Source organism: Salmo trutta, chromosome 17, assembly GCF_901001165.1.
Source record: "Salmo trutta chromosome 17, fSalTru1.1, whole genome shotgun sequence".
Taxonomy (NCBI): domain Eukaryota; kingdom Metazoa; phylum Chordata; class Actinopteri; order Salmoniformes; family Salmonidae; genus Salmo; species Salmo trutta.
In genome coordinates, this window is record NC_042973.1 from 53,847,826 (window position 1) to 53,992,004 (window position 144,179).

At 43.2% G+C, this 144,179-nt stretch overlaps 5 protein-coding genes across 12 annotated transcripts in view; 2 read left to right on the plus strand and 3 right to left on the minus strand.

Moving 5' to 3' along the window:
• Positions 1-11,161: 11,161 nt before the first annotated feature.
• LOC115152423 (activating molecule in BECN1-regulated autophagy protein 1) lies at positions 11,162-65,965 on the minus strand. 6 transcript variants are annotated; one of them, XM_029697294.1, is made up of 19 exons: positions 65,655-65,965; positions 61,363-61,488; positions 47,233-47,460; positions 44,848-44,906; positions 44,519-44,702; positions 43,970-44,142; positions 43,693-43,759; positions 41,821-43,529; positions 41,362-41,448; positions 39,526-39,711; positions 36,166-36,347; positions 35,647-35,757; positions 34,878-35,066; positions 33,387-33,541; positions 25,653-25,792; positions 25,153-25,263; positions 24,737-24,929; positions 24,366-24,501; positions 11,162-16,879 (listed from the first exon to the last, which is right to left on the minus strand). In XM_029697294.1, the coding sequence occupies exons 3-19, from the start codon at positions 47,365-47,367 to the stop codon at positions 16,254-16,256; spliced, it is 4,443 nt and encodes a 1,480-aa protein (XP_029553154.1). In that variant the 5' UTR covers positions 47,368-47,460; positions 61,363-61,488; positions 65,655-65,965; the 3' UTR covers positions 11,162-16,253. The 6 variants fall into 6 exon arrangements, with proteins under 6 accessions (XP_029553154.1, XP_029553156.1, XP_029553153.1 ...); XM_029697296.1 differs by lacking the exon at positions 61,363-61,488 and adding an exon at positions 64,962-65,028; XM_029697293.1 differs by lacking the exon at positions 61,363-61,488.
• On the minus strand, positions 17,181-19,287 carry LOC115152425 (uncharacterized). Its single transcript, XM_029697297.1, has 2 exons — positions 18,378-19,287; positions 17,181-18,269 (listed from the first exon to the last, which is right to left on the minus strand). The coding sequence occupies exons 1-2, from the start codon at positions 18,949-18,951 to the stop codon at positions 17,899-17,901; spliced, it is 945 nt and encodes a 314-aa protein (XP_029553157.1). The 5' UTR covers positions 18,952-19,287; the 3' UTR covers positions 17,181-17,898.
• A 23,123-nt stretch (positions 65,966-89,088) lies between the features above and the next one.
• Positions 89,089-93,415, minus strand: LOC115152426 (protein fem-1 homolog B). Its single transcript, XM_029697298.1, has 2 exons — positions 92,362-93,415; positions 89,089-92,148 (listed from the first exon to the last, which is right to left on the minus strand). The coding sequence occupies exons 1-2, from the start codon at positions 92,607-92,609 to the stop codon at positions 90,522-90,524; spliced, it is 1,875 nt and encodes a 624-aa protein (XP_029553158.1). The 5' UTR covers positions 92,610-93,415; the 3' UTR covers positions 89,089-90,521.
• Positions 93,416-106,624: 13,209 nt separating this feature from the next.
• LOC115152428 (tyrosine-protein kinase CSK) lies at positions 106,625-128,877 on the plus strand. Its single transcript, XM_029697300.1, has 12 exons — positions 106,625-107,093; positions 115,721-115,831; positions 115,984-116,100; positions 119,405-119,517; positions 121,187-121,406; positions 122,193-122,352; positions 122,541-122,640; positions 125,455-125,545; positions 125,659-125,732; positions 125,891-126,086; positions 126,668-126,754; positions 127,558-128,877. The coding sequence occupies exons 2-12, from the start codon at positions 115,817-115,819 to the stop codon at positions 127,738-127,740; spliced, it is 1,356 nt and encodes a 451-aa protein (XP_029553160.1). The 5' UTR covers positions 106,625-107,093; positions 115,721-115,816; the 3' UTR covers positions 127,741-128,877.
• A 183-nt stretch (positions 128,878-129,060) lies between these two features.
• Positions 129,061-144,179, plus strand: part of mapda (N6-Methyl-AMP deaminase) — a 31,537-nt gene continuing 16,418 nt past the window's right edge. For all 3 annotated transcript variants that reach the window (XM_029697301.1, XM_029697302.1, XM_029697303.1), the window contains exons 1-2: positions 129,061-129,320; positions 132,264-132,394. In XM_029697301.1, coding sequence (XP_029553161.1) covers positions 129,276-129,320; positions 132,264-132,394 — 176 coding nt within the window. In that variant the 5' untranslated portion in view covers positions 129,061-129,275. The remainder of the gene's footprint in view (positions 129,321-132,263; positions 132,395-144,179) is intronic.

Genomic DNA, 144,179 nt, shown 5'->3' on the forward strand with positions numbered 1-144,179 from the left:
GGTTTTGTTCAAAGACCCTAGAGACAAACTACAAATGAACACTCTAGCTCAGCAGATGTACCCGGGAAGGAAATCCTACTTTATGGAGTGCTATGAGGACGCTACCAAAGAGCCATTTTCTTATTTAATCGTGGATTTAAAAGCAAATACTCCAGAACACCAAAAAGCACTAAAAAGTAACCGCTATGTCTCTGCGTTTAAAAAGAAACCTGCCCCTCATGAGAAGCCTAGTTGGGGCTACAGGTAAAGAACAGAAGGCCATCTTAGATCACGGTTCTTCAGATCTCATATTATCACTAGGTGAGATTGCTTTGAATCTTCTCAAAGGGCGCATTCCACTCACCCTGACCCAATTAAAAAAATTAAAGAGACAAAATACCACAATCAAACTCTTTGCCAAACTCTTTGCCAGTCTTTGAAAGAAAAGACATAGCCTACAACAGTCTGGGGGTTTTCTTCTGCCGTTGCTAACTATAGCTGTGCCCTTCATCACCAGCCTTATTGCTGCCAGACGTGGGGGTTGAACACAGTGTGATGGCAAATAAAATGTACTTGGTGCCTCAACAAGAGTTGGATAGACTTAAAAAACAAATGCAGGGTCCTGAAATTATCAGACAAACAGCGGAAAATGATTTGGATACGGCCATGAAGGATATTTTGAACCGAAAAGGATTGAACCCCTATGATAAGGTCCAAAAATACACAAACCTCTTGCAAAGGTATTTGGCCTTGGTAAAACAAGGTGAGAGAGATACCAACCATTTAACGCTTTCCCTACCTGAACCTTTAAAAGATGACGCGCCTAGAGAGAGCCATGCCCCTGTAATGCCTGTACCTGCGATCTTAACGGCTAAAGATCCAATGCCTGTTGAAGATAATGTTATGCACGACATGTTGACACATGTTCTGGCACGTAACAGGAAAAATGCTAGATACATTATGAACAAGCTAAAAGACTCAAAGGGGACCGCTACTTGGAATGACAAAGGAGAGTTTATCCTTCAGGGCGCTGTTGTCAAGGGTTCACATATGCTTGACTTGCTTAAAAGTACCATGGCAGCCCACAAGGTTGCTGATGACAGAAGACCACCAGGGTGGCGTCAGTTTCTTAAGGCCCTGGAAATCCTCAACATTCCCTTCTCGGGGGTACCTAACCATAATCTTCGTCAACAGATTCAAGCTTTAAAACAAAACCCTTCACCGAGCTACAGCACCCCTAAAGATGTTCCAACAAACCCTCCCTCCTATGAAGGGGATGATGATGACTCATTTAGCCCCATGAACGCCTCCGGACCTTTTCCTAATCCCGATCTTTCGGGGTAGTTAGATTTTTGAATGATTTTTGAATGACTTTTGAACGACTATGATTAAATTCAATAAAGTTTATTAGAAAAATTAAGCAATTTAACATTTGTGGCATTCTTGAAACATTTGACGTGAGCATACGCCTTTATTACACGGTCTTAAAGGACACATATTTGAACACTTTTGATATTTCCTAACAAAACAATCTACAACTTTATCATTACTTCTTAAATCATCATTATAAAGAGACATAACATTGTGTCTTGAGAGTGTCCTCGGAGTAGTTGAGTAAACACTCCATGATGGCCCTATAGGGGTATGCGGCACTGCTTTGACTGATTAGGCGTACCGTACATGGTCGGGGATCCATGATAGCCGGGTAACCCATTACTCACTTGTTCAACATATATGAGACGTAGCGGTTAGGGTCGAGATGGTGGTTGTGTTCCATAACCATTTTTTATTTATTTGTATTATGTTTATAAAAAAAATATATAAAATAAAATAATAATAATATACAGTGCTCAAAAAAAATAAAGGGAACACTTAAACAACACAATGTAACTCCAAGTCAATCACACTTCTGTGAAATCAAACTGTCCACTTAGGAAGCAACACTGATTGACAATAAATGTCACATGCTGTTGTGCAAATGGAATAGACAACAGGTGGAAATTATAGGCAATTAGCAAGACACCCCCAATAAAGGAGTGGTTCTGCAGGTGGTGATCACAGACCACTTCTCAGTTCCTATGCTTCCTGGCTGATGTTTTGGTCACTTTTGAATGCTGGCGGTGCTTTCACTCTAGTGGTAGCATGAGACGGAGTCTACAACCCACACAAGTGGCTCAGGTAGTGCAGCTCATCCAGGATGGCACATCAATGCGAGCTGTGGCAAGAAGGTTTGCTGTGTCTGTCAGCGTAGTGTCCAGAGCATGGAGGCGCTACCAGGAGACAGGCCAGTACATCAGGAGACGTGGAGGAGGCCGTAGGAGGGCAACAACCCAGCAGCAGGACCGCTACCTCCGCCTTTGTGCAAGGAGGAGCAGGAGGAGCACTGCCAGAGCCTTGCAAAATGACCTCCAGCAGGCCACAAATGTGCATGTGTCTGCTCAAATGGTCAGAAACAGACTCCATGAGGGTGGTATGAGGGCCCGACGTCCACAGGTGGGGGTTGTGCTTACAGCCCAACACTGTGCAGGATGTTTGGCATTTGCCAGAGAACACCAAGATTGGCAAATTCGCCACTGGCGCCCTGTGCTCTTCACAGATGAAAGCAGGTTCACACTGAGCACATGTGACAGACGTGACAGAGTCTGGAGACGCCGTGGAGAACGTTCTGCTGCCTGCAACATCCTCCAGCATGACCGCTTTGGCGGTGGGTCAGTCATGGTGTGGGGTGGCATTTCTTTGGGGGGCCGCACAGCCCTCCATGTGCTCGCCAGAGGTAGCCTGACTGAGATGAGATCCTCAGACCCCTTGTGAGACCATATGTTAGTGCGGTTGGCCCTGGGTTCCTCCTAATGCAAGACAATGCTAGACCTCATGTGGCTAGAGTGTGTCAGCAGTTCCTGCAAGAGGAAGGCATTGATGCTATGGACTGGCCAGCCCGTTCCCCAGACCTGAATCCAATTGAGCACATCTAGGACATCATGTCTCGCTCTATCCACCAACGCCACGTTGCACCACAGACTGTCCAGGAGTTGGCAGATGCTTTAGTCCAGGTCTGGGAGGAGATTCCTCAGGAGACCATCCGCCACCTCATCAGGAGCATGCCCAGGCGTTGTAGGGAGGTCATACAGGCACGTGGAGGCCACACACACTACTGAGTCTCATTTTGACTTGTTTTAAGGACATTACATCAAAGTTGGATCAGCCTGTAGTGTGGTTTTCCACTTTAATTTTGAGTGGGACTCCAAATCCAGACCTCCATGGGTTGATAAATTGGATTTCCATTGATTATTTTTGTGTGATTTTGTTGTCAGCACATTCAACTATGTAAAGAAAAAAGTATTTAATAAGATTATTTCATTCATTCAGATCTAGGATGTGTTATTTTAGTGTTCCCTTTATTTTTTTGAGCAGTGTATATATATAAAATACTAATAATATATTATATATGTAGAGAGGCTTTGAAGGGCCTAAAGTGGAGTTTTACAACCGTTTTACCATAAGTAAATTCGATGTTTTCGTTCTGATCCATTTTAAGCTCAACCAGAATGTTCTCAATATATTTCTTGCTTACAGGTACGTAGTGTGGCCTGTCGTAGATGACTGTGACTATCCCTCCATCCTTTCCCTCTATATGAACTGTTCTCAGGAGGGGCACACAACTGTCTCCTACCCTCTGATATGATATGATGTCGGTATACACAAATATGTTGTAAAACCCTTCATGTATATCCGCAGGGAATGGGGATAATTTATCTTTCACATACGTCCATTTATTGGGAACCAGCCCCAACATGTAGGCTAAATTACCAGTGGTCTTTATACCCCTATCCGCAGCCCCTGAGATTTGTACACGTTTATGAATAGGGTTGTAGCTCAAGAGTATTTCCGTATTGTTCTGGGTTAGGAGTTCATTCTACTCTGAGACGATCCTGTCGACGGTTCTATAGAACCCTTTTTTAATCTTTATAAGTTTCGTAGGTTCCGATATCCTTTTGCAATAAAAATCCCGGTCCTTCCCTTTGATATTATACCAGCTGTGGGGATATGTAATCTCGCTGAGACCTACTTCCCAGGCCTCGGATAAATCTATAGGCTTTGGAAAATTGGTTGTATAATTCGAACTTTGGTTCTTACGATATATGTGTGCAGATGCATTACTGGGGAGGGTCAGGTAGAAGCCGCTGTGTTCCATGATGCACTCCTGTGTACACGCGAATGATGTTGTATTTATCATGCCTGAGGGTTTAAGTTAACCCCCGATGCCTCCACCACATTTTGCTCTAAAACCCAGCTGTTAAACTTTTGGGGACAGTTTTTCCAATGGACCAACACCCATTTTTTACCCCTTTCTCTCTTATGATCTAGTATCTCCTCCACGTGAAAGACTTTGACTTTAACCATCTGTACCTTCTTTAGTTCCTTCTCATAAAACGATCCCTCTATAAGCTCCCCGTCATAATCTTTTAACTTGTAGACAGGGGGTATGCGAGGTAGACATTCGGTAACGGTGAACACCTCGTTGCTGTAACCTTGCTCATATTTTTTGTCAAAAACACCCCTCAACTTTGATATACGTACCATGTCCCCCACTATGAATTTAAAATTTAAAAAAATTCTTACGGCGAAGGGGGAACAAACCATACAGATTTTTAGACTTGAAAAGAGTTTTCAGAAGAGACCTCTGCGGGCTTCATCCTTATACACTTATGGTAGCTGTAGTTGTAACCCTTTACTAAATCTTGAACTATATCGATATATCTATGCGTGTTGTGAGCTGTAAAATATCTCCACATCCGCTCCTTCAGAGTTCTGTTAAAGCGTTCAACAACTGAAGCTTTCAAATCCGAGCCAGTGGCAAAATGTACTATATTGTGCTTCTTCATGAGTTTCTGAAAAGTATTATTAAAAAAGTATTTTCCGCCATCAGTCTGCACTTTCTTGGGGGCTCCTCCTTCCTTCAAGATAGCGCCAAAGCGTCACCTCTGCCCCACTTTTATTTCTTAAGACCCTTACAAAGGCCATTTTAGAGAAAATATCTATAACCGTTAGCATGTATCAATTTCCATCATTTTTATCTGCATGGGCCTGCATGTCACATAGATCTGCCTGAAACTGGGACAAGGGATGAGTAGAAAAACTCTATTTCTTGGAAATTGTTTTCGTACAGGTTTATGCAGAGTATAAGCATCCTGCGCGGCTAACCAATCATCCACTTGAGCAATGCCTATCCGGCTACCTGTTCCTTCGGCTATAGCTCTCTGTAAACGCTCCTTACCCCCATAAGACCCAGGGTTAGAGGGGGTGTAATACACGTTTTTCAACATCTGCTCCGCCATCCTTCCTGCCTCTCTGAGGTACAATAACTTTAATGAGCCACTTTCAAACAACGACAACATTTCATATTCATTTTTGTATTTTTATTTTTGCAAACATCATGTTTTACATATACAGACAATTTACGATTCGTTGCAGGATACTTGTCCCCGTTTTCTCAACGATCCCAGCATGCAACACCCTGTATATTTGGTTTAGATTTACAGGCTTGTGTCACTGAATTTTTAAAACACACACATCAGCTATAAGTATATAAACAACAAATATGATACATGTTACAATTAAACAGTGTTTCAAACAAATAAAGTAAAATCTTACACAAGTTTGTTTCTAGTTCTTCAGAATCATCCACAAGACGGGAGACCAGTTGTGTCCATTGCATACTCTTGCCCGTATGTCGTACATGATTCATGATTTGCTCCATTTCTAGCACACGCTCTACATTAGCACATGTATTATGGGTTGTGTAGAAAGATTCATTGTTCACTTAATTTTCAATAATTTGATGCATCACATTTGTAAGTTCTCTCAAAAGAAAAAACGTATTTATTCTCTCTAACAACGTATGTATATAGTTCCCCATTGCTTTACATCTAAATAACAAATGTGTATTGTCACTCGGTCTCTTGGCTTTTGTTGAGCCAGAAAGTCATCACGTCCTCCACCACAGCTTCCCGGTATTTGTTGTCGTCCACCAGGGTGTGTCGGATTTCTTTGAGTTTCTCGTGGATGTAGATCGCCTCCTTCAGTTCATGTAGGAAAGCCTCGGTTACCCCGTAAACTCTGGGAATAGACGGCACAAGACCCATAGACTCCAGGGCTCTGACCAGCGCAGGTATAAACCTGCAGGACCACAGTCTTTTCACCAGCTCCTCAAAATGGTTGAAGAAGTAGTATCTTGGGGGCTCGTATAAACACGGATGCCGGCGCTGGCTGGGTTGATTGATCTCACAACCGATGCATTTTTCACGTATATACTCTCCAATCACCACGTTTAAAAGTGTGGCTACAGAGGCCTTGATGGTGTCCACAAAAATAGTACTGACCACCCCATCAAACACATCCTCAGGCTGTGTACATGTAGGGGGTGTCGGGGGTCTTGGCTGGGGGAGTAGAATGGTTGGCTGCGAGGCATACAGTCCTTAGGGTCTGGTCCCCATGACGTATCAGAGTCCAGGTATGTTGTAGGAATATCCATGGTAAATGCTGAAATGAAGAAGTGGAGGCTTTAAGGGACCTCCTTTTATTGTAGAACCAGGCCTTTGGGGGTCAGGGCGTGGTTAACGCAGCCGTGTACTTAGTTTTCTTCGCGGGCTGACCCTTCTGAGGATGACCCTTCTTGGGATTCCTTTGAATCATAATCCTCAGGATTCGTATATATTATGCACTTCCTTAGCCGAACAATGCTCTGCCACTGTTGGCTGTGTACAAAAAGAACGTCCAACAACTCAAACATGCTCAATTCCATTAGATCCCAACTTTTAAAAGGAATAAGCATGCGCAACCTGAAATCCCCAGTCAGGCCACCATCACGAATGTTTTGGTTGCGGGTTTCCTTGTTGCTGATATAGAACTCCACGCATCCACAAGGAAGGCCATTCTTTCTCTGTATTTTCACCCTGTGAAATACTCTTCCTGAGGAGTCTGGGGTACCTTCCCAACGGGTCTCGTAGCCCGTGAACAAGCTATACCCCTTGGTGATAACTCTCAGTTCGGGACACAAAACCTTGCAAAAAACCGACCAGTCTTCAGCCCCATAGTCCACTCCTAAAGTCTGGTCTGTATATTCTCCACCTTCGGTTTCACTCTACGGGCCGGGTAATCAAACTGATACCCCCAGTGCTGTCCATTAGACATCATCACTTGATCTTTCAGTGCAGTTGCGGGCGGTATTTGGGTTCTATACACACATAGAAACCGCTTTTTTGGCACATCGTATATTGTTGCTTTATATTGGGTCTTTTCTCTATGTTTCAACCGCGGTCCTGCTTCCGTTGTTACGGTCATCACTGCTTTACCAAAATCCATGTTTATTTTAAAAATCTTGTTTAGTGTTCTGGGGCCGCATGTGTGTCTGGGGCGTATTTATAAGACGTCTGCCTCCAACACATAGCCCCCCGGACATTCCTAATTCATAGACAACAACCCTAAGAGCAATAAAATAGGTGGGGTGTGGGGGCCATCCTCTTTGAAATGTTCAAACACAACCCCCCCAGCTCAACGAGGTCCCTACACATCAATCATCATGACCACTTCAAAGGAATAGATGCAATATAGATATAAAATAACACACACTCTAACACGTAACAGAAGAGGATGCAACTATATGACCCTAACCACGTGACACCTTCCCGCCAGGATGTCCTGACCGGATGCCCTGACCGGATGCCCTTATTTGGGCATGTACGCGTCATCCAGACATAGGGTCATAAATCACGAATTTGACCGATGCCGTCTACTTTATTCTCTCTGACACCTGATATGGGGATGGCACCATTATTGGCCTGCTCTGTAAAGTCTTTCAGGGCTTTCGAGAGGGGGGGGGGTGGGAGTTGATGATATTGGCAGATATTGGTCTCCGCTTCGATGTAAACGGCCCAGTCGCTCATTTTTTTAAATCAATTATAGTGCATTTGGCCAAAATACCACGGCTAAGGGCTGTTCTTAGCACGACGCAAAGCGGAGTGCCTGGATACAGCCCTTAGTCGTTGTATATTGGCCATATACCACAGACCCCAGAGGTACCTGCCTTATTGCTATTATAATAGAACAGGAAATAAGTATTTTTGCATCATACCTGTGGTATATTGTCTGATATACACACGGCTGGAATGCTGTTTCAGCCAATAAGCATCCAGGACTCAAACTACCCAGTTTATTATAATTTATAATAAATGTTTACAATGTTCTCTTTTCAGTTTTGGACACCATGTATAGCCCATCCACAATTTTCACAAAGCAACAACTTTTGTTTTAAGTCATCAATCAATAATAATTAATTGAAAGGAAAGGAATTGCATAAAATATACACTGTATTTTTAGACTATGGTAATACGTAAATCTATAACCTATGTTAATCAAAAGCTAATGTGTTTATTAACATGCATTACTAAAGGGGAATTCTAATGAACTGGGAGAAGGAAAAATAAACCTGTGCACTAGAAGTTGTCATACTGTCTGTACATGAGTTATAAATTTGACAGGAATTAATTGATAAACTTAACACAAAAATTAGAAGGAAGCCTCTCCAAATCTTCAGTGTAATTTGTGCCATTCATATTGCCTGATTCAATCAGATATCCAGTCCAAACAACAACAAAAAATCAGTTACATCCTAGTCTCTGTCCACAAACATCTTTATAACCAATCCACAAGCGATTTCAACAAAGCAAGAGCATCATTCTCTGAGACGTCGTGTGGTCTACCAGATGCCCTATATCTGATATTCTCAATTAGGTCCACTCACATCTCCTCACAGTAAAACACTGGCAACCACTAGTGACGTCACAGATCTCTTGACTTTTGATGAAAAAAGGATAGGCCAAAAAAAAAGGATAGGCCTCCCGTCAGAGCCAGGTTCATTTCTAGGTTTCTTCCTTCTAGGGACCTTTTCCTGGTCACTGTATCTCTGTTTCTACTTGCTTTTTGAGGGTCTAGGGTTTAGAATATTTGGACAACTACAAATATCTAGGTGTCTGGTTTGACTGTAAACTCTCCTTCCAGACTCACATAAAACATCTCCAATCCAAAGTTAAATCTAGAATTGGCATCCTATTTCGCAACAAAGCATCCTTCACTCATGCTGCCAAACATACCCTCATAAAACTGACCATCTTACCGATCCTCGACTTTGGCGATGTCATTTACAAAAAGCCTGCAACACCCTACTCAACAAATTGGATGCAGTCTATCACAGTGCCATCCGTTTTGTCACCAAAGCCCCATATACTACCCACCACTGCGACCTGTATGCTTTCGTTGGCTGGCCCTCGCTTCATACTCGTCGCCAAACCCACTGGCTCCAGGTCATCTACAAGACCCTGCTAGGTAAAGTCCCGCCTTATCTCTGCTCGCTGGTCACCATAGCTGCACCCACCCGTAGCACACGTTCCAGCAGGTATATCTCACTTGTCACCCCAAAGCCAATTCCTCCTTTGGCCGCCTCTCCTTCCAGTTCTCTGCTGCCAATGACTGGAACGGACTACAAAAATCTCTGAAACTGGAAACACTTATCTCCCTCACTAGCTTTAAGCACCAGCTGTCAGAGCAGCTCACAGATCACTGCACCTGTACATAGCCCATCTATAAATAGCCCAAACAACTACCTCTTCCCCTACTGTATTTATTTATTTTGCTCCTTTGCACCCCAGTATTTCTACTTTGCACACTCATATACTGTCAAATCTACCATTCCAGTGTTTTAATCGCTATATTGTATTTACTTCGCCACCATGGCCTATTTATTGCCTTTACCTCCCTTATCTCACCTCATTTGCTCACATTGTATATAGACTTATTTTTCTACTGTATGTTTGTTTTACTCCATGTGTAACTCTGTGTTGTTATATGTGTCGAAATGCTTTGCTTCATCTTGGCCAGGTCGCAGTTGTAAATGAGAACTTGTTCTCAACTTGCCTACCTGGTTAAATAAAGGTGAAATAAAAAATAAAATAGACCAGGTCACTGTAACAGCACGTTTTGTGAAACTGCTGATTTAAAAGGCTTTACATTTGACAGATTGAATAATACTACAGTACAGTGACTGTACAAATGTTTTCTGTTTCTTCAAGTGCAGCCTGTGATATGAATTTCCGCACCACCTTGAGTGGATAGCTACTGTACAAAACACAGTCACTGTATAAAATTACCTCCACTTTTGTGGAAAACCACTTGAATCTATCAAGTTAAGAACTACAAATAACATCAACGGGTATGACATCATGGATGTACATGTATTTAAGTGATAATGCCCTCGAAGCCAGTGTTTGGAGGACATACTGGCACGGGTGTTGTTAGACCCAAGATGAATTCGAGGGCCGGCAAACCGTGCAAATATATCCTCCAAAAACCGGCTTCGAGGGCATTATCACTTTTATATAACGGGTTACCAACATATTCAAATAATGATTGACATATCTTCATTAAAAACATTATTTTGATTAATTTATTCATACTATTTCATCCTTCCACAAGATATAGTCCCAACACAAACATAGGGTTGACCCAGTCGTTCAGTCTTTTTGTTCTGTATCTATGGACGTGACCCAGTCATTCATTCGTTCTAAATGTGCTCACTCGTCAGGACACTGTTGTTCAGAGGAGCTAGCCAACAACACAGCTACAGTAACACAATCACTTCAATCTGAAGCTGGAAAGACTGCAAATTAGCTGCGTTTCGTTTTACCTTTTTTCAATAGAATTTTTTTTGTATATATCCATAAAAATGAAGCCAGCTGATTCATGATTTCGACAGGTTGAGAAACGCTGCCTGCCTATCTCGTCCCGACACGTTCATTACTATGGGACAGCAAATCGAATTTGAATATTGAAACAAGGTTTATACAAATCTCCGCTGTTGAAAACGAAACGTTAGTCTAAAATAAATTAGATAATGTCTAGATGCTCTTTATAGTGGAGATCAAGTTTATAAATTGGCTGGGCTGATGAGACAGTGGATTGCAGTCAGTTAGATTTATCCGGTGGCAACTTGTGGAATAGACAGGCTGAAATGCGGTTTTAACCAATCAGCATTCAGGATTAGACCCACCCATTGTATAATTACTAATAAACTCAATCTATAGATCAGTCAAATGGTACAAACCAAGTATCACAACCCCTTAATAACACCTTTGTGAAGTTTATTGTTTATTTGCCTTTTTTCATTGTCAACATTACATAGGATCTTTGGTGTTCCTATATATGATATAGAACTTGTTGGATTTTTACTATAATCTTAATTTATCTTAAAAGAACAGAAAATCTTCATCACATCAGCACTCTAAAACATGTGAGACCATTGATAACAGTTTAGGGGGAAGAGACATAGCAGTCAAGACTATATCCCAAGTCATACACATACTGTAAATACCTTACCTGGTATCCTTTTCTTCACTACTGACCTGAGGACTCGATAGATGAGAGCACAGCAGTATAGTGAAAACCTATTGAGTCCTTTCACTGGTCAGTGGTCATGAAAGAGGATAAGGAAAGTATGTTTTTAAAGTATTGTGACACAGCAACACACCCTAAACATTAGCTCCCTGGACAATTTCATACTGAAGTCATGTGTGATACTGCTTTTTCAAACAGCCCTAGTTTGTTCCTAGTTTTAATACGCAGCATAGATCTTCTGTGAAAGCAGTTGAACAAGTAGCTGACTGAAGCACCACAGGTGTAATTTATAACAGAAATGTGTTGGGCAAAAATCCACTACATTCAAATCTATATAAAATCAACCTTCCAAACATAGGAAGAATAGCATGAGGCTAGACCAGAGACTATTGTACACTAACAAAGGAAGCAACAAGACCAATAATTTGTAATTGATTAGTATAATCAACAAGTGACTGTTTGGCTACATACTAGCGCCAAGAGTTTTAGTAGATTTAGAATAAGTAGTGGCAGTAACTAGTGTGAACCATACAGGCACTGAGCAAAACCTCAACCGCTCTCTCTCAAATGAACTAAACCATTTTGCCAAAGACTCTGCCTCACATGGTTTAAAAAATATCACAACAAAATAAGCCTCACAAACAGCTCAGAGACTGTGAAATGTGGTGGCCCTAAAGGGGCAAAGTAGTGAAAGATATAAATTCATAAAAACCAAAGGATGACATTAAACATGATTGGGACAATGTTGTGATCACTGTCAAGCAAAATATATTGTATCAGTGGGCAAAACTGTGTTTGTATCCGTATGTTTCACACATACTGCATACCACAGGTGTCCCCACAAGTGCCTTAACAAAGAATATGGAGTGTAAAACATGACATTCATAATATAAAACCAAATAAGTACATGGGGACCATTATCTGCATTCTTAAAAGGAAAAGGAAGAACGCAATCTGTCACTTTAAAAGGAATAAACTCCCCCCTCTTGAGATCAAACGTGGTGTTCCACAAGGATCCATTCTTGGATCTCTATTAATTAAATGAATTACCTGCCAAACACAAGTACAGAGGGACAACTCTACTTGTTAAGATGAATCAGCAGTATTCCCAACTTATACTAAACATTCAAAAACACCTATGTATATTGGGAGTCTGGAGTATGATTTGTTTGACAAAGCATTAGTGTCTAAATGCAGTGTCATGTATCCAATTAGTTTATACTACCACTATGTTAAATACACTTTAATTTCTTCCATTCCACAGAACTCAAACCACTGTTACTTGCATATATGAGATGTAGAAAACCAATTATATTTCACCTTAAGAATAGGATTTGTTCACTGCTGGTAACGCATACAATAACCGTATAGATGACATTTGGTTACTTTAAGGCCCAGTGCCATCAAAATTCTATTTTTCCTGTGTTTTGTATTATATAGTAAAACTAACACAGGAAAAGTATTACATTTTTTTTTACCAGTGTTATTTCTTGATAGTTGCTGGTTGAAAACACAATCTACACAGGACCTTCTAATGAGCAGGTTTGCATGGGCGGGAGTTTAGACTTTCAATGGTGACATCGCCATGCAGTAAATTGGTTAAAGGTGCAAGATGCAGAAATCGCTGTGCCATTTCCTGGTTGTAAAAATTCTAATAGTTTGCCATATCAGTGTGGCATATCAATGTATGTGAAAAAACAAGCAATGCATAGTGTAGAGAATCATTGTACAATATAAACCACTGTAAATATATTTCAATAACCAGAAATGCTGTATTTTCATCTGTTTGAAGCTGGCGTACAAAACCAAAAGTAAAAGACCCAGGAAGCATAAAAATAGAACACATAGAACAGATATACCGCTTCGTAGACTTGCTTTAAATGAGAAAGACAGATCTATAACTCACATTTCTATGTGAATTTAGTTGGGTCGCCCTAACAGCTTTAATATACCAATTACAAAAAAAGTTTCAAACCTCTCTGCCAATAACATCAGGTTTTCAGTTGTCCCCTTCCACCATTCCCAGACAGTCCTTGCAAAATTCTAGCTTGAGAAATAGTTTTTTGCTATAAAGCTATTTTTGCCCTTTTTAATGGAAATCTATTACAGTAATGTACAAAATTGTTACCCAGAAACGGGTAATAAAACAGCTGCTTTGGGCCTTTAAGGTGTTCAATACCGCAGGTCATAGCAACTGTATACAATTTACAGTAGCTGTAGCTTTCCATTAAGAACCAATAAGATTGCCATCTCTTCACAGAACATAATTGTTACATTTTTCATCTTTATGTCAACAAATCTCTTTTTTAATTACATCACAGAAAAGCCAAAGAAGTGAACAAACTTGATAGTTTGATATAGAAGTTTTGTAATATAAGGTGAGAGTTTGTATACCATTGATTTGCATTGTTAAAAGTGTAGTTGTGGACCTACAGTATGTGTATCATTCAGGGTGAGGGACATATGGCAGACAGCGCTTTTTCACACAAAGCACACATGAACAGCCGACAACATTTTTTAAAATCTTCATTAATCAAGTAAAGCCAGGAGGACCATTCAGATAGTTTGTTTCTTTTTCACCTGCCAGGCAATTTGACTTTCTTCTAATCAGTAAGACAGTTGTAGCAGTTTTCATACATGCAGTAAACAGCTTGCTTGGAGTCGCACTCAGGACTCGCTGCACAGCTCAAAAAAACACCAATCGGGGCACTCGCTCCATTCGCTCTCTCTCTACTCAGAGGTCTAACAATATAATAACCCTACAAAGCAATTAAAATGTAAATAGCTAAGAATTATGGGTTTTAAAAATAAAAGTTATAGTGTGCAGGGCATTTATTTTTCTTGTCTGTAAGCACCCGACGTGGTCAGGGGGGCTTTAGTGAAATTATATGCTAAGGACACTCTGCCTGTCACAATAGGCCAGGTACACCCCTGAAGACATTACAGTACAAAACTCGATCTAAATGGTAATCGATAATTCAAGTTGATTTTTTTATCCATTTCCTGGTTCAGCACGGGACTGATTGAGATTATAATCGAAAGCTCTCTCACCCCGACGTACCCCAAGTGACAAACCACACCATTAGGGCAAAGTAACTTTGACTAAGAGATGCTACATATACAAGCCTTCTGGCCCACCCACCCACGGTTATAGGCCAAAGGCAAACTTGCTCTCCTGTTTTTCTGCTGCAGAATGCCTACATTTTGCGGAGCCAATAAACATTCACCACCTCCACACACACTTACAACTGCACACGCATACACAGAGACAAGCATACACACACGGAACAGCTCCACCTCAGTGCTTCCTAAGCACTGGGTGTGTTTGTGCTGGGGATTTAACTGTAAAGAAGCTCAGTGAAGACCCTCCCCCTGTTGACAGACAGCTACAGCTGAGCCAACCCAGCTAGCCCCCTGCTCGCTCCTCCTCAGAGTCTTTGTGGAAAGGGTCACTGGGCGTAACAAGTCAACAGTCAGGTTTGTTTCATTGAATCCTAGTGGTAACTTCTCGGCTCTCACGGTGTCCCTGGAGCACCAGTGGTGAGTGCAGGCGACAGGGGGCTCTGGGTCTGGTCTTGGTCTACATCACACATTTAGGGGGGATGGTAGATGTTTGTGGGATGGGTGACCAGGGACCAGATGGTAAACAAATCCTGACCCAGGCCTCACTGCACGCCTCTTGGCACCAAACCCAGTCACTGTAGTGCAACAGAAGAGGAATGACGGTGCTGCCTCTTAGCGTGACACAAGCATGTCTAGAGAGCTGGCTAACTCTCCCCAAACAGGTGTACGAGTTAGTTCCCCCCCGACACCCTTTCCCTCCCTCCCTCAATGCCGATTTGTCCATATTTCACAATACTTTTGTACCGATGGCGTTCCCTTTTTTCTTCAGAAACGATGCAGCATTATTGAAAACATGCAGTAGAACAATACTACAGTATCAATACAGTCAGAAATGATTGACTAGACATTGAAACATCACATCCACCATTTTGTATAAGTCCACTGTATCCTGTTTGAACATGAAGCAATAAGGGGCATAGTCTTGTACCATCGAATCAGGTGCTCTGTACACTTGGGGACTCATGGGTAATATGACCATGATCCTTTTGGGGGGACCCCTCTGACATAGTCCATCTATAATGAAAGCAGGCAGCTGCAGATTCTCTCTTGAAAGGCATGGCTTTAGTCATGCCACACACATCAAATCATGATTCATACAACGATAGGATTATTTTCCCGCTATGCATTATCATCACATTACAAATGCACGTCCTATAACATGGTCCAAAAAAAAAAGAGGCTTCAAAATATAGCACACACACTATTTCATGTCAAATTCAATCACATGGCACCAGAACACGACACTCTGTTTTTTTTGTTGTTCTTTACAATTACCCTTACATGGCACTTTGAATGGAGTAACCTTGTCTATCGGTCACGCCTATGTGAAGAGAAGGACTGAAAAAAACTCACAATTCAAGTAAAAGCCCTTTCTGACATGGAATGATCATACAGCTAAGGTCCATTTTAAGTGTAAATGTAAGTGCACACCAATGCAGAGGGGGTCACAATGCCACTGAAGCTGATGGGGGGGGCCTCATGTCCCTTCTGTTTGGGGCTGGAGACCCCGCAGAGTCTGAGAACCCATTTATTGTGAGATAAGGCTTTGAGGAGAAGCGCACCTGTTAGACAGGGCCACACTGAGTTCCATTAGGGTTCCTGATACACCTTCTCTCGGCCCAAAGCATCGTCACTAGCATCAGTCACCCACTGTCTGCTCTGGGGGATTCTCTCCCACTCCTGGGCAATAATGGTCAAATCACACTCTACCTGCTGTAAGGGTCACCTGGGTAACTATCTCTGCTGCTGCTGTTGTTATCGTTGCCGTTTGTGCCACTGCTGGGAGGGTAGGACCTGCGAGAGGAGGAGGAAGAGGAGGAGAAGATCAGGGAGGAAGAGGGGCCTGGCTCAGAATTGTCCATTCGGCTGGCTACTTCAAACACGTTGTCGATGTCCATGGCCACTGAGAGCCCGGCCCCCGCACCTGAAGCAAGGCTGGGGGGTTGTGGTTGGGAGACAAAGGGCAGCCCCCACACCGGGCCTGGTTCTGTGGGAGCGGACGAGTTCTCCAGGCTGAGATGCAAGGTCTGGGAAGGCTGAGGCTGGGTGATAGTGAGGGGGCAGGCGGAGGAGGTGGAAATGGAGGCTGTAGAGTGGCCGGCGACGGGCAGGTTGGGGTCACTGTTGCTGGGCAGCCAGGCTGCGGCGCCGGTCCGGGTCTGGGAGCCGCGGTGGATGCGATGGCTGACGATAATGTTGTTGCCGAAGCCGCCCATGGAGGCCATGGTGGTGCTCTGCTCCCGCTGGACCACCGCCGTCATGCCGCCCTCTGCGATGAGCCGGCGGATCCGCGCCAGGGCGTCCTCTCCCGGGGCATACTCTGGGGCCTCGCCTGGATAGAGGGAGGAGGAGTTCATTATCATATGAGCGATGATAATGAACTCTTTCAAGCTGCTGATTGATTTTTTATTGGTGACTTGCCACACAATGTAATTGCAACTTAATTGGCCCCAGGGAGGAAGTTAATGACTGCTCCTTTTAGCGAAACGAGACCCAGTCCAGCCTTCCACCCATATAACAGAGGATATACCTTTCACTGATTCCCTCCTCTGCAAAACCGACAGTTGAACCACTCCTTCCTGAGCATTTTACCATTTGCTGTCATAATGACCATACACAGTATTTTTCCAAAGTGGGAATGAAATATATTTACTTTTTCGTTTTTTTTACCATGATCTAGACAAAATACTCAAAAGAAAATTCGACACATTTTAAGAAATTAATAGAAATTTACTAAAATATATTTGTTGCCTAAATTAGTTCAGGAGTAAAACGTGGCTTAACAAATCACATAATAAGTAGTCAAGTCTTTTAGGGCCAAGTATAAGTCAAGTCTTAAGTCCCTTTCGGCAATGGCTTTCTACCTGCTGTGGGTTAGGTCTATAAACCTTGTAAATTATTGAAGAGAATCCCTTGGTCATTAGTCCATACTTGTATGAAAGAAAGCACATCAGACACTATTTAAATCAAAATACATTTCCTTTAAAAATGTAGACAGTTTACATTAATAAAAGTAATTGTACCGGATATGAAAAAAATCAAACATAACATTTTAAAGTGCATGGTATTTTGTGGCATACATTGTCTATATTTCACTTCATTGTGTCACACAAACAGAAAATCTGTAGGTGAGGGAAGATAAATAACAAGTATGAATGTAAAACAAAATGACTGACAACTGCACTACTAAAGTGTCCTATATATTAAACGTAATTACCTTTATCCCTAAAATATACTTACTTGACCTGGACAATTAACAGAAATACCATTTCCTGTAACAAGTAGCAAATGACGTCCTGTGCCCTAAGACAGAGAACATTTCTGTTGCAGACAGGTTACATTTCAGAAAGATCAAGTTGTCAGTGTTCTTGCACTGAGCCTGGCACGATGAAGGCACATGATGAGGCCTTCATGACTAAACACTCTCACCACTGGGACACTGGTGGCAGGCACAAACAACGCTGTCATTGCTACCTGCTTGAGCCTTGGAAAGACTTTGGCATGGATTCTCCAAAAATGCAAGCATTCAACTTCATTTTCTACAGAAGATACTTGAATGAAGCGAATAATCTCTGCTCTGACAGATTTTATGTCTCCTTTCTTGTTGCTGATCTTGTTGCAGTAGCCAGAGAACATTCTGGAGGTTTTGGCAGGTGGTTGTTCTTCTTCTCCACTACTGCTCTCCGTAACGGCGACTTTCCGTGCCTCAGCCAAAACAAGGTCTGAAAGAATGTCATTAAATGATGTATATGATCAAGAAAATAACAGTATATATTATACATGAAATCATTATTATTTGAATGCAAGTGACATGGTGACATTGTACCTACCAATCAGACTCTCCTTCAATTCAGCTTTATCTTCATGTTGTATGAGGACATCATGATCAAGCCAGAACAGGCAGAAAGATGGGTCCAGCTGTGCAGCCATTATGTATACATTGTCACCAAATGGAGGTTTTGTTGCCTGGTAATCCGAGTGCTCCATTCTGACATTCACCAACACCCCCTGGATCAGCGTTTGAGTGACTGCTGCAATGCTTTTACTAGACTGACTAGGTGACGACTTGTGCTCAGTATACTTTGCAGATGATAGTTGAGTGACAGTACACAAAGAAGGGCAGCACTGAGAGTCACCACATTCTCCCCCTGAGTAAGGTTGGTGGCCTGGACAAAAGGGTCCAATAGCTGGCTCCATTCCCTTGGTGATAAGCAGAGCTCCTTGTGTCCTTGGGCTTTGTTGATTCAGATCAGTGACTGCTTTAACAAGCCGGAGGATAGAATTCCATCTGGTAGACACAGCAGCAGGGACACTACTATTGACTCCGAACTCAGCTTCAAATGCTTCTTTCAGACCACAGGTAGTATGTAGTAAGCTGCAAAGTTTAGTTACCTTAGCCATCATACTGTGTATAATTTTTGTTTCCTTTAGTCCATCTCTAATCACCAGTTGTAATGAACAGGACAAAGCACTGTAAGATCTGTTGCCTGCAGTTGGATAGCTTCCACATCAGCATTGTACTCTTCACCAAATTCTTCCCATAGGCTGGGGTTATCCACATCATCATCATCATCATGATCATTGCTTGCTTTGGGGAAACAAACTGTGAAGGCCTTTTTCATACTTGCAGCGTTATCACATATGATATAATCTAATTTATGTTTTATACCAAAATTATCACATATTACTTCAAATTTATCACTGATTCTAAAGTAATACTGCAAAAAAACACAGCAAAGGAATACACTTTTTGACCTAAATGCAAAGCCTTATGTTTGGGGAAAATCCAACAACACATCACTGAGTAACTGCCTCCTTATTTTCAAGTATGGTGGTGGCTGCATCATGGTATGTTTTATTTTTTTATTTATTTCACCTTTATTTAACCAGGTAGGCAAGTTGAGACCAAGTTCTCATTTACAATTGCGACCTGGCCAAGATAAAGCAAGCAGTTTGACACATACAACAACACAGAGTTACACATGGAGTAAAACAAACATACAGTCAATAATATAGTAGAAAAATAAGTCTATATACAATGTGAGCAAATTAGGTGAGATAAGGGAGGTAAAGGCAAAAAAGGCCATGGTGGCGAAGTAAATACAATATAGCAAGTAAAACACTGGAATGGTAGATTTGCAGTGGAAGAAAATGCCAAGTAGAAATAGAAATAATGGGGTGCAAAGGAGAAAAATAAAGAAATAAATACAGTAGGGGAAGAGGTAGTTGTTTGGGAAAATTATAGATGGGCTATAGGTGCAGTAATCTGTGAGCTGCTCTGACAGCTGGTGCTTAACCTCTCTAGGGTAGGGGGCAGTATTTTGACATCCGGATGAAAAGTGTGCCCGTAGTAAACTGCCTGCTACCCAGGATATGCATATTATTAGTAGATTTGGATAGAAAACACTCTGAAGTTTCTAAAACTGTTTGAATGATGTCTGTGAGTATAACAGAACTCATATGGCAGGCAAAACCCTGAGAAAAATCCAACCAGGAAGTTGAAAATCTGAGGCTTGTAGTTTTTTCAATTAATTCCCTATTCAAACTACAGTGACTTAGGGGTCATTTTGCACTTCCTAAGGCTTCCACTAGATGTCAACAGTCTTTAGAACGTTGTTACAGGCTTCTACTGTGAACCGGAAGGGAATGACAGTCATCTCAACCAGGTGTCTGGCTGAGTGCCATTAGATCATTCATGCGTGTGGCCGTCAGCTTGAGGTGCTTTCTTTTTCCTTTCTGAAGACAAAGGATTTGTCCGGTTGGAAAATGATCGAAGATGTATGATAAAAACATCCTAAAGATTGATGCTATACATCGTTTGACATGTTTCTACAAACTGTAGTATACGTTTTTGGACTTTTCGTCTCAACAAAATGTGCGAGCATGGCGCATTTGGATAACTCGGCTGAACGCGCGAACAAAAATTAGGTATTTGGACATAAATATGGAGTTTATCGAACAAAACAAACATTTCTTGTTGAAGTGGGAGTCCTGGGAGTGCATTCCGACGAAGATCAGCAAAGGTAAGTGAAGATTTATAATACTATTTCTGACTTTTTTTTACTCCAGAACTTGGCGGGTAACTGTATAGCTTTCTTTGATGGCTGAGCTCTGTACTCAGAATATTGAACAATGTGCTTTCGCCATAAAGCTATTTTGAAATCTGACACAGCGGTTGCATTAAGGAGAAGTATATCTATAATTCTTTCAATAACTGTTGTAAAGTTTATCAGCGTTTATGATGAGTATTTCTGTAAATTGATGTGCTCATTCACCGGATGTTTTGGAGGCAGTATATTTTCTGAACATCACGCGCCAATGTAAAATGGGGTTTTTGGATATAAATATGAACTTTATCGAACAAAACATACATGTATTGTGTAACATTGAGTCCTGGGAGTGTCATCTGATGAAGATAGTCAAAGGTTAGTGATTCATTTTAGCTGTATTTCTGGTTTTTGTGATGCCTCTCCTTGCTTGGAAAATGGCTGTGTGGTTTTTCTTGTCAAGTTGATGTCCTAACATAATCTAATGTTATGCTTTCGCCGTAAAGCCTTTTTGAAATCGTACAGTGTGGTTGGATTAACGAGAATATTATCTTTAAAATGGTGTATAATACTTGTCTGTGTGAAAAAAATGTATTATGAGATTTTTGTTGTTTTGAATTTGGCGCTCTGCTATTTCACTGGCTGTTGAATAGTGTGTCCCACATACCCCAGAGAGGTTAAAGCTAGTGAGGGAGATAAGTGTTTCCAGTTTTAGAGATTTTTGTAGTTCGTTCCAGTCATTGGCAGCAGAGAACTGGAAGGAGAGGCGGCCGAAGGAGGAATTGGCTTTGAGGGTGACCAGAGAGAAATACATGCTGGAGCGCATGCTACGGGTGGGTGCTGCTATGGTGACCAGCGAGCTGAGATAAGGGGGAACTTTACCTAGCAGGGTCTTGTAGATGACCTGGAGCCAGTGGGATTGGCGACGAGTATGAAGCGAGGGCCAGCCAACGAGAGCGTACAGGTCGCAGTGGTGGGTAGTATTTGGTGACAAAACGGATGGCACTGTGATAGACTGCATCCAATTTATTGAGTAGGGTATTGGAGGCTATTTTGTAAATGACATCGCCGAAGTCGAGGATCGGTAGGATGGTCAGTTTTACGAGGGTATATTTGGCAGCATGAGTGAAAGATGCTTTGTTGCGAAATAGGAAGCCAATTCTAGATTTAACTTTGGATTGGAGATGTTTTATGTGAGTCTGGAAGGAGAGTTTACAGTCTAACCAGACACCTAGGTATTTGTAGTTGTCCACATATTCTAAGTCAGAACCGTCCAGAGTAGTGATGCTGGAGAGGCGGGCAGGTGCAGGCAGTGATCGGTTGAAGAGCAAGCATTTAGTTTTACTTGTATTTAGAGCAGTTGGAGGCCACGGAAGGAGAGTTGTGTGGCATTGAAGCTCGTCTGGAGGGTAGTTAACACAGTGTCCAAAGAAGGGCCAGAAGTATTCAAAATGGTGTCATCTGCGTAGAGGTGGATCAGAGACTCACCAGCAGCAAGAGCGACATCATTGATGTATACAGAGAAAAGAGTCGGCCCAAGAATTGAACCCTGTGGCACCCCCATAGAGACTGCCAGAGGCCCGGACAACAGGCCCTCAGATTTGACACACTGAACTCTATCAGAGAAGTAGTTGGTGAACCAGGCGAGGCAATCATTTGAGAAACCAAGGCTGTTGAGTCTGCCGATGAGGATGTGGTGATTGATAGAGTCGAAAGCCTTGGCCAGGTCAATGAATACGGCTGCACAGTATTGTTTCTTATCGATGGCGGTTAAGATATCGTTTAGGACCTTGAGCGTGGCTGAGGTGCACTCATGACCAGCTCTGAAACCAGATTGCATAGCGGAGAAGGTGCGGTGGGATTCGAAATGGTCGGTAATCTGACTTGGCTTTCGAAGACTTTAGAGAGGCAGGGTAGTATAGATATAGGTCTGTAGCAGTTTGGGTCAAGAGTGTCCCCCCCTTTGAAGAAGGGGATGACCACAGCTGCTTTCCAATCTTTGGGAATATCAGACGACACGAAAGAGAAGTTGAACAGGCTAGTAATAGGGGTTGCAACAATTTCGGCAGATCATTTTAGAAAGAAAGGGTCCAGATTATCTAGCCCGGCTGATTTGTAGGGGTGCAGATTTTGCAGCTCTTTCAGAACATCAGCTGACTGGATTTGGGAGAAGGAGAAATGGGGAAGGCTTGGGCGAGTTGCTGTGGGGGGTGCAGTGCTGTTGACCGGGATAGTGGTAGCCAGGTGGAAAGCATGGCCAGCCGTAGAAAAATGCTTTTTGAAATTCTCAATTATAGTGGATTTATCGGTGGTGACAGAGTTTCCTATCCTCAGTGCAGTGGGCAGCTGGGAGGAGGTGCTCTTATTCTCCAAGGACTTTACAGTGTCCCAGAACATGTTTGTGTTGCAGGAAGCAAATTATGGGTGGGTGTGGGTACGGGTATGCCTGATATCGGCAAAGTTTTTCAGGATAGACAGACACTGACGGAGCTAAGCACAGGCAAAATCCCACAGAAAAACCTTCAGTCTGCTTTACACCAGACACTGGGAGAGGAATTCACCTTTCAGCAGGACAACAACCAAATCTACACTGGAGTTGCTTACCAAGAAGACTCACGAAAACGCCTGTAGCATCCGAACGGATTGTCCGACGAACAACTCTATTGAAAGCGAAGACTCTGTTCTCAGTTTTGCTCTAGGACACCCTACAAGCCTCGTCTGAAGTTGGTACAGCCTCTTCTGACAACTTCTTCTGTAGCGTCCGAACGGTTTGGGCTACTCACTAATATGACTCCCTCTATGGAAAGTTGAGACTCTCACGAACATAAGGGTGTTCTCTGTTTTTCCCTAGGACGCCCGTTTGACCAAGAACCCGATGGTTACTCTGACAGAGCTCCAGAGTTCCTCTGTGGAGATTGGAAAACCTTCCAGAAGGACAACCATCTCTGCAGCACTCCAACAAGCAGGCCTTTATGGTAAAGTGGCCAGAAGGAAGCCACTAATCAGTAAAAGGCACATGACAGCCCGCTTGGAGTTTGCCAAAAAGCACCTAAAGGACAGACCATGTGAAACAAGATTCTCTGGTCTAATGAAACCAAACGTCACGTCTGGAGGGATCCTGGCACTATCCCTACGGTGAAGCAAGGTGGTGGCAGCATCATGCTGTGGGGATTTTTTCAGTGGCAGGGACTGGGAGACTAGTCAGGATCGAGGGGAAGATGAACGGAGCAAAGTACAAAGAGATCCTACATTAAAACCTGCTCCAGAGCGCTCAGGACCTCAGACTGGGGCGAAGGTTCACCTTCCAACAGGATAACAACCCTAAGCACACAGCCAAGACAATGCAGGAGTGGCCTTGTTCTTGTTTTTATTCTTAATACATTTGCAAAAATGTCTTAAAAAAACAGTTTTTGCTTTGTCATTATGGGGTGTGGGAAACAAAGGGTCTGAATACTTTCAGAACGCACTGTAAATCTAAAAAAAAAAAAAAAAAAAGTTTCTTCCGTTTTGACATTACAGAACATTTTGTGTAGACTGTTGACAAAAAAAGACAAATACATTTTAATCCACTTTGTAAATGTAACAGAAGTTCAAGGGGGTGAATACTTATACCTGCTGTAAAAACACTACCCTTCAATTGACTTTTGATGCCACCCTGTCTGAAGATATAACTAGAGGAAAGACTGCTTTAAAACCATGTAAGAACGTACAATAAGAGGGGTCTTTAGGCATTCTAAAAGGGAGAGTAGTAGGTGGGACTGGGAGGATTACCGGTGTTGGCTGTGGAGGTGCCGGCTTCTGTTGAAGAGTCCCCCATGGCACTGGCCTCAGTCCGCCTGGTTTGCGGCTGCTCCAGACCTCCCTGGGTCTCACGGCTTGTGGACGGGACCTCTGGACGGGCTTCTACGGAGATTAGTAGTGAGAGAGAAATCCTTGATACACTAACATTTCTTCAACGAAACTAAATTGCACAGTAAATTAGATGGGACAGAAATATTTGAAGGTTAACAACTGTGTAAAACACTAAATAATATTTGTACTGCTGAATATTAATTGAAAGGCAATGTGTCATTGAGCATGGGTCTGATTGGATCTCAGTGTTTTGTTTCATACAGGGAAACAATGAAAAGTCTCCTCCTACCATAAGCAGCAGCGTGGGAGGTGCTGGGCCCGGAGAGGTCCATCTCTGTCTGCGTCTCGGCGTTCTGCAGCTGCACGATGGGCGTCTGAGTGCCCTGTGAAGTCACCGAGGGGGCGGGGTGTCGGGGCTGGAGGCCAATGGCGTTCATCAGACCCATGTCTCTGTCAAGTCTCCAGCTGGAGCGACTGGGGGCCCTTGGAGTGGGCAAACACCACAGAGAAGATTGATATGACCTGATGGATGGATACTCATTACACAGTTTAGAGTTGCAAATTCCAGAAACTTCCCCAAAATCCCCCATTTTTTAAGTTGAAGGATTTCTGGGAATTTGATTCAGTTCAGTGAACACAGTGAGCAGGCCAGAGAGGACATGTAAGAGAAAGAGGTCACAACATCTCTTGGTCCTAGACTCCTCACCCTGGTCGATCTGTACCACGGGTCCTGCTTGTTCCACCACCACTGTTGTTGACTGTGAATATGGGCTCGGTGCTCGCTTCGGCCGGGCTCTCTCCGTCACTCCGGTACAACCTGGAGAACAGACAGACAGCACGACATCATTATTCATTGGCACCGACGATGTCGTCATAATCAGATTTCTCTAATGAGGAGAGATTCCTTAATGTAATCATGACAGACAATGACCTCATTACAGACCAATAATTGACCCTCTCCAATCTGGAGGGTTCCTGTTTCTACTGGCTATTAGAATAATAAAATCAGAGACCAAATTAATCCAAATAACTGCCAGCGTTGGAGGTGGTGGTAAGGACTGCCCTGAACTCAAGATACCGGGATTACACCTTTGCACACAAAGTGTATAGTAATATCAAAGCAAAAAATTCACTCATGCACCGTCCCGATAGCGTCCAGTCTATCAGGTATAAGCGTTACAATGGACAGACGGGAGCACTACTCACACAGGCCTGCAGATGACCAAGTCCCCTTTGTTGGTCCCGTAGGCCAGGCCCATCCCCGGGTCTGGAAGCCATCTGGCTGAATTGATGCTGACGTGCCGCCGCTGGTCCGGAGCCATGGGGTACACCACATTAAACACCATCTAAGGAACAAATAGAGAACACAAACAAACATCAACAAGCGTACAAGTCAAGAACAGATGATGTCTTACTGGAAAGCAAGGGGTCATTGGAGAAATTCTAAAAAATAAGCAAATAAAATGTCTATGTTCCATCTGATCTAACCTTTTCATGCTGGTTTTGAATAATTGAATGGCTTTATAATGTCTGTAATGGCCAGACAGACAGTCATTTAAAAGCCATTGAAGAATGTATCAGTAGTTTTATGGTGCTTCTACAGTGAATAGTTGGCTGGTAATTGCCAGGGATCAACCTCACGATATGATATTATCACAATACTTAGGTGTCGATTTGATATTTTTGCGATTCTCACAATTCTATATGTATTGAGATTCAATACTGTGACTGTACTGCGATTCCATAGTCTAAACATATTGCTCACCATATGTCTGCTGCAGAGGGACAAGAGAGAGCCATGAGAAAACAAAATTGGCTCCCAGTTTAAAAAGAAGATGGAGAACAAGATATGAAGTAAAAATACTTTTGGTGCAGTTACAGCCAACTAGAGCAAAAATAATATTGCGATATTGCCAAAACGATACATCAACCGAAATAATATCCTGGATGGATTTGTTCCACCATCACTAGTGAATAGGTGGAATATGATTGTTATTGGTCGGATTTGAGGCAGTTTTATGGGAAATAATAGGTACTTCAAGCTGCAATATTTAACTTTTTGGCCGACTGACCAAATTCACATGGAAATGTGACTTATATATCTGTCATTCTCATTGAAAGCAAGTCTAAGAAGTGGTAGATCTCTTCTATGTGCGCTATTCCTTCTCTTCCCAATCTTAAGTTTAGTTTTGGCGTCTTTTACTTTCCATTTTGTACTATATGAAAATATATTTCATAGCGGTTTGGATGGTACAATGATATATACACCAGTGGTTACCAAACTGTGGGGCGTACCCTGTCTGCAGAAGGGCCCCCCCCCCCCAGAAGGGCCGCTCCGAAGCACCTCTCACTCCCATGGCTCTCCATCACGTGATCGAGTCTTTCTTACAGGCTACAAGTGAAGACAGACACATCTGCAACCGCACGCGTCCTTATCCAATTCCAAGGTGCATATTGAAGTTATTGGAAAAACTGTCCACATTTACTTTGTCAGCCAACAAGATGAATAGGCTTAACAAACAGCAAAAGCACTAGCCTATGTCAATCTACTATCCCCCATGGTACAAAAGTTAACCTAGTCTATCTGTGCGAGAAATAAATATTCCAAACATAGCCTTGAACAGTTGTGGGGTGCAATAGATACACAATTAATACAACCACTAGCAAAAAATGTTTTCATGCAATGTGGCTGACGCAACAGATCAGAGCGTTTAGCTTAAAATGTTGATAAACTATTAGGCTATTTCTTCACATTATAAGCGCAACAATGCCCACATGGCAGTAGGCTATAAGCGTTAATGTTCCATTAGCGGGAAAAGACCATTATCAAAAGTGACAGCAAATGCAATTATGCATGTAATGCTTTTATTATAAAGGTGCAGTTCTATGGTGAAAATGATCTTCCCCAAACTTGAAACTCACGCAGAGCCAGTTAGGCTCAAAACCCATTATAAAACGGATGAATGTGCTTAATTTTAATAAGTTATTTTGCAACTTTAGTTGTGATACAAACCATATCAAAACATATAGGCCGATGGGCTAGACTACATGAGGTGTGTGACTAAAAAAGTTGCAAAAGAAAGGCAGTTTCTTATGCTGGGCATCACTTACAGGTGATAATATATCATTCAGAAGTGATAGGGTAATATTTTCACCCATCAGACTATTCTTGATTAATTTTGTCTTTACATAAACTAAATAATATGTGAGAAATTTGTTTTAATTTAGCGGGAAAAAACTATGTAATCTATGCACTTAAATAGCGAATGGAGGACGCTTTTCCTGTGTCCCATTTTCATCCCAGCCAGGTAGGCTATACTCCTGTTGTAAAGAGAAGCAATGTGCTTAATATTAGGAAAGTTAAGAAATAAGTATAGTAGGCCAAGCCTAATAGAAAGCTGATGGGATCCTCCTCGTTTTAGTAGAGGCCTTCACTCTTTCTCACGCAACCGCATAGCCTAGAGAAATGTTGCGCAATATAAGATATAAGGCTCTCATGAAGTGTTTGATTAGATTTTCAATAACATTTGCATTGATGTCAGAGTGATTAGCGTGACAATAGAGTGTTGAGTACCAGGCAGTAAGCAAGTTTGGTAGGCTACCAATGTCCATCAGCAGCATCAGACCTTGGAAAAGCCTAACTACTGTGACTAAACGGTCACGTGGAATTTGACTGCCTTCATGACTCGTGATCAGCGGTGTGGCGGTAATACGGTCACCGCAATAGCTTTATGTATGACACTACATCGTTGGAACACCTGTATTTGGGGATTTTCGCCCATTCTTTCTTCTCTGCAGATCCTCTCAAGCTCTGTCAGTTTGCATTGGGAGCGTCGCTGCACACCTATTTTCAGGTCTCTCCAGAGATGTTCGATCGGGTTAAAGTCTGGGATCTGGCTGGGCCACTCAAGGACATTCACAGACTTGTGTCGAAGCCACTCCTGCATTGTCTTGGCTGTGTGCTTAGGGTCATTTTCCTGTTGGAATGTGAACCTTCTAGCAGGTTATCATCAAGCATCTCTCTGTACTTTGCTTCATTCATCTTTCCCTCGATCCTGACTAGTCTCCCAGTCCCTGCTGCTGAAAAACATCCCCACAGCATGATGCTGCCACCACCATGCTTCACCGTAGGGATGGTGCCAGGTTTCCTTCAGGCCAAAGAGTTCAATGTTGGTGTCATCAGACCAGAGAACCTCTCATGGTCTAAGAGTCCTTTAGGTGCTTTTTGGCAAACTTCAAGTGGGCTGTCATATGCCTTTTACCTCCCTGACCAAGGCCCTTCTCCCCCGATTGCTCAGTTTGGCGGGGTGGCCAGCTCTAGGAAGAGTCTTGGTGGTTCCAAACTTCTTCCATTTAAGAATGATTGAGGCCAATGTGTTCTGGGGACCATCAATGCTGCAGAAGTGTTTTGGTACCCTTCCCCAGATCTGTGCCTCAACACAATCCTGTCTCAGAGCTCTGCGGACAATTCCTTCAACCTCATGGCTTGGTTTCTGCTCTGACATGCACTGTCAACTGTGGGACCTTATATACAGTGAGGGAAAAAAGTATTTGATCCCCTGCTGATTTTGTACGTTTGCCCACTGACAAAGAAATTATGAGTCTATAATTTTAATGGTAGGTTTATTTGAACGGTGAGAGACAGAATAACAACAAAAAAATCCTGAAAAACGCATGTCAAAAATTTTATGAATTGATTTGCATTTTAATGAGGGAAATAAGTATTTGACCCCTCTGCAAAACATGACTTAGTACTTGGTGGCAAAACCCTTGTTGGCAATCACAGAGGTCATTTTCCTCACCAAATTTAGAAAAACTCTGAGCAAGAGGACAAGTACATTAGAGTGTTTAGTTTGAGAAACAGACGCCTCACAAGTCCTCAACTGGCAGCTTCATTAAATAGTACCCACAAAACACCAGTCTCAACGTTAACAGTGAAGAGGCGGCTCCGGGATGCTGGCCATCTAGGCAGAGTTCCTCTGTCCAGTGTCTGTGTTCTTTTGCCCATCTTAATCTTTTATTGGCCAGTCTGAGATATGGCTTATTCTTTGCAACTCTGCCTAGAAGGCCAGCATCCCGGAGTCGCCTCTTCACTGTTGACATTGAGACTGGTTTTGTGGGTACTATTTAATGAAGCTGCCAGTTGAGGACTTGTGAGGTGTCTGTTTCTCAAACTAAACACTCTAATGTACTTGTCCTCTTGCTCAGTTGTGCACCGGGCCCCCCACTCCTCTTTCTATTGTGGTTAGAGCCAGTTTGCGCTGTTCTGTGAAGGGAGTAGGACACAGTGTTGAATGAGATCTTCAGGTTCTTCGCAATTTCTCGCATAGAATAGCCTTCATTTCTCAGAACAAGAATAGACTGACGAGTTTCAGAAGAAAGTTATTTGTTTCTGGCCATTTTGAGTCTGTTATCGAACCCACAAATGCTAATGCTTCAGATACTCAACTAGTCTAAAGAAGGTCAGTTTTATTGCTTCTTAAATCAGCACAATAGTTTTCAGCTGTGCTAACATAATTGCAAAAGGGTTTTCTAATAATCAATTTGCCTTTTAAAATGATAAACTTGGATTAGCTAACACAACGTGCCATTGGAACACAGGAGTGATGGTTGCTCATAATGGGCCTCTGTACGCCTTTGAAGATATTCAGTTTGATAAAAACCAGCAGGTTCCAGCTACTATAGTCATTTACAACATAACAATGTCTACAATGTATTTCTGACCAATTTGATGTTATTTTAATGGACATAAAATGTGTTTTTCTTTAAAAAACAAGGACATTTCTAAGTAACTCCAACTTTTGAAAAGTAGTGTATGGGACAGGCAAATACCTTTCACTGAGCTGTGTAAAGACAGACTGACAGGGGTGAGACAATTAATTGTAATTTATCTTAATGTTCTTTTGTTGTTTACAGGTGCACTATACTTCTGACCCTATGCAGCCAGGTCCCATCTACTTTTTAACTCCTTGAAAGTGTTGCTTGTTTGGTGGCTGCTGTGATGGAATACCACAACAAGTCAACTACTTGATTGATGAAGGCGTCATCCAGCAAAGGCAGCAGCGCAGTCATGTGAAGGACAGCACTGTGACAGGGGTCAACATCCAACAGCTGGTTAGACTGGAGTATGGTACAGTGCTGGTGGAAAGCTATGGCTGGCAACAACACTTGACTCCGTACTTCAGGCCGCTGCCATAGATCTAGCAGTATCAGCACTTCAGGTGAATACCATTTTCATTGCATTGTATGAGGTTATTCTTCTTATCTAAACTTGGGAGGTGAATTGATGTTGTAATGTCTTCTACATTTCTTTTGCTATTTCCTGTTTTACAACTTTGATGCTCTGGAGCCTGGTGTTGTCGCCAAGGCGTGTTCAGACTGTCGGGACCAGGTTTCAGCTGCTGTACAATGCTGACATCCTTCCTCCCATAGATGGTCTGCCTGTATAAGCACCACCTGGACTGGACACAGCTAAACAAACTTACTTTGAGAAGATCAGGGAGTTTTGCGACGAAGAATGACTCTCTCCTAACACACACGCCATACGTTGCTGCTACTATTTTTTATTTTATTTTATCCTGCTGCTCAGCCACTTTACCCCTTATCGTAGGCATATAACTACCTCATCTTTCAGTGATATCGTTATTGATATTGTTCTTGTACATAGTGTCAATATAAATCAAATAATATACAGTATCTATTACTGATATCGCTGCTATGCAAGTAACCATATGGCTGTACCATTTACACCATCTGTAAAGACCCATCAACTTAGCAAGATGTGGCCAGTTGTGTCAAGTACTTAAGTAAAAATACTTTCAAGTACTACTTAAGTATTTTTTGGAGGTATCTGTACTTTACTATTTATATATTTGGCAACTTTTACTTCACTACATTTCGAAATAAAATAATGTACTTTTTACTCAATACATTTTCCCTGACACCCAAAAGTACTCGTTACATTTTGACAGGAAAATTGTCCATTTCACACACTTATCAAGAGAACATCCCTGGTCATCCCTACTGCATCTGATCTGCATCACTAAACACAAATGCTTCGTTCGTAAATTGTCTGAGTGTTGGAGTGTGCCCCTGGCTATCCGTCAATAAAAAATGTAATTGTGCCATCTGGTTTGCTTAATATAAGGAATTTGAAATGATTTATACTTTTACTTTGATACTTAGCTACATTTTAGCAATTCCATTTACTTTTGATACTTAAGTATTTTTAAAACCAAATACTTTGACTTTTACTCAAGTAGTATTTTACTGGGTGACTTTTATTTTTACTTCAGTCATTTTCTATTAAGGTATCTTTACAATTTAGTACGTTTTCCACCAGATGTGGCTGGGGATTATAGCATTTCTTTCACATGACCAATCAATTTAGACAAGTGTGTCTGGGTAAGCGTCATCTAATATTTATAAAATATTTTTTATCTTAACACTTGCTGTTTACCTGGAATTTTCCCTTATTGTAAGCTACTACTTTTACCACTTTTAGTCTTAATCTTTACTACACTACTCACTGTTTAGCGCATGACCTCACATGTGAATCCTTAAAGAGATGGGTGCAGCTGGCTTAAGAGGGTGTGAACAGTGTTGAATGGGTGTTGACAAAGGAGTGCTCTCCAGTAGGTACCAACATATTCAAAGGCACTTTTCTCAAAAATGAGTTTACAAGTTTATCAACTTTCAAAGAAGAATTACTTTCCCAGTGTTCCTCAAATGCAGTGAAAGATATACCATTTTGTAGCTCTGAGTCTTTACTTTTATCCAACGTAAAGATTTTGCTAGATAAGACCGATTTGAGCCGGTCGGTCACAAATGAGTAGAATTGATTGAAATAAGCTTTAAACCTAAATTGCCATCCAAAACAGCAATTATCCAAGAAATATGCTTCAAATGTATACGCTACATTGTGAAACATCATGAGAATGGCTGCAAGTGTTTAAATAAGGATGAGATTCCCTTTTTTCCTCCTATTTATTGAATATAGGAGAAATTATCAGCCAATACAAATATAGATTTTAAAAGGTCAACATCGGCCAATAATATAAGTGAACTGATATATCGGTCAGGATCTACAGTACCAGTCAAAAGTTTGGACACACGTACTCATTCAAGGGTTTTTCTTAATTTGTACTATTTTCTACATTGTAGAATAATAGTGAAGACATGAAAACTATGAAATAACACATGGAATCATGTAGTATCCCAAAAAGTGTTAAACAAATCAAAATATATTTAATATTTGAGATTCTTCAAAGTAGCCACCCTTTGCCTCGATGACAGCTTTACATGCTGACCCAAACCAGATGCGCGCGTGCGCCTGAGTGCGCCATCGCGCGCATGTTGATTTTGTACCCCCATACCAGACACAGTCAGGACACGCAGGTTGAAATATCAAAACAAATTCTGAACCAATTATATTAATTTGTGAACAAGTCGAAAAGCATTAAACATTTATGGCAATTTAGCTAGGTAGCTTGCTGTTGCTAGCTAATTTGTCCTGGGATATAAACATTGGGTTGTTATTTTACCTGAAATGCACAAGGTCATCTACTCCGACAATTAATCCACAGATAAAACTATAAACTGAATTCCTTTCTCGACATTTGTCCTCCTTCCTCAGGCTTCTTTTATACTTCTTTGAACTTTATATGGCGGTTGGCAACCAACTTTACTGCAATGTATTTACGGTGCAAATACATTGCAGTATTTGTATTTTGCGCCACGCGATTCCACTGGCTGTTGAATAAAGTGGGACACTAACGTCCCACCTAGCCCATAGAAGTTAAACCCCCCCTACTTATCCTACTATGTTCTCCCTCATTGTTGACCACCACACCCAGACACTACTGACATAGGTTAACAGCAACATGTAACCAGGGTCATGTTCACTATGGAATACAACAGAAACAAAAATATCTTTCTCACCCTGATGGAGGTCTCGCCGCCGTGGGGTTGCTGCAGCCGGAACACTTGCGCCACCATGTGGTCAGTGGAGGGATGTAGCAGGATCCTGCGAGATGCTAGGCCCACCATCACGTAGCAGCCCATGGGAGACAGGCTCACCGAGATGGCATTGGGACCTGTGGGAGAAGAAAGACAAACTGACAAGGTTAGGTAAGATTCTTCTAGGTTAATATTGTAGTATAGTTTAGCTTCACTAAAAATAATATCCTCTTTAGTACACTAATTTATTAGATTCAATGTTTTATACTCAACAAAAATATAAACGTCCCATGTTTCATGAGCTGAAATAAAAGATGTTCCATAAGCACAAAAAGCTTATTTCTCCAACATTTTGTGCACAAATTTGTTTACATCCCTGCTAGTGAGCATTTCTCCTTTGCCAAGATGATCCATCCACCTTACAGGTGTGGCATATAAAGTAGCTGATTCAACAGCATGATCATTACACAGGTGCGCCTTGTGCTGGGGACAATAAAAGGCCACCATAATTTGCAGTTTTGTCACACAACACAATGCAACAGATGTCTCGCGTTTTGAGGGAGCGTGCAATTGGCATGCTGACTGCAGGAATGTCCACCAGAACTGTTGCCAGAAAATTGAATGTTAATTTCTCTACCATAAGCCACCTCCAATGTTGTTTTAGAGAATTTGGTAGTCCGTCCAACCGGCCTCACAACCACAGACCACATGTAACCACGCCAGCCCAGGACCTACACATCCGGCTTCTTCACCTGCGGGATCATCTGAGACCAGCCACCCAGACAGCTGATGATACTGAGGAGTATTTCTTTCTTTAACAAAACCCTTTTGTTGGAAAAAACTAATTCTGATTGACTGGGCCTGGCTCCCAAGTGGGTGGGTCACCCATGGCTGTGCCCCTTCCCAGTCATGTGAAGTCCATAGATTAGGGCCTAATGAATTTATTTACATTGACTGATTTCCTTATATGAACTGTAACTCAGTAAAATCATTGAAATTGTTGCACGTTGCATTTATATTTTTGTTCAGTATAGATTCTCTAGTTCAGTGTCGCAAACCTCTCCTCAGGTACCCCCAGACGTTCCACGCATTTGACATATTCCAGAACTAGCAAACCTGATTCAACTAATGAGGTGATTAGTTGAACAATGGAATCAGGTCTGCCATCACTGGCATACCAGGAATAAGTGGATTGGCCGGGGGTACTTGAAGAAAAGGTTTGGTAAACACTGCTATAGTTCTATCCTGGAGGTCAAGTCCATGACGGCAAGACTTTCTAAATAATATAATACAATAATATCCCATTTAGCAAACTCTTTTATCCAAAGTGACTTTTATCCATGCATGCATACATTATTTACATACAGATGAATTGATCCCACCGGGAACAAACCGGGAATCAAACCCACTATCCTGGCGATGCAAGTACCATTCTCTACCAATTAAGCTAGAGGACCACGTCATATGACTTACCAAATCTCTTGGTGTAGAGCATCTCCCCCAGGTTGTGAGGGGCCAGGGAGTACACGGCCAGGATGCCCTCGTCAGGGAAGCCCCGCTGGCTGCTGGGTATGAACACGGCCAGGAGCTGCCCGTCCGCTGAGATGTCACAACTGGCGTCGTTGTATATCTTACAGTTTGGCACCAGCACATTCACAGAGGCTGGAGGGGTGGGGAATACACTCAAGCACACAGGCACACACAGGATGTCAATACTACAGTTTAATTTTGCACACAAACATGCACACTCACTTTGTTATTCTATCTTTGTGGGGACCTAAAATGTATTTCCATTCAAAATGGAAATACATTTTCCCTAACCCAAACCCTAACCCAAATTTTAACCTTAACCGTAAACCTAACTCCTAAGCTGAAAATAGCTTTTGTCCTCATGGGGACGTGGGAAATGTCCCCACGACGGCAAATTGTCCTGGTTTTACTATTCTTGTGGGGATTTCTGGGCATTTTAGGTCCCCACAAGAATAGAATGACTCCCCCCCACACACACACACCCCCACACACATAATGTCAATACTACAGTATAATTCTACCAAGGTAAACGCAATCAGGGCAAGAAAACAAGAAAACAAGCTGGGGCTTGTTTAGGAGAATGTAACGTTACAGAATGTTTAGAGAAGTGCATTGTGTAGAGCAGATACGACTGCCTGTCAGATAGAATATGGAATCATGTCATCGTGATTAATTCTATTTCTACCTGCAACGTTCAAAACATTACACATACCGTTGCTGATCTCAGGCAGGTCGAATTTGGTGAAGTCCCACCACTGCAGCCGGTAGGTGGTGTTGGCTATGTTACTAGCCACCGCCGACTGGCCGTCCCCGATGGAGGCACCTGAGAGACAGGAGAAAAACATTTTGGTCAGTGGAAAGAGCATTGGAAGTGAAGTAGGAAAAGGACTGTCTTCCATTATTGCAGACAGCAGAAATGAACACAATCAAATGGATAACATTGAGATGTATGAGAGCAGTCAACAAGTCAGTTGTTGCACACTTAAACTGTTGGATAGCTTGGATATCCTCTTTTACACCTTTCAGAATGGTTCCACCAACTATAAAGGATGGGTAATCAGGCCAGTGAAATACAGCTTAGCTTGGCACAGTATTGGTTTAAGGGTATTACAGTGCACTCGTCTTATAGACCACTATAATAATGATGACATGCGTACAGGACAATTGGATCACTTCAAACCACATGCTCTATAAGCAGAGTGCACTTTAGTGGGACAATCTTGGTTATTACCTGCTAAGACCCTGTTGACAGAGGAGTGAGTGGCAAGGCCAGGCTGTCCCCTCTCGTGGAAGATCCCAGCGTAGGGCAGATACTCAGGCAACAGGAACCGCCGGGGAACGAAGCGCCCCAGCGAAGGAGCAGACATCCTGGCGTTGCGCGGTGTTCTGTGCCTCGTCCTGTCGCCGTTATCACTGTTAAACACACCCAAAGTTATTGGGAAAACAGAGGCTATTGGGAAACTTGTGGTGAAGCTAAGGGTTCAAAGTAGGATCACTGAACTCTGATTTCAACACTAGTTCACCTCCCACACCATCGGTTGTGTAGATCCAGCTATATGCCTCAACCAAAATGAATAGAAAAGATAAGCAACGTAAATCTGGACAGTATATGGTTCTTATCTTTTCCAACAAGATGGCCTGGGACAACTACTTAACCCATTTTACCTCCTCCTCCACTTATTTCAACAGAAGACAACTTTGAGGTCTGAAAACAACTGGCATACTTGGATTGAAGAGCATAATATCCCTTTAAAAAAGGTGGAATCCTTATTTTCTACATCCATATTTGGACGTCTAAATTAATTATATATATAAATTATATAGACATTGATTCTTGAAGAATATAACTTATAAATACCTCATGGGCTTAGTTCGATTGTCATACCCCATCAGAACCCAAAATATAGCGTGTTTTACTCCAATGTTTGTAAACATGAACTCATCCATTGACTTTTTGTCAACATTTTAAACATAGAAAACAGATGCGACAATTGCCTGCTACGGTACAGTCTTGCGTCGATAAAAACAGCTGGATGTAACGTCATTATAACTAAAGAATAAAACTTGTTTTTATTATTGTTTCCATGATCAATTTAGGCAAATTGTGCATTAATAAAATTGGCGATAGCCTGCATGCCCTACCACCGATCTGTCCTTACATCCATATCTCTATCTATGAATTTGAAAGTGGTAACATTTCTCCAGGTCCATCCCTCAGTTATTTACCAAAACAGAGGCGGCGTGACCGCTTTGTTATTGCTTCAATTAAGGATTCTAGCTTTAAGGGGCCGGGGCCTGGTTTCCCATCATTAGAACCTTCATAGGAGCATCGTTAAATCTCTGGAGCGGATTCCCAAAACCATCATTATTAACATTGCTCCTGAAAACGCTCGTAATCTAACGCCTGCCTCAGACCACTTGTAGAACAGCTAAGTGCATCGTTAGATACCGTTTTGCCCTTCCGCGTTACTTTCTACACAGAAGATCTCTGCTAAACATAGAAACACACGATTCATCCGTCTCTCTGAGACCGCCGATAACTTCAGAACAAAGTTGACTACAAATACAAAGTTGCAATTTCTTCCAACAACCAATGTATAAAAAGATGCTTCAAAATGAAAACCGAGATGACAGAATTAAAATATAAACAGTAGGCCATAGACCTATTTCAATCATTTTGAAATACATTTCATGTTCAATCAATTTAGTTATATTATAATAGTTGTAGGTTACTGTCTGTAATTTGTCTCAATATAGTTAACCTCTCTCGGGTATGTGGGACGAAATCGTCCCACCAAGTCAACAGCCAGTGGAATTGAGTGGCGCGATATTCAAAAACCTTAAAAAAGCTATAACTTCGATTTCTCAAACATATGACTATTTTACACCATTTTAAAGACAAGACTCTCGTTAATCTAACCACATTGTCCGATTTCAAAAAGGCTTTACAACGAAAGCAAAACATTAGATTATGTCAGGAGAGTACCCATCCAGAAATAATCACACACCCATTTTTCAAGCTAGCATATGTCACAAAAACCAAAACCACAGCTAAATGCAGCACTAACCTTTGATGATCTTCATCAGATGACACTCCTAGGACATTATGTTATACAATACATGCATGTTTTGTTCAATCAAGTTCATATTTATATCAAAAAACAGCTTTTTACATTAGCATGTGACGTTCAGAACTAGCAAACATACCGAAAACCTCCGGTGAATTTACTAAATTACTCACGATAAACGTTCACAAAAAACATAACAATTATTTTAAGAATTATAGATACAGAACTCCTTTATGCAATCGCGGTGTCAGATTTTAAAATAGCTTTTCAGCAAAAGCACATTTTGCAATATTCTGAGTAGATAGCTCGCCATCACGGGCTAGCTAATTTGACACCCACCAAGTTTGGCGTTCACTAAACTCAGAATTACTATAAGAAAAATTGAATTACCTTTGCTGTTCTTCGTCAGAATGCACTCCCAGGACTTCTACTTCAACCACAAATGTTGTTTTGGTTCAAAATAATCCATAGTTATGTTCAAATATCCTCTGTTTTGTCCGTGCGTTCAGGTCCCTATCCGAACGGTGACGCGCGGACGCATGTCGTGACAAAAAATGTCAAAATATTCCATTACCGTACTTCGAAGCCTGTCAAACGCTGTTTAAAATCAATTTTTATGCGATTTTTCTCGTAAAATAGCGATAATATTCCGACCGGGAGACGTTGTTTTCATTCAAAGACTGAAAGAAGAAAATTGTGTCTTCACGTGCACCCGTTTCATTGTTCTCAGATCGACCACTTTCCAAATGCGCTACTGTTTTTCGCCCAGGGACTGCAGAGTCATCATTCCCCGTTCTGGCGCCTTCTGAGAGCCTATGGGAGCCTTAGAAAATGTCACGTTACAGCAGAGATCCTCTGTTTTCCATAAAGAGGCTATAGAAGGCCAAGAAATGGTCAGAGAGGGCACTTCCTGTATAGAATCTTCTCAGGTTTTGGCCTGCCATATGAGTTCTGTTATACTCACAGACACCATTCAAACAGTTTTAGAAACTTTAGGGTGTTTTCTATCCAAATCAAACAATTATATGCATATTCTAGTTTCTGGGCAGGAGTAATAACCAGATTAAATCGGGTACGTTTTTTATCCGGACGTGAAAATACTGCCTCCTACCCAAGAGAGGTTCATGGCTAGCCTAACGTGTGCAATGATGTGCCAAATCTGTGATTAAGTGAATTATTATCGGGTAAGCCTTAGAATAAGCCGCCTCAATATTTGCGGCCATAGGTGATAATATTTTTCTTGGAGCTGATCCATCGTCAGTATTGTGGAATAATTATAATGTTAAGGTAAGATTTAAACGGAGAAAGCTCATCCGAGAGCAGCACGCCCTTTCTTTCGACCCTATCAGTATCGACACATGCCTCAATGACGCACTTAGCAAACACTCTCTCTGCTTGGTGTTTTGGGAAACGCATTTTACATCTTCGGCCATTGTAGGAAAGATGCATCGTTAAAACACATGTAAGACTAAGTTCCATCACTATCGGGCAACCGGACCCAGGATGGGTTGCCGCCAACTCACTCTAGCTCCTCAAAGTCCAAGTCGCTGTTCTCAATGGCGGCCGAAGGGTTGCCGGCAGGGCTGTCCGACGAGGAGGAGAGTGTCCTCAGCCGGTTCTGCTGGTAGCGCAGCGAGCGCTGGCGAATACTATCCCGCCTTGACAGGTACTGGATCATCCTCTGGGCATAGTACGCAGCCGGGGATAACCTGCCGAAAAAATAACCATAGACAAAAGGGTTCAATGGGGGATTACAGCTGTAAGGTTCATAGTAGGCTTGCAAAATTCCAGAAACTTCACCCAAATTTTCAGGTTGTTAACACACCTGGAAACTTAACTTCATCGGGGTAGGGAGCAGGGTTTTCACGTCCGGATGAAAAGCGTGCCCAGAGTAAACTGCCTGCTACTCAGGCCCAAAAGCTAGAATATGCATATAATTTGGATAGAAAACTCTGAAGTTTCTAAAACTGTTTGAATGATGTCTGTGAGTATAACAGAACTCATATGGCAGGCAAAAACCTGAGAAAAAATCCAACCAGGAAGTGTGGAAACATGAGGTTTGTAGTTTTTCAAGTGATTGCCTGTCCAATATACAGTGTCTATGGGGTCATATTGCACTTCCTAAGGCTTCCACTAGATGTCAACAGTCTTTAGAATGTTGTTTTGGGCTTCTACTGTGAATGGGGAGCGAATAAGAGCTGTTTGAGTCAGGTGTCTGGCAGTAGGCCATTATTTTAGTTACGCGCACGACCATGAGCACGAGCTCAGTTCTCTTTCCTTTATGAAGACAAAGAAATTGTCCGATTGGAATATTTTTTAAGATTTATGATAAAAACATCCTAAAGATTGATTCTACACATCGTTTGACATGTTTCTACAAACTGTAATAGAACTTTTTTGACTTTTCGTCTGGACTTTAGTGGCGCGCCTTCTGCATTTGGAATAGTGAACCTAACACGCGAACAAAATGGAGGTATTTGGACATAAAGATTAACTTTATCGAACAAAACAAACATTTACTGTGGAACTGGGATTCCTAGGAGGGCATTCCGATGAAGATCATCAAAGGTAAGTGAATATTTATAATGCTATTTCTGACTTTTGTTGACTCCACAACATGGCGGGTATCTGTATGGCTTGTTTTGGTGACTGAGCGCTGTACTCAGATTAGTGCAAAGTGTGCTTTCGCCTTAAAGCTTTTTTGAAATCTGACACAGCGGTTGCATTAAGGAGAAGTGTAACTTTAATTCTATGCATAACAGTTGTATATTTTATCAACGTTTATGATGAGTATTTCTGTAAATTGATGTGCTCATTCACCGGAAGTTTTGGAGGCAAAACATTTCTGAACATCACGCCAATGTAAAATGGGTTTTTTGGATATAAATATGAACTTTATCAAGCAAAACATACATGTATTGTGTAACATGAAGTCCTATGAGTGCCATCTGATGATGATCATCAAAGGTTAGTGATTAATTTTAGCTGTATTTCTAGTTTTTGTGGCGCCTCTCCTTGCTTGGAAAATGGTTGTGTGGTTTTTCTTGCCTAGGTGCTGTCCTAATATAATCTAATGCTATGCTTTCGCCGTAAAGCCTTTTTGAAATTGGACACTGTGGTTGGATTAACGAGAAGTTTATCTTTAAAATGGTGTATAATACTTGTATGTGTGAGAAATTTGAATTATGAGGTTTTTGTTGTTTTGAATTTGGCGCTCTGCTATTTCACTGGCTGTTGGCGAGTGGGACGCTACCGTCCCACATACCCCAGAGAGGTTAATTAAGGATCTTTTCAACCTTACTCAATGGGTTTTATCCTATCAAAGATGATACAATTTTAATAGGGGTTAAGATTGGTACCTGGCGGGGTCTGGGTAGATAGGGTGGTCTCGGGATCCTCCCATGTCGTAGCGGGAGAGAGAGAGGAGGGAGGACTCCAACAGCCTTCTGTGAACAAACCCACCAATGGATCAGCAATTAATCTCCTCTGCAAAGGGAGTCTATTTGTTTTATACAAATCCAACTATTTGGACAATATAAGTCTATCATGGAAATACTGCGTAAGGCAGACCAGTAGTCACTTGCTGTAATGTTATCATGCCAGAGTGGATCACTAGATAAAGTGAGACAAGTGGTGTTCAGTAGATACTAAACTGAAGAAAACAGTCTGAAACAGAGTGGTACTATCTGAGCTCATTCAATAAGAAATGCTCATTTTCATTTTCCGTTTCACAATATGCGGTGTGCCCTACTAAACAGGACCCTGGTCTGAACGAAAAACAACACCGCAGAGACTACCAAGGCCTCTCATTACTCTACCTTCTCAGAGAGTCCTCATCCGGGTTATCTACAGGCATTTCCTGGCTAAAGGCCTCTGGCGGTGCGTCGGCGGAGCGGCTGGAGGCGGCCTGGCGATAGACGCGCTCCCACTGGCCCGTCTCCTGGTTGAACACCAGGCCCACTGTCTGCTCCCCAGGCTGGGCAGAGGACGACGCAATGGTGGGGAAGGGCATGGCCGCAACGTCAGGGCCTGGGGAGGGCTGTAGCTCGCTGGGCTCAGGGGGTTGGACTACCCTCCTCTCCCTCTCTTGGGGTTGGGGGTGTGGATCCCGGCTCCGTGATGATGCATGGGGCTCCTCATAGGCAAGGCTGGGGGGCTGCCGCCAGGGAGAGCTGGAGCCCTCCTGCGTGGAGACAGCGGAGGTGGAGGAGGCTGGGCTGGTGCGCTCCCAGCGTTGGGAGTCGTGGTTGAAGGTGAGCAGGTTGTGGCAGGCCCGGCAGCGGTTCAGGTGGCCCCGGGAGGAGTGGGCGGCGCTAGAGAAGGGAGGGGGGTTGTTCTCGGTAGGGGCAGGTGGGGGTGGCTGGGGCTGGTAGTGGGAGGACACGGAGGGCCCGGGTCTCTCTGGGTCTATGTTGTTGTTGAGCAGCTCCTGCATCTGCTCCTGGCCGCCCTCCCCTCCCCCGACATCCACGCTGGCAGCCCCCAGCGGCAACTCCAGGTCCTGCATGCGGTCGAACTCCATGAAGTAGCGGCTAAGATTGCACTGGAGCACATTGCGGAACGAGGCCGGGTTGCTGCGCGTGCCATCCCAGAAAGGGTGGTGCCCACTGCTGGAACCCACCCCTCCTCCTCCACCACCACTTCCTCCTCTCTGATTGGCCACAGGGCTGGAGCCAAGTTCGGCACCCGGCTGCGGGGGGAAGCCTCGTCCCTCAGTGGCAGAAGTGTAGACGGGGGACTGGGAGGAGCCGTCTTGCTGCCGCAGCACTGACAGCAGGCTGACAGAGGACGAGCTGGTCCGGGGGGGCAGCATCCCACCCCCAACACCACCCATACCCCCTCCACTGCTCCCCCCACTTCCGGCCCCACTCTCTGAGCTTCTCATGTTTAGCAGGCTGCATGTCCAGTCAGGTCCGGGCAGAGGGCGGGATGGGGGTTGGTGTTGGTGGTTGGCGGGCGTAGGCAACAGCTGCTGGCTCAGGGGCTGGCTGGCCACGTGGGTGGTAGGCACGGCGCGGTGCAGGGAGCTGCCGGCACTGTAGTAGACTGTGGTGAAGGCTGAGGGCCGCTGCTGGGCTCCAGTGGGCTCTGAAGGCTGCCGGGGCTCCGTACGGGCCGAAAAGGTGGAGGCGTGGGGGGCTGGCTGAGAGGCCACCTGGGGAAGCTCGGGGTGGACAACAGGCCTGGAGGTGGAGGGACCCTCCCCCAGAGAGGGGCTGCGGTTGGCCATGCAGCGGCTGCAGAGGCACACCATGCCCAGGTGCTGGGTGCAACCTGGGTAGGGCAGTCCAAGGTCCTGCGAGGCTGGGTACTGGCCCAAAGGCATGCTGGGGGGCTCGCCGCTGTCCTCCCCGCCAGGGCGGGACGCATCCCCCCCAGCCTGCGCCCCCGACGAGCGCGATGACAGGATGTGCAGGAAGTTGTGGAGGATTGGCGTGCGGCGTACAGGCTGGGAGGGCAGGAAGGAGCGCTGGCGGAAGTGGGGCATCTCCACACTGTCCATGGGGACCTCGGAGTCATCATCATTCTACAGAACATATTAGGGTACAGTCATGTTGAATGTTTAAGGGTATTAGGGTACAGCCATGTTTTTAAGGCTTTGAGAAGATTCTTTCATTTCTAGACAGAAAACAATGTGCCTTATTCCCAACTCAGCATAACGTTCAGGCACTAAGCGACGAATGACTCACCTGCTGGTTGGAGGGGTTCACAATAGCCGTCAGAAGATTGTGCCCCAAAGGATCAAACCTCACCAACCTGACAGAGATGGAGCTGAGATTTTCATAAACTCAAAGATATCCTAATCATAGCAAACCATACAACATGTTCACTACACTGGGGGTTGTTGCATGTGAATGGAACATAAATGTTAAGACATTTTGTACATAATTCAAATCCATCTTCCGAAATATGTGTCACACAGAATGAAATAGAACACAATATAATTGTGCCTAAATGGTGTCCCACCTGACTCTTTCAGTCTCGCTGCCGGTTTTGACCACGGCGAAGGGCTCGGGCCGACTCCAGTCCCAGAAGTGTAGCTCATTGTTGGTGGCGATGAGGAGGAGCTGGGCGGTGGGGTGGAAGGTAAGCGAGGCAATGGCAACGTTGCTCTCTGTGAACCAGCTCTCACTGCCACCCTGCAGAAACAAACACAAGAAGGGGGTTTAATAGAGAAAGAAACAAGAACGGTACGGCAATACTGGATAGAAAACATTTGCATGATGTTTACAGAATGCGGACTGCTGTGATCAGGGTTTATCAACTAGGCAACCAATACATTGAAGATGGAAAAGTTTCCTTATGACGCCTGGAGCCGCCACAAACCAGTCAAACAAAGGCGAGTTCCCTGGGGTACACCTCAGCATTTACTTCTGTCGAGACTGTGCTGTGTATGGGAGTCTTACAACCTAACATAACAAAATATACCAATACAACTTAGCAAGCGGGGACCTGAAACTTGTCCTATTCATCTTAATAGGGGTCTGTCTGTGTTTTAGAAAAGGCACCACTTACATGTAGGTCCCAGATGCGGACCTCTCCGTCAAGGCACCCGGAGGCCACCAGGCCGGGGATGGTGGGGTGAAAGGTCACGCACCAGGGTGTACGGCGGTGGCCCACCAGCGAATGCAGGCACTTTCCAGTCTTCACCTCCGTGATGTAGATGTTGTGGTTGACGTGAGTGGAAGCCATGAGGGTCCTGTCACAGTGGATAGAAGAGGGGGAGAGAGAAAACAGGTGCATGGAGTGAATGGTACTGCTGCTGTTATAATGTTAAAGGAAGCCCTGCCTCTCAAATGCTCTCATGAATCGATACATGCGGCTGGGTCAGTTGAGTTCCTTACCGGTCTGGGCTGAAGGCCAACAGGAACGTGGAGCGAGGGCTATCTGGCAGCTCTACTTTCTGTGTGAGGCAACAAACATCACTTAACGCCAGAGCCTTACATGGAGGTAGCACATTGATTATTAAAAGCACAAAATGACAAACACAAAATAGACAGGTTTTTTAAACGTATGACTTGATTCAAGTCGAATTGTGATGCATTAACTTCATATTATTAGGGATTTTGAAGAACAGCTCCCAAATAGACTGAAGATGATAAAGATAAGCACATGACATTGTTTCCATGGTGACGAGTTACATCAATGGTATACTGCACTCCAGATCAAAACGCCTACTGCAGCAAGTGGGCAGCGAGAGATGGATCGCCTACTGCTATTCCATATCTGTTGAAACTAGGGCTGGGCGGTATACCGTATTTTATGATATACCGGTATTGACGTAGGGACCAGTTTGGGTTTTTCTGTACCGGTATTTGAATGTTTGGTTTGTTAAATGTGATACGCCATGTGTAATGTCAATTTTTATAGTTTACTTCGCTACTTTAGTCATCTATCTCCGCTCTTTCTCTCTGTGCCACTTTCCACACAGACCTAGCCATGCCCCCTGTCATTCAAGGAGCGCATTTGATGTTCCTCAACCACGAGACACTTGTGTTCAGTCTGCATGGTCAATGCAGCACATGCAACAATGTTGATGACAACAATGCTGTTTTCACTTTGCTTCTTAATATAACTCTACTAGTGTTCTATAATGACTCTATTAGTTTGTGTTTCTTACATCAGCAAACAGCTAGTTTGTCATTTGTTAGCAAGTTGCCCTGAATCTTGTGAGACGCTAATTGTTAGATGCTAATGCTAATAGCTAGCTAGCTAGCTAGCTAATAACAGCCTGATAACACCAGTGATGGTGTAGACCTAAATCAGCATGTTGTTTGTGCAACAGTATCTTCTGAGTCAAAGAGGCATATGCAAAGCAAGAATATGTTAGCTACATAAGTAGCTAAGAGAAAACATAGCCAAAGCTTATAGGGTCACCTAGGAAACACTTATCAACACTTTGTTCCTACCCTGTCACAATAACTCCTCCCTGGCATTTTATTTCATTGTCATCTCAAACAATACTGTATTTAAAGTGACCACTATTATATTCTAAATATAGAATTAGAATAGTCATTCTATTTCCATGATTCCAACAGTTTTGCTCTAATCCGCAAGTCAAATCACAATTGCAACATTTGGTTAAAAATAAGTCCTAGATTATTTGCTCATATCGTGCAGCCCTACGTGGCAGTGTGGAAATTATCTCAATTGAGCAGTGGTGTAGTAGTACTTGAAAGTATTTTTACTTGACTCATTTTTTTGGTATCTGTCCTTTACTTTAATATTTTTATTTTTGACAACCTTTACTTCACTACATTCCTAAAGAAAATACTGTACCTTTTACTCCATACATTTTCCCTGACAGCTAAAAGTACTCGTTACATTTTGAATGCTTAGCAGGACAGGAAATTGCTCCAATTCGCTCACTTGTCAAGAGAACATCCCTGGTCATCTACTGCCTCTGATTTGGAGGACTCACTAAACACAAATGCTTTGTTTGTAAATTATGTCTGTGTGCCCCTGGCTATCCGTAAATAAATAAAAAAAACAAGAAAATGGTGCCATCTGGTTTGCTTAATATAAGGAATTTGAAATTATTTACATTTTTACATTTTAGTCATTTAGCAGACGCTCTTATCCAGAGCAACTTACAGAAGTGAATGCATACATTTCATACATTTTTTTTTTTTCCTGTGCTGGCCCCCCGTGGCAATCGAACCCACAACCCTGGTGTTGCAAACACCATGCTCTACCAACTGAGCTACAGGGACTTTTGATACTTAAAAATATTTTACCAATTACATTTACTTTTGATACTTAAGTATATTTAAAACCAAATACTTTCAGACTTCTACTCAAGTAGTATTTTACTGGGCGACTTTCACTTTTACTTGAGTAATTTTATATTAACGTATCTTTACTTTTACTCAATTATGACAATTGGGTACTTTTTCCACCACTGTAATTGAGTGCAGGATAGGCAGAAATGATAAAAGTGCTGAAATTTGTTTTGGTTGAAGTTGAATTGAACAGTATAAAACAATCAGAATGGAGAAAGACTCATTGAAATCACTTAGAATGTGTGTGTTGCCACCCTAGGATCACTCACTACTCATAAAGCAAATGTACAACTTTTATTATTCAAAAACTAAAAATACCATCATACCGTCCAATTTTTTTTAAACACTGTGATATAATATTTTGCCCATATCGCCCAGCCCTAGTTGAAACCAAAGCAGTTTTGACTAATCTCTTTACTGGGATAGTGGGTCGTCTTTGGCTGTTACCTGACTCTGCCATTTCATCCAGCGGACCTTTTCCTCCACCATCTGCTGCAGGAGGCGCTGGGAGCCAAAGGCCTGCGAGCCGCGCTCCCGGGTGGACAGGATCCGCACAGAGTTCCTTTGATGACGAGAGGCCATGGTTCTCCTCCTGTACAGGCCGGGGCCACACCACTGCTCTCTGCCTGCTCTAGGGAGAGTCACTTCTGCTGCTGCTAGCTCGCCATGCAGAGGCTGGGGAAGGAAGAGAGGGCCAAGAAGGAGATCGTAGTTTAGTTGTTGTGGCGGGGTAGGCACAGGTTTTGCACAGGAAAAGAGAAGGAAAAAAAGAGGGTTGCCTAGTAGTTTACTTTATTGAAAAGTAACAGAAAATTTGAGTTTGAAAGAGGACCACATTGAAGATCATGAGGGTGTGCGCTGTGTGATGTGAGGGGGCAGTTCTAGGCCTGAACTTTATTAGTAGCATGATTGCCGAAAATAGCCGATTATGTAAACTGACAGCTAGAGGCAGCATTCCCCAATGAGTGCTATGGAACTATTTAGGAGATCAGTACTAAAATATTCTGTGTCCTTAAATAAAAACATGCAAGAATGCAGCTCTCTGGCTCGCATACACATGCAGCCAAAGCTAAAACCTCACATCTGGAAGGTTGCCTAAACGGTGAGCTGTTTTACAATTTTGTCATATTTTGGTTCCAAATTGGCAAAACACATTTTACATTACATTTTAGTCATTTAGCAGACGCTCTTATCCAGAGCAACTTACAGTAGTGAATACATTTCATGAATTTTTTTCCCGTACTGGTCCCCCGTGGGAATCGAACACACAACCCTGGCGTTGCAAACGCCATGCTCTACCAGCTGAGCCACACGAAACACCACAGCCAATACAAAACAGTACAGCTTTAGCACTCCCTTAACCCATAAGAGTCTAAGCCCCATCTAAGACGGGGGACGGGGTACTACTAAGCTAAATGGAAATGTATTAGGAATGTCACAGCAAGGGTAATCTTGCTATTTGAATTTTAAGACCCCTTGAAGTATCAAAAAAACAATAAAAAAATATTTGATGAATAATTATTTGGGCCTTACTGCTGTTAGCCCATTCAAAAGAATTGAATAACATAATCACTACATGGAACAACAGATGGTCCCAAAATAAAAATACAAAGGAAGTTTGTTCTGAAGTGTTTATCCTATACAGTGAGGGAAAAAAGTATATGATCCCCTGCTGATTTTGTACATTTTCCCACTGACAAAGAAATTATCAGTCTATAATTTTAATGGTAGGTTTATTTGAACAGTGAGAGACAGAACAACAAAAATATCCAGAAAAACACATGTCAAAAATGTTATAAATTGATTTGCATTTTAATGAGGGAAATAAGCATTTGACCCCCTCTCAATCAGAAAGATTTCTGGCTCCCAGGTGTCTTTTATATAGGTAACGAGCTGAGATTAGGAGCACACTCTTAAAGGGAGTGCTCCTAATCTCAGCTTGTTACCTGTATAAAAGACACCTGTCCACAGAAGCAATCAATCAATCAGATTCCAAACTCTCCACCATGGCCAAGACCAAAGAGCTCTCCAAGGATGTCAGGGACAAGATTGTAGACCTACACAAGGCTGGAAGCTTGGTGAGGTGACAACAGTTGGTGCGATTATTAGCAAATGGAAGAAACATAAAATAACTGTCAATCTCCCTCGGACTGGGGCTGCATGCAAGATCACACCTCATGGAGTTGCAATGATCATGAGAACGGTGAGAAATCAGCCCAGAACTACACGGGAAGATCTTGTCAATGATCAAGGCAGCTGGGACCATAGTCACCAAGAAAACAATTGGTAACACACTACGCCGTGAAGGACTGAAATCCTGCAGTGCCCGCAACGTCCACCTGCTCAAGAAAGCACATATACATGCCCGTCTGAAGTTTGCCAATGAACATCTGAATGATTCAGAGGACAACTGGGTGAAAGTGTTGTGGTCAGATGAGACCAAAATGGAGCTCTTTGACATCAACTCAACTCGCTGTGTTTGGAGGAGGAAGAATGCTGCCTATGACCCCAAGAACACCATCCCCACCGTCAAACATGGAGGTGGAAACATTATGCTTTGGGGGTGTTTTTCTGCTAAGGGGACAGGACAACTTCACCGCATCAAAGGGACGATGGACGGGGCCATGTACCGTCAAATCTTGGGTGTGAACCTCCTTCCCTCAGCCAGGGCATTGAAAATGGGTCGTGGATGGGTATTCCAGCATGACAATGACCCAAAACACACGGCCAAGGCAACAAAGGAGCGGCTCAAGAAGAAGCACATTAAGGTCCTGGAGTGACCTAGCCAGTCTCCAGACCTTAATCCCATAGAAAATCTGTGGAGGGAGCTGAAGGTTTGAGTTGCCAAACGTCAGCCTAGAAACCTTAATGACTTGGAGAAGATCCGAAAAGAGGAGTGGGACAAAATCCCTCCTGAGATGTGTGTGAACCTGGTGGCCAACTACAAGAAACGTCTGACCTCTGATTGCCAACAAGGGTTTTGCCACCAAGTATTAAGTCATGTTTTGCAGAGGGGTCAAATTCTTATTTCCCTCATTAAAATGCAAATCATTTTATAACATTTCACATGCGTTTTTCTGGATCTGTTTGTTGTTATTCTGTCTCTCACTGTTCAAATAAACCTACCATTCAAATTATAGACTGATCATTTCTTTGTCAGTGGGCAAACATACAAAATCAGCAGGGGATCAAATACTTTTTCCCCTCACTGTATCTGAGAGACACAGTTGAAGTCGGAAGTTCACATACAGAGGTTGGAGTCATTAAAACTTGTTTTTCAACCACTCCACAAATTTCTTGTTAACAAACTATAGTTTTGGCAAGTCGGTTAGGACATCTACTTTGTGCATGACACAAATAATTTTTACAAACATTGGTAAACTGATTATTTCACTTATAATTCACTGTATCACATTTCCAGTGGGTCAGAAGTTTACATACACTAAGTTGACTGTGCCTTTAAACAACTTGGAAAATTCCAGAAAATTATGTCATGGCTTTAGAAGCTTCTGATAGCCTAATTCACATCATTTGAGTCAATTGGAGGTGTACCTGTGGATGTATTTCAAGGCCTACCTTCAAACTCAGTGCCTCTTTGCTTGACATCATGGGAAAATCAGAAGAAATCAGCCAAGACCTCAGAAAAGAAATTGTAGACCACAAGTCTGGTTCATCCAAGGGAGCATCTGTACAAACAATAGTACACAAGTATAAACACCATGTGACCACACAGTCGTCATACCGCTCAGGAAGAAGACGTGTTCTGTCTCCTAGAGATGAACGTACTTTGGTGCGAAAAGTGCAAATCAATCCCAGAACAACAGCAAAGGACCTTGTGAAGATGCTGGAGGAAACAGGTACAAAAGTATCTATATCCACAGTAAAACAAGTCCTATATCGACATAACCTGAAAGGCCGCTCAGCAAGGAAGAAGCCACTGCTCCAAAACCGCCATAAAAAAGCCAGACTACGGTTTGCAACTGCACATGGGGACAAAGATCGTACTTTTTGGAGAAATGTCCTCTGGTCTGATGAAACAAAAATAGAACTGTTTGGCCATAATGACCATCATTATGTTTGGAAGAAAAAGGGGGAAGCTTGCAAGCTGAAGAACACCATCCCAGCCGTAAAGCACGGGGGTGGCAGCATCATGTTGTGGGGGTGCTTTGCTGCAGGAGGGACTGGTGCACTTCACAAAATACATGGAATCATTAGGGAGGAAAATTATGTGGATATATTGAAGCAACATCTCAAGACATCAGTCAGGAAGTTAAAGCTTGGTCGCAAATGGGTCTTCCAAAAGGATAATGACCCCAAGCATACTTCCAAAATTTGTGGCAAAACGGCTTAAGGACAACAAAGTCAAGGTATTGGAGTGGCCATCACAAAGCCCTGACCTCAATCCTATAGAAAATGTGTGGGCAGAACTGAAAAAGTATGTGTGAGCAAGGACGCCTACAAACCTGACTCAGTTACACCAGCTCTGTCAGAAGCCAAAATTCACCCAACTTATTGTGGGAAGCTGGTGGAAGGCTACCCAAAACATTTTACCCAAATTAAACAATTTAAAGGCAATGCTACCAAATACTAATTGAGTGTATGGAAACTTCTGACCCACTGGGAATGTGATGAAAGAAATAAAAGCTGAAATAAATCATTCTCTGTACTATTATTCTGACATTTCACATTCTTAAACTAATACTAGGATTAACTGTCAGGAATTGTGAAAAACTGAGTTTAAATGTATTTGGCTAAGGTGTATGTAAACTTCCGACTTCAACTGTATAAGAAAGTTGTTGTTTTTTTACATGTTTTTAACACCTTATTTTGGGCAAAAAACAGTCTCCATATATACCTCCATTCATTTTGTTCAACTGGTACCGAGGGACCTTCAGACGAGTCTTGTGAGGCCCGTGGGCGTCCTAGAGCAAAACATGTACGTGTTCGGGAGAGTTCCACCTTTACAAAGAGGGGTCATATTAGGGTGTAGCCCAAAATGTTCGGACGCTACAGACAGAAGTTGGCAGATCGGCTGAACAAACTTCAGACGAGTCCCAAGACGCTTGTGGGATCATGGAGCAAAACGGAGAACACCACCGTGTTTGTGAGAGTCATCTTTCCATAGAAGGGTCATAGTTTGTAGGCCAAACTGTTCGGACGCTGAAGACGATTTTGTGAGACCGATTTTCGGGATGTCTCATGGTCTGAGAAACACCACTCTAGCTCTGTCACCGCAAATACAGAAGTGTTACATAGGCGGACGCAGTGGATTGAGACGCATCCAATGCCACAAAAAGAACAGATCTCTCTAGCTTAAAATGTAGGCTTTTTAAGGAATATTTTATTATTATGCTAATTAGATTTCCGGGTGGGCGTGGACATCGACCTTAGGGTTGAAACCCCAAGGCATTTTAAACAAGGGGAACATTTTTCCAACACTGGGGCGGGAGATTTTCCTATAAACAAAGATGACCAACACAAGAGTCCGATTGGGAATACACAATACACGGCGCAACATTACTTTAAAACCATGACCGGTGGGCCTAATTGGAACAGGGCTCCAGGCAGCCGAGCGGAAATGGAGGAAAACTCGCCTCCCTGCGGACCTGGCATCCTTTCACTCCCTCCTCTCTACATTCTCCTCTTCTGTCTCTGCTGCTAAAGCCACTTTCTACCACTCTAAATTCCAAGCATCTGCCTCTAACCCTAGGAAGCTCTTTGCTACCTTCTCCTCCCTCCTGAATCCTCCTCCCCCTCCCCCCCCCTCCTCCCTCTCTGCGGATGACTTAGTCAACCATTTTGAAAAGAAGGTTGACGACATCCGATCCTCGTTTGCTAAGTCAAACGACACCGCTGGTCCTGCTCACACTGCCCTACCCTGTGCTTTGACCTCTTTCTCCCCTCTCTCTCCAGATGAAATCTTGCGTCTTGTGACGGCCGGCCGCCCAACAACCTGCCCACTTGACCCTATCCCCTCCTCTCTTCTCCAGACCATTTCCGGAGACCTTCTCCCCTACCTCACCTCGCTCATCAACTCATCCTTGACCGCTGGCTATGTCCCTTCCGTCTTCAAGAGAGCGAGAGTTGCACCCCTTCTGAAAAAACCTACACTCGATCCCTCCCATGTCAACAACTACAGACCAGTATCCCTTCTTTCTTTTCTCTCCAAAACTCTTGAACGTGCCGTCCTTGGCCAGCTCTCCTGCTATCTCTCTCAGAATGACCTTCTTGATCCTAATCAGTCAGGTTTCAAGACTGGGCATTCAACTGAGACTGCTCTTCTCTGTGTCACGGAGGCTCTCCGCACTGCTAAAGCTAACTCTCTCTCCTCTGCTCTCATCCTTCTAGACCTATCTGCTGCCTTTGATACTGTGAACCATCAGATCCTCCTCTCCACCCTCTCCGAGTTGGGCATCTCCGGCGCGGCCCACGCTTGGATTGCGTCCTACCTGACAGGTCGCTCCTACCAGGTGGCGTGGCGAGAATCTGTCTCCACACCACACGCTCTCACCACTGGTGTCCCCCAGGGCTCTGTTCTAGGCCCTCTCCTATTCTCGCTATACACCAAGTCACTTGGCTCTGTCATATCCTCACATGGTCTCTCCTATCATTGCTATGCAGACGACACACAATCTTCTCCTTTCCCCCTTCTGATAACCAGGCGGCGAATCGCATCTCTGCATGTCTGGCAGACATATCAGTGTGGATGACGGATCACCACCTCAAGCTGAACCTCGGCAAGACGGAGCTGCTCTTCCTCCCGGGGAAGGACTGCCCGTTCCATGATCTCGCCATCACGGTTGACAACTCCCTTGTGTCCTCCTCCCAGAGTGCTAAGAACCTTGGCGTGATCCTGGACAACACCCTGTCGTTCTCCACTAACATCAAGGCGGTGACCCGATCCTGTAGGTTCATGCTCTACATTCGCAGAGTACGACCCTGCCTCACACAGGAAGCGACGCAGGTCCTAATCCAGGCACTTGTCATCTCCCGTCTGGATTACTGCTACTCGCTGTTGGCTGGGCTCCCTGCCTGTGCCATTAAACCCCTACAACTCATCCAGAATGCCGCAGCCCGTCTGGTGTTCAACCTTCCCAAGTTCTCTCACGTCACCCCGCTCCTCCGCTCTCTCCACTGGCTTCCAGTTGAAGCTCGCATCCGCTACAAGACCATGGTGCTTGCCTACGGAGCTGTGAGGGGAACGGCACCTCCATACCTTCAGGCTCTGATCAGGCCCTACACCCAAACAAGGGCACTGCGTTCATCCACCTCTGGCCTGCTGGCCCCCCTACCTCTGAGAAAGCACGGTTCCCGCTCAGCCCAGTCCAAACTGTTCGCTGCTCTGGCATCCCAATGGTGGAACAAGCTCCCTCACGACGCCAGGACAGCGGAGTCAATCACCACCTTCCGGAGACACCTGAAACCCCACCTCTTTAAGGAATACCTGGGATAGGATAAAGTAATCCTTCTAACCCCCCCCCCCTTAAAAGATTTAGATGCACTATTGTAAAGTGGTTGTTCCACTGGATATCATAAGGTGAATGCACCAATTTGTAAGTCGCTCTGGATAAGAGCGTCTGCTAAATGACTTAAATGTAAATGTAATGTAATGAATTCCAAGTAAGACCGACATCCATATCGGGTCCAAACACAGATCATTGTGCTATGGAATATTGCATTCCAGGACTCCAAAGAGTGGCGTTTCATCAACTCTCTCTGTGGTTAGACTGATGTAAATTACAATCCAAGATGGAACAACTGGGGTTGTATTTGAAGGGCCAGTGATATATGTATTTGTGCCGAGTATGAGTCTATGGTGCTGAGTCTCAAAAACAGACTTTGAAGAGTCTGGTTATTTCTCAAAGTGCACAATGTATGTTGTTTAAAAAGCAACCCAAATACACGACACCACTTGCACTACAAACTGTGTTATTGCATTATTACAACTCCAATAACATTAGTCTGAGAATGCCAAGTGATAACCATGTCATGAAATATGCAGTGAACTATCTATTATGGCTAAACGCAATGCTGTTATGGTTTTTATCAAGATGATACAAATCTTTACAAGCTGATACTAAACAGTCTATATGTCCGTATTCAAGGAATGCTGATATTTCATCTCTACTGACACTGACTAAACATAGGCCTGGTGCCTAGGTACATGTCGTTATTAAATAGACAACTGCAGGTGTTCAAGGAAAATGTCTGCTCTCAAGCTGTCAAATAGTTCATGGTGGTCAAGAACAGATGAAACAGATGAAATACTACATTTCAAATCACATAAGAATGACCATTCTGATTGCTGAAATGCTCAACTAACAAACAAAATATTAAACCACTGTAAAGGTCTAAACAAGCACCTACAGTATATTTTCAAAATAGACAATCATAAGTGGCCGACTACCTTGGGAGGTCAGCTTTAGCTTACATTGTTAACCATGTTGCTAGGCTAACTTCAAATAAGACGTATTGGTAAAATGATTAATATATGTAGCTTATTAACAACAAACAAGTAATTAGCTAGCTATCTATCTAGCAAATATTTACGAAAACAGCATGGTACTGCCGTAAATTTGTTTTCAATTTGGATATTGGTTTGATATTCAGAGTTCTTGCTCAATACCTCTAAGATAGAAGATCTTAGCGAGGATGAATAGAGTGATACATCTATAATCAGAAGACAGAGATCAATGCAGCCACAGCATTTGTTTTCACCATTCCATTCAGTCTTAAAAAAGTTACTTTACATTGGTTTCAATGGGGGAATATTATGCACTCATGGCTAAGGGCCTGTCTTAACCTGCCATTTACTGAAAACCTACATTTTGTCTCAATTAAATGATCTAGAGATCTTTTTATTTATTTTTACATTTTTTATTTCACCTTTATTTAACCAGGTAGGCAAGTTGAGAACAAGTTCTCATTTACAATTGCGACCTGGACAAGATAAAGCAAAGCAGTTCGACCCATACAACAACACAGAGTTACACATGGAGCAAAACAAACATACAGTAGAAAAATAAGTCTATATACAATGTGAGCAAATTAGGTGAGATAAGGGAGGTAAAGGCAAAAAAGGCCATGGTGGCAAAGTAAATACAATATAGCAAGTAAAACACTGGAATGGTAGATTTGTAGTGGAAGAAAGTGCAAAGTAGAAATAGAAATAATGGGGTGCAAAGGAGCAAAATAAATAAATACAGTAGGGGAAGAGGTAGTTGTTTGGGCTAAATTATAGATGGGCTATGAACAGGTGCAGTGATCTGTGAGCTGCTCTGACAGCTGGTGCTTAAAGCTAGTGAGGGAGATAAGTGTTTCCAGTTTCAGAGATTTTTGTAGTCCGTTCCAGTCATTGGCAGCAGAGAACTGGAAGGAGAGGCGGCCAAAGGAGGAATTGGCTTTGGGGGTGACCAGTGAGATATACCTGCTGGAGCGCATGCTACAGGTGGGTGCTGCTATGGTGACCAGTGAGCAGAGATAAGGGGGGATTTTATCTAGCAGGGTCTTGTAGATGACCTGGAGCCAGTGGGATTGGCGATGAGTATGAAGCGAGGACCAGCCAACGAGAGTGTACAGGTCGCAGTGTTGGGTAGTATATGGGGCTTTGGTGACAAAACGGATGGCACTGTGATAGACTGCATCCAGTTTATTGAGTAGGGTATTGGAGGTTATTTTGTAAATGACATCGCCGAAGTCGAGGATCGGTAGGATGGTCAGTTTTATGAGGGTGTTTGGCAGCATGAGTGAAGGATGCTTTGTTGCGAAATAGGAAGCCAATTCTAGATTTAACTTTGGATTGGAGATGTTTGATGTGAGTCTGGAAGGAGAGTTTACAGTCTAACCAGACACCTAGGTATTTGTAGTTGTCCACATATTCTAAGTCAGAACCGTCCAGAGTAGTGATGCTGGACGGGCGGGCAGGTGCAGGCAGCGATCGGTTGAAGAGCATGCATTTAGTTTTACTTGTATTTAAGAGCAGTTTGAGGCCATGGAAGGAGAGCTGTATGGCATTGAAGCTTGTCTGGAGGGTGGTTAACTGTGTCCAAAGGGCCAGAAGTATACAGAATGGTGTCGTCTGCATAGAGGTGGATCAGAGACTCACCAACAGCAAGACCGACATCATTGATGTGTAAAGAGAAAAGAGTTGGCCCAAGAATTGAACCCTGTGGCACCACCATAGAGACTGCCAGAGGCCCGGACAACAGGCCATCCGATTTGACACATTGAACTCTAAGTAGTTGGTGAACCAGGCGAGGCAATCATTTGAGAAACCAAGGCTATTGAGTCTGCCGATGAGGATGTGGTGATTGACAGAGTCGAATGCCTTGGCCAGGTCAATGAATATGGCAGCACAGTATTGTTTCTTATCGATGGCGGTTACGATATCGTTTAGGACCTTAAGCGTGGCTGAGGTGCACCCATGGCCAGCACTGAAACCGGATTGCATAGCGGAGAAGGTGAGGTGGGATTTGAAATGGTCGGTAATCTGTTTGTTGACTTGGCTTTTGAAGACCTTAGAAAGGCAGGGTAGGATAGATATAGGTCTGTAGCAGTTTGGGTCAAGAGTGTCCCCCCCATGAAAGAGGGGGATGACCGCAGCTGCTTTCCAATCTTTGGGAATCTCAGACGACACAAAATAGAGGTTGAACATGTTAAGTTCATGTTTTAAGTATTCCTATATTTCTGTTATTACGGGGCTATCACTCAGTCAGGAGTGCGCCTGCGCAGGAAGTTAGTTCGTTGATGGACCTAGCCGTGAGTGTAATGGCTACCTTGTAGTGTGTTCATACAGTATAGTAAACTTTGTTAAACTGGAACCTTGTCGTTGTGTCATTTCGAGTTAACATTGGTAGCAGAGGATGGCTAATAACTACAATGTGCCACCTCGCTTCGACGAGAAGAGGTCGTACGAAAGTTGGAAAAATGAACTTGGAATCTGGACACGGATTACTAATCTGGACACGAAAAAGCAAGCACTTGCGGTGGTATTATCGCTCGAGGGAAGAGCGAGAGATACAGCACTGGAAATATCCGTTGAGGATTTGAACAATGATGATGGTATGGGAACTTTGATCAGAGCACTGGATTCTGTATTTCTTAAAGAAGAGAAAGAACGTGCCTACGAGGCATATTCAAACTTTGACAGTGTTTCGAGAGATATTTCGGTTGCAATGACGGACTACGTCATTGATTTCGAACAAAGGTACAATAGGATGCGCAAGTACGACATGGTTCTCCCGGATGCAGTGTTAGCTTTCAAGTTGCTAGATACTGCCTGTCTAGATGGTAGGGAGAAAAAGTTGGCTTTGACTGCTTGTACTGTACTGACTTTTGCATCAATGAAGTCGGCACTAAAAATAATTTTTGGTGAAAAGACGTCTGTCGCGCCGTTAACAGATGGAATGCAAGCGAGTGACGGAGCATATTACACTGAGCAGCAGAGAAAAGGCGCCAAAAAGTCACGTTCTCAAGACAACCTGAAGAGGGCGCCATTTCCCGGAACAAATCCACTGGACAAATATGGAAGGAGATCAAAATGTGCTGTTTGTCAAAGCACTTACCATTGGGTTAAAGATTGTCCTCATAAAAATGAACAAGTTAAACTAACAGAGGAAAATGTAAACACAGATATAGAGCAGTGTAACATTACACTGTTTTCAAATGAATCTGCTTCTGATACTGAGATTTTTATAGTTGAATCCTTAGGATCTGCTGTGATTGATACTGCATGTACACGCACAGTGTGTGGTGCAAAATGGCTTGATAGCTATGTTAGTGAACTAAATATGAAAGAAGTACAAAATATGATTGACACACCAAGCAACAGAACTTTCAAATTTGGAGATGGGAGAATTGTCCATTCTACCAAGAGAGTTAATAAGATACCAGCAAAAATTGGTCAGACTAAGTGTCACATTGAAACAGAGGTGGTCCCTACAGATATCCCCTTACTATTAAGCAAAGCTTCCCTCAAGAAGGCAGGGGCTGTACTAGACATAAAAAATGACAAGGCAGTGATGTTTAAACAACCAGTGACTCTTGAACTTACTACCTCAGGCCACTATTGTGTAAACATTTTAGACAAAGACATCACACAGAGTCCATGCAAAAATGAGATTTGGACGGACACAGAGCACATGGAGATTCTGACAGTCACAGAGAACATGAACACAAAAGAAAAACACAAAGTATTGTTAAAGCTTCACAAACAGTTTGGACATGCTACAGTTGACAGACTTCAGAAGTTACTATTTCCATTCTACAGCAGATAGTTAACAATTGTGAGACGTCAAAAATACAGTAAACCTAAGCCCAAACCAGCTGTTGGTTTGCCACTAGCTTCCAAGTACAATGAAACAGTGGCTGTAGATCTACATGAGTTAGCACCAAGTGTGTGGTACCTTCACATAATCGACCACTTCACACGCTTCAGCGCTGGAAGCATTGTGAATACAAAGAAACCCAGTGACATCGTCAGGCACTTCATGCATTCCTGGGTAAGTGTGCATGGCCCTCCCCAGAAATTGTACAGTGACAATGGAGGAGAATTCAATAATAATGAAATAAGAGAAATGGCAGAGAAATTCAACATGGAAGTAAAGACAACTGCTGCATACAGTCCATGGAGCAATGGACTTCTGGAGAGACATAATCAAACACTCACAGAGATCATGCTGAAAGTGAAGCAAGACAATGGATGTGACTGGAACACAGCCCTAGATTGGGCTTTGATGGCAAAAAACTCAATGCACAATGTTCATGGTTACAGCCTATACCAACTAGTGTTCGGGCAGAACCCTAATCTTCCCTCTGTACTGGTTGACAAGCCACCAGCACTAGAAGGGGCCAGTGTGAGTGCATGGGTGGGACAGCACCTGTCAGCACTACATGCAGCGAGAAAAGCGTTCACTGAAGCAGAGTGCTCAGAAAGAATTCGCAGGGCTCTGCGTAAACAGCTACGACCTACCGATGAGAAGTACAAAACTGGAAACAAAGTGTACTACAAACGAGTTGACTGTCAAGAGTGGAAGGGACCGGGAGTAGTCATTGGCCAAGATGGTGTGGTGATATTTGTGAGGCACGGAGGCATCATTGTCAGGGTGCATCACTCAAAATTGCGGAAAGTAAATGATCAACAAGATAGAGGGGCTGTTGCTGAGAATCATCCTAATGAAAAGGAGACAGTAACAGACACAAACCTACCAGATGTCATATCCAATGATATGGACACTGAAACTGACACAGCAAATGGAGCAGAGACCTTCAAACATGCCACAGATAATACTGTTGAGCGTTCAAATGAGGAAAACATTCAACAACAGCCACATGTGTTAAGACAACATGGATGTTCCAATCTGAAAACTGGACAAACTGTTAAATACATGGACAGAGAAAGTGGTATTCCACATACAGCAACCGTCATTGGACGAGCAGGAAAAGCCAAAGGAAAACACCAGAACTGGTACAACTTGCAGTACTCTGAACCAGTTACACTTTCTGGTACAACAGGGTCAGCTGACCTGTCACTTGTAGATAATCTCAGAATTGAACCAATGGAAAATTGAGAAAAACAGAATGACATTCAAAATGATGATGTACTTGAAACAAAGGACGTGTCATTTGACTCAGCTAAGCTAGATGAGCTCAGTAATTGGAGGAAAAATGGAGTGTTTGAGGAAGTTACAGACATTGGCCAAAAATGTGTCTCAACAAGGTGGGTGTGTACCCTTAAAGAGTCCTTAACTGGAATAGTGCCTAAAGCACGTCTAGTGGCTAGAGGTTGAGGAGCTGGCTGCTAAACAACTCCCAAAAGACTCACCGACATGTGCCTCAGAGTCACTCAGATTGCTGATGTCCGTGATCTGCCAGAAAAAATGGAAACTTAATTCCATAGACATCAAATCTGCATTTTTGCAGGTAACAGAGCTGTCAAGGGACATTCACATCCGACCTCCGCCTGAAGCTAAATGCGAAGGAACACTGTGGAAACTAAAGAAGTGTGTGTATGGACTGGCAGATGCATCACTCTACTGGTACAACAAAGTCAAGGCAACAATGCTGAATACAGGTGGAAAACTGTCACAAGTGGATCCTGCAGTCTTCTATTGGCTTGATCAAGACTGCAATGTACCTGGAGTACTTGCCTGTCATGTTGATGACTTTATCTGGGGTGGCTCACAGACCTTTGCTACAACTGTGATTCCACACCTCAAATCTGTTTTCCAGGTCGGCCGTGAGGAGCATGATAATTTTTGTTATGTTGGCATAGAGTTTATTACAGTTGAAGGGACAATACTGATGCAACAGGAGAGCTATATCAAGAATCTTCAACCCATTCACATGGATTCTTCAAGAGCCGTACAAAGGAATTCCCCTCTATGTGGAATTGAAGCTGATCAATTGAGGTCAAAGATAGGACAAATTTTATGGGTTGCTAGACAGAGTAGACCTGATGTAATGTTTGATGGTTGCAACTTGGCATCTAACACAAAACACGCCACTGTACAAACCATTCATGAGGCACACAAGGTGGACATCTAATCGTGTTAATGGGTGAAGGAGAAAGATTCTCACCTATCTGTTGGCAGTCAAAAAGGATCAGAAGGGTTGTCCGAAGCACACTTGCTGGAGAAACACTTGCTCTTGCGGATGGAATTGACAATGCGATCTCTCTTGCAACTCTGTTCTCAGAGCTTACCACTGGTGAGACAAAACGGCACATTCTACCTGTAGTTTGTGTCACTGACAACTACTCATTAGTTGATGCTTTGAAGTCAACCAAGTCTGTCACAGAGAAAAGACTTCGTCTTGAGAATAGCATCATCAAGGAACTTATTCAAGCACAGAGAATCCAGCGGATTCTGTGGTCGACCACAAAGGAACAGCTTGCTGACTGTCTGACTAAAAAGGGAGCATCCGGTCTTGTGCTCCTACAGGCTCTCAGTAATGGAAAGTGGCAGCTTGAGTAATACAAATAAAAACTGTCACACAACCCATTTGTAATGGGGAACTTAAATAATACTTGGACATTTAATTATGTTGTTGATGTTTAATTTGTCTTTAAAGAAAAGGGGGAGATTGTTAAGTTCATGTTTTAAGTATCCCTATATTTCTGTTATTACGGGGCTATCACTCAGTCAAGAGTGCGCCTGCGCAGGAAGTTAGTTCGTTGATGGACCTAGCCGTGAGTGTAATGGCTACCTTGTAGTGTGTTCATACAGTATAGTAAACTTTGTTAAACTGGAACCTTGTCGTTGTGTCATTTCGAGTTAACAGAAGAGGCTAGTAATATGGGTTGCAACAATTTCGGTCCAGATTGTCTAGCCCGGCTGATTTGTAGGGGTCCAGATTTTGCAGCTCTTTCAGAACATCAGCTGACTGGATTTGGGAGAAGGAGAAATGGGGAAGGCATGGGCGAGCAGCTGTGGGGGGTGCAGTGCTGTTGACCGCGGTAGGGGTAGCCAGGTGGAAAGCAAGGCCAGCCGTAGAAAAATGCTTATTGAAATTCTCAATTATAGTGGATTTATCAGTAGTGACAGAGTTTCCTATCCTCAGTGCAGTGGGCAGCTGGGAGGAGGTGTTCTTATTCTCCATGGACTTCGGTGTCCCAGAACTGTTTTGAGTTTGTGTTCCAGGAAGCAAATTTCTGCTTGAAAAAGCTAGCCTTGGCTTTTCTAACTGCCTGTGTATATTGGTTTCTAACTTCCCTGAAAAGTTGCATATCACGGGGGCTGTTCGATGCTAATGCAGAACGCCACAGGATGTTTTTGTGTTGGTTAAGGGCAGTCAAGTCTGGAGAGAACCAAGGGCTATATCTGTTCCTGGTTCTAAATTTCTTGAATGGGGCATGCTTATTTAAGATGGTGAGGAAGGCATTTAAAAAAAAATAACCAGGCATCCTCTACTGACGGGATGAGGTCAATATCCTTCCAGGATACCCGGGCCAGGTCGATTAGAAAGGCTTGCTCGCTGAAGTGTTTCAGGGAGCGTTTGACAGTGATGAGTGGAAGTCGTTTGACCGCTGACCCATTACGGATGCAGGCAATGAGGCAGTGATCGCTGAGATCTTGGTTGAAAACAGCAGAGGTGTATTTAGAGGGCAAGTTGGTTAGGATGATATCTATGAGGGTGCCCGTGTTTACGGCTTTGGGGTGATACCTGGTAGGTTCATTGATAATTTGTGTGAGATTGAGGGCATCAAGCTTAGATTGTAGGATGGCTGGGGTGTTAAGCATGTCCCAGTTTAGGTCACCTAGCAGCACGAGCTCTGAAGATAGATGGGGGGCAATCAGTTCACATATGGTGTCCAGAGCACAGCTGGGGGCAGAGGGTGGTCTATAGCAGGCGGCAACGGTGAGAGACTTGTTTTTAGAGACCCACACACTGTCTAAAAAAAGAATAGATCCAAAATTGAGGCTTGAATGCAAAATAAGGATGTTCATTGAAACATGGTGCCCCAAAAAACGTAGCATAGTGCAATAAGGCGCATAAATAAAAAGTGAAAACAATGTGTTTTTTTGGGCACCATGTTTCAATGAACATCCTTATTTTGCATTCAAGCCTCAATTTTGGATCTATTCCTTTTTTCGACAGTGTGTGGGTCTCTATTTCTTCAAGAGATATTCGTATCATGTTACTGATTGTATCCAGAGTAATTTTTGTTACTTCACATTGTGGTTTTACATCTCTAGTTCACCTTGATAGGAAGCTTTTGAACAGTATCCTTGTAAATGGTTCAAATATGTCACCCTTAGTAGTTAGCGGTAACTAATAAAAATGCTGGGCCCTTCAGCGACTGGGGGCTCTATGCAGTGTGTATAATCTTCATATAGGGCTAAACCTCAAGAATGGAATGCAGGGAAAGTAGCGAACTCTGAAAGAAGCATGGCCGATGGAAAAGTTAGGAACATGTCCGAAACCAATAGCACGTCGGGAGAAGACGAGAGCACAGACAAGGATGAAGGAGGATGTGGAACATGAATCAGAAGGAGGTGGAAATGAGGAAGAATGGGAAAAGGAACAAAATTGGGTTGGGAAAGAAGACGCCTAGTGTTGAGAATACCTCATATCTGTTGGGAGTCTGGTTTCTGGGAGTGTTGGGGCCCAAATTGACGAATTCGTTGGAAGTATCCTAGATGGTGGAGAGAAGTGGAAATAAAGGCGGTCAGGGTGATTGGGTTGGCCTTGATTTTTTCTGTTTCTGCTGAACAGAAGAAGCTTGTTTTGGAATCTCGGGCGAATGGATGACTGTGCTGTGTCATGCTTTGAGCTAAAGAGAAGAGTACCTGTCAAGGCATTCATTTCTGGGGTCTCGGAGGAAGTAGGCATCAAAGTGCTGAAAGTATTCATGGAGCGGTTGATGCACGTAGGATGAATTTTTGAGTTGATGGCAAGAAATAAAAGAGTTCGTCTATTCTTGTGTTTTTTTGTGGAGTCCCTCCCGACCCGAGTGAACCTGGTAAGAGCTTTTATTTCCAGACCTTTGCAGTGTAAATGGTGTACTGTAGAATATTTGGACATGTACAAAATGTCTGCAGGTGGAAGGTGTGGAAAAGAAGGTCATGGTGAATGTAATGAAGAAACCGTATAAAGTGTTGCAACTGTGGTGGAAATCTTCAGAGTGCCTGTTGAGGTCGAAAGAGAATGAAGTTGACAAAGTCAGAGCCATCCTGAGCATTTCATATGCAGAGGTGATCAAAATGGTTGAGGGAATGAATGATTCTTCTGAGGACCCCATGGAGTTGGATAGGCATTCACTGCAGGCTGCAGAGTTGGCCTCCCACCAGCAGGAGCCAGAGATATTACGTGTATAGAAGGTGGACTTTGTGATTTTTATGGCAATGGTGATCAACGGCATGGCTGAAGTGGAGGGAAGATTTACATTATTGTAGATGTGGCTGAGCGGTTCCTGGGACTAATGGATTTCTCAAGGAAGGAGTTATCACTGCTGTCGCGAGCAGTGCTACCCTCTCAGGCCTAAGAGGGAGGGAGATACACTTTTTTACAAAACTATCTGGATTACACCCCCAATTACTGTATGGAGTTTGTTTGTTTTACCCTTGGACCGTTGGTGGCGGTAATGCACCATAAACATTGGATGCCAACCTTTGTTAAACCCCACTGAAGAGAAATGTGATTGCAACAACAAACAAAAAATGCTTACACGCAATCACCTGTATTGCACTTTTACGATGGTCCCTAACCAACGACAGCGCCAGAAAGCTGCATATTTCATCCTTGCTGGCTCGGAAAGAGTGGGAACATCGGTAAAAAAAAAATAAAAAAAAACTCTACCGTCATCCTAGGACCTTCAGTCAGAGAGCTATTGACGACCGTACTCCAAATATCGAAAGTAAAAACCGCTGCGGTCAGCTTGCTAATGTTAGCTAACTCAAGACATGGTTATGAAACAACTTGAGCTAACCAACGAGCTATAAAATGGTCCGCTAATCAACCAGGTAGTCAAAAACAAATGTAGCAAGCAAATATTAACTAGATAGAAAACTCAACTACGTGTCATATTCGGTGGACAAACACACAACCAATCCTTTCAAAATGATAGCTAGCAACCAGAAGCCCAGCGAATTGCAAATGTTTTTTTCATAGCTTCCGTTAGCTAATTTGTCAGACTCTGCGTGTGTGGCTACCCAGGGAAAACGGCTAACTAGCAATGTTAACCTGCTAAACTTGGTAAATAGCCAATACAAAAAAGCTAGTTAGCTACCTAGCTAAAGTTAGCTAGGGGGGTAGCTAGCAATCCTAAGTGCCAGTCCCGGATATTAGCATAACTACCTAGCTATACAAGCATTTTAACATATGAGACCTTACAAACAATCTGCTAAAAGTCTACAGAGGCCATGGCCTACCTTTATTTATTGTATTTCTGTTGAAATGTGTCATCGTAGGCGGACCAACTAAAGCTAGCTGAGACTAGCTAGCTGATTCGCTAGCAAGCAAAACTGTACGGGGAGTACTGGCTACACTTAGCTTTGACACATTCATGCATTTACCAATATGATTGACAAATAACAATCTATTATACTTGCGATTGATTACATTCATATCCTCTGGAAAAGCTATTTCAACATAATTTCTTGCACGGCGCTAATTCTTTATGCTAGCTATCCGTCTACTGCTCCCCAGTTTAGGAAACAGACAGTCACATGAGCAGAGCCCAGATCGCAAAGAACACAGAGTGAATCGATGCGCTAAAACATGAATGAGAATATTATTTGCAAGTGCCTCTATTTATCTAATCATTTTTACTAAAAGGACTTGATTTGCAGTCAATTATCTAACATCCTAATGAAAAGAAGCCAACGATTGTATTTGTATTATTATTTATATAAATGACATTTGAAATATATTTATTTTGCTGAGGCAGTGTGGAGGAGTCCCCCTTTCTGTCCAATAAGGTCATTTCTGGAGACTATAAGCACCGTTTTTGGCTCAAGAACACTCCCAGAGGCAAAACTTCTTTATAGGCACACAATCCATTTTTATTATCAAAAGATAAGAGGCAATGTAAAAGACAGCTTAAACAGAGACATGACTGAAATACATGTAATGTATTTTCTGGCCTGCATTTCATTTATTGCAGTTAGTTCCTCTAGCCTAGACCCCCCCTTACACCATTCAGTGCAGGACATCATTTTATAATTTAGAGCAGTGTTTCCCAAACTCGGGCCTGCGGACCTCAAGGGGTGCACATTTTGTTTTTTTGCCCTAGCACTAGGCAGCTGATTCAAATAATCAAAGCTTGATGATTACTTGATTATTTGAATCAGCTGTGTAGTGCTATGGCAAAAAACTAAACGTGCATCCCTTGCGGTCCCAAGGACTTAGTTTGGGAAATTATGATTTAGAGACATCTGGGGAAATCACATTGTTTACCAAACTATGTTGTAGACAGGTCTATACTGACAGACTTATTTTGGATTTCTGTATAATAGTTTTGTAGACAACAAATAACACATTATCACTTACAAAAACAGTGCTCTTATACAGATCCAAATCAAATTTTATTTGTCACATACACATGGTTAGCAGATCTTAATGTGAGTGTAGCAAAATGCTTGTGCTTCTAGTACCGACCATGCAGTAATATCTAACAAGTAATCTAACCTAACAATTTCACAACAGCAACCTTATACACACAAGTGTAAAGGAATGAATAAGAATATTGTAACGACCCGGTATTGTGTTCTGTGTTGTGGGTGTGTTATGGTTCTCATGGCTACTAGCAGGGGTTAAATATGTCAGGACAGAGGGAAAGGTTGGGGGGGTATGATGGGTAATCCCGCGGGATTTGGAAATGCATAAATAGGATTACTGTCTCATCTTTCTTTTCTGTTCGGGGCCTTGATCTGTTCCTATGGGAGTGACCCTTAACTCGACATGGTATAATTGTGTACATTCGGCATTTAGCGGCGTGGGCTGTGGCCTGAACAATAGCCCAGTTTAGGAATAAACCTGTGTTCTGACCTGCACACCTAGAGTCCGTCTCTTTTCCTTTTATGACCCAGCCGGGTCATTACATTGGCGTCAGAAGTGCTTTCGAACTACGGGATCGAGACTAGGCGAGTTAGCTGTTCAGTATAGGCCGGGTTGGCTTTAGCGTGACTCGCATCTACGGTCATGATGCTTGGGGCGAGGCGGAAAATTAAGGAAGAGTCGGACAAAGTGTCCGTTGTGGGCTCGGGGGTACCCGGTCGGGAGGGTCGGGCGGCGACTGCCGTAGAAGAGCTGGAGAGCCACTTGGGGGAGTTGGCGCAGGGCATTTTGGGGTCTCCAAAACGTTAAAGCGCGTGAGTAAAGGCTTCTATTGGGCCAGGCACAGGAGGGATGTTGAGGACTTTTGTAGGCAGTGCGACGAGTGTGCTGCTAAAAAAGGACCTCCAGGTCAGTCACGCCCTCCTACAACAATTCCCAGTAGGGGAGCCCATGGAGAGATTGGGGGTAGACATAGTGGGGCCATTTCCAACCACAGACAGCGGTAACAGGTGGATTCTAACCGCTATGGACTACTTCACCAAGTGGCCGGAGGCTTACGCTCTCCCAGACCAGGAGGCAGCGACTGTAGCTGATGCGTTGGTGGGGGGAATAATCAGTCGGTTCGGGGTGCCACAGTCTATTCACAGCGACCAGGGGAGAAACTTCGAGTCACGGGTGTTCTCAGAGTTGTGTAGACCTTTAGGCGCGGAGAAGACGCGCACTACTCCGCTTCACCCCCAGAGTGATGTGCTGGTGGAAAGATTTAACAGAACATTAGCACAGCAGCTGGCCATCGTTACCTCAAAACACCAGAGAGATTGGGACACCCACTTACCGTTTATTCTTATGGCATGTAGGTCGGCTGTTCAAGAATCGACTGCGTGCTCCCCAGCGCTACTAATGTTAGGTCGTGAGTTGCGCACCCCAGCCGAACTGACGTTTGGCCACCCTCCTGATAATGACGACGGGGTTTTGCCTGGCCCGAACTATGTGTATCGTCTGCAGAACCGGTTAGAAGCGGCTCACACCTTCGCAAGAGAGCAACTCGAGAACGCAGGGGTCCGCCAAAAGCGCCACTACGACTCGCGCGCTAGGGGGAGGCACTTTGGAGCGGGAGAATGTGTGTGGCTTCACAACCCCACGCGCAAGAAGGGGCGGTGGGCTGGACAGTGCATGGGTGGGGCCGTGTCTGGTGATAGAGAGAGTGGGGGAGGTGACGTACCGGGTGGAGGTCCCCCCACGGAGCAGGAAGGTGGTGGTCCACCGGGACCGATTGGCACCCTACAGAGGGAGGAAAACGGTAGGAAATGGGAGTGAGGTCTCTGATGTGAGCCCACGGGAACAGTCTAACGAGGAGACTCTAGCGCAACCTGAGCCTGGGATGGGGGCTGCTTCTTCGGAGGGCGCTGGAAATGACATTGGGGCAGATGAGTGTTCTGGGGGTTCACCGGTGAGAGCCACGGGGAGGCCCAAGAGACTGATGCGACCTCCGGGTCGTTTTAAGGATTTTGTTGTGTAACCCTAGGGGCTAGGGTTTAGAAAGGGGGGGGCTATGTAACGACCCGGTATTGTGTTCTGTGTTGTGGGTGTGTTATGGTTCTCATGGCTACTAGCAGGGGTTAAATATGTCAGGACAGAGGGAAAGGTTGGGGGGGTATGATGGGTAATCCCGCGGGATTTGGAAATGCATAAATAGGGATTACTGTCTCATCTTTCTTTTCTTTTCTGTTCGGGGCCTTGATCTGTTCCTATGGGAGTGACCTTTAACTCGACATGGTATAATTGTGTACGTTTGGCATTTAGCGGCGTGGGCTGTGGCCTGAACAATAGCCCAGTTTAGGAATAAACCTGTGTTCTGACCTGCACACCTAGAGTCCGTCTCTTTTCCTTTTATGACCCAGCCGGGTCATTACAATATGTACATAAAAATAAATGAATGAGTGATGGCCGAACGGCATAGGCAAGATGCAGTAGATGGTATAGAGTACAGTATATACATATGAGATGAGAAATGTAGGGTATGTAAACATTATATAAAGTGGCATTGTTTAAAGTGGCTAGTGATACATTTATTACAAAAAAAAATCCATTATTAATGGCTAGAGTTGAGTCAGTAGTGGCTAGAGTTGAGTCAGTATGTTGGCAGCAGCCACTCAATGTTAGTGATGGCTGTTTAACAGTCTGATGGCCTTGAGATAGAAGCTGTTTTTCAGTCTCTCAGTCCCCGCTTTGATGCACCTGTACTGACCTCGCCTTCTGGATGATAGCGGGGTGAACAGGTAGTGGCTCGGGTGGTTGTTGTCCTTGATGATCTTTTTGCCTTCCTGTGACATCGGGTGGTGTAGGTGTCCTGGAGGGCAGGTAGTTTGCCCCTGGTGATGCGTTGTGCAGACCTCACTACCCTCTGGAGAGCCTTACGGTTGTGGGCGGAGTAGTTGCCGTACCAGGCGGTGATACAGCCCGACAGGATGCTCTCGATTGTGCATCTGTAAAAGTTTGTGAGTGTTTTTGGAGACAAGCCAAATTTCTTCAGCCTCCTGAGGTTGAAGAGGTGCTGTTGCACCTTCTTCACAACGCTGTCTGTGTGGGTGGACCATTTCAGTTTGTCTGTGATGTGTACACCGAGGAACTTAAAACTTTCCACCCTCTCCACTACTGTCCCGTCAATGTGGATAGGGGGCTGCTCCCTCTGCTGTTTCCTGAAGTCCACAATCATCTCCTTTGTTTTGTTGACATTGAGTGTGAGGTTATTTTCCTGACACCACACACTCCGAGGGCCCTCACCTCCTCCCTGTAGGCCATCTCGTCTTTGTTGGTAATCAAGCCTACCACTGTAGTGTCGTCTGCAAACTTGATGATTGAGTTGGAGGCGTGCATGGCCACGCAGTCATGGGTGAACGGAGTACAGAAGAAGGCTGAGAACGCACCCTTGTGGGGCCCAAGTGTTGAGGATCAGCGGGTTGGAGATGTTGTTACCTACCCTCACCACCTGGGGGCGGCCCGTCAGGAAGTCCAGGACCCAGTTGCACAGGGCGGGGTCGAGACCCAGGGTCTCGAGTTAAATGACGAGTTTGGAGGGTACTATGGTGTTAAATGCTGAGCTGTAGTCGATGAACAGCATTCTTACATAGGTATTCCTCTTGTCCAGATGGGTTAGGGCAGTGTGCAGTGTGATGGCGATTGCGTCGTCTGTGGACCTATTGGGTCGGTAAGCAAATTGGAGTGGGTCTAGGGTGCCAGGTAGGGTGGAGGTGATATGGTCCTTGACTAGTCTCTCAAAGCACTTCATGATGATGGAAGTGAGTGCTACAGGGCGGTAGTCATTTAGCTCTGTTAAGCTGTTTTTAATGTGTGCGCGCTTAATAAAATGATTTAATGATGTATATCTTAAGTTATGTAAGTCGTATGTGAAAAAAAAGTCAGATGACGTTTCCTCCCTTGGCTACATTTAAATCAGTGGTCACCAACCTTTTCTGTGTCGAGATCACTTTCTGAGTGAAAATGCATGCCGAGATCTACCGCTCAGATTTTTTTTATTAACATGACTTAAAAAAATGTAAGCCTATGCAACATTAACCAATTAAAAACAGTACTGTAGCAATGAGGTTTGTGTAGTAAGCTATAGGCCCAATACACAACTGAGCCACAGGGCTGTCCCTGTGGCTCAGTTGGTAGAGCATGGTGTGTGCAACGCCAGGGTTGTGGGTTCAATTCCCACGGGGGGCCAGTACAAAAATGTATGCATTCACTAATGCAAGTCGCTCTGGATAAGAGTGTCTGCTAAATGACTAAAATGTACATTATCACCACATATTGGCTTTGCTTGAATTTACCTCCCAATGCATTGTTTGGGACTTTTAAAAATATATATATTTAAAAATGTGAGGTAGGCTAAATCATCACACCGGTAATAGATCCATTGTTATTACTTGTGAGGCACAGCTGAGTGAGCATACATTTCAATAATTTGCTTTTATTTTACTGGGCTGATGGTGCCTGCATCTGATGGTCAGTCTCAGCGGAGGGAGAGAGCAGCAGACTAAGGGTTCGTCTCTCAACATCCCTCCGCTCTCCCTTTCCTCCCAGTGTCAGTGTTGCCAACTCCTCAGTAAAGAAAGTAGCTACTGGCTGTCCTAAAAGTCGCTAGAAGTCGCTAAATGCCGGCATCACCTAATTTGCATAATTGGCCATGTGCATGTAATTGTGATGGACGCTGTAGGAGAGAGGAATAACGTCGTGGGAGAGACAAAAAGTGAGTAAAAAACACCCCAAATATTGTTAGGGTTGAACTGGCTATTTGTATGCATAACCTTTATAATATACTGGGGAAGCTATGCTAAGTACATAAACTACGAGTAAATCAACTGTTGAAGACAAGAAGACCTACAACCGGCAACAGGAAGTGCGTCACGACGCTGGGATCAGCCTACACGCCGACGACAGGAGGAGCAAGTTTAAACCACGCTCCTCCCTCGGACAGGCCAGCATTGAGCGGGAAATATCTCTCAGTATAAAAGAGAGAGCAATAGGATGTGTCGCTCTCTTCTCTGTTTCGCCCTGCGAGGTAAAACAGCGAGACCGTATATATACGAACCACACATATACCACACACGTGTTTGCATTAATTAAAGTACAGCTAAATCAGAAGTTACTATGTGCTGACTATTTTGTTCTGTTACCAGAAACGAACTGTCGCAACATTAACAATATGTATAGAACTACAAATTAACTTTCTTCTGTCGATTCTTGTTTTTTTTTGTTACAATTCCAACCCTCCTTTATCCGGGCTTGGAACTGGCAAAAGTGACCCAAAAGAGACTCTTTTTTAAACGTTTTTTTTTTTTGTTTAGTTTTCTTGATTTGGTTTTTTAGGAGCCTACAACAAGTCACAGTAAAACATGAGAATTTTTAACTATAACATTTTTTCAATTTTTTTTGTATACAATCAACATTAACAATCTAAATGGACCAAAAAGAGACAATAGAAAACTGTCAATGGCAAAGTGAGAATTATTGTAACTAGTCTGGCCCTAATTCAGGCTGTGCTGGCTCACAGAAAGAGTGGGTCATCGTCATTTTGGTCAAGGCTCTCTATGGCAGGTTCAGCAACTGAGGGAGCTGACTTAAATGAGTAAGCAGCTGATGTGCCAAAAAGCTGCAAAACATTATCAGGCATCTGGTGCTCATAGCAAGCCTCACCAGACAGCTTCAGTCTATATCAAATGTACAGGATGGAGTTAAGGGTCTGCAAGGACATCCGATTCTAAGTTTGCTTTTCACCACACTCATCTGGCTGAATACTCTCTCGACTTCAGCATTCGAGTGTGGCAAGGACAACACAGACACAGACAGCAGCCATGGCAAGTACTTGAAATGGGTTGATATCAGCTGCATCCCTGAACTTCCAAATCTCCCTCCAGAAGCCCAGTGTGTTTGTCTCCTATTTACTAAGACGGATGGCATGCCATTGCTGGACAATCTTGTCTATCTCTGCAGGCGAACTTGGTTATGTTTTCTATTTCTCCAGGGCTCTTATTGTGCTTTAGTTTCCTCCACATTGAAAACTGACATGTACTGCAATGCTTCGATGTCCGGCAGTCTCACCCTCAACTTATTAGTGAGCGGCTACACACCGCTTTCGGACACTGCTTTCATCCTCAGGCGCAAGGTGGAGCTCAGCTGCCTTTGACTCAAAAAGGTAACCAAGGTACGGTTTGGGACTGATGTAGCCATCTATTGGCCCTTTGAGTACATCAACATTTGCCAGTGGATTCAGCACTCTGCTCCTCACAGACTTGATCAGGCTAACCAAGCTGTCAAGTAGCTTAAAAGGATCTACTTGCTCTCCCTCAAAAGCCTTGATGGCCAACTGTACCTCACCCAGCACTGACTTCAAAAAAGTTAGATACAATATGTTTTGAGGGTCACTGTACATGGAGTATAAAACCTCAGCCATGTAGCAGTGTTCACTGGAGTTGGTGACAACAAAATGTAGCCTAAGCTCCTCCCACTGGTCCAAAATGCATGAAACCGCGGGTTCAATGGAGAGCCAACGTGTGACACACACCTTGGTTATCTGTAAAGGTTTCTCCCCACAGTTGATGGTCTCATATGGCCTCGTAGGCCTCCCTGCGCTTTGGAGACACTGAAAACCAGTTATAAGTGGTGTCATTGGAAGCATGACTTACAGCAAGCTCCAGAGTGACACACTCAGTGAATAAAAACCAGATATGTGAGGCCATACTCCTCCTTCAGCACTTTATGGAACCATTGTTAATCCCTGTCATAACAGAGGCATTGTCAGTCCCTATCCCCAGGAGTTTCTCTTTTTTTTTTAAGACACTTCTCGAGGAAAGCCACAACAGCACGGGCTATAGATTTGGCATCTCCTCCCTCCAACTCAACAAGCCCCAGAAATGTTGATACAATTGTCTGCTTGGTGTTACTAAAGTACCTTATCACAACCCCCAGGTACTTAGAAACACTTACATCCGTGGAGTCATCGAGGAGGAGGCTGACACGCTGGTCACCCACATCTGCGACCAACTTTTTCAGAAAGTATGGTGCTAGAACACCATTAATCATTTCTGTTTATTTTGAAGTGGGTAGCAGCAGTGGAGTCTGAGAACGCAGCTCTACATGCTTCTCCAATGTGATCACATGCCAGCATTGAACAGTGTTCAGCGATAGCTAATGCCATGGTGGCTTCAGCCTTTTTTGCAGAGTCAATTTTTTTAACCATAAATGGCAGCTTGTTTTGGTTGGAACTGTTATAAGGCTTTGCCTTTTCAGTATGTTTTTGAGTTGTCATGTGTTTTTTTTTAAATGGCTAAGTTTGGCGTAGAAATCAACCTGACAATACAGGCAGTATGCCCGTGTATCATCTCCAATAAACGGCTTCAACCAGCCTTTGAATTCAGGGTTTGATTCCCACTCCTTTCTGTATTTTTGAGTGTACAGTTTAGACTGAGACTTGATGAGCTAGCCAGCTAGATGTTTAGCTTATGTCATAGGCACACACATAGTGGACAAGGTGAGTAAGTGACTGAGGCTGTGTGAGTCAAATGCAGTGATTTATTTTTGTGCAGTGATTTATTTTAGACAAAGAACATTTCACATTTGCATCCCACCCTGAATGTAAGCCAGGGCGGGATCAACCAGCGGCGGCTTCCCGCATGCGCGATTCATTTGCAGTCTGGACGCGGAGGGGTGAACAACATCTGCTCTGACTGCAGCTGGGAGGGACTGCTGCCGAGGACTGGGCCACCTGTGAGTGCTTTGGGATGGGGGTGGGGCCCACGGCAGCACCCGGTGCTCGTTGAGAAGAGTAAGAACGATACGTGCTTTCACGTCAGTCTCCAATAACACCAGAAAAAGTCGCTAGATTTGTCGCTAGTCTTTTCTTTTTAAATGTGTCGCTAGAGGTCTGAATACTCGCTAAATATAGCGACAAAGTTGCTAAATTTTGCCAACTAATTTTCAGGGCAAGTTGCTAGCTTCTTGCGGATCATTGGGATGCTAGCGTCCCACCTGGCCAACATCCGGTGAAATTGCAGAGCGCGAAATTCAAATGAAATTACAATAAATATTAAACTTTCATGAAATCACAAGTGCAATACATCAAAATAATGCTTAACTTGTTGTTAATCCAGCCGCCGTGTCAGATTTCAAAAAGGCTTTACGGCGAAAGCAAACCATGTGATTATCTGATGACAGCGCCCAGCACACAAATGCATAACAAATCATTTTCAACCAGGGAGTTGCGACACGAAAGTCCGAAATAGTGATATAATATATGCCTTACCTTTGAAGACTTTCTTCTGTTGGCACTCCAAAAGGTCCCAGTTACATTACAAATGGTCCTTTTGTTCGATAATGTCCTTCTTTATATCCATAACTCAGTTTAGCTGGCGCGCTTCAGTCAACAATCCACTCGGTTTCCCTCCTTCAAAATGCATACAAAATGAATCCCAAACGTTACCAATAAACTTATCCAAACAAGTCAATCAACGTTTATAATCAATCCTTAGGTACCCTAATACACAAACGATACAATTTAAGACGGAGAATCGTTATTGTCTTTACTGGAGATAAACAAAAAGAAGGCGCTCTCTTGGCCATGCGCTTGGAAACACTACAGCCAACATGGGAGCCACTTAGAAAAACTACAACTTCTCCCTCATTTTTACAAAAACCAGCCTGAAACTCTTTCTAAAGACTGACATCTAGTGGAAGACCTAGGAACGGCAATAGGGGACGATTTCACCCTTTTATAAAAGTGCCAGCCATTGAAATCAGTGGTATGCTGAATTGTTTTATTTTTTTTGATGGTTTGTCCTTGGGGTTTTGCCTGCCATTTCAGTTCTGTTATTCTCACAGACATTATTTTAACAGTTTTGGAAACTTTAGAGTTTTCTATCCAAATCTACCAATTATATGCATATCCTAGCTTCTGGGCCTGAGTAGCAGGCAGTTTACTTTGGGCACGCTTTTCATCCGGACGTCAAAATACCGCCCCCTATGCCAAAGAAGCTAGAGGCAGGTTGATTTGTTGCTAAAAGTTGCTAAATGACGTGATGTCATTGCGTGATAACGTAACTGCATCTTTACTTAGAATTCACAATAATGTTACTCAAATTGACTGGCCATCTCAGCAAAAAATATGATTTCATATTTGTTCAGGTACAGCCTCCCACTCTTTTCTGTACTTCTGGCTGTACAATTTTGATTGAGACATCGATTGATGTTGTAAAATTTGTTCAAGATCAAACATTCGTGACCAACTATATTCATTGGGTTTGGCTCGTCGAACCCGTACTACTACTGCTGCTGCAGTCAGCCAACAATGATTTGCAATTTGCTGAAATTGCTGCTGGCCTGCTGCTGCCTGTGCACGAGCTGAACGCCTGCTGCTGATGTCACTCACAACGCACTTTTGCAGCCAGGCACGTGTGTTGTGAGTGAGTGTGTGACAGAGAATCTGATGGCGAATCAGTTTTGTGTCATTTAGAGGGAAAATGCGTGCATGTTAGCGTTCGAGTCACTTTTCAAAAGTTGCTAAAAGTTCAAAATACATTTTTAAAAGTAACTCAATTTGTTGCTAGGTGCTGTTTGGAAAAAAAAGGTGCCAGGGTAGTCTGAAAAGTTGCTAAATCTAGCAACAAAATTGCTCAATTGTGATCACTTTTTTCCGGCACTGACCAAAAAGGGACACCGTCTTCCATCTGATCGCGAATCTCGAGTCGCACCGCATTATTTCTGCCTCATGCACAAATTCATGTTACTCATATGAACAGAGAACGTGAAATATTCCTTGAAATTAAAAAAGACCCAAGCCGCTAATAACAACGCAAGCCTATAGATACACTTTCCTACTCATTCATTCCTGCTGCACTGCTTGTTGTAGCTCTGAGTGGAAATAGGAATAATGCGCATTTTATGGCTTATAAAAGTGTTCAATACAGTGCTGAGTAAGAACTTAAACATGAACTCACTCATAAAAACAGCAGCTCTTTGCTGTATTTGTTGACAGTCTCTCTCTAGTCATGGTTTTAAACGTTTTAATCTCACAGTATCAACTTTGTTGTAGCTTTCTTTTATGCCTGCTAAATTACTGCAGACTCAGTCATCTGAGCAATCTGATTGGCCAGCGGTAGCACAGTGCATTTGATTTCCTCTCCATGCCCACTGAGAAGGCTGAGTTTGTACCTTCAGACACATGAAATGGTAACAGTTTGTCTACCCGGCGCGCAGGGTAGATGAATTGGCTGCACCTACCAACAACATCCTGAGAAATAGGAACACAAGGCTTTATCGTTGGGTTTTTACAGAAATGTTTGGCGATCGACTAGAAATGCATTGGAGATCGACAAGTCGATCGCGATTGACCGGTTGGTTAACTTCCAAGATGCTCTTTAAGAGTCTTTTATTTACGTTTTTGCAGTCATTTGTACATCACTGTAGTACTACAGCTTAACAATCATAATCAGCAACAATGTCATCAGGTGGTGTGGCTTTCCTTATTAAATTTGGTTACAAGAACCTGCAGTATAATGCCAGTGGCAAAAAACGAAATTCTGTTTGCAAAACGTGTGGAATTAACATTAAAGATGCTGGCGCAACTACATCTAACTTCATCCGACATTTGAAAACTCAACGCGAAAGGTCAGTTAGGCTAGCTAGCTAACAACGTTACAATGTGTTACGAATCCCTTTGGCCCTCCTGTATCCGTAACAAATGTGATGCCAGCTTAATATAGCTAGCTTTCTTGTGTCATCTTTTAGCTAACTGGAAATGTATTACTGTCGAATATTTCTTGAAAGGTTAAAGAGGTGGGTTATCAGATAGCTAGGCCTACTTGATATCAGAGATTATTTAGTTAAATCTCGGCGATATGCATATCACTCTGAGATTTAATATACTTTCTGTTGTAGGCTGGTCCTAGGAAGTAACTTAGTATGAAACGAGAGTTCAAAGCATGCAAAATCCCATCGACCATATATATTTGTTTGTGTCCTTGTACTTCCATATCAAGTCAGCAACAACTATCCATCATGTTGTTCATCTGCAGGTTCACTGAATTCTGCAAAGCAAAGGTGGCCAGCGCAGGAACAGAAGGACAGAGCAGCATTGACTCATTCTTGACCACCACAGGTGTCCATGTGTACAGCCAGGGCCACCCCAGGCAGAAGGCCATAACAGAGGCTATAATGCAAGACAGTGATGCACCGATATGACATTTTTGGCCGATACGATATTTCCTTGCCAAATATAACCCAATAACGATAACCGATATTGAAATTCTTTGCAGCCTTTTAAGCATTCTAGTACAGTTAAATAGTTGAAACACACCCACACTGACCAAAAAGTTATTTTGTTGACATTTGCGTATGTCCCCATTACCAGTAAAACATATCAAAACCTATTTCTTTCACTCGCTGTGCTGTTTTGTTAATTTGTTCAGTCGTTTCATTGTCAACCAGGATTTCATCATACATGTCGAGCAGTGAAGTTTCTTACTTACTGACTTTATTGTCCCCAAGGGGAAATTTTGTTGCCGTGTCATGTACACATTTAAAGTGGCGTTTAAATACTATACAAAATTGACAATACAACTTTCATAACAGTTACATACCAATAAAGAAATAATTATAATAATTATAAGAAATAAAGAAATAAAACATTGAAAAAAGACTAGCCTGCTGGCCTTACTGGGTGGATAGGAACATTAGCCCGAGCTATTTAGGAGGGATATCACACCTGGCACAAATGATTGTCTAGTTCTGTTTTTCCTGCTGAGGGGTGCCCTATACCTGAGCTCAGAGGGGGGTAGTTCAAAGTCCAGGTACAGGGGGTGGCTTGGGTCTAAAATGATTTTGTGAGCCTTACGGAGGGCCCTGACCTTAAAGATCTCATCCAGGCCTGACTGTTTGACTCCAAGTACCTTGCTTGCTGTGGTGATAATCCTTAACATATTTCTCTGGCTGACAGTGGCATTGCCAAACCAACAAATAATACAAAAAGTTAAAATAAAGATTTGTTAAACAGAGTCAATATAGTACAGTCTACATTAAAAGATCCCAGCTTTTTGAGAAAGTACAGTTTCTGTTGGTTCTTTTTGTAGATCAGGTCTACATTTACTCCACTGAAGCTTATTGTCCAAAAGGATACCCATATATTTGTATTCCTCTACAATTTCTATATTCTGACCTCTGATAGATGCTGCAGAGGTAGGTGTTGTACGCTTCCTGAAGTCTATGCACATCTCTGTGGTCTTGTCGGTATTGAGGACCAAGTGTGATTCCTCACACCACTCTACAGTCATCTAGGACCCGGCCATGATGTTCCTCGTCATCATTCAACAGGCTGATCAAGGCAGTGACATCAGCGAACTTAACAAGGTGTCTGTCAGTATGGGAACTAGTACAACTATTAGTGTACAAGATGTTCAGGAGTGGGGACAAAACACATCCCTGAGGAGAGCCTGTTTTGGTATTGCGTATATCCGATATGTGGGGACCTATTTTGACTCGCTGTGTGCGTTGGTTCAGGAAGTCCAACAGCCACAAAACCAGCCCCCCATCTAAGGTGAAGTCCCGAATGAGTCTCTGTGCCAGAATGTAAGGCTGGATTGTGTTGAAGGCAGAAGAAAAGTCAACAAACAGAACCCTGAAATGGGATCTGGCACCCTCTAGATGTCTATAGACCATTTTAAGGAGGTTAAGATTGGCATCATCAACTCCTCTACTAGGCTGATAGGCAAACTGAAATGGGTCGAGAAGCTTCTGGGTGACACTGAGAATATGACTTTTCACAATTTTCTCATGGCATTTCATTACTAAGGATGTCAAAGTGACAGGGCGGTAGTCATTCAGCACAGCGGAATTATATGCTTTAGGAATTGGTATAATTATTGAGTTTTTCCACAATACTGGCACGTGTTGCTGGTCGAGTGAGGATTGGAAAATGTCTGTAAAAACCCCAGCCAATTGTTTAGCACAGTGGTTTAACTAATGTCTACTTATTTTGTCTGGGCCTGGGCTTTTGTATTCGTTATATCCCCTGAACAACTTTAAAACATCAGACTGTTTAACAACTCTCAAACATTTGTAATGATGCTTCCATTTGTTTTACCTCCGACACAACGTTGTCTGATTCAAATCTTGAGAAAACATTCAGCTCATTAGCCATGTCCTGGCCCTCATATCCCCCAAGTTCAGCATGGTTTTTCCCCTGCCTATGTGGGGGGCACTAGCCATGGATTTAATCCCTTGTCAGGCCACCCTTGCGTTTCCCGAGGAGAGGGTCCTCTCCACCTTTTGCTTGTATGCCTCCTTGTCCACCAGAATCTCTTTTGATCTCACGTTGAACATCTCATAAAGCCTGTCTATCACCCTCAGCATAAACTGCCTTCTTCCTATCAAGTAGTGATTTTAGATGTTTTGATACCCAAGGCTTATTGTTAGGGAAGATTTTACAGGTTTTAGTAGGCACAACTGACTCAACACAGAAGTTTACATAGTCTGAAATAACATCTGTGAGTTCATCAAGATCAGAGCTGCTGTCCTCAAATACCTCCCACATAGTACTGTCAAAACACCCCTGGAGACAAGTGATACTGTTGTCATTCCAGATCTGGACAGTTTTAACTGTGGGTTTTTCCCTCTCCAGGAGCCGACAGTAGATTGGCCTGAGGTAGACCACATTGTGGTCTGATGTCCCCAGGGGAGGTCTGGTGGTGGCAGAGAACGCATTTCGTATTGTCCCATAGCACAAATCAATAGTCCTATTTTTCCTAGTGTGACATTTCACATACTGGTGGTATGTGCGCAGGACTTTGCAAGGTACAGTTGTTAAAATCCCCTAAAATAAATTTGGGTGGGTCAGGGGAGATGGATTCCAGTTTCTGTGACAGATGATAAATAATCTCTGATGCCTTTGTTATATTAGCTTTCGGTTGAATGTTCACAACGGTAACAAACAATTGGTGGAACTCACTGGGCAGATAGTAGGGTCGCAGTGACACAGAAAGCAGTTCAATGTCGGGGGTACAGAGTCTCTCTCTTACCAGGATCGATTTACACCACTGGTCCCTGACAAGCAGGCAGACGCCCCCCGCCGTGAAGTTTCCCTGTGACTGTCAGATCACGTTTCATCTGTCTGTCCGTGGCCTCTTCTGTCGTGGGTCCTCTTCTTCGGTGCGCACTGTCACTGTGTCCGTTTCCATCTTGTCCAGCTGTGTCTGTAACATTTCACGTAAACCCTGTTTTTTTTATCTGCATCGAAGTAGCGGTCCTTGTACCTAGCATTGAGCATGGTGGCGACACACAGTAAAGAGGCTCAGAGAATGCCACCAAATCGCTTGCCCACAGCCTCTAGAGTACTTTTGCAAGTTTTAACCCCACGGTTTGTGTTGGCAGTTTGGTTGAGCAGGCGTTTCAATGCCATGGCAGAGGGTATCACGTCTGCTGCAGACGCAGTTGATGAGCTTATTTCTCGAGCCAGTTGTTCGAATGGAACTAGGAGTGTCTTCAAGTTTCAAAAATGTTCTCAAATGCCATTGGAATGGCAGCAGCAGTATGAGAACCAGCACATTCTTGAGCATGCAATACGGCTTTCCTCAGTACAAAATCCTCATCAACCCACTGTGCTGTCAGACTCAACATGCTCATGAGGCTGACATCACTGGTCCAAATGTCAGTCGTGAAGCTAATAGCAGTGACTCCCATAGCAAGTTGCTCATGGATGTGCGTTTTAACAATACTGTGTAACACCGGTAGGGAAACATCTGAAAAATAGCGCCTATTTGGTAGTGTGTCCCGGGGCTCGAAGTGCTCGACCAGTCGGCGAAAGCCAACATCATCCACAACAGAACGGTTGATTGTCAAGTGTCACGTCCTGACCATAGTAAGATGTGATTTTCTATGGTAGAGTAGGTCAGGGTGTGACGGGGGTGTTTTGGTCTGTTTAGTTCTAGTTTTCTATTTCTATGTTGTTTTTTTGGGGGGGTTGATCTCCAATTGGAGGCAGCTGGTCCTGGTTGTCTCTAATTGGAGATCATATTTAAGTAGGGGTTTTTCTTCCTGGGTTTTGGTGGGTTATTATATTTTGAGTAGTGTTTGTTTCTCTCTGCGTCACGGTTTGTTGTTTTGTCATATTCAGTTATTTATGTATTGCAAAGTTTCACGGATTAAATAAAATGTGGAACTACAACCACGCTGCACTTTGGTCCGCTCCTTTCGACAGCCGTGACATCAAGGGCAATGAATTCAATTATCTTGGCATTAATAAATTTAACCTTTGAGTTGTCTCGCTGAAATTGTCTTACTCTTTGAAATGACTGCTCGACTTGAACTTGTTGGAAGTGTGCGCTTAGTTTTCAACTTTTGTTCTAAGTAGTCGCTGAACGTCTGGGGGTGATGCACTTTCAAATTAGTAATTAGGTTTGTGGTATTGAAAGGTTTCACTTTCTCCCCTCTGGAAATAATAGCAGCACAAACATTGCATATGGCCTTTTTTGTTATCTATCTTTGAAACTTTAAAATAGATCCACACAGCAGACATTGCGGGCTAGGTTAGGAATGCTGTGTTGCACGTCTAGTGCAGTATTTTTTTTTTGTTATCTACCTACATTATGTTATCTACCTACGTTATATAGGTCTGCACGTCAGTTTGACATCGGTTTTGCACATCAGTGTTAACTACACATCGGGCCGATGATGGCATATTTAGCTACTTTCGGCCCGATTCCGATATGCTTACCAATATATCGTGCATCCCTACTGCAAGACCTGATCATTTCCTTCAACCTGCCTATAGCCTAAGTGGACAACCCTCACTTTAGGCATTTCATGTCAGTGGTAGATGGCAAATATAGACCCGTAAGTAGGCCCACGTTGACCAGGCACCTGCATGACTTAACACTGAACAAAGAGGCTACAATTAAAAGTGCCCTAGAGAAGACAGAATCGGTGTCTGTCACTGTAGATCTATGGACTGACAGGACCATGAGGGGCTTCATGGGAGTAAGGGCCCATTACATGGCCATGGAAGAGAAAAAAACTCCCAGACTGGAGTCAGTTCTGTTGAGCTGTGATAGATTTACAGGGTCACACACTGGGAAAATAATCACTGATAAATGTGAAGTAATATGTGATAATTTTGGCACAAAACATAAATTAGATTATATCATATGTGATAACGCTGCAAGTATGAAAAAGGCCTTCACAGTTTGTTTCCCCAAAGCAAGCAATGATCATGATGATGATGATGATGATGTGGATAACCCCAGCCTATGGGAAGAATTTGGTGAAGAGTACAATGCTGATGTGGAAGCTATCCAAACCAACTGCAGGCAACAGATCTTACAGTGCTTTGTCCTGTTCATTACAACTGGTGATTAGAGATGGACTAAAGGAAACAAAAATTATACACAGTATGATGGCTAAGGTAACTAAACTTTGCAGCTTACTACATACTACCTGTGGTCTGAAAGAAGCATTTGAAGCTGAGTTCGGAGTCAATAGTAGTGTCCCTGCTGCTGTGTCTACCAGATGGAATTCTATCCTCCGGCTTGTTAAAGCAGTCACCGATCTGAATCAACAAAGCCTCAATACTCTAGTTGAGGCCCAAGGACACAAGGAGCTCTGCTTATCACCAAGGGAATGGAGCCAGCTATTGGACCCTTTTGTCCAGGCCACCGACCTTACTCAGGGGGAGAATGTGGTGACTCTTAGTGCTGCCCTTCTTTGTGTACTGTCATTCAACTATCATCTGCAAAGTATACTGAGCACAAGTCGTCACCTAGTCAGTCTAGTAAAAGCATTGCAGCAGTCACTCAAACGCTGATTCTAGGGGGTGTTTGTGAATGTCAGAATGGAGCACTTGGATTACCAGGCAACAAAACCTCCATTTGGTGACAATGTATACATTATGGCTGCACAGCTGGACCCATCTTTCTGCCTGTTCTGGCTTGATCATGATGTCCTCATACCACATGAAGATAAAGCTGATTGGTAGGTAAAATGCATTGCAATGTTTTCTATGCCACTTGCATTCAAATAGTTTTTTTTAATGTATAATGTATACTGTTATTTTCTTGATCATATACATTATTTTATGAATTTTTGTTTTGGCTGAGGCACGGAAAGTCACCGTTACGGAACGCAGTAATGGAGATCAACCACCTGCCAAAACCTCCAGAATGTTCTCTGGCTACCGCAACAAGATCAGCAAGAAGAAAGGAAACATAAAATCATCTGTCAGAGCAGAGATTATTCGCTACATTCAAGTACCTTCTGTAGAAAATGATGTTGATTGCTTGCATTTTTGGAGAATCCATGCAAAAGTCTTTCCAAGGCTCAAGCAGGTAGCAATGACAGCGTTGGCTGTGCCTGCCACCGGTGTCCCAGTGGAGGGTGTTTAGTCATGTGCCCTCATCATGCCGGGTTCAGTGCAAGAACGCTGATAAACTTGATCTTTCTGAAATGTAACCTGTCTGCAACAGAAATGTTCTGTCTTAGGGCACAGGATGTCATTTGCTACTTATTACAGGAAATTGTATTTATGTTAAGTGTCCAGGTCAGTAAGTATATTTTAGGCATAAAGACCATTACGTTTGATATACAGGACACTTTAGTATTGCAGTTATTGAACAGTTGTCAGTCATTTTGGTTTACATTCATAGTTATTTATCTTCCCTCACCTACAGATTTTCTGTTTGTGTGACAGAATGAAGTGAAATATAGACAATGTCTGCCACAAAATACCATGCACTTAAAAATGTTATGTTAGCTTTTTTTCATATCTGGTACAATTACTTTTATTAATGTAAACTGTCTACATTTTAAAAGGACATTTATTTTGATTGAAATAGTGCCTGATGTGATTTCTTTCATACAAGTATGGGCTAATGACCAAGGAAGTCTCTTCAAATAATTGACTAGGTTTATAGACCTAACCCATAGCCAAAAGGTGCTTGAGACTTGACTTAGACTTGGCCCTAAAAGACTTGACCTCTACCTCAAAGATTTGTGAACATCTCTGTACCACTCTTCATATTTTCAAACGTGGTGGCTGCATTATGTTATGGGTATGCTTGTCACCGGCAAGGGAGGTTTTTTAGGAGAAAAAGAAACAGAATAGAGCAAATCACAGACAAAATCCTAGAGGAAAACCTGATTGTCTGCTTTCCCAGACACTGGAAGACAATTTTCCTTTTCAGCAGGACAATGACCTAAAACACAAGGTCAAATATAAACTGGACTTGCTAACAAAGACGACGTTGAATGTTCCTGACTGACCTACTTACAGTTTTGACTTAAATCAGCTTGAATATCTATGGCAGGTGTGTAACACTGAGACTTACCCAGAAAGAATCACATCTGTAATCGCTGCCAAAGGTTATTCTAACATGTATTCACTAGGGTGTGAATATTTATGTAAATTTGTAATTTCTGTATTTTATTTTCAATACATCTGCTACAAATTCTAAAAACATGTTCACTGTCATTGTGGAGTATTGTGTGTGTAGAAGGGTGAGAAAAAAACTAAATTTAATCAATTTTGAATTCAGGCTGTAACAACAAAATGTGGAATAAGGGTTATGAATACTTTATGAAGGCTCTGTACATCTATAAAGTTGATTACCTGCGCTCTACACTTTCACTGTTATGAAATGGTTTAACACTGATATAATTGAAAGATAGTGAAATGCTCTCAGGCATTTCTAAACTGTTTTGCTTTGCAGAAAGAAAAAAAAATATATTTGTAAAAAGTACTGGTAAAAGGTTACCAGTATGTTGCTGCCTGGAGACGCCTGGTTAAGTGTTTTGGTTTCCAGGGGCTCAAGTTCTCTGTCACTGCGACGGATTTCCATCATATGGATTCTTTAAAAAAAAAATATATATATATATATATATATATATATATATATATATATATATATATATATATATATATATATACTGCTCAAAAAAATATAGGGAACACTTAAACAACACATCCTAGATCTGAATGAAAGAAATACTCTTATTAAATACTATTTTCTTTACATAGTTGAATGTGCTGACAACAAAATCACACAAATAATCAATGGAAATCCAATTTATCAACCCATGGAGGTCTGGATTTGTAGTCACACTCAAAATTAAAGTGGAAAACCACACTACAGGCTGATCCAACTTTGATGTAATGTCCTTAAAACAAGTCAAAATGAGGCTCAGTAGTGTGTGTGGCCTCCACGTGCCTGTATGACCTCCCTACAACGCCTGGGCATGCTCCTGATGAGGTGGCGGATGGTCTCCTGAGGGATCTCCTCCCAGACCTGGACTAAAGCATCCGCCAACTCCTGGACAGTCTGTGGTGCAACGTGGCGTTGGTGGATGGAGCGAGACATGATGTCCCAGATGTGCTCAATTGGATTCGGGTCTGGGGAACGGGCGGTCCATAGCATCAATGCCTTCCTCTTGCAGGAACTGCTGACACACTCCAGCCACGAGGTCTAGCATTGTCTTGCATTAGGAGGAACCCAGGGCCAACCGCACCAGCATATGGTCTCACAAGGGGTCTGAGGATCTCATCTCGGTACCTAATGGCAGTCAGGCTACCTCTGGCGAGCACATGGAGGGCTGTGCGGCCCCCCAAAGAAATGCCACCCCACACCATGACTGACCCACCGCCAAACCGGTCATGCTGGAGGATGTTGCAGGCAGCAGAACGTTCTCCACGGCGTCTCCAGACTCTGTCACGTGCTCAGTGTGAACCTGCTTTCATCTGTGAAGAGCACAGGGCGCCAGTGGCGAATTTGCCAATCTTGGTGTTCTCTGGCAAATGCCAAACGTCCTGCACGGTGTTGGGCTGTAAGCACAACCCCCACCTGTGGACGTCGGGCCCTCATACCACCCTCATGGAGTCTGTTTCTGACCGTTTGAGCAGACACATGCACATTTGTGGCCTGCTGGAGGTCATTTTGCAGGGCTCTGGCAGTGCTCCTCCTGCTCCTCCTTGCACAAAGGCGGAGGTAGCGGTCCTGCTGCTGGGTTGTTGCCCTCCTACGGCCTCCTCCACATCTCCTGATGTACTGGCCTGTCTCCTGGTAGCGCCTCCATGCTCTGGACACTACGCTGACAGACACAGCAAACCTTCTTGCCACAGCTCGCATTGATGTGCCATCCTGGATGAGCTGCACTACCTGAGCCACTTGTGTGGGTTGTAGACTCCGTCTCATGCTACCACTAGAGTGAAAGCACCGCCAGCATTCAAAAGTGACCAAAACATCAGCCAGGAAGCTTCGGAACTGAGAAGTGGTCTGTGGTCCCCACCTGCAGAACCACTCCTTTATTGGGGGTGTCTTGCTAATTGCCTATAATTTCCACCTGTTGTCTATTCCATTTGCACAACAGCATGTGAAATGTATTGTCAATCAGTGTTGCTTCCTAAGTGGACAGTTTGATTTCACAGAAGTGTGATTGACTTGGAGTTACATTGTGTTGTTTAAGTGTTCCCTTTATTTTTTTGAGCAGTGTATATATATATTTTGAAAAGGACTGGAATTGGTCAACCTTTCAGTTTAATACATGCACAAAAGATAATTTAAACGTCCTCTTTTCCTAACAACATGATGGTCATAACTTTTTTACATGAAAGGGGAGGTTAACTTGGCCCCGCAGACAATCAATCTGAGATTGACTGATTTTCTTTGCTTTAACCCCTGGGTTTCACTCTTTCCCCTCTCTGCCTTCCCAGCTGGGCTTCTTCAACATGCAGGAGGAGCAAGTAGCTATCAGGAAGACGCCAGAGGAGAGGTAACCATGGCGACAGTGTGGACCTGCTTCAGCCCCATCTCTCAGGGACCCCCAGCACACCCCAGACATGAGAATGTGGGTGCCAGCTCGGTGCCCTTATCCAACTTCGCTATTGGCCAAAAAGCACACCAATCTTGCTGTGCTGAGCCCTTCCACTGGCTAGTGATGTGCCGTTTGCAAACAATTTATTATTTTAAAACAACCATTTCTACTGACTCGAGTCATGATTTGTTTTTCTGAGTGACTCATTCGTTAGAACTGCTGGACGCAATAGATTCTACAGCAGGATCTATACACACTCCTCCAGTGACTCCAGAGACCTGCTCCTACCAACAACTGTCTGTCATATATGCACACAGGCTAAATAGATCATGGTGCAGACAGTAGATAAGGAAAAGACATCTTAAGAACTGATCATTCATTGATTGCATGGTGCAAGAATTAATGAAATTAATTGAATGTTACGACAGACAGTTTTGTCCCATAGGGCAGCGCACAATTGGCTCAGCGTTGTCCGGATTAGGGGAGGGTTTGGCCGGAGGGGCTTTACTTGGCTCATCGCAGTCTAGCAACGCCATGTGGCAGGCCAGGTGCTTGCAGGCTGACTTCATTTGTCAGTTGGATGGTGTTTCCTCCAACACATTGATGCGGCTGGCTTACGGGTTAAGCTGGCAGGTGTTAAGAAGCGCGGTTAGGCGGGTCATGTTTCAGAGGACGCATGACTCGACCTTCACCGCTCCCAAGCCCATTGGGGAGTTGCAGCAATGAGACAAGATCGTAATTTGATATCACAAAATTGGGAAGAAAAAGGGAGGTAAAAAATATATTTAAAATAAAATACTCCAAAATAGGGCACCTTGACTATGATATCCATCAGAAAAGATCTACCAATGTTATCACACATTCCATCATATCACATGAAATTGAAAAATCCTAACGCTTGAGCAATCTCTGTATAGCTACAGGGTGAATTGGTCAGATTCCATATGCAATGACAGTTGTGTGTGTTTGTGTGGAATTATCAGTTAAGATTTAAGCCCGCTGTTGCTCTGACTCAATCCAGAAGCCATCTGTATGAGTGACATGTGTGTCATTGCATGCGACATTGGACCAATTTTGGCACTACCCTCTGGCATGTCAGAAAATGTTACATTTACACATTACATTTTTGGACCAATGTCAAAACATTTGGTTGTGTGGACACTTCAGCAGTTTGTGTCATTAATAGGGACATATACCTCAGTAAAAACAGTTTTGGTAATTATACCTGAAGAAATAGGAAATGAATGCAAGTAGAAAAATAAAAAGTTAATAAATATCAAGGTAAACATTTCACTTAGCCTACATATTGACTGATATAAATTGTGTACTAGTCCCACAACAGAAATAGTTGCACTTGGACAGCATTCTTTGATTAAATAAACTTGAATTAAACTTTAAAATCGGATTAAATCAATTGTATTAACTTAAGGGGAAAGTGCAAATCTCAAGAGGCCAATGAAATATTGGGAAACAGCTTTTATATGACACCAACTTCGTATCTGCAGCAAGTGTACAAAGGCAATATCTTTCATGTCTTCAATGCATGAGTATTTCTGACAAACGTAAACTGATGAAGAAACACTGAGTTAAACTGTCTTTAGGCTAATTTGCATCTCAGTCCACTACTCACCTCAAACACATACAATCTCCACTCAAGCCCCCCAAAATAAAAACATACGGTCACACAGTTAAGTAAAATCTGGTCAAATCAATATAGCAGTTTGTTGTACAACACCACGCTATGATTTACTTGGATGAAAATCTTGAATCAAATCGCCTTTCATTCTCAGCTTTAAATCTCTGATCATCTGATTCGAACACACAAAATGACAGACAGTAGAATCGTTAGTTGTTAAGGACAAACGACAGGTTGCAAGCATGAGTGGAAAAGCCTAGGCTATAGGCCTACATTCAACACCGCCACGAACACTCCACAGTCCCTCTCTCATTCGCTTAGCATGCGAACGCACACACAAACAAAAGACGGAGAATGGAAGACATGCTCAAACATCAATACCAGCAGAATCCATTTAAAAACGGCCATTATGTGGCAAAGCTCAAGCAAAGCCGTGGAGTCTCCACACACAGAAGCCAAGCAAGTCACGTGTTGATGACAAGCGATATCTAGGCCTAATTATTCCAAAATATAAAAGGCACATCTTTACCAGTCAGTGTTAATGTAAAAGAAAGCTCAATATACATATATTTTTAAGAACAAAACAAAATCACACACCTCTTAAATAAACTTTTTTTTATATTGGATATGAAAAAAACTTAAGTACAAAGTTCTAAATTCAACTACTACCTTTTCATCTCCCCTTCTCTCACGGACACACATTCACATGCTCAAACAACGGGCCTTAATACTCACTGCAAACCTGCATACAACACCACTTCAAAAGGAAACCTGCAAAATGAATCAATAGAGTAATGCTACTTTTCATGGTTGCAAACCTAGCTGGGAGTCTGGGACAATTGGGTCCATGCACTACAAGCAGCCAAAAGGTCCTGCTGCTGTTACCATTGTGTGGATGCTTGGCTTTGCCAGGTATTCTCTTTGGAACACTCTTGGAAAGTGAAAGCTCAAAGCAGGCTGACAATTTCCTCATTCTGCTAGTGACACCCACTGTGTCACAATGACAGCCACAGACCATAACACTTCAGTGGGAGAGATATGGGAGAATGAGAATATGGGTGATGCTGCTGGTACTTGTGATTCATACTTAAAACAGAAAAAAGGAACCATTGTTGTAAAAAACAAAATGCATCCGACTGTTCCTAATCATCAGCAGCAAGCACCATTTTGATTTGATAGAAAATTAGAACATATAAAAATATAAAAATCACAAGAACAAGTTTTCTAATGGTTTAAAAAGTGTCCTTGGCAAGGTGCATCAGTGGAACTCCACAAACTCCTCCAGGGTCTTAGGGATCTGGTTGCGGAAGGTGATTTGGTGCTGGCGCACGGCACGTGCCGCAATGCACTTGAGGCTCATCTTCATCTGGGTCTTGAGCAGGATCTCCGACACACCCGTGGTGCTCTTGTCCAGTGGCGTCTTCTTCTGCTTGTTGGTCATGTCAGTGTGGGCGCCCGCCTCCACCAGGCTGATAATGATGGCGTGCAGCGTCAGGAAGTCGCTGATAGGCCGGTTGTACTGGACGATGATGTGCAGAGGACTGTTGCCCTCATGGTCCACCGCGTTCACTTGCGCACCGCAGTCCAGCAGCAGCTTGGTGACCTGCGCGTTGGGGAAGCTGCACACGTCGTTGGTGTGGAAGTTGTCCACAGGCGTGCTGGAGCTGATGGCCAGGTGCAACAGGGACAAGCCCTCCCGTGAACGCGGATCCAGCTGGATCAGGTTGTATATCTGCTCGTTGACATGGGCACGTGCCTCCTTGCCACACACAGTCTTGATGCTGATGCACACCAGGTAGAGGAAGGTGAACATATTGGACTCATAGTTGTCCATGGCCGTGTCCAGCTCTGCCTCAGGCGCCGCCTCCACCCTTGCGATATTCCTCTGGATCTCCAGCACGCTGCAGTGTAGCACCTGCTCTACTGGCGCCGCCCCCACCGGCTCCTTCAGGTGCACCATCTGGGAGAAGACCTGGGCGAAGCGCAGCAGGTCCTTGTGCGTGTTGCGGTTGCCCTTCTGACGCAGGTGCAGAGCGTGCAGCCACAGCTTGATGCACTGGTCGAACTCCATATTGTCGGCGTACACAGCTCCCCGATAGATGATGGGGTGCGACACGTCGATGTTATCCGAGCCCAGGATACGCTCACGCACCATCAAGCCCTCCATGTGCAGCGCGTTGCGGTCTGCCCGTATTGCCTCCAGCTCCTGCAGGGTGCGGCACTCGCCCCGGCCGCTGTAGGCCTCGATGGGCGGAAGCAGCTCCTTGGCGATGAGATCACGGTGGCGCTCCAGCATGGCCAGGTACAGGTAGTGGTAGGTCTTGAGGATGTCATAGTTCTCCCGGTCGTTGGCGAACGAGGCACCCAGCAGCTCAAGGGCCTCGATGCGGCTGTGCGGGCCACAGTCGGCATGAGACAGCAGCAGCTCCACCACCTCCGCCTTGCAGCTCTCCGCCGCCACCTTGATCGGTGTCATGCCGTGGCCGTTCACCACCATGGCAGCCTGGCAGCGCACCAGCTCCTTAACGATGTCCAGGTGGCCCGCCTCAGCAGCAAAGTGCAGGGCGGTAGCCCCACAGTGGGCCTTGGAGTTGGGGTCAGCTCCATGCTCCAGCAGGAAGCCCACTACGTCCGTATGGCCCTTGTAGGCAGCAATCATCAGGCAGGTGTTGTCGTACTTGTTGGCGATGCCGATTTTGGCCTGGTGGTCCACCAGGTATTTCACAATGTCCAGACACCCGTCAAAGCAGGCTGCCCTCAGGGGGGTGGAGTTGGTGACAGTGGTGTGGTTGACTTTGGCCTGGTGGCACACCAACTGGCGGACTACCTCAAAGTGTCCTGCGCCAGCCGCACACCACAGAGCAGTGGCCCCATCAATGACATACCTGAAGGAGAGAGGAGATGGGTAGAATTAATCAATCATCAAATGCACATGGAAGTGTATTAAAGACCTTAATTCCCCACAATTATACTAACATAAATAAAGTGCAAATACACACAATTGACACAACACACAATTGAATTTAAGGAGCTGGTGTGCTGCCAGGCTGCCATGGTGGTGGTGAACGGCCAGAATGATTAAATTCATGAATACTAACCCGTCAAATCTGACTGTGCCAGTTTGTTCAGTATCCACCCTGTAGTGATCCAGCAGCAGCCTCACAACTTTGTCATGTCCGTTTCGAGCTGCGATGATGAGAGGAGTTGACCTTTGGCCGGCGAGATGGGTCACGTAACTCAGTAGATATCGTGTCTCTGGCTTGGAGTGGTTGAGCAACAAGGCGGCCAGCGTCAGGACTCGGCCCTCAGCGGCCGCTTTGTAGACGTACCCGGCAAGCGACTCCATCCAAGCCTAGCAGGTCGCCGGCACCTCCGCCTTCTTCGCAAGTGTCGCCCACTAGATGCACTCCAACGCAGCCCGCCTCCCATTAAAATACCGAAACAAGCTCCAGTGCTCACATGAAAACCTCAATTGAGCGTGTTTGATAACTCGTTTATTTACTAAAACCCATTCTTTCACATCACCTAACTAACAAGTCGCATGAAAACTAGTTCGTATTATTTGTCTGTACTAACTTTTGGGTTCGATTTGCAACTTTGTCCTATATTTGGTGGCACCGAGCTAACGCATAAACTGAGGTTCGCTAACGTTAACTAGCAAGCAAACGTTCAAAACCGTGTAAGTAGCTAGCTCGTACCAAAGATTTGATAATACTTGGAAGAGAGAGCAGTAACGTCTTGCGGTTTCATCTCGCTCTTCTTGAATTCCTCCTCTTTAAACACTTTGAAGCAGGCGAGGTCAATGCAAACTTTGCTCGGATATATCCCACCAATGTGAATGTTTTGAGAACAGAACAAGGCTACCTGTAACCTTTACCATACTTGCCGGAAGTGATTTTTCCAACTCCCAAATGCCTCCGACTAGAAAACGATAGCTACAATGTGAATGAGGCCGGGGATGCACAGAATACTTTAACCCGAGATGTCAAACCTGCCTATTTTCCTCTAAAGTACATAATGTCACAATTACAAAAGCTATACTATATTACAGACAAGTTAATGATATCACGTCTCAAAATATTTGTAATGTACTTCTTATTCATGAAATACATGCTAATGTTGGGTTTTTGAGCTAGCGACCAATTGACTCCCATTCACTCCTTAAAAGGAGCGCTCTCCTTGTCCCAGAATCACCCCAAATGCACCGCGCGGCCCATTACCGACGCATGGGCAACGTACACAATGGGCGGTAATACCATTCCAATGGAGTTTTCCATCTCCTCAAAAGTATCTCTGCTTCTTCACAGGGCTTGTTTGAGTGGTAAGGCTGAAGCAACCGACTGCAGATGAAAGTGGAGGAGTAAAATCGGAGGATGTGCATCTGCGACAGCCGGAAGTCGGACCCTGTTGTGGTGATGTGGTTTTCCAACAGCAAGGCTCATTACTATGGAGGACCAAACCCGCTGTAATTAGAATTAAATTAATGAATAAATAAATGAACACATAAAAAGATACATTAACAAATAAACCCACACAATTAAATAAATGAGCAAGGAAATACCAAAAAACGGACAAATGTATTAATTGTATCTATATCTGAATGTATTTAATTATTGATCTATGTATTATATAATTATTCAAAGTGTAATTTTTTAATTCACAAGCATTTTTCTGCACCCGCAATAACATCTCCCAAATATGTGTATGTGACCAATAAAATTTTATTTGGATTTTATATACAGTACCAGTCAAACGTTTGGACGCACCTACTCATTCAAGGGTTTTTCTTTATTTTTACTATTTTCTAAGTTATACAAAATTCTTTATTGATCTACTTTTCTGCTAACTAGCTATCTAATGACTAGTCACTATCTAAATTCTAGTCATCAAAAAGAGTGGAGGACCAATTAATTAAAATGCCTTTATTTGTATGGCATGTTCAATGGAAACAAAGTTTTAAAACTCTGATGTGTTTTGGCTGCATGGCCTTCGTCAGGGAGTACAAAGATATGATAATACAATGTCCGCTTTTGAACCGCTTTTATCCAATCAACCCTGATTTGAAGAGAAAGTGGTTACAGAATTAATTGGACAACCCCTAGTAAGCAATACTATACACATGAAAAAGTGAAATACTGTAGATATGTTATCAAAAATGCATCTCAAGGCTAGAATCATCAGAACCCCTAGAAAGGTAGTTCTAACCTTGAATATGATATGTCAAAGTGTTAAGAATAGGAGAGCCATCTATTTTATAGTACACTAGAACACAGCAAACATGGACCACAACAGTCTAAACATAGCTGAGGGCAATATAGTAACATGTCCACTAGATGAGAGCAAAGGGACTACTCACGATCCTATAGGAAAGGAGAGAAATCCATATCTTCATTTAAACTAGGGTACTTAGGGGCCTCTAGTTTGTAAATCCAAAAATGTTCCCTTTGGTTTAGCTGTTTAAGAGACGGTCCCCTTTTCTAATTGAGGCCGGAACATGATCAATACCCATAGCTTGTAGGGAAGCCGGGTTGGCATTGGGAAAGGACTTGTAGTGACTACCTGTATGGCGTACTTGTGTTCTGCTAAGCAGAAGGCGTCTCTTTGTCCGTCCAATGTAGAACACCTTGCACTGTGGACATTCCAATCTGTAGAGGACGTGAGTGGTTTTGCAGTTAATTAAATACTTGATTTGATACTCAATTTTAGAAGCTGTGTCAACCAAAATACTTTTTCTGTGCAATATTTCTGCAATGGTTGCATTTAAAAGAGTCCCTGGGTTTGTGGTATAGCCAGGTCTGTTGAGAGTCACCTGGAAGATAGCTGTGGACTAATTGGTAATTTTGGGTAGGACATCTCTTAAAGCTTATGACTGTTGGCTCTGGAAAGACTTTGCATAGTAGCGTATCACTTTGGATGATTCCCCAATTCTTTTTAATTATTATTTTAATGTTCTTTGCTTCAGTGCTGTATTTTGTAACAAAGTACACTCTCTCTGGTGCATTACAAGGCACTCCCCTTCGCAAATAAGTTTTCTCTGTCAAGTCATCCAGCACTAGATGAACTGAGCTGACTACACTGACTGTGCTAGGGGCAGACTCCACTAAACTGGCATGCTGTCTAATCATTAGTTGATTATTTTAATCTGTTGTGTAGTGCTAGGGCAAAAGCCAAAACGTGCACACCTTGGGGTCCCGAGGACCAAGATTAAGAAACACAGCTCTAACGCCTAAACAAAATAGGTTCTCAGGAAGTTTTTGCTAACATACATAGACTGTTCCCCAGAATAAACTGAATAAATTCACTACATGACCAAAAGTATGTGGACACCTGCTCTTCGAACATCTCATTCCAAAATAATGGGCATTAATATCGCGTTGGTCCCCCCTTTGTGGTTTTAACTTTTTAGTGACAGGGGGCATTATTTGGAAATTCGGATGAATGACGTGCCCAAATTAAACTGCCTACTACTCGGGCTCAGAACGTAGGATATGCATATTATTAGTAGATTTGGATAGAAAACACTGAAGTTTCTAAAACTGTTTGAATGATGTCTGTGAGTATAACAGAACTCATATGGCAGGCAAAAACCTGAAAAAAAATCCAACCAGGAAGTGGTTTGTAGTTTTTCAAGACTGGGCCTATTCAGTATACAGTGACTTAGGGTTCATTTTGCACTTCCTAAGGCTTCCACTAGATGTCAACAGTCTTTAGAAAGTTGTGTGAGGCTTCTATGGTGAACAGAGAGCGAACAAAGGAAGTTGGAAGTTGTTGACTCAGGAAAGGACATGGTCTCAATTGCGCGCATTCACATGAGAGGTAGCTGTGTTCCATTACATTTTTGAAGACATTTCAATCGTCCGGTTGGAATATTATTGAACTTTTATGTTAAAAAGGCCCTACAGATTGATGCTATACATCGTTTGACATGTTTCTACTAACGTAAATATAACTTTTTTTAAACTTTTCGGCACGCTTCCTACATTTGGAGTAGCTTACTGAACGCGCTAACAAAGAGGACATAAATGATGGACTTTATCGAACAAAACAACATTTATTGTGGACCTGGGATTCCAAGGAGTGCATTCTGATGAAGATCATCAAAGGTAAGTGAATATTTATAATGCTATTTATGATTTTAGATGACTCCAAAATGGCGGGTATCTGTATTGCCTGCTGTTGTTTTCTGAGCGCAGTACTCAGATTATTGCAAAGTGTGCTTTCCCCGTGAAGCTTTTTTTAAATCTGTCACAGCGGTTGCATTAAGGAGATGTTTATCTATAATTCTTTGAATGACAGTTGAATTTTTTATCAACGTTTATGATGAGTATTTCTATAAATTGATGTGCTCATTCACCGGAAGTTTTCGGAGGAAAAGCATTTCTGAACATTACGGGCCAATGTAAAATGGTGTTTTTGGATATAAATATGAACTTTATCGAGCAAAACATGTATTGTGTAACATGAAGTCCTATGAGTGCCATCTGATGAAGATCATCAAAGGTTAGTGCTTAATTTTAGCTGTATTTCTGGTTTTTGTGACGCCTGTCCTTGCTTGGTAAATGGCTGTGTGGCTTTTATTTTTTTGGCACTGTCCTAACATAATCTAATGTTTTGCTTTCGCTGTAAAGCCTGAAATCAGACAATGTGGTTCGATTAAGGAGAAGTGTATCTTTAAAATGGTGTAAAATAGTAGTATGTTTGAGAAATTTGAATTATGAGATTTGTTGTTTTGAATTTGCTGCCCTGCTATTTCACTGGCTGTGTCCCGCAGGTGGGAGGCTACCAGCCTCCACTCTTCTGGGAAGGCTTTCCACTAGATGTTGAAACATTGCTGTGGAGACTTGCTTCCATTCAGCCACTTGCTTCCATTCAGACTTTCTTCCAACAGCATTAGTGAAGTCGGGCACTGATGTTGGGCGATTACGCCTGGCTCGCAGTCGGGGTTCCAATTCATCCCAAAGGTGTTCGATGGGGTTGAGGTCAGGGCTCTGTGCAGGTCAGTCAAGTTCTTCCACACCAATCTCAACAAATCATTTCTGTATGGACCTCACTTTGGGCATGGGGGCATTGTCATGGTGAAACAGGAAAGGTTGTTCCCCAAACTGTTGCCACAAAGTTGGATGCACAGAATCGTCTAGAATGTCATTGTATGCTATAGCGTTAAGATTTCCCTTCACTGGAACTAAGGGGCCTCGCCCGAACCATGAAAAACAGCCCCAGACCATTAATCCTCCTCCACCAATCTTTTCAGTTGGCACTATGCATTCGGTCAGGTAGCATTCTCCAGGCATCCGCCAAACCCCGATTTGTCCGTCAGACTGCCAGATGGTGAAACGTGGTTCATCACTCCAGAGAATGCGTTTCCACAGCTCCAGAGTCCAATGGCAGCGAGCTTTACATCACTCCAGCTGACGCTTAGCATTGTGCATTATGGTCTTAGGCTTGTGTGCGGCTGCCCGGCCATGGAAACCGATTTGATGAAGCTCCCAACGAACAGTTCTTGTGCTGACGTTGCTTCCAGCGACAGTTTGGAACTTGGTAGTAAGTGTTGCAACCGAGGATAGACGATTTTTATGTACCACGTGCTTCAGCACTCGTGTTATGTGAGCTTGTGTGGCCTACCACTTCGTGGCTGAGCCATTGTTGCTCTAAGGCATTTCCACTTCTCAATAACAGCACTTACAATTGATTGGGGCAGCTCTAGCAGTGCAAAGAAATTGACAAACTGAGTTGTTGGAAAGGTGGCATCCTATGACTGTGCCATGTTAAAAGTCACTGAGCTCTTCAGTAAGGCCATTCTACTGACAATGTTTGTCTATGGAGATCGCATGGCTGTGTGCTCGATTTTATATACACCTGTCAGCAACGGTGTGGCTGAAATTTCCGAATCCACTCATTCGAAGGGGTGTCCACATTACCTTTGTATATGTAGTGTACTTGGGATAGCACTTATCAACAATATTTTTTTTTAAATACAAATAAATAATAATAATAATTTAAAAAAACTAAAAATAAAATAAAATAAAAAAAACTTTTTTTAAATCGCTGGAGGACGTCTTTAATATATATAAAAAGGACTTCAGCCACGGTCTGTTCTCTCTGCTACCATTTACAGGCAATGATTGTACAGGTGCATCAGAGCTGAGACCGAGAGACTGAGAAACAGCTTCTATCACCAGGCCATCAGACTGTTGAACAGCCATCACTAGCCGGCTACATTTCGGTACTCTTCCATGCACCTCGAAAATATGTATATAGAGACATTTAACACTGGTCACTTCATATACTGTTTATACTATATACTGTTGTTTACTCACTTTTTATATATACTGCATTCTCTCTCATCCTTATATCATACTATTTATTGTACATTCCATTTTCTTTTCTAAATTATATACTGTCTAGCACTAGGCGGTATACAGTATTTTATGATATACCGGTATTGATGTAGGGACCAGTTTGGGTTTTTCAATGTTTGGTTTGTTAAATGTGATACGCCATGTGTAATGTAAATTTTTATAGTTTACTTCGCTACTTGAGTCATCGCTCTCTGCTCTTTCTCTCTGTGCCACTTTCCACACAGACCTAGCCATGCCCCCTGTCACTCAAGGGGCGCATTTGATGTTCCTCAACCACGAGACACTTGCTTTCAGTCTGCATGGTCAATGCAGCACATTTTTTAAATTTGTATTTATCCTTTATTTAACTAGGCAAGTCATGTTGATGACAACAATGCTGTTTTCACTTTGCTTCTTAATATAAATCAACTAGCGTTCTATAATAACACTATTAGTTTGTGTTTCTTATATCAGCAAACAGCTAGTTTGTCATTTCTTAGCAAGTTGCCCTGAATCTTGTGAGACGCTAATTGTTAGCCGCTAATGATAATAGCTAAATGTACTGAGTAGGAGCAAACGTAGCTAGCTAATACAGCCTGATAATACCAGTGATGGTGTAGACCTAAATCAGCATGTTGTTTGTGCAACACTATCTTCTAAATCAAAGAGGAATATGCAAAGCAAGAATATGTTAGCTACATGAAGTAGGTAACATACTACCTCAATTAGCCCGACCAACCAGTGCCCCCGCACATTGGCTAATCGGGCTATCTGCATTGTGTCCTGCCACCCACCACCCGCCAACCCCTCTTTTACGCTACTGCTACTCTCTGTTTATCATATAAGCATAGTCACTTTAACCATATCTACATGTACATACTACCTCAATCAGCCCGACTAACCGGTGCCTGTATATAGCCTCCCTACTGTTATTTTTCACTGTCTTTTTACTGTTGTTTTTATTTCTTTACTTACCTATTGTTCACCTAACACCTTATTATTTATTTTTTTGAAATTGCACTGTTGGTTAGAGCCTGTAAGTAAGCATTTCACTGTAAGGTCTACACCTGTAGTATTCGGTGCACGTGACAAATTAACTTTGATTTGATTTGATTAGCTAAGGGAAAACATTCAATGTAGCCAAAGCTTATAGGCTCCCCTAGGAAACATTTATCAACACTTTGTTCCTACCCTGTCACAATAACTCCCTGGAATTTTATTTTGTTGTCATCTCAAACAACACTGTATTCAAAGTGCCCATTTTATATTCTAACTATAGAATTAGAATAGTCATTCTATTTCCATGATTCCAACAGTTTTGCTCTAATTCGCAAATCAAATCACAATTGCAACATTTGGTTAAAAATATGTCCTTGATTATTTGCTCATATCGTGCAGCCCTACGTGGCAGTGTGGAAATGATCAATTGAGCAGTGGTGTAAAGTACTTAAGTAAAAAGTACTACTTAAGTCATTTTTTTTGGTATGTGTACTTTAATATTTTTATTTTTGACAACTTTTATTACTTCACTACATTCCTAAAGAAAATACTGTACCTTTTACTCCATACATTTTCCCTGACACCTCGTTACATTTTGAATGCTTAGCAGGACAGAAAATTTCTCCAATTCGCTCACTTGTCAAGAGAACATCCCTGGTCATCTACTGCCTCTGATCTGGAGGACTCACTAAACACAAATGCTTTGTTTGTAAATTATGTCTGAGTGTTGGAGTGTGCCCCTGGCTATCCGTAAATAAAAAAAAATAAAAAATGGTGCCATCTGGTTTGCTTAATATAAGACATTTGAAATGATTTATACTTTTACTTTTAATACATAAATACATTTTATCAATTACATTTACTTTTGATATATATTTAAAACCAAATACTTTTAGACTTTTCCTCAAGTAGTATTTTACTGGGTGACTTTCACTTTTACTTGAGTAATTTTCTATTAGCGTATCTTTACTTTTACTTATACTGTCTATACACACCATGTATTTATATGTTGGATTCTGACACTGCTCACTGTAATATATCTACTTTGGATTGTTAATTTGGACTCATTCTGACATTTCTTGATTTCTTGTTTAGATTTTTACATTCTACTTCACTGTTGGCAACATAAGCATTTCGTTGCACATGCTATAACACCTGAAAATCTGTGTACGCCACCAATAAACGTCGATTTGATTTAAAATCTAGCCCTGGGACACAAAAAAAGCCTGTAATCGCAAAATCGCCCATACATTTCAGCGATGGGTCATATTCATAATATTTGTTCCGGGTCGCAGGCCGACCCCCTCGGTTCCGGGTCGCAGGCCAACCCCCTCGGTTCCGGACTAGACACTGTTGCCGGACACTCTGGACTGCACACTGGTGCCGGACACTCTGGACTGCACACTGGTGCCGGACACTCTGGACTGCACACTGGTGCCGGACACTCTGGACTGCACACTGGTGCCGGACTCTCGAGGCTGGGCTGACGCACTGGAAGCCTGATGCTTGGTACTGGTACTGGATGTGCCAGTCTGGGGACACGCACCTCAGGGCTAGTGCGGGAACAGGCCGAGTCGGACTGGGTTGACGCACTGGAAGCCTGATGCGTGGTGCTGGTACTGGAGGTATCAGCCTGGGAACACGCACCTCAGGGCTAGTGCGGGGAGCGGGAACAGGCCGAGTCGGACTGGGTTGACGCACTGGAAGCCTGATGCGTGGTACTGGTACTGGATGTGCCAGTCTGGGGACACGCACCTCAGGGCTAGTGCGGGGAGCGGGAACAGGCCGAGTCGGACTGGGTTGACGCACTAGAAGCCTGATGCGTGGTGCTGGAGGTATCAGCCTGGGAACACGCACCTCAGGGCTAGTGCGGGGAGCGGGAACAGGCCGAGTCGGACTGGGTTGATGCACTGGAAGCCTGATGAGTGGTGCTGGTACTGGAGGTATCAGCCTGGGAACACGCACCTCAGGGCTAGTGCGGTGAGCGGGAACAGGACGAGTCGGACTAGGCTGACGCACTGGACCGTAGAGGTTTACTGGCGGTCTCGAGCGCAGAACTGGCATCGCTGTTACTGGCTGGATGCCCACTTCCTCCTGGCAAATGCGGGGCGCTGGTATTAAGCGTACCGGCCTAAAAATACTTGGCCTCGCCACAGTACCCATTACCCCGAAGCACGGGACCTGTCCAGTCACTGGTTGCCCAAAAAAGGTTTGGGGATTTGGCCTGGGGCTCACTCCTCGCCCAGCCAAACTACCCGTGTGCCCCCCCCCAAAAAAAAATCTTGGGGCTGCCTCTCGGGCTCCCTTAAATCATCCACAGCCCTGGAAATGCCTCTCCTCAACTCTGCCCATGTCTCCTTTTCCCGACAGTCCATATCATATTCCCATCGCTCCCTTCTCCGCTGCTTGGTCCTATTGTGGTGGGAGATTCTGTAACGGTTGTCGTCGGGGATAGAGGACCAAAACGCAGCAGGAATGTGGATGCTCATCTTGTATTTATTTTTAAATAAACAGAACACCAAAATAACAAAATGAAGACCGCACGAACAACAAAACAGTCTTGTCATGCTCACACAGGCAAAACAAGAAACAATCTCCCACAACACCAAACCAAACAATTACCCATATATAGGACTCTCAATCAGAGGCAACGAGAAAGCGCCTGCCTCCAATTGAGAGTCCAACCCCCCATCAACCTAAACATAGAAATACAACAAACCAGAAAGAACATAGAAATACAAAACATAGACCAAAACCCGGAAATAATAAATGAAACACCCTACTACATAAATCACCACCCCGAACCACATAAACAAAATAGCCACGTCCTGACCAAACTACAATAACAAATAACCCTTATACTGGTCAGGACGTGACATAGCCAATAGCCCTGATAGGCCTACATCTCATTTCAGATAGTCTACAGTAGCCTAGACAAGATGTAGGCAAGACGTAAACTGAACTATTTAGCAGCTTGCTTAGTTCAAACTAATAGACTAATTTATTCAACATGAAAAGCGAAGCGATTTCGAGGTAAGAAGTGCTTGTTTCCCAAAAGCCAGCTGAAATAGCCTACTGAGAATGGGGACATAATTTAAATTACTGAATTCAATATTAATAATATGGAAAATCAACTGAACATGTTTGTCAACAACAGCCAGTGTTTATTTTATCTGTAGCCTAATATGACTACTGTTACCATCAATCTAATATGTTCTAACAACTGCTCGGTAATTGCGATAGAGCTTTGATAATTTCCAATTTAATTCACTAAACAAGTCCATGAATAATTGCATAACACAAGGCTACATCAATAAACTTATGTTATAGGCTATTTATTAAATTGGTTTGCCAGCTCCTGGTAGGCTGCACAAGTGGCACAAATTGATTTGCAATGACTCCAGTGATATCTTAATTTCAAAATATTTATTGTATCAAATGGTAGCCTACAAATGGCATACACATTAATAGGCTACTTGTTGGTCAAAATAGGCAAATGTATCATTCTCCACATTTAGCCTAATGTGAATTTCTTTGAGGACTTTTCCCCATAAAAAGAACTACGCGAGGGAGTTCTATAACTTCCTTTTCAAATTTCCACTTGGGCAGCCCACGAGACCCAAGAACTGAGCATACATAAAGCACTTTGCTTGATGCCGTTTTATTTAAGGGTCATTCTATGATTTTATTTTTTACAAATGGTATTGTATATATATTTTTTAAATCAAAAATAATAGTCAGATAATAGTTAACCCCTTAACATTATAAAATCAACATAAATGACAGCTTAACATATTTTTATATTTTTACTACATCACATTAAAAAAATTCTTGAGCAGCCTTTTTGTCACTGGTGTTATCTATATTTAGAGGTGATAATTCAGGCTTTCCAGAATGTAATTTCAGTCTTTAATTTGCATATATAATCAAAGACAGAAAAGGTTCATGATAATACTAAGAAATTGTTTGGAATAGTAATAATTTACTTTAAACATGCATGTGTAAAGTTCTATTGTCAAACTTTTTCCATTTATAACTAGTGATATTTTTTCTAACATTAGAAATAATTGAGGTTGAGTCATCAATTTAATGATCATATCCTTAAAATGCTTACTAATGAATGCAACAGTTAGGTATATACAAAAACCATATTCAATTAAATTGGGCAACTCTGATGCCAGAACCCCAATATGCCACACAGAGCATTGGGCCAGTAACCGAAAGGTTGCTAGATTGAATCCCCGAGCTGACAAGGTAAAAATCTGTCATTCTGTCCCTGAACAAGGCAGTTAACCCATTGTTCCTAGGCCGTCATTGTAAATAAGAATTCGTTTTTAACTGACTTGCCTAGTTAAATAAAGGTTTAAAATGTAAAAAAAAAATACATAAAAAAAAATAAAAAAAATCGTTGGCCAAAAATACCGATTACTGATTGTTATGAAAACTTGAAATCGGCCCTAATTAATCGGCCATTCCGATTAATCGGTCGACCTCTACTTTCGACTCTGTCAATCACCAAATTCTTATCGGCAGACTCAACAGCCTTGGTTTCTCAAATGACTGCCTCGCCTGGTTCACCAACTACTTCTCTGATAGAGTTCAGTGTGTCAAATCGGAGGGCCTGTTGTCTGGACCTCTGGCCGACTCTCTTCTCTGTATACATCAATGATGTCGCTCTTGCTGCTGGTGATTCTCTGATCTACCTCTACGCAGACGACACCATTCTGTATACTTCTGGCCCTTCTTTGGACACTGTGTTAACTAACCTCCAGATGAGCTTCAATGCCATACAACTCTCCTTCCGTGGCCTCCAACTGCTCTTAAATGCAAGTAAAACTAAATGCATGCTCTTCAACCGATCGCTGCCCGCACCTGCCCGCCCGTCCAGCATCACCACTCTGGACGGTTCTGACAGAATATGTGGACAACTACAAATACCTAGGTGTCTGGCTAGACTGTAAACTCTCTTTCCAGACTCACATTAAACATCTCCAATTCAAAATTAAATCTAGAATCGGCCTCCTATTTTGCAACAAAGCATCCTTCACTCATGCTGCCAAATATACCCTCGTAAAACTGACCATCCTATCGATCCTCGACTTCGGTGATGTCATCTACAAAATAGCCTCCAACACTCTACTCAACAAATTGGATGCAGTCTATCACAGTGCCATCCGTTTTGTCACCAAAGCCCCATATACTACCCACCACTGCGACCTGTATGCTCTCGTTGGCTGGCCCTCGCTTCATATTCATCGCCAAACCCACTGGCTCCAGGTCATCTACAAGTCCTTGCTAGGTAAAGCCCCGCCTTATCTCAGCTCAGTCACCATAGCAGCACCCACCCGTAGCACGCGCTCCAGCAGGTATATCTCACTGGTCACCCCCAAAGCCAATTCCTCCTTTGGCCGCCTTTCCTACCAGTTTTTCCTACCAGTTCTCTGCTGGCAATGACTGGAACGAACTGCAAAAATCACTGAAGCTGGAGACTCATATCTCCCTCACTAGCTTTAAGCACCAGCTGTCAGAGCAGCTCACATATCACTGCACCTGTACATAGCCCATCCAACTACCTCATCCCCATACTGTATTTATTTATCTTGCACCTTTGCACCCCAGTATCTGTACTTGCACATTCATCTTTTGCACATCTATCACTCCAGTGTTTAATTGGTATATTGTAATTACTTCGCCACCATGGCCTATTTACTGCCTTACCTCCCTTGTCTTACCTCATTTGCACACACTGTATATAGACTTTTTTCCTACTGTATTATTGACTGTATGCTTGTTTATTCCATGTGTAACTCTGTGTTGTTGTATGTGTCGAACTGCTTTGCTTTATCTTGGCCAGGTCGCAGTTGTAAATGAGAACTTGTTCTCAACTAGCCTACCTGGTTAAATAAAGGTGAAATAAAAATAAATAAAAATAAAATTGTTAACATATGAAGAGAGAGTGCAAACACAGCATATGCTTTTCAAAACAGGCCCGTCTCCAATGAACCTTTGACACAGGACAAATTTGGCAAGGATGTTGCATTATTTTCAAAGTGGGGGTTTGTATATATTTTAACACCAGTGACATGAAATTGAGGGACAGCTATTACTTTATTAAATTATTTGTAATATTTATTTGATATTAGTTTTTTTAAGTAGTCCACTAAATAACTATAATACTTTCCTTTGTATTATGACATTTAAAGAGGGAGAAAAATGTCACTAAAACCATGACTCCTGACCAGAGGAACAAGACAATTTCATGGTATTGAACGTGCTCTACAATATATTAAAAAAAATGTTTGCAATATAACCATGTTACATATGTTTTGTTAATAATAAAACACTTCAATCAAAGCAAAAAAAAAAAAAAAAAAAAGTGTGTCATTATCTCACAATTTTAAGTGGTTTTTTTTCTGGTGATTAAGGCCGGGATAGGAAAGCCACCATTTTCATAGAATGATCCCTTAAGCAAAGTCAACATTAGAATGCAGTTTAAACCACCTACGACCGAATTTCTCTAATGCGCCTAAAGTCGTTTTCCGGTGCTTTGTCTCCTTTATTTATTGATGTGCATATTCATATATTTTATGGAGAAAGGGTTGGAAACACGATCTACATTGACTACCTACAACTGGTAAAATAGTTGTCAAAACGTGCGCGCGTGCTGCTCTGTTTACGTGACTCAGCCAATAGCTGTTGTGCTCTCTACACTCACCCCTCCACACCACTCACTCACTCAGCAACAGCCTGCCTCACTGCCTGACAGTCAGCAGCAGGTCATAGTGAAATACATGTTTTTTAAGAGAAATACCATGGCGGCCGCGGTGCACCTTAGAAATATCACAAAAATCCGCGACCAATACATTTTCACCCGCGAAATCGTTTTCAAGTAGCCCAATTTGTAAGAACTGCGAACATACCAACACCGCCCGGAGCGCTTGAAGAATATGCGCATGCGTACTGCAAGGGATCAAGGTGGGGCGGAACTATAACGTATATGGGCGGAACGTGCAGAACGTTGCAGATAGACATTTAACACCTAGAACAGTTAGAGGCAACAATGTTCCAATAATAAACGCGATACATTTCTATATTCAGCGGTCTGAATGTTGTGCACCACTGCTCCTCTTGGCTGACTATATGTATTTCATATTGCAACAAGGCCGACCAGAGCAGAGGATAACCATTGAAGCTTGCGGATTATTTTTCGACTTTTCACATTCTGGAGAATTTAGAGAAAATCTGTGTGTTGATCTCACTAGTTTGTGACCGAGTTGAGTTAATTCAGCGGTTTACATTTTGCTCTATGGTTGAGACGCCGTCGTGTTGTTTTCATCAAGATCAAGAACACTGACTGCATCATCATGTTGAAATCGTTTTAACTGAAGCGAATGTAGATTACAGCTGTCTGGCATCTATTCCATCCACGCGCTGGCTGCCTCTGCGTTCTATCAATAGGGATGCATCTATTGACATTTTGTTCCATTTGATAGGTAAGCTGTTGCACGACTGTTGTTGCCCTATGTTATTCAAGCAAACAAATGGACAGATCCAGAATCACGAGGGGATCTCGAATTTTAGTAATCTAGTTGCTTGCATCGTGTGTTCTAACCCACTCTGCATCTTCCAAAATCACAGGTATTATGGCTGCTTCTTCTCATAGTTGTAGAGGGATGGGATGGTCAGACTATTTTGAGTTTTAGGGCCAACAGGGATTCTGCTCAGAAGTAGTGCACTATGTAGGAAATGGGTTGCCATTCGGGAAGCACCCACTGTCTTGTACAGTAGCTTGCCTAATGAGAGTCACATAAACTGACTGAGCTTCAGTTCCTTGAACTTTGTCAACAGCTAGGCTATTTCCTTCTTGTCATCTTGATCTATTTGCATGGTGTGAGTTATTGGTATGATTGCAATGCTTAGGCGCACCCTTTGATTAGGCAAGCAGTGTTTCAAACCGTAGAGATTCAGTATCTGATGACGACCACTTGTTCTGACTGTAGCCAGCCAATTGGTGAGCATCTTGCCATAACTACCAGGATTGCACACACACTCAGTATTGTTGCTCTGAGATTGTGCGCTTAGGAATGTAATGATGGAAAGAGTCATGATCTCTCTCTCTCTCTCTCTCTCTCTCTCTCTCTCTCTCTCTGGCACTCTCTCTCTCTCTGGCACTCTCTCTCTCTCTGGCACTCTGGGTGCAGCTGTGTCAGAACCACCAAACAGCCTCTGCTGTCCTCTCCCTGGGCTCACAGAAAGGCAGCATTATGCCTGGTAGCTCAGGCGGGTACAAGGGGCCAAAATGGAGTGGCAGAGGGTATTGCTGAGCCCCCAGATGGTGACCTGGCTGCTTCTCAAGAGGGTGTCACTGAGCTTTTAGCATCGCCAAGCCAAAAACATGTTATATATGCTGGGATGGATGGATGGGCAGCTTTGGAAGACTTGGCTGAAATAGGGCTTTGACTGCTTACATGTCTGTGTGAATGATGAGCTATTGCTCTTTGGCAACCTTAACATTTCAAGTTAATTATGCTGTAATAAATACATGCAAAATGTTACTCACTAGAGCTTGCATTAAAAAACAACACTCACAGGAATCTAACTCAAGTTCAGAGAATACCCTTGGGCCAAGGCAGAAATTCTGTGGGTGAATGTGTGTTCGTGTATGTGTGTACATCTGTCAGAGAGACAGAATGCCCCCCTTGGGCCAAGGCAGTAGTTCTCTCAGCTCAGTAAGGCCACTGACCTCTGTCACTGACCCTCTCTATGGACAATAGCCAGCATGCATAGTCACAATTCTCACACACAGAGAGCTCCACTGTAGCCGGATGGTGCTCCACAACTCAGAGAACAGAGAATGGCAAACCAGTGAAAGAAAGAATGGAGCTGGATGGAACTAACTGAGTAAAACTGTTACTCCGACTTGCTGGCTGAGCATGGCTGTGACGCAGCGCCTAGCTTCGTCAAGTGGTGTATCCAAAAGTTATTAGCACTTTGGAGGTAGCAAGAATAGGCTTTCTCACACTACCTATAGTGGCTAGCTTAGAAGCCAAACTGATAACCTCCGTTTCACCTTTGTTTCACTTCGCAATATCAATGGGAGCATATCGGTTTGGGCTCCAGGCTATGTCGTGATTGTGAGGGGTATGCTCAATGCTGCCTATGCTGATAGTGATAATGCTGCCTGTAGTGTAATGCCCTCCCTGCCAGTGGAATGTTTCTGGTGATTATGCAGTGTAATTATATCCACCTCTCAGCCAGGTCAAATAGTGAACTGTCCTAATGTGAGTCACTTTGCTTTACCATTACATAGCCTAAGTCTAGTATTGGCACAGCTGTGTCTTCCCTACATCATCAGGCAGGCATATCCAGGTCAGATGGTGAACTTTCCTAATGACTTTGTTTTAGAATAGAGTAGTATACTTCTAACATCCCATAGGGAAATATGCTTTGCAACAGTACATGACATACAGATGACATATATACTGTGGGGTCTGAAATTATTGACACCCTTGATAAAAATGAGTATAAAATGAATAATTAAAACACTGAGCTATATTGTATGCTCTACAAAATGAGGAAATTATATTGTATATTATATTGTTAAAGTCAATGGCATCATGAACTTTACCCAGTACCTACCAGGACATTTTAACCAAAAAACCTGGTTCCTCTGCCAGAAGGCTGGAACTTGGCCGCAAATGGATCTTCGAGCAAGACAATAAACCCAAGCAGTACATATCAAAATCCCGAAAGAGATTGTTAATTGTCCACACAATCAACATTTTGCAATGGCCATCTGTCTCCAGACTTAAAACCCATTGAAAACCTGTGGTTTGAGGCAGTCCATAAGCCCAGACTAAGGATGTATGGAGGAATGGTCTAAGATCCCTCCCAATGTGTTATACAACTCATAAAACATTTGAGAAAAAGGGCCAGTGCCGTTATCCTCACAAGGTGAGGTATTGAAAACAGGGGTGTCAATAATTTTGACCCCAACCTTTTGAGAAAAAAATATGTTACTTGTTAAACAAAATCTCTTTCTTTTGAGCAATTGTGTTAGTATCAAATAATATAATTCCCCAATTTTTTTTGAGCATACAAAATAGCTCAGTATTTTAATTATTTATTTTATACAGTTATTTTTGCTCATCTTTATCAAAGGTGTCTGACAAGACAGACATGCATAAATACACACTATTGCCACAGCTGTTTTTTCCCTTTATCATCTTCTACTGTAGGAAAATGACCATTTGATTTGTTTTACCAGCAAACTACACTATTTCCAGAAAGGCCCATTCTGTAATTCTCATTTTAAACAAATGTTCCTACTGTACCCCACAGCTACAGATTTAAAACTAGCCTCTTTTATGATGGGTCTTCTCTAACTGAGAGATGTTCAATGCTTTTGAACAATATGTCGATCCGCTGGTTGTAGCCAGTGGGGTTAACAGGCTTTTGTCAACAATATCTTCTCCTGTGGTTGTGTTCATTGGGCACCAAACAGGACCGAAACAGGGAGGAACCAACTGAACTTTTTGTTTTCTATTGAAAATTGTTTTCTGTTGTGCACTAAGTAATGCGATCGTGTGGTTTGGCTGAGATTAGGCCTAGCAGACTTGGCAGATTCAAAGCTGACTGAAACGGGTCGGGTCTAGTCTGGATGCAAACCCTTGTCATTTGCAGTGGGATTTTCCCTTGCCGCTCTGAAGGACGTACAAACAGCTCTGAAATGACAGCCATGTATTTCCCTTCCTGTTGATCTGAAAGGGAGACTGTTTGACTCCTCATCAACTTTACTTTTACGAGCCTCTCAAAACTTGACTGTAAAAACCAACAACAACATGATTTTGTTGCTTGTGTATACTCATCTGAATTCATCCAACCAAAACTGTAAAACCGACAATAAAACCACTATTTCTGGGTGGTGTTCATTAGTCGCTAAACGGAAGAAAACGGGGAGGACCTGAAACTAGTGGTGTTGCTGACTGTAGCCGGATCTAGCTGTTGTCCCTGAGGCGGATGAGGTGGTGTCTATGTTGTTGACTTCCTGCTCTGTGGCTCTACATGAACATCTGCAGCCTGTCAGCCTGTCTGTCTGTCGGACCCAGCTAGATGGCTCTCTGGCACACTCTCCTCTCAGAACTCCTTCACTCACTGTACCAGTGGCTCTCTCACTATCTGCATCGCTTATAGTGTACCTGGCTAAGGCTCTGTTCGTCTGTCAGACCCAGCTGGATGGCCCTGTGGCACACTCTCACAACTATCTCCCTTACTGTACCAGGCCCTGCTGCTTCCCTGCACCAGGCTAACTGCTGCATGGGGGCATAGCAAAAGCAGCCCAAGCCTGTATCACGCTCTCACACTAAACATTATCTTCCTTACTCTTCCAGGCTATCTCTGTCTCCGGTTTCCCTCCCTCCCTCCATCTCTTACTCCTTGGCCCTGGCTTCTCCCCTGCTGCTGCTGTAAAGGCCTGATAGCAGGGCAGCAGCAGCTAACAGCAGCATCAAAGTATCGGGCTGTAATCAAACAGAGCATCCTCAACCAAACGGAGCCCCGGAGGGACAGAAACAGGAGGAGGGATACTGAGACCCTACATGGCTGAACACACACACACACACACACACACACACACACACACACACACACACACACACACACACACACACACACACACACACACACACACACACACACACACACACACACACACACAGACAGTATGAGGATGGCTACTGAGACCCTCTACACAGCTGGAGGAGGGAGGAAGGGAGAGAGAGACAGGGATAATTACTGAGGCATGGTCTACGTCTCAAATGGCACCCTATTCCCTACATAGTGCATTACTTTTGGCATCTCAAATGGCACCCTATTCCCGACATGGTGCACTACTTTTGACTGGAGCCTTATGGGCCCCGGTCAAAAGTAGCACACTATTTATGGAAGAGGATGCCATTTGGGATGCAAGCCATGGGGCAGGGCTGGTAGTGGGAGCATGGTGGTTATGGGGTATTATGTTTGTGCACATCTCTAGGTCTAATGTGAGAGCTTGCAAGGTCCACGGTTAGCCATTATGTAGTCTTTCTGTTGCAGGGCTATTTTAGTGTTTGATGCAATAAGGCCTAGATACTGTATGTAGGCTAATGATTGAGAATTCAGCATAATAGTATAATTTTACTTGTGATACTAAATAAATAATCTGGACAGATCACTTCTCACTCACCTTGCCTAATATCATTATGTAATTATAGTTGTCTATGCATTGTTGTTTTTGTCTGTGAGTTCTGCATGTAGCTTAGTGAGTTCAGTGAGGGTAGTGCACTCACTGCAACAAGGGTGTGGCAGACATCTTCCATGGTCCGAGGAGGGAATTCTCCATACCTTCATACCTGTCTACCTGTCTCGTCTTGCTGCTAGGTCTACTGGCTGCTGTTGAAGACAGCCTAGAAACAATTGTTCCTCTACATGCATACATTAGTTTAGACTAGAGTAGACACACCACTCGTCTTGCATAAGACATTTAGCAACTTGACGGAAAATGATGAAAAACCTGTTTGCTTTGCTTTGAACCCAATTGGATGAGAATGAATAGCAGAAGGGATAGGTGTTTGCAAGGCTGTTCTCCACTTGTTTATGTTTTTCAGTTGATAAAATAAGATCATGACTTTATTATCCCTCATGGGGTCATTTTAGGACAGTTCCAGGCAAGATAAATACAATTGATAAGGAAAAAGAAACAGTGCAGTTGATGTGCGATGGTGTGGACGACATTTCCCCTCAGTGTCTCTGTGTCAGTATCATAGGGCTGTATGCTTCATGGTGTATTTAGCTGTGGCTCTAGTCTGTACCAATATCACAGGGCACAGTATTTCTCCGTGCTTAGGCTCCCAACTGGTTTGTGTTAACCACTGGTTTGTGATTTGGAGTGCATGGCCCTTTCTGTCTCTGGTTTATGTACAGTAGTGTTCGTTAGCTGTGCCTTTGTAGTCTGTAACAGTAGTATCACAGAGCACATCATGTCTCCATGCTGAGACAGGTTCTCATTGAAGTTAACTTCCTGGTTCCTGATGTAGCCTCAGGCACGTCACGCACGGCTGGCCTTGTACTCTACTACCCTTTTGTACGGCTTGCACTGCAGCATGTAGGCTATAGACCAACAAACTGTGTGAAACCTCATTGTGTGCTGGACTCTGGTGGTGTCTTTCAGCAAGGACATAACCTGGGTTCACTTCGCTGAATTGTCAGTCAGGAACCCAGGCTAGCAGAGATGTAGCCTGCAACAATCAGAGAATTCCTTACATTACAGACCTCTGGAACTAAAGTGTGTCTTACCCACAGACTGTATCAGATCAGGGCTGATTGACTATTCAGAAAGACAGGGGTCACAGTAGAAAATGAACTGGAATAGCTCACAAAGACTGTGTTGTCTGCTTCCTGAAAATGGAAAGGCTGTGGTTCGATGAAGAGGGAGCCTTCTGGAAATGGCTATAGCCCTTATCTGTTAAATGTGACACCAAGACATGCTCAATTATGTTCCATTCACTCACACATGCTGGGCTGGTAGCCTGCTGCTACTTTGATGTTGGCCTATTCAATGACTTTTATACACTGAGCTGAGCTGTTGCTTAAAATAAAGGTTAAATAAAATAAAAAAGGGAAATCAAAAGTGCCATCCCAGGCAGGCGTGGTCCTTGTTGTTGACCCATTCCATAGTTGGTGATGTCACTGTTCCACTGGGGTCTTTAACCAGACCCATCCTGTGGCTATCTATCAGTTAAAAAACCCAGTTGTATTATCATACAGATAAATCTAAATGTAAACATAGATAAATCAAATAGATATTTCTGTGTTTATTGACTTCAAAGCATCAGTTGATTGATGGGTTTCTTCTTGTTGTAGTTCTGCACTGCAAAAGTCTGGTGATTGATGTTTCATCGTCATGAGATGTATTATCACAAACTTAAGCAGTTGTTTAGATCTTCTGCTCTGACAGTCTCTCTTTCATCTATTTCTTTGTACATGTATGTAGAAATTGTGTGCAAGTGCCTCACACATTTCCACAGCATGTGGAACTGAACAGCCTGAGCCCATTGGTCATGGTAGTTCAGAGATCATAAGACCGGGAGGATCCCTTCAAATATGTTGTTTCTTCCTCTGCTCCAAAGATATTTATTTACCTTTATTTTTAACTAGGCAAGCCAGTTAAGAACAAATTCTACAATGACGACCTACCCCGGCCAAACCCTAATCCGTACGACGCTGGGCCAATTGTGCGCCGCCCTATGGGACTCCCAATCACGGCCGGTTGCGATACAGCCTGGAATCGAACCAGGGTCTGTAGTGATGCCTCTAGCACTGAGATGCAGTACCTTAGACAGCTTCCCATTCAAAATTCCCATTCCCATTAAATGATCCCTAAACCTGACCCTTAAACCCTAAAATAGCATTTTTCCGTGTGGGGACCGCCGAAATGTCCCCACTTGTCGGCATTTTCTTTATTTTACTATTTTTGTGAGGACTTCTGGTTCCCTCGAGAATAGTAAAACCAAAAACATACGCACATACTAACTGCCTTGACCTGATTTACGCCATTCTGTTAAAAATGTGTCTATCTGTAACGTAGTAACAATGGAGGGAGCATGCGTGTTTTCAAAGGGAAGTGTGTTAGGCCTTACTTTCTCTCTGACTATCAGTTGCTGTGGCCTAGCTGTAATACTAATGCCGTGCAGTCATTGTCTGTGCTCTGTCTTACTCTTTCTCTCTGTTTCTCTCTCGCTCTCTGTTTCTCTCGCTCTCTTTCTCAGCGACCCCACCCTAGTGTAGGATTAATCACAGTCTGGGCTCTCTGTCAGGCAGGAAGTTCACCATCAACAGTCCGCTCAGCATTGTAATGGGTTTTCTCTGTGACATGTCCGTGGGAGGAAGTGACCTCATGTTGTGGCACAAGACGCTAGTTACTCAGTCAGGGTCATGTTAATTTCTGTGCGCAATGTAAAGCGTTTTAAAAACGCTTCACAACGGAAAATGAAAATGAGTGTTTCCTATTGGACCAGGACCCTGTTTGAGTGTTTTCTTTTGTTTGGTTCCCTAAGGAACACGGCCCAGAACTCATCCATGGGAACTGACCCTTGCTGAAAGGAAGTGGTTTGTCCCGGGAGGATGGCATCACCCATGGGCCATGCATTTACCACTCGTGCATAGAAATAGAGTAACAAGAACAGGAAAAAGTCCCTCAGACTACCCGTTCTAGTGATTCTATTTCAATGGGTTCGGGGATGATGACACCATCCATGAGCCATGCATTCACCATTCATGTCACGTGGCTCTGCTACTTTTCATTTGTTAGGCCTCGTGGAAATACTTTCTGTAAGTCAATACAACCATATGTCACTGACTGCATCAACTATAATGAAAGAAGTTGTAACTGACTGACCGCAGTAAATATAAAATAAATACTTTTTACTGTAAATGCTTCCCTCCTTATGGTCAATGCCTTCTAATCCAGAAGAGAAAATAAAGATTGAGGAGAATCCTGTAATGATCCTACCACTAGTTTACATTCTCAGTGTTTAGGATAACTATATTAAGCTCTACAGTATACTCATTAGGGCTGAAAGAATCAACTTGAGACTTTTTCAAATATACTCCATATACTGAGTGTACGATACATTAAGAACCCTTTCATAATAGTTGCGCAATGAGGGTGGGCAATGAGCAGCCCAACCTATTGCTGCTGTGACATCGTAATGGAAACTTTGCTTCCCCACAGTTGTGAAAGTGAGATGGAAAAAAATATATACAAAAACGGTTACTTCTGCTTTCTGGCACTGGCTGTAACCGAGTGTTATTTATATTCTCTCTCTTTGGACCTTGTCAAACCCATTCTTGTAATGATTCAATATTTGTACTCCATCTATAAATAAATATATCTGACCACCCACATGAGAAACATCATGGTTGAAATAAAATTGTACTTCACTTTTTTGCTTTCACATGTCCATATTTGACCTTGTGGATTGGTGTACTGAATGTCCCAAATGATTGTTGTGTTTAGGCGATGACTGTCTACTTAGGTTGTCCACTGTATTGCCTGTTATGGTCTCTTCTTCTCTCTCCACAGGTGTTGTGTGTGTGTGTGTGTGTGTGTGTGTGTGTGATGGTAGCGTTCGGTGTGTGAGGCCTGTAAGAGGAGACCCACTGCCTCCTCCCCTTCAGGATGTCTGAACCCCAGGTGAGACCAGGAGATGATAAACAGATATGGCTGCTTCATGTTGAATATAGAGATACACTATACCACCTATCATTGAGCTGGTTTATTGCTGAGTTGGGGTCAATATCAATTCCTAATTTCTTTTCATCCTGATAACCACTCCTGTCCCTCAGACACCAACATGGCCACAGGGCACAGAGTGTGTGGCCAAATACAACTTTAAGGGCACCACAGAGCAGGACCTGCCCTTCAACAAAGGAGATGTCTTAACCATAATCGTGGTGACTAAGGTAAGGTACCTAACTCTCTCTCTGGCGGGGGAGAATAGAAAACAGGCCAAATGGTCCAATGATTTACAGTTTGAGTCTACTTGGTGTAAAAAAATATACACTACAACACTTAAACAACACAATGTAACTCCAAGTCAATCACACTTCTGTGAAATCAAACTGTCCACTTAGGAAGCAACACTGATTGACAATAAATGTCACATGCTGTTGTGCAAATGGAATAGACAACAGGTGGAAATTATAGGCAATTAGCAAGACGCCCCCAATAAAGGAGTGGTTCTGCAGGTGGTTTGTGGTCACCACATCTCAGTTCCTATGCTTCCTGGCTGATGTTTTGGTCACTTTTGAATGCTGGCGGTGCTTTCACTCTAGTGGTAGCATGAGACGGAGTCTACAACCCACACAAGTGGCTCAGGTAGTGCAGCTCATCCAGGATGGCACATCAATGCGAGCTGTGGCAAGAAGCTTTGCTGTGTCTGTCAGCGTAGTGTCCAGAGCATGGAGGCGCTACCAGGAGACAGGCCAGTACATCAGGAGACGTGGAGGAGGCCGTAGGAGGGCAACAACCCAGCAGCAGGACCGCTACCTCCGCCTTTGTGCAAGGAGGAGCAGGAGGAGCACTGCCAGAGCCCTGCAAAATGACCTCCAGCAGGCCACAAATGTGCATGCGTCTGCTCAAACGGTCAGAAACAGACTCCATGAGGGTGGTATGAGAGCCCGACGTCCAGAGGTGGGGGTTGTGCTTACAGCCCAACACCGTGCAGGACGTTTGGCATTTGCCAGAGAACACCAAGATTGGCAAATTTGCCACTGGCGCCCTGTGCTCTTCACAGATGAAAGCAGGTTCACACTGAGCACATGTGACAGACGTGATAGAGTCTGGAGACGCCGTGGAGAACGTTCTGCTGCCTGCAACATCCTCCAGCATGACCGGTTTGGCAGTGGGTCAGTCATGGTGTGGGGTGGCATTTCTTTGGGGGGACGCACAGCCCTCCATGTGCTCGCCAGAGGTAGCCTGACTGCCATTAGGTACCGAGATGAGATCCTCAGACCCCTTGTGAGACCATATGCTGGTGCGGTTGGCCCTGGGTTCCTCCTAATGCAAGACAATGCTAGACCTCATGTGGCTGGAGTGTGTCAGCAGTTCCTGCAAGAGGAAGGCATTGATGCTATGGATTGGCCCGCCCGTTCCCCAGACCTGAATCCAATTGAGCACATCTGGGACATCATGTCTCGCTCCATCCACCAACGCCACGTTGCACCACAGACTGTCCAGGAGTTGGCGGATGCTTTAGTCCAGGTCTGGGAGGAGATCCCTCAGGAGACCATCCGCCACCTCATCAGGAGCATGCCCAGGCGTTGTAGGGAGGTCATACAGGCACGTGGAGGCCACACACACTACTGAGCCTCATTTTGACTTGTTTTAAGGACATTACATCAAAGTTGGATCAGCCTGTAGTGTGGTTTTCCACTTTAATTTTGAGTGTGACTCCAAATCCAGACCTCCATGAGTTGATAAATTGGATTTCCATTGATTATTTTTGTGTGATTTTGTTGTCAGCACATTTAACTATGTAAAGAAAAAAGTATTTAATAAGATTATTTCATTCATTCAGATCTAGGATATGTTATTTTAGTGTTCCCTTTATTTTTTGAGCAGTGTATATATATATATATATATTTCTAATTTCTGTCATATTTCTACAATTACATATAAAAAGAATGTACAGTACCAGTCAAAAGTTTGGACACACCTACTCATTCAAGGGTTATTCTTTATTTGGAATATTTTCTACATTGTAGAATAATAGTGAAGACATCAAAACTATGAAATAACTCATAGAATCATGTAGTAACCAAAAAATGTGTTAAACAAATCAAAATATATTTTAGATTCAAAGTAGCCACTCTTTGCCTTGATGACAGCTTTGGCATTTGGCATTCTCTCAACCAGCTTCACCTGGAATGCTTTTCCAACAGTCTTGAAGGAGTTCCCACATATGCCGAGCACTTGTTGGCTGCTTTTGCTTCACTCTGCGGTCCAACTCATCCCAAACCATCTCAATTGGGTTGAGGTCAGGTGATTGTGGAGGCCAGGTCATCTGATGCAGCACTCCATCACTCTCCTTCTTGGTCAAATAGCCCTTACACAGCCTGGAGGTGTGTTGGGTCATTGTCCAGTTGAAAAACAAATGATAGTCCCACTTAGCGCAAACCAGATGGGATGGTGTATTGCTGCAGAATGCTGTGGTAGCCGTGCTGGTTAATTGTGCATTGAATTCTAAATAAATCACAGACAGTGTCACCAGCAAAGCACCCCCACCTCCATGCTTGACGGTGGGAACCACACATGTGGAGATCATCTGTTCACCTACTCTGCGTCTCAAAGACATGGCGGTTGGAACCCAAAATCTAAAATTTGGACTCATCAGACCAAAGGACAGAGTTCCACCGGTTTAATGTCTATTGCTCGTGTTTCTTGGCCCAAGCAGGTCTCTTCTTATTATTGGTGTCCTTTAGTAGTGGTTTCTTTGCAGCAATTTGACCATGGCCTGATTCACGCAGTCTCCTCTGAGCAGTTGATGTTGATGTGTCAGTTACTTGAACTCTGAAGCATTTATTTGGGCTGCAATCTCTGAGGCTGGTAACTCCAATGAACTTATCCTCTGCAGCAGAGGTAACTCTGGGTCTTCCATTCCTGTCGCGGACCTTCATGTCTTAAAGTAATGATGGACTGTCGTTTCGCTTTGCTTATTTGAGCTGTTCTAGCCATAATATGGACTTGGTCTTTTAGCAAATAGGGCTATTTTCTGTATACCATATCTTGTCACAACACAACTGATTGGCTCAAATGCGTTAAGAAGGAAAGAAATTCCACAAATTTACTTTTAACAAGGCCCACCTGTAAATTGAAATGTATTCCAGGTGACTACCTCATGAAGCTGGTTGAGAGAATACCAACAGTGTGCACAGCTGTCATCCAGGCAAATGGTGACCACTTAGAAGAATCTCAAATATACAATATTTTTGATTTGTGTAACACTTTTTTGGTTAATACATGGTTCTAGGTTTGTAGAATAATAATGAAGACAGCAATGTATAAAATAGTCAAATTAAAGAAAAACCCTTGAATGAGTAGGTGTGTCCAAACTTTTGACTATTACTGTAGTTCAAAAGATAGTTGCGTTTTTTAAAGGATGAACTTTTGGGTTGTTGTTTCAGTAATTTTCTCTACCTCTGTACAGTATTTACTCAGTCAATCCTGATCTGATACACAGAGTTTTCATGACATTTTCTGTTCCAGGACCCTAACTGGTACAAAGCCAAGAACACAGCAGGTCGAGAAGGCACCATCCCAGCTAACTATGTCCAGAAGAGGGAAGGGGTGAAGCAAGGGGGCAAGCTGAGTCTAATGCCGTCAGTACAGTACAGTCATCGTAGCCTGGTTAAAGCAGACTGAATCCTTTAAAACATTGCTCATCACTCCGTTGTACTGACATTTTTTCCAATAAATGCACTGCCTGTGTTGTGTTGTTACATTACTTACCAGTAGTGTAGTAACACAACAAAGATATGGGAGTCATGAGTACCTTTTTAGGTTTAATAGTCAATTAAAAAAAATATATATATATATATATATATAACTAGGCAAGTCAGTTAACAACAAATTCTAATTTACAATGACGGCCTAGGAACAGTGGGTTAACTGCCTTGTTCAGGAGCTGAACGACAGATTTTTTTACCTCGTCAACTCGGGGATTCGATCCAGCAACCTTTCGGTTATTGGCCCAACGCTCTAACCACTAGTCTACCTGCCGCCCCGAAGTTACTAGGGTATAGTTCAGGGCTCGCCAACCTTATTCCTGGAGAGCTATCCACCTGTAGGTTTTTGCTCCAACAGTAACTAACCTGATTCCGCTTATCAACCCTCTAATTATTCGAATCAGGTGTGCTAGATTAGGGTTGGATTGAAAACCTACAGGACAATAGCTTTTGAGGAACAGGGTTGGAGAGCCCTGGCTCTAGTTCAAGTTTATTATGCCATTTCTAGGTATTGAAATACATACATAGGAATGCGTTTTTGTAAGAGCTCTCAACAATTAAACCATAAAAACAGTCTGAAGTACCTGTATAACATAAAGGTGAAAGCACTCTATGAAACAAATAAGAAAGGGCTCAGGTTAGGTGACACCATGAGTTGCAGTTTACAGTTCAGACTTATACTAAATCTGGTTGAAAGTGTTTGTTTTTCAGGATGTTTCTGTGTGGTTGTAGAGTACAGATGGGCTATTTGTCGTGGCAGTGAAGCCACTGTTATGTGAATATAAACCACAGTTGGGCTGAGCTGGGGCTGGGCTGAGTCCTGGCTCTGTCTGACTGCAGCCCTGTAATTGTAGCTAGTGCTCTTCTGTGTCTGTTTCCAGCTCTCGTGTGTGTGCAGTGCCGGGGGGTCAGTCGGGTTCTCAACTTACTGTTAGTTAGGATAGTAGAATACACAAGGTGAAATTTCAAAATTGAATAGTGCATTAGCAGTTTTTTTCTTGTTATGTCAGTCACTGTCAATCACTCAATTAGCCCATGTCAGCTAACATTTTATACATTTCTAGGTAAGTTAGTCTAGCCAGCTATCTAAACCTTAAGCAGTAATCATGGCCAAGTTACTGACCTTGCACGCAAGGCACGTCATATGAACATGGCATAAGTCATGGCAAAATTGCAGGAAATTGGCTTTAAATTTAGCTTAGGGCCCCCAAAAAGCTAGAAATGTGTGTGTGTGTGTGTGTTCAGCTCTGCAGTCCTGTGTGTGCACTGCACGGTTTCCTGCTGAATCTAGAAATCTCCCGCATTCAGCCACATGCCTAAGTTCTAAGAAAGTGTGTGTTTGTGTGTCTGCACACGTATCTTTTTTTCACTAATTGGTCTTTTTACCAATCAGATCAGCTGTTTTGCCAAGACTCTTTTTAGACATATTAGTGTTAGTGATTGCGGTGTGTGTGCTGTAAAAGCACTTTGTGACAATTGTTGATGTAAACTCGTCTTTATAAACAAATGTGATTGATAAATGAATCCCCATCCACCCCTACAGATGGTTCCATGGTAAGATAACTAGGGAGCAGGCTGAGTGTCTCCTGATCCCCCCAGAGATGGGTCTGTACCTTGTGAGGGAGAGCACCAACTACCCTGGGGACTATACTCTGTGTGTGAGTTGCGACGGCAAGGTGGAGCACTACCGCATTGTCTACAAGGAGGGAAAGCTCAGCATCGACGAGGAGGCGTTCTTCGAGAACCTCATGCAGCTTGTTGAGGTGGGGGGGGAGAGATAAATGAAATAGTTATCTTCAGGCCAGTTTCCCAGACACAGATTAGGTCTATTGCTGGACTTCAATAAAGATTCTCTATTGAGCATGCTTTTTAGTCAAGCAGTTCATTAATCTGGGTCTGGGATTTCTCCCTTCTTGGTCAAATAAAGCTGTCTATTGTTTTACAATCAGAGTGTGTGAGCCATACAAATGGTGTGACCAAGTGTATACAGAGTTGATTTCCCTGTTAGCTACTGTAGGTGCTCTGGCCTCTGCATCTGTTCCCTCATCAGAGCCACACACACAGTTCCTGGAACAAATACACTGAACAGGATGTGACAAAGAGGAAGTGACAGCGGCAGGCTCCAGATCATTTCACCTGAAGACACCCGGCAGCCGGGTTTTACTTTCAAAACCACCCTCTCTCTTCCTTCATCCATCTGGCGACACACTATACATTAACTCAGTGTTGGAGTCATTTTGTTGGTCTCAAAAAAGGATGTCAGTTATTATTTGAAAGCCTACGAGGTGTTGTTGACATGCATTTTTTAAAACTTGACCTCTGATTATATTTTTAACCATGCTGCCCTCTGTTGGTTACGGCTAGTATGTTGAATGAGTCCATTAAAAATAGACTGTATCAATTGAACCTTTGAAACGAAGACCCATATGCATTTTGTTCCATTTTCATGTATTCAGTTATCCCAAATGTTGATGATGTCATCAATATTGGCAATCTTTTCCCTTTCTTGGCCTATGTTATTGACCCACGTCTTCTCTCCCTGTCCTCAGCACTATACCAAAGATGCAGATGGTCTCTGCACCAAACTGATCAAGCCGAAGCTGGAGGAGGGTACTGTGGCAGCCCAGGATGAGTTCTCCAGGAGCGGCTGGGCTCTCAACAGGAAGGAAATCAATATTCACCAGTCCATAGGGAAAGGAGAGTTTGGAGGCAAGTGGCTTTGTGAAAACGAGTGTCTGTAGCTGTGTTTAAATAGGTTTTATCGATGACGACTCTGTTGTAACCTGTTCTAGGCAGTCTTCTCTAGCTTAATCCACCTCATTCTGGTTCTCTTGGAGTGTGTGAATATGGCTTATTAAATTCTCTCATTCTCACTCACATGTTTCTCTTTCCCTCAGATGTGAAGGTGGGAGACTACAGAGGGACCAAAGTAGCGGTGAAGTGTATCAAACACGATGCTACAGCACAGGCCTTCATCGCTGAAGCTTCAGTCATGACGTAAGTCAGAGCCCGAACCAAACTTCTGTTACATGTTCCCTTTCAGTCAGTCAACTTCAGTACAACACACTATGGGTAGTCGCACTCTCGCGACTTCAATTGAAGAATGAAAATCATTCCTGACAAGGCCAATGAAATCTGCGCCTCTTGGAAGCCCCGCCTTCCACAGGTGATAAGCGTGAGGCTCGGATTCTTTCAATTATTCCGCTTTTTACCTCGATGTAAGCAGGAATGATTCACGCTACTAAAACTAATTGGAACAAGAGACTGTCTTACGTTGCACCAACTAAACGGCCCCTTTATGGTAGAGCATGCTCACCTCCTGGACATTGTGTGCTGAAGTTTGTATGGTTCTCATAGTTTCCTAATCACAAACAATTAGTTATTCTCCGGATTGCTTGGCCTGGCTATAGCAATAAGTTAGATGGCTAAGGCAACGACGAAGGCTAACAAGCCGTATTCGGGTTTGTGACAATGCCCAAATGAATAAAAATATACTCACTTTTGTTGTCTTGTATGTCTCGGCTCGGTGCATACTCTGGCTGCCCTCACTCGAATCAGTTTGTGTGCGGGACTAGGGGACGGCTGGCACTGTTCGCCTACTAGTCCACGGCGTATGCTCTCTTGACAATCGTGTAGTATTCTTTAGGGGGCTTGGTGTTTCCGATAATTACTTTCTCTCCCGGGTGCCCGTACATCGCCTGAGTCTGAGTTGCGGGACGCAGAGATGGATTGAGGCGTTGGTCAGGTCAAATGTCTCCCGGCTCCTGTGCACTCTGTCGCCGGTTATGGGAGGCGACTCGAAGAGAGAGGGCAGGCAGGTTCTGTGGGTATCCTCCCTTCGCCTGTGTCTGCCATGGTTAAGCACTGTTTGCCTCTGTTCCCAGACTTATTGCTGAAGGATCTGGTCCTACGTAGACTTTCGAGACCAGGCTAGCTAACAAGCGATGCATAGCGTGCTAGCCAGGTTAACTAACTTGCAGAGTTAACGGTGGAGTTACTGTGGTAGCTCTCTTGCTTAGTATTCATAGCGTTAAGTCGCTTGGTTATTCTAAACGGACTGTGCTGCGGTCAAAGAGGCTAGCTAGCCTAGCTTAGACGAAAAGCCTCATGGCTAATTAAGTTTACTAGCAACCCCTGTCCTATTTTATATTCCTGGAGTTGGATGGAGTGGAGAAAGCAGGTTTGGCAAGCAAAGCCAGAGATTTGGTTCCTGAGAGGGCCAATCTGATGGCTAGAGGGTTACCTCTGAATATTATTGCTACTGTTCAGTCCGCTAGGGCGCCCGCCACAAGGGGTCTGTATGCGTATAAGTGGCAAGCGTTTGAGCTCTGGTTCCAAGATAGGGCTGGTTCCTTTTCAGTGCTGTGTGAGGGACATCCTTATGTTCCTACAGGAGCTTTTCGAGCAGGGGCGGGCATTCTCCATTTTAAAAGTGTACATAGCTGCTATTTCAGCATGTTGTGGGAATTGACGACACCACACCGGGGGCCCAGCCTATGGTCGTACAGTTCCTGAAAGGTGTGCGCCATCTCAGACCGGTCTCTAAACCTATTGCGCCCACATGGGACTTGGCTTTGGTTTTGGAGACGCAGTGTGTGGCTCCTTTTAAGCCTCTTGAGTTGGTGGATCTGAAGATCCTCTCCTACAAGATCTAAACGTATTAGGGACCTCCACGCATTATCTGTACACCCTTTTGGTACTCAGTTCGTCCCATCTAAATGCAGCTTTCACCCCCCGAAAGCTGCATTTACAGGTCTTTAGTTTTTTGCGCTATTTCCCTTTTTTCACCTCCTCCTTTTGCTTCTGAATGGCAACGGAGGTTACATGCCCTGTGTCCAGTACGAACTTACGCACATACATTGAATGGGCACGGAATATCCGGTTATGTGACCAACTTTTTGCCTGTTTTGCTAATCCAGCTCGCGGCGGGGGGCTCACTCTCTCTAATGATAGATAGATAGATAGATACCTCTGTCTAAGCGGCATCTCCCACTGGCGTACTGGACACCCCTGCAGCCCCCGCAGGTGGGGGGCCCACGAGCCCTGTCCTCTATCTTTTTTTTTCAATTTATTAAATCATTTTTGACAGTAACCCGATTTCGTTTATACTGGTGAACCGGCATTTGAGTTGTGTGGTTGCAATATCAACAGTCCCTTATATGTGGCATATCATGGCATGCATCATTCAAGATTGAGTTTAAATTGTGTGCAGCGCAATGTACATAATGCACAATGTCTCAGGAAAGACTGTCTGTATATAAATAGTTCGGCCCCACAACCTGGACCGACAGGCCGTGGTGAAAACATTTGCACACAAAAAAGGAGGACTTCAGGGGAGTCTCTCAAGTTGGATTGAATTTAATTTAGTATCCGTTGGGGTCGGCTTAGGCCGGGATTCTATTTTCCCATAGTATGTTGTACCGAAGTTGACTGACTGAAAGGGAACGTGACGTAATGACTATAACTACTGTTCACTAAAGGAGGGAAACAAGGTACAACACACCTGTTTGGCCCCGCACGCCCGTTCCTGGGCTCGGTGAAGAGAGATAGTAAATTAAAGGAATGAATCCGAGCCTCACCCATATCACCTGTGGAAGGCGGGGCTTCCAGCGAGGTGTGGTTTTTATTGACCTTGTGAGGCATGATTTTAGTTCTTCAATCAAAGTCACAAGAGTGTGACTACCCATAGTATATTGTGCCTCATTTCCCTCCTTCAGGGAACAGTAGTTATAGTCATAACATTACGTTATCAATCTATCAAGCAATTGCTTTCCGGCCTCATTGTTTAATTGTTTTCCTTGTTTACTGCAGGCAACTGAGACACAATAACCTGGTCCAGTTGCTAGGTGTCATCGTTGAGGAGAAGGGAAGCCTGTTTATCGTCACTGAGTACATGGCCAAGGTAGGTGGCTCCTATGATTAAGTTAAATAAAGGTAATGCATTAATAGATAGATATATAAATAAAGAACCAAAGAGCTTTGAAGACCTGTTTCTCTATTTTCCCTTCTCCTCAGGGCAGTCTAGTGGACTACCTACGCTCCAGAGGTCGGACAGTGCTGGGTGGGGATTCCCTACTCAAGTTCTCAGTGTGAGCATGATAATGATTTATCCCTACATCTTGAATGTTATCAGAAGTTTGCCGACAGGGGCTTATAGCGGCCAGTTGGAAATGTAACGTTGTCCATTTTAATCATCATTGTCAATGCCTCTTTAAATATCAACCGTTCCCCTCCCTCTCCTCTGTAGTGACGTGTGTGAGGCTATGGAGTATCTGGAGGCCAATAACTTTGTCCACAGAGACCTGGCGGCCCGTAATGTTCTGGTGTCAGATGATAACATCGCCAAGGTCAGCGACTTCGGCCTGACCAAGGAGGCCTCGTCTAATCAGGACACAGCCAAACTGCCCATCAAGTGGACCTCACCAGAGGCCCTGAGGGAAAAGGTAGGCTAGTGTAACGGAGATAAGAACGTGCCGTAAGCTCACTCCACAGCAAGCTTGAAATGTCGGCAATGGTGCTACTGAATTGGATCCTTTTCTATAGGTCAACTGGTGTGTACGTTGTCAAGGAGGGTGGTCACGTGTGTTAGCGAGGCAGAGGGCCCCAGGTTTGAGCCGTGGTAAAGACAGTTTACCCTGAGGGTTGAAGCAATACAGCTGAACTAGAACACTGACATCGGTTTCACGAGTCACTTTACTTATTGTCTTTAGGAGCATACCCTGAATCTGAAATCAACCCTTTAGGAACTTGTTTAAATCGGAGAGGATTGGATAGTTGTAAGCAATATGGTAGCAATTCCACCTAGCCTATCAGATGGCAAGATGGCGCTACCACCATATTACTTACACCTGTCCAATCCTCTGAGATCTACAGGGAGTAGGGGTTAGGGGTCGATTTGTGATTCAAGGTACAGAAATATTATTGTACTGCTGATTTCCACTATATCTATAATATACTGTATGTTTGACACATTAAAATAAGCTTTACGGAAAGGCTGTCTTTCCCGCTGTCTGTTGATAAACAGAAATTCTCCACCAAGTCAGACGTGTGGAGCTATGGGATCTTGCTGTGGGAGATCTACTCCTTCGGACGAGTGCCTTACCCCAGAATTGTAAGTATATTTTTGCCTTTAGAAAGTCAGTCACTCAACTTACTGTTAGTTTTATTCAGAATGTGCAATTTTGACAGTTGGTAGTGCATCAGCGCTTTTCCTCTTATGTCAGTCACCGACAGTCACTCAAATTAGCCCATGTCAGCTAACATTTTATAGATTGCTAGGTAAGTTAGTCTAGCCAGCTATCTAAACCTTGTAGTAATCATGGTCGAAATACTGACCGGTCACACAAGACACATGCCCAGGGGCCATGACATCTAGGGGGCCCCCATTGATTTTTGTTCGTCATTCTCACTCAGATATCATATGAACATGGCATAAGCCATGGCAAAATGTTTAGAACAGCAGGAAATTAGCTTTAAAATGGCAACATCTTCTCACCATCCCATGGGAAAATATGTAGAAGTGCAGTAAAATTTGCATTAAAACTGTACATTTTTCTCCTCGCCCCATGACGAAATGAGTAGAATCGCAAAAAGCTAGAAACGGCCATGTGAATAAAACTGATTGGGCAGGTGTGTTACAAATTGTGACAGCTGTAGAGTATATGAATTTGGCAGTTAAGAGTCAATGTAGTAAATTTGAAATGTGGACAGTGCTATTATGGTCCAGTATAATACTATTCCTTTCAATGTTGTGTCAACATTCTGGCAGGTTATGTTCTTTAGTGATCATGACACCATATAAATAAATGTAATGCAAAATAGATATAAAGTAATTCCTAATCTAAATGTATTATATTTCTGCAAATGATACTACCCTGTCTCATCTTCTGTTCATCCCCCCTTCTCCTGCCCCAGCCTCTAAAGGACGTGGTACCACGCGTAGAGAAGGGCTACAAGATGGATGCCCCAGACGGTTGTCCTGAGGTGGTGTATGAAGTCATGAAGCAGTGCTGGACCCTGGACCCCCTGGTGCGACCATGCTTTAGAGTCCTCAGGGAGAAACTGCAGCATATCCTAGCCAAGGAGCTCTACCTGTGATGGAATAGGAAGAGGAGGTGAAAGGGGAAGTGGACAAGGATGGCTCTCCTTTCATTGAGGAAGAGGGGGATGTGAGGGAGAAATAGGACGGACAAGGATTGCTCTTCTTTCATGATGGGACCAAAGCCTGATATTATCAAGACCTCAGAGATCCTCCTTCCTCTCTTATAAAAATGTTTTCATTTACATAAGATTGTGTTAAAGTTCACTTGTTTTATAATTTCTCATTCTGTTGAAATGTTGTTGCCACATGTTGGCATTTCCACCCCCCCCCCCCCCCACACACACAGACACACACACACACCTCAGGGTTGCCTGTATGTCTGTTCCACAGTACATTAATGGTTTTATCGGTCTGGCCGACTACAGTGTGTACTCCAGTGTCAAACAAACCCACCCGGGACTGTTGTGAGGTACTATACCCCTTTCACACAATCGTGCTGACCATAACAATACCGTGCTGGCTCTGATATTTTCTTTTCACATGGTCCTTTCCAGCACAGTTACAGGAAAGATGACGGATACGTAGCCTGGCCGGTGCAGTTCGGATTGGCTCGGCTAGTGTGAATCAACCCCAAGTCAGGCAATACACTTCCCGTGTCCTTGCTCTCTACCCATACAGTGTAAGATTGTTACCCCAGTTAAATACGATCTGTGCCAAAATGCCTCCAGAACACAGGGCTATCCCCACAGATACTTCACGCCTCCTCTACACACGCTTGCCTTTTAATTTTTTTTTTTTTAATGTTTTATACATTTGTTTGTTTTTGTTACACATCCTCCTCTCTTATTGCCACAAGTGTTCATCTCACATTTATCAAACTGGAAAGCAGAATAAATCCTCCACTAAAAAGTTACTGAATTCAACATTTCAGGACGATGTGTAACATGACGGAGAGATTGAGATTGCATGGATACATAGGGAAAAGAAGAAGCCATTCTGGAGAGAAAAGTTTTGTAACAGATAAACTAAGGGCAAGTGTATAGAAATAATAAAAATGTAACATGTACATGTGAAAACAGTTCAGAAATGAAAGCTGAAGGGAACCATGCATGTGGAACGAGAAGCCTTTTTTGTACCTTTTAAAGTTGTTTTTACTTTGCTGCCGTTATGATTAAATCATTCCACTTGAAAAAGTTTTGAAAAAGTTGACTGGGATTGTTAAAGTTAGTAGGACTCTTTAATTTTATTTTTTCTTAGTAGTACAGGATTCGATGGGAGGTTTTAGTTTCTCTTAAATGTTTGTTTCTTTATTCATTTCGTCTGTAAACTGTGATTGACTACACACTCCAGTACAGTAGGTGGCGGCATGCACCCTTAACGTTTGTTTGCGGACCGCCATAATATTATACAAGATGGAGGAAGAAGAGGAATAGGAACGAGAAGGAAAAAGAGGGGATTGTTTCACTGTTGCAACTTAGTGGTGCGACGATTAAATAAGCACTGAAAACAAAGGAAGCAACCAGAAAGAAAGTGATGATCGCACAGGTTCATAGATCACTGAGTACATCTATTTCTGAATAAAACAATTAGAATGGAGAAGGAGGCTGATTTATTCTACCGACAGCTGCCAAAAGTGGTAAGTAGCCGTCTATAATATATTCGATTTTTGACAAGACAAGTTGATTTTTTAAGTTTAAACGTTCATGTTAGCTAGCTGACGTTAGCCGGCTTGGAGAAGCTGAGTTAAACGTTCAGCCTCTTATCGGTGGATTCATTGCTAAATATACAAATAAACACATTTTTTCCAGTCTCTAAAAGACTACAATTTGTGTTTTGGGCGGTGCTCCGTCAAAGAGTTTTATAACTAAACCTAGACTAGAGCCTGTCTTCCAATGGGAGCAAATTAATCATAGTAGGCAGAGCAGGCAAGGTAGGCAGAGCCAAGCATGAGCTGGTGAGATCCTATTGGTGCATTCTAGCATTAATTTGCATATTTCCGTTAAGGAACGCCTACTTTGAAGTGCGCGTGTGCAGTAACTCAAATCGCCCTTGCACTCTTTCTAAACAATTTTTTGAAACTTTTATTCAAAGGGTAAAGTCGAACAAAACACACTCCACTCTGTTTGTTACATATTCTAGTTTTTGAAACAGGAAACTGTATGGAGATGTTCCGTACAATGAGAAAATTAGCAGAATGTCGGCCAAAATCCATCTCATTCCATCTTCTCCCACTGCCAGCCACTGGGCTTCCTCCATCACCATATTTGGTAGTGAGTGAAACGCCAACCGGATGCTTTACATTAATATTTGGCTCATTGTACTATCTGTGGCTTCTTGCTCTGGCCCCTGTCCCTTCCCCAAGGCAGGCTTTTTTGAAAAGGAGGCAGACACTAACAACAATCCTTTGGGCAAAACTGAAAAAAAATAAAATAATAATCTAATCAAATGTATTGGTCACATACACATGTTTAGCAGGTGAAATTGTGGGGCGTCAGGGTAGCCTAGTGGTTAGAGCGTTGGGCTAGTAACCGAAAGGTTGCAAGTTCGAATCCCCGAGCGGACAAGGTACCAATCTGTCATTCTGCCCTGAACAAGGCAGTTAACCTTGAAAATAAGAATTTGCCTAGTTAAATAAAGGTAAAAATGCTTGTGCTTCTAGCTCCGACAGTGCAGTAATATCTAACAGTTTCACAACATATACACGTAAATCTATGTAAGGAATGGATTAAGAATATATATACATATATGTCAGAGCGGCATTGGACTAAGAAACAGCGGCATAGAATACAGTATATACATATGAGATGGGTGATGCAATATTTCAGTGATTCTTAATCTATAAGGAATGGATTAGGCAGCAGCCTCTAATGTGCTGGAGATTGCTGTTTAACAGTCAGTGGTGTAGTATAGAATACAAGAATACATATGAAATGGGTGATGCAATATGTAAAAGTGACTAAGATAGTGTGTGGAGTGCAGTTTATACATAGAGTTGAAGTCGGATGTTTACATACACCTTAGCCAAATACATTTAAACTCAGTTTTCACAATTCCTGACATTTAATCCTAGTAAAAATGTCCTGTTTTAGGCCAGTAAGGATCACCACTTTCTTTTAAGAATGTGAAATGTCAGAATAATAGTAGCGAGAATGATTTATTTCAGCTTTTATTTCATCACATTCCAAGTGGGTAAGAAGTTTACATACACTCAATTAGTATTTGGTAGCATTGCCTTTTACATTGTTTAACTTGGGTCAAACATTTCGGGTAGCCTTCCACAAGCTTCCCACAATAAGTTGGGTGAATTTTGTCCCATTCCTTCTGACAGAGCTGGTGTAACTGAGTCAGGTTTGTAGGCCTCCTTGCTCGCACACGCTTTTTCAGTTTTGCCCACATATTTTCCATAGGATTGAGGTCAGGGCTTTGTGATGGCCACTCCAATACCTTGACTTTGTTGTCCTTAAGCCATTTTGCCACAACTTTGGAAGTATGCTTGGGGTCATTGTCCATTTGGAAGACCCATTTGCGACCAAGCTTTAGCTTCCTGACTGATGTCTTGAGATGTTGCTTCAATATATCCACATCATTTTCTTGCCTCATGATGCCATCTATTTTGTGAAGTGCACCAGTCCCTCCTGCAGCAAAGCACCCCCACAACATGATGCTGCCACCCCCGTGCTTCACATTTCTCCAAAAGCTATGATATTTTTCCCCATGTGTAGTTGCAAACCCTAGTCTGGCTTTTTCATGGCGGTTTTGGAGCAGTGGCTTCTTCCTTGCTGAGCGGCCTTTCAGGTTATGTTGATATAGGACTTGTTTTACTGTGGATATAGATACTTTTGTACCTGTTTCCTCCAGCGTCTTCACAAGGTCCTTTGCTGTGTTTCTGGGATTGATTTGCACTTTTTGCACCAAAGTACGTTCATCTCTAGGAGACAGAACACGTCTCCTTCCTGAGCGGTATGACGGCTGCGTGGTCCCATGGTGTTTATACTTGCGTACTATTGTTTGTACAGATGAACGTGGTACCTTCAGGCGTTTGGAAATTGCTCCCAAGGATGAACCAGACTTGTGGAGGTCTGCAATTTTTTTCTGAGGTCTTGGCTGATTTCTTTTGATTTTCCCATGATGTCAAGCAAAGAGGCACTGAGTTTGAAGGTAGGCCTTGAAATACATCCACAGGTACACCTCCAATTGACTCAAATGATGTCAATTAGACAATCAGAAGCTTCTAAAGCCATGACATCATTTTCTGGAATTTTCCAAGCTGTTTAAAGGCACAGTCAACTTAGTGTATGTAAACTTCTGACCCACTGGAATTGTGATATAGTGAATTATAAGTGAAATAATCTGTCTGTAAACAATTGTTGGAAAAATGACTTGTCATGCACAAAGTAGATGTCATAACCGATTTGCCAAAATTATAGTTCGTTAACAAGAAATTTGTGGTTGAGTTGGTTGAAAAACTAGTTTTAATGACTCCAACCTAAGTGTATGTAAACTTCCGACTTCAAATGTATTTCAGTCCAACAGGTTTGTACTCTAACTTCTTGCGTGTCATCCTCTCTTCTCTACCCAGGAGCTTCATGCCCATCTCAATGGCTCTGTCAGCTTCTCAACCATCAAGAAACTCGTGGCTCGAAAGCCACATCTCAACATCGAACACGGCATGACTGCTATTCGCAGTGGTCAGCGGAGGACACTGGATGAGTACGTATGACAGAATTGATTGTTTGTTTCATAGTGCATTGTATGGCACTTGTCATACAATATAATGTATGGCACTTGTCCAACTCATTCCACGGAGGGCAGAGTGTCTGCGGGTTTTCGCTCCTCCCTTGTACTTGATTTGAATTAAGGTTACTGCTTAGTAAGGAACTCCGCTAACCTGGTTGTCTAGGTCTTAATTGAAAGGAAAAAACAAAAAACAACCTACACTAGCCCCAACATGAAATGTGTTTGACACCCCTGAAGTATGTGCTCATGTGATCTCTCGGTCCTGTCCCCCAGCACATGAAGGACTAGTGGATGGATAGTTAATTTATTGCCAAGCTGCAATGATGGGACACAGTATAGATGAATGTTCAATCATTAAAGGGATATTAACAGCACTCCTAAAGATCTTGTAAAGAGGAAGCTTAGCTAGCATAAAACCCACATGGAAATGAGATTCTTAGATTTGTTCATTTAAAATCTATTTAATTTTTTTTAAATATATGTATTATGAATTGAAATTGATTTATGTCAAATATGCAGCTATCGAAAATATATGGGAATGTCTGCTCAATCCAACTGATCAAATTTTATTGGTCACATACACATGGTTAGCAGATGTTATTGTACCCGTATACAAGATGGCGCCGGAGGAGATGGCCGCCGTTTTACGGTCTCCTAACCAATTGTGCTGTTATGTGTTTCTTTCCCCGCAATATTTGTAAATTATTTTGTACATAATGTTTCTGCAACCATATCTTACGGCAGAAAGGAGCTTCTGGATATCAGGACAGCGATCACTCACCTCGGATTAGACAAAGATTTTTTCAACAACAAGCAGGACTCACACGATATTCTCCAAACACCCCACAGGGCAGACATTCCAATTATTCGCAAAAGGAAGCAACGCAGAGGACGAAGAGCCGGATGCCTCGTCCGGACCCACAGAAGGCGAGTAGGAAAGCTGCCGTTACTGTCAATATTACTCGCCAATGTGCAATCATTGGACAATAAACTAGACGAGGTACGATCACGAATATCCTACCAACGGGACATCAAAAACTGTAATATCCTATGTTTCATGGAATCGTGGCTGAATGACGACATGGATATTCAGCGAGCGGGATATACGCTGCACCGGCAGGATAGAACGGCACACTCCGGTAAGACAAGGGGGGGTGGTCTGTGCATATTTGTAAACAACAGCTGGTGCACGAAATCTAAGGAAGTCTCTGGATTTTGCTCGCCTGAAGAAGAGTATATTGTGATAAATTGCAGGCCACACTACTTGCCTAAAGAGTTCTCAGCTATACTTTTCATGGCTGTTTATTTACCACCACAAACAGATGCTGGAACTAAGACCGCACTCAGTCAGCTGTATAAGGAAATAAGCAAACAGGAAACCACTCACCCAGAGGGGGCGCTCCTAGTGGCCGGAGACTTTAATGCAGGGAAACTTAAATCAGTTCTACCAAATCTCTATCAACATGGTAAATGTGCAACCAGAGGGAAAAAAATTCTAGATTACCTGTACTCCACACACAGACTCGCCCTCCACTTGGTAAATCCGACCACAACTCTACCCTCCTGATTCCTGCTTACAAGCAAAAATTAAAGCAGGAAGCACCAGTGACTCGGTCTATAAAAAAGTGGTCAGATGAAGCCGATGCTAAACTACAGGACTGTTTTGCTATCACAGACTGGAACATGTTCAGGGATTTTTCTGATGACATTGAGGAATACACTACATCAGTCACTGGCTTTATCAATAAGTGCATTGAGGACATCGTCCCCACAGTGACTGTACGTACATACCCCAACCAGAAGCCATGGATTACAGGCAACATTCGCACTGAGCTAAAGGGTAGAGCTGCCGCTTTCAAGGTGCGGGACTCTAACCCGGAAGCTTACAAGAAATCCCGCTATGCCCTGCGACGAACCATCAAACAGGCAAAGCGTCAATACAGGGCTAATATTGAATCATACTACACCGGCTCCGATGCTCGTCTTATGTGGCAGGGCTTGCAAAATATTACAGACTACAAAGGGAAGCACAGCCGCGAGCTGCCCAGTGACACGAGCCTACCAGACGAGCTAAATCATTTCTATGCTCGCTTCGAGGCAAGCAACACTGAGGCATGCATGAGAGCATCAGCTGTTCCGGATGACTGTGAGTAAGACCTTTTAAACAGGTCAACATACACAAGGCTGCAGGGCCAGACGGATTACCAGGACGTGTGCTCCGGACATGTGCTGACCAACTGGCAGGTGTCTTCAGTGACATTTTCAACATGTCCCTGATTGAGCATGTAATACCAACATGTTTCAAGCAGACCACCATAGTCCCTGTGCCCAAGAACACAAAGGCAACCTGCCTAAATGACTACAGACCCGTAGCACTCACATCCGTAGCCATGAAGTGCTTTGAAAGGCTGGTAATGGCTCACATCAACACCATTATCCCAGAAACCCTAGACCCACTCCAATTTCCATACCGCCCAAACAGATCCACAGATGATGCAATCTCTATTGCACTCCACACTGCCCTTTCCCACTTGGACAAAAGGAACACCTATGTGAGAATGCTATTCATTGACTACAGCTCAGCGTTCAACACCATAGTACCCTCAAAGCTCATCACTAAGCTAAGGAACCTGGGACTAAACACCTCCCTCTGCAACTGGATCCTGGACTTCCTGACGGGCCGCCCCCAGGTGTTGAGCGTAGGTAGCAACACATCTGCCACGCTGATCCTCAACACTGGAGCTCCCCAGGGGTGCATGCTCAGTCCCCTCCTGTACTCCCTGTTCACCCACAACTGCATGGGCAGGCACAACTCCAACACCATCATTAAGTTTGCAGACGACACAACAGTGGTAGGCCTGATCACCGACAACGACGAGACAGCCTATAGGGAGGAGGTCAGCAACCTGGCCGGGTGGTGCCAGAATAACAACCTATCCCTCAACGTAACCAAGACTAAGGAGATGATTGTGGACTGCAGGAAAAGGAGCACAGAGCACATCCCCATTCTCATCGACGGGGCTGTAGTGTGGAGCAGGTTGAGAGCTTCAAATTCCTTGGTGTCCACATCAACAACAAACTAGAATGGTCCAAACACACCAAGACAGTTGTGAAGAGGGCACGACAAAGCCTTTTCCCCCTCAGGAAACTAAAAAGATTTGGCATGGGTCCTGAGATCCTCAAAAAGTTCTACAGCTGCACCATCGAGAGCATCCTTACCGGTTGCATCACTGCCTGGTACGGCAATTGCTCGGCCTCCGACCGCAAGGCACTTCAGAGGGTAGTGCGTACGGCCCAGTATATCACTGGGGCAAAGCTGCCTGCCATCCAGGACCTCTACATCAGGCGGTGTCAGAGGAAGGCCCTAAAAATTGTCAAAGACCCCAGCCACCCCAGTCATAGACTGTTCTCTCTACTACCGCATGGCAAGCGGTACCGGAGTGCCAAGTCTAGGACAAAAAGGCTTCTCAACAGTTTTTACCCCCAGGCCATAAGACTCCTGAACAGGCAACCAAATGGTTACCTGGACTATTTGCATAGTGTGCCCCCCCACCCCACAACCCCTCTTTTACGCTGCTGCTACTCTGTTTATCTTATATGCATAGTCACTTTAACTATACATTTATGTACATACTACCTCAATTGGCCTGACCAACCGGTGCTCCCGCACATTGGCTAACCGGGCTATCTGCATTGGATCCCACCACCCGCTAACCCCTCTTTTTACGCTACTGCTAGTCTCTTTAACCATACCTACATGTACATACTACCTCAATAAGCCTGACTAACCGGTGTCTGTATATAGCCTTGCTACTCTTATTTGAAAATGTATTTTTACTGTTGTTTTATTTCTTTACTTATCTACACACACACACCTTTTTTCTCACTATTGGTTAGAGCCTGTAAGTAAGCATTTCACTGTAAGGTCTACACCTGTTGTATTCGGCGCACGTGACAAACTTTGATTTGATTATTGCGAGTGTAGCGAAATGCTTATGCTTCTAGATTCAACAGTGCAGCAGTATCTAACAGGGAATATCTAGCAATTCCACAACAAAAACCTAATACACACAATCTAGTAAAGGAATGGGATGAGAATATATAAGTATAAAATATATGGATGAGCAGTGACAGAGTGGTTAAGATGCAATAGATAGTGAAGGATACAGTATATACAGTTGAAGTTGGAAGTTACATACACGTTAGCCAAATACATTTAAACTCAGTTTTCACAATTCCTGACATTTAATCAGAGTAAAATTCCCTGTCTTAAGTCAGTTAGGATCACCACTTTATTTTAAGAATGTGAAATGTCAGAATAATAGGAGAGAGAATTATTTATTTTAGCTTTTATTTATTTCATCACATTCTCAGTGGGTCAGAAGTTTACATACACTCAATTAGTATTTGGTAGCATTGCCTTTTACATTGTTTAACTTGGGTCAAACGTTTCGGGTAGCCTTCCACAAGCTTCACGCAATACGTTGGGTGAATTTTGTCCCATTCCTTCTGACAGAGCTGGTGTAACTGAGTCAGGTTTGTAAGGCCTCCTTGCTCGCACACGCTTTTTCCGTTCTGCCCACAAATCTTCAATAGGATGGAGGTCAGGGCTTTGTAATGGCCACTCCAGTACCTTGCCTTTGTTGTCCTTAAGCCATTTTGCCACAACTGTGGAAGTCTGCTTGGGGTCATTGTCCATTTGGAAGACCCATTTGCGACCAAGCTTTAACTTCCTGACTGATGTCTTGAGATGTTGCTTCAATATATCTACATCATTTTCCTACCTCATGATGCCATCTATTTTGTGAAGTGCACCAGTCCCTTCTGCAGCAAAGCACCCCCACAACATGATGCTGCCACCCCTGTGCTTCATGGTTGGGATGGTGTTCTTCAGCTTGCAAGCCTCCCCCTTTTTCCTCCAAACATATTGATGGTCATTATGGCCAAACAGTTCTATTTTTCTTCCTTCAGACCAGAAGACATTTCTCCAAAAAGTACGATCTTTGTCCCCATGTCTAGTTGCAAACCGTAGTCTGGCTTTTTTATGGCGGTTTTGGAGCAGTGGCTTCTTCCTTGCTGAGCGGCCTTTCAGGTTATGTCGATATAGGACTTGTTTTACTGTGGATATAGATACTTTTGTACCTGTTTCCTCCAGCATCTTCACAAGGTCCTTTGTTGTTCTGGGATTGATCTGCACTTTTCGCACCAAAGTACGTTCATCTCTAGGAGACAGAACGCGTCTCCTTCCTGAGCAGTATGACGGCTGTGTGGTCCCATGGTGTTTATACTTGCGTACTATTGTTTGTACAGATGAACGTGGTACCTTCAGGCGTTTGGAAATTGCTCCCAAGGATGAACCAGACTTGTGGAGGTCTACAATTGTTTTTCTGATGTCTTGGCTGATTTCTTCTGATTTTCCCATGATGTCAAGCAAAGAGGCACTGAGTTTGAAGGTAGGCCTTGAAATACATCCACAGGTACACCTCTTATGGACTCAAATGGTGTCAAATACCTATCAGAAGCTTCTAAAGCCATGACATAATTTTCAGTAATTTTCCAAGCTGTTTAACCTCTCTGGGCTAGGTGGGATGCTTACGTCCCACCTACTCAACAGCCAGTTGAATCCCGTGGCGCGTTATTCAAATACCTTAGAAATGCTATTACTTCAATTTCTCAAACATATGACTATTTTACAGCATTTTAAAGACAAGACTCTCGTTAATCTAACCACACTGTCCGATTTCAAAAAGGCTTTACAACGAAAGCAAAACATTAGATTATGTCAGCAGAGTACCCAGCCAGAAATAATCAGACACCCATTTTTCAAGCTAGCATATAATGTCACATGAACCCAAACCACAGCTAAATGCAGCACTAACCTTTGATGATCTTCATCAGATGACAATCTTAGGACATTATGTTATACAATACATGCATGTCTGTTCAATCAAGTTCATATTTATATCAAAAACCAGCTTTTTACATTAGCAGGTGACTAGCATGTGACTAGCATTCCCACCGAACACTTCCAGTGAATTTACTAAATTACTCACGATAAACGTTCACAAAAAACATTAACAATTATTTTAAGAATTATAGATACAGAACTCCTCTATGCACTCGATATGTCTGATTTTTAAAATAGCTTTTCGGTGAAAGCACATTTTGCAATATTCTAAGTAGATAGCCCGGCATCACAGGGCTAGCTATTTAGACACCCAGCAAGTTTAGCATTCACCAAAGTCAGATTTACTATAAGAAAAATGTTATTACCTTTGCTGTCTTCGTCAGAATGCGCTCCCAGGACTTCTACTTCAATAACAAATGTTGCTTTGGTCCCAAATAATCCATTGTTATATCCAAATAGCGGCGTTTTGTTCGTGCGTTCAAGACACTATCCGAAAGGGTAAATAAGGGTTACGAGCACGGCGCATTTCGTGACCAAAAAATTCTAAATATTCCATTACCGTACTTCGAAGCATGTCAACCGCTGTTTAAAATAAATTTTTATGCAATTTTTCTCGTAAAAAAGTGATAATATTCCGACCGGCAAATAGTTTTTTATTACAAAGAGAGTGAAAGTAAAAGCATGCTATCCCCTCATGCACGAGCCTCAGTCTAATGGCCCGCTGATAGACCACTTGCCAAACGCGCTAGTGTGTTTCAGCCTGGGCTGCCTCGATATAATTCAGCTTTTTCCCGGGTTTTGAGAGCCTATGGGAGCCGTAGGAAGTGTCACGTTACAGCAAAGATCCTCAGTCTTCAATAAAAAGAGCCAAGATGAACAAGAACTTGTCAGACAGGTCACTTCCTGTATGGAATCTTCTCAGGTTTTTGCCTGCCATATGAGTTCTGTTATACTCACAGACACCATTCAAACAGTTTTAGAAACTTTAGGGTGTTTTCTATCCAAAGCCAATAATTATATGCATATTCTAGTTACTGGGCCAGAGTAGTAACCTGTTCAAATTGGGTACGTTTTTCATCCGGCCGTGAAAATACTGCCCCCTAGCCCCAACAGGTTTTAACATGCTGATAGAAATGAGGTAAAACTGATTTCAGTTTCCCTGCATTAAAGTCCCTGGCCACTAGGAGCGTCGCCTCTGGATGAGCGTTTTCCTGTTTGCTTGTGGTGGTATACAGCTCATTGAGCACTGTTTTAGTGCCAGCATCGGTCTGTGGTGGTATGTAGACAGCTATGAAAAATACAGATGAAAACTATCTAGGTAGATAGTGTGGTCTACAGCTTATCGTGAGATACTCTACCTCAGGCGAGCAAAACCTTCCTTAGACATTGTGCACCAGCTGTTGTTCACATATGCATAGGCCCCTGCCCCGTGACTTACCATAGGCTGCTGTTCTGTCCTGCCGATGGAATGTATAACCCGCCAGCTGTATGTTCATAATGTCGTCATTCAGCCACAACTCGGTGAAACATAATGTCCCGTTGGTAGGATATACATGCTTTCAGCTCACCCCATGTATTTTTCTGGCGATTAAACATTAGCTAGCAGGACAGAAGGCAAGGGCAGATTAGCCACTCTTCCCCTGATCCTCGCAAGGCACCCTGATCTCCACAATATCTCAGTTTCCTTCTCCAGTGACTCGCAGGGATCTGGGCCTGGTCGGGTATCTGTAGTAGTATATCCCTCCTGTCCGACTCATTGAAGAAGAACTAGGTTAGCAATCTGATGTCCAGAAGCTCTTTTCGGTCATAATGTTGCTGCTACCGTCTCTTATGTACAAAACAAGTTACGAACAACACGAAAAAAAATAAAATAGCACGGTTGGTTAAGAGCCGAAAAGACGGCAGCCCTTCCCTCCGGCGCCATCGTAAATATCACATTTACATAAGTATTCAGCCCTGTACTCAGTACATTGCTGAAGCATCTTTGGCAGCAATTACAGCCTTGAGTCTTATTGGGTATGACACTACAAGCTTGGTACACATGTATTTGGGGAGATTTTTCTCTGAAGATCCCCTCAAGCTCTGTTAGGTTGGATGGGGAGTATCGCTGCACAGCTATTTACAGGTTTCTCCAGAGATGTTCGATCGGGTTCAAGTCCAGTCTCTGGCTGGGCAAAACAAGGACATTCAGAGACGTGTCCCGAAGCCCCTCCTGCATTGTCTTGGCTGTGCACTTTGCTCCATTCACCTTTCACTCAATCCTGACTAGTCTCCCTATCCCTTCCGCTGAACAAAATCCCTACAGCATGATGCTGCCACCACTATCCTTCACTGTAGGGATGGTGTCAGGTTTCCTTCAGACATGAGGCTTGGCATTCAGGCCAAAGATTTCAATCTTGGTTTCATCAGACCAGAGAATCTAGTTTCTCATGGTCTGAGAGTCCTTTAGATGCCTTTGGGAAAACTTAAAGCAGGCTGTCATGTGCCTTTTACTGAGGTGTGGCTTCTGTCTGGCCACTCCGCCTGATTGGTGGAGTGGCCAGACACTCCATCTCCACAGAGGAACCCTGGAGCTCTGTAAGAGTGACCATCGGGTTCTTGGAAATGTTTTGGTACCTGTCCCCAGATCTGTGCCTCGACACAATAATGTCTCGGAGCTCTACAGACAATTCCTTTGACCTCATGGCTTGGTTTTTGCTGTGACATGCACTTTCAAATGTGTGACCTTATATGTGACTCGTTTCAGGAAGCTAGGCGGATGTCGCACATCACTGCTTCACAGGAGAGCCATTTCAATGTAACCTTTTTATTGTTTTATCAAAATGTTTTTTTTTTTTAAGAAATGCCTTCTGGAACATGTGAACATCCATGCCATCTGTAAATAGGAATACGATTGTTAAATGACAAGCCTAGTTGGTTTAGGGACAGAAAAAGTCAGGAAACTTCCCGCTAGCCATGATTGGCTGAGATGTTGATAGGTCTGGACATGCCGAGAGATTAGTTCGGATTTGTCTGCCATGTACCACGGTTCTGTCTATAATATGAGCTGGTCAGTATGTGTAGGTAATCCTTTCTAACGCGGCTTTTTTGAAAGAAATCACATAGTAGAACTGCATAAGTGTTGCTCTCCACTTTCTGGAGGACCTAATTTTGAATACAGTAGAATTAGAATATGATAGCTAAGGAGATGGAGGAAATTCTGACGTTTGATTGCAAATTTGCAGACTGAGTCGAAAAGAGAACACACAGAAGGCTGTTGTATAAAACACCTGTCTCCAGATTACATCTTCAAACTAAGGTCAACCATGGCATCCGTGACAGAGAGGGAGAAGCGTCCATCCAAATATACGAGTAAGAGTCTAGCTAGCTACGTTTTCAGATATTACACGTTTCTAATTTTGTCAGAAAGTCATTTTAATTTCAAGATGAAGTGTACTATTAGCTAACGTTAACTGGCTGGCTAGCTAGCTAACATTACGAGTATGATCTGTGTAGTAATATTATTTGTATCTGAGCCATTTGCATTGCTAGTTATAGCCTAATGTTAGCTAGCTAACATTGAACCTGGTTGGTTAGCTACCTGCAGATTCATGTAGGGTAGTAACGTTATCAGTTGGGATTATGGTTCATTGTTTAGCTAGCTAGCTACATGTCTAAACAAAAGAATCCACTATGCAAGTAACTATTTCAATAGAGTGTTTATGATGTCACTGCGACAACTGTCAATTAGACGTAGTTGGTAAATTCACTAAAGCTATCTACTCCGATTTCAGAGCACTGTAATCTGATTGTGCCAGAGTGCAGAATAACTGACAACTTTACGAACGCTCAACACCCGTTGAATATGGCCGGTGTCAGTAAACGTTGGCAAAAAAATTGTAATTCAATTGTTGCCAGCAGCACAATTGCAGTCACCAACGCTCTGGATAACATAAAAATAGCCTAACCAGCATGTGAATCCTTAAAGAGATGGGTGGGGCTAAAGCTTAAAAGGGTGTGAACACTGTTGAATGGGTGTAGACAAAGAACACTCTAGTAGGTACCAAAACATTCAAGGGCCATTTTCTCAAAAGTGAGGTTTATCAAGTGAAGTTGATCAACTTTCAAAGTAGAATTACTTTCCCATAGTGTATTATGTAGAATTTTCTAGCTCTGAGTCTACTTTTATCCAATGTAAAAATCCCAATTTCAAATTTTGCTACATAAGACCGAATCGAGTCGGTCACAGACAGGTGTGTGCCTTTCCAAATCATGTCCAATCATTTGAATTTACCACAGGTGGACTCCAAGTTGTAAAACATCTCAAGGATGATCAATGGAAACAGGAGTCACCTGAGCTCAATTTCAAGTCTCATAGTAAATAAGTTATTTCTGTTTTTTTGATGAGGAAAAGGCTATAATGTAAAAGGGGAAGGGGTCTCAATACTTTCCAAATGCACTGTATATATTTTTTTACACATTTAATCCTTTATTTTTGTTGGCACAAAACTACCTTCATACTTCCATTAATTTATATGGGTTACCTTCAGATGAGTCTGTGACACTTGTGGTCCCGTTTGGATGCTGCAGACGTTTTCGTGAGAATACTTATTTTTCTGGATGTCTCATGGTCTGACAAACGCAGCTGTAGCTCGGCCACCTTCCACCGCAGAGGCGGAAGGCCGACGACATAGGTGGATGTGCTCGATTGAGACAGATGGGTATGAAAAACAGAAATCTCTAGCTTAAATCTACGGATTTTGATGGGGATTTTCTTATGTTACTTAGATTGACGCACGGGTATTAAGTACTTGGAAAACACTTGTCTCGCATTATCTTGGCTTCTGCTTATTCTCTTGAACTTCTCAACACTGAAAATACATTTCAGACAAAGGAAAACAAAGTGCTAACTGATGATGCGGAATCATCTATGACTTGGTCATTCATTTCACAGATAAGCCTTTTTGGAGCTCTAATGTTTCTTCCAAATCTTGTTTTGGCTGAAGCAGATTTAATGCTTTGTGGCTTAGTGCAAACTGCAGGCTCTGGTTTGTCATTGTTTACTTTTGAGTGGTCATTATCTTGGGGAGGCTCAGAGATGGAAAAGTAATTTACACTGTCCACAGAAGAGTGGGTGACGTCACTATCTTGGTAAATCACTACATCACTGAGGTCGCTGGCCAGTTCATCATCTGGATGAGTATTCTCAACTGCATCAGGTAATTCATCAGGTAACTCTTGTTCATCATTTTCAGCGGTTTGCATGAGCAAGTTCACTATCTGTGTATCACAGTCCTCATCGTCATCAGGTATACTTCCGATGATGATGATAATAAATGGGACTTGCATAGCGCTTTTGAAGTACCCAAAGTCGCTTTACAATAAAAAAAAAAATCTAACAAAAACATCAGACTAAACAAAAACATGAATAAAGAGAGGAGTGGGCTCAAAGAAGGGGAAGAGTGTGATGTATCAGTGAATGGGGAGGGGGGGTTAAGGATAGGCCTTGTCAAAGAGGTAGGGTTTTAGGAGGGACTGAAAGATAGTGATGAACTCAGAGTCACAGATGGCTGGAGGGAGGGAGATCCAGAACCTAGGAGAAACCCTGGAGAAGGCATAGCCACAGGAAGTAGTTCGGGGGTCGGGGGTGCTGCGATCGCCAATGGGGGGGAGGAATGTGCCCGCTCTACAGACTGCTATATCGGTCCAATAATACAGGACTATTCTTTTTTTTATTATTATGCATTTTCAGCTCCCCCACTTCCCACGGCTATGGCTTAATGAGTTGCAGTACTCAAGACGGGAGGAGATGAATGCATGTACGAGGATTTCAGCGGCAGGACTGGAAAGGGAGGACCTGACTTTGGCAAT

Bases quoted from the DNA above. Each gene is read 5' to 3' on its own strand.
- LOC115152425 (XM_029697297.1), bottom strand. From the start codon at position 18,951: ATGATGGCTAAGGTAACTAAACTTTGCAGCTTACTACATACTACCTGT. The intron at 18,270-18,377 runs GTAGGTACAATG...ACATTCTTTCAG, and splicing joins ATTGAAGGAGAGTCTGATTG to ACCTTGTTTTGGCTGAGGCA.
- LOC115152423 (XM_029697290.1), bottom strand. From the start codon at position 50,391: ATGTCAAGCAAAGAGGCACTGAGTTTGAAG. The intron at 33,542-34,877 runs GTAAGTCATATG...CTTCTCCCACAG, and splicing joins GCTCTACACCAAGAGATTTG to GTCCCAATGCCATCTCGGTG. The intron at 25,264-25,652 runs GTGAGTAGTGCT...TCTGTTCTCCAG, and splicing joins TTGGTCATCTGCAGGCCTGT to GTTGTACCGGAGTGACGGAG.
- LOC115152426 (XM_029697298.1), bottom strand. From the start codon at position 92,609: ATGGAGTCGCTTGCCGGGTACGTCTACAAAGCGGCCGCTGAGGGCCGA. The intron at 92,149-92,361 runs GTTAGTATTCAT...TCTCTCCTTCAG, and splicing joins GGCACAGTCAGATTTGACGG to GTATGTCATTGATGGGGCCA.
- LOC115152428 (XM_029697300.1), top strand. The intron at 119,518-121,186 runs GTCAGTACAGTA...CCACCCCTACAG, and splicing joins GGCAAGCTGAGTCTAATGCC to ATGGTTCCATGGTAAGATAA. The intron at 125,546-125,658 runs GTAGGTGGCTCC...CCTTCTCCTCAG, and splicing joins TCACTGAGTACATGGCCAAG to GGCAGTCTAGTGGACTACCT.